The sequence below is a fragment of the Neofelis nebulosa genome, chromosome 11 (genome assembly GCF_028018385.1).
Source record: "Neofelis nebulosa isolate mNeoNeb1 chromosome 11, mNeoNeb1.pri, whole genome shotgun sequence".
NCBI lineage: Eukaryota > Metazoa > Chordata > Mammalia > Carnivora > Felidae > Neofelis > Neofelis nebulosa.
The window spans coordinates 83608473-83746316 of NC_080792.1; the positions used below are offsets into that span (position 1 = coordinate 83608473).

A 137844-nucleotide genomic window follows, 5' to 3' on the forward strand; every position below is an offset into this window, starting at 1 on the left:
ACCTGATATCACATCGGATATGGTCAGACTCACCAGAAGAGCAAAAACGGTATCTAGCTCTTAAAAAAAAAAAAATAGCTTTATCTTCTAAAACATGAACAAACAAGGGAACCAGAGATTATGTAGAACGGGGATGGAAGAGTGCAATTAATTCGTTATATAAATGTGCACATTCACCAGGTATCCAAGGTACCGTGCTTGGCACTGGTAAGGTGCTGTGAATATCTTCGATTTCATTTCGCCCCCTAGCTTGCTGTCCTCTGGCCACACTGCTTTGCTTCACCTTCTCTGAGTGCGCCAATTTTGTTCCCGCCTCAATGTCTTTGCGCTTGAGGATGCCCTCCTTTTTGGTCTTCAGATGTCGTCTGGGTCTGAACTCCAGTGGCTCCTTCCGGTACAGGTCTTTCTATACACACCACTAACCTCCTGTGAGCGCCCTCACTCTGATCTCACCATTATACCACCCTCGCATCGTGTGTGTCTTTGGGAAAGCATGCTTGTTACGTGACTGCCCACTGGTTTCCTAACCAGTATCCCCCTGTCCCGCCAACTGCCAGCTCCTTGAGGTCAGAGACCTTATCTACCAGACTTCCCTGTATCTTCAAGATCTAGAAGAGTGTCTGGCCCTAGACACATTCAATAAATACAGACAAACGAGTGAATCTATAATCAAATGAGTTTTAGAGGCACACTTTTTCTTAAAACACATCTAGCTAAATCTGCCAAGCCCAACCTTGATCGTTCCCTTCGGTTATATGAACATCCCCCGGGAATCCAATTCCTTCTGGAATAGTGTATTTCAAGTGTATGATAAACACCTAACTCTTAATTCAGAAGAAATCCTAAGGTACAAAGCGGTTACCATGATGGCAAGGATGAGCTGGTTGAGATAAGGGTTGGGGGTCCAGAGCTCCACCAATACAACCCTCCCACCAATTCCACCCTAAGACATCTTCGTGGAGCCAATTTTGCTATTTGGGTTTGAAGGAAACTTTCCTTTCCTTCAGCAAGATGCTGTTCCGTATACCGTGGACAAAAAGGGGGCTTCAGTGGTCAAGCAAGTTTGGGAAACATGTACTTATTTTTAATAAATATGTATTAAGTGGACACTACATCCCATTTGTGCTAGTTGCTGGGTTACAATCGAGAAAAAGGGAGGTAAAATTCCTGTACTCACAGACCTCATAATCTGGGGATTAAAGACAATTCTCCCGGGTTTAAAAACACAAATTGGATTCTTTCCTCATGGATCATATGGTGCATTCGCTCTCAGATACCCTGGGACAATCCGGGTATGCCCGGGTTGTGCCCAAAGTTCCCGAGCACGTCACGGGTCTAGTGTTCCACAAAGCAGGCTTTGGGAAATGTTTGTCAATACCAACTGCTTGAGCAACACCAGAGAATGACCTTGATAGCATTACCCGTTTTCAAAGCAATTCCAACACACAAAAAAAGTATATAATGCTGGATGACTCAACCCATTTGATCTCTGATGATTCATAAACCTTTTTAAGAACTTCTATGTCTTAGATCATCCTCTGGACATGGGCTGTCCACATACTTAGAGCAAGTGGACAGAGCCATTAAAAAAGCCTGTTATCTGGCTAGTCAGCAACGGAAGGGTCCTGTTGTGCACTCAACGTCCGTTTTTAGCTTTGTCGCTTCTTACAGGAAAACGAACTTCTCAGTGTAGAAATGTCTACACAGAGACTTCAGCCGTAAAATATACACCCTCCCCGCACATCAATCAGGCAGAAAAATCCAATAGGAAAAAAAAAAAAAAAAAAAGAGTCCCTTTCTCTTATCCCAGCCTGGGGACATAATTAGCTGTTCCTTCCTATGTATTTCCAGAACACTACGTATAACCGTCTATAGCGTTTATCACAGTACTTATGATTCATGACAACCACGCAGGGTTCCCTGTTTTGTGCCAGGAACTTTGCAAAACATTTTCCATATAGGACTGCTTCTTCGCCCAACACTCACAGGCGGGAGTTACTATCAACACTCCTGTTTCAAAGATGCGAAAACTGAGCCTCATAAAAGCTCAAATTACTTGCCCAAAAGAACAGGATGAGTGAATGGAAGGCGAGGATTTAAATCCAAGACTATCGGATTCCCACGTCTAACTTTTCTCCTCCACGTTTCCCAACTAATGGCGCAAGGATCCATAACCTCCAGTTTGGATCTTCAGTTTCTTGAGTGACAACTTTGGGATTCATGGGGCGCCGAACACGGCTCGTGGTGCCTAGTGAGAGAGAGCTCAGCAAAGCCCAACTGAATGAACTGGGGAGGCATCAGAGTACAAGGGAAAGAGCTTTGGGCTGGAAAGCCAGAAAACTGGATCCTTCTCTAGGTTTTGTAACTAATCCACTGGGTGACCTTGAGCGAGCCCCTTCCTCCTGTCTGGACCTTTGTCGTCCCACCTATCAAATGAGAAGACTGGAAGAGATGACTCCTAATACAATCCTTGCCTCTGAGGCCAAGTGACCTACGGCAGAAGCGGGTGTCACATAATTCAAAACAATACGGGAATTCTCAAGAGGATAGAGATGATGTCGTCTGTTCCTGACACCCTCAGTGCTCGGCAGTGCCTGGCGAGTAGATGCTCAGTTAGTGCCCACCGAATGCAAGAGCAGGTGCTGACGCCCACTGCGAGCTCTGCTGAGGATGAACTATAAACGCCTCGCACACCTCAAGTTCCAGAAAGAAGCACAAGCCGTTTCTTTGTAAGGGAACATGGATCCACTAGAGAACTGCAGCGCTGACCTAACCCTTCAAGAATGAACGTCGCTGGAGTCCAGCCAATGGGGGCAGACGGAAGCTGGGGTTGGGAAGCCTCCGGGCCCCCCCTTCCCCTCCCCGCCCCACTCATGAACTTGAAATTCCGGGGTCAGATCTTTCATCACATCAGAGCACGGAGCCTCTGGAAAACATAAACGAGAGAAGTCCAAGTCTAGTGTTGCGAGGCCTTGCCCCATAGCTCACCCTCCTTGAAACATAGGAAGAAGCCATCAGGAAGCCAAGAGACGTGACATTCTAGAAACCCCTTTGCGGGAAATAAATAAATAAATGGACCGATCCAAGATGTAATCTTTTTAGTTATGAAAACATGTTTTCCTTGCTTTCTGACCCTCTCTCACATTTTGGGGTTTGGGGAGTTGACTAGTTGCCTGGTGTCCAAGAACACTTGGAAGTTCATCACCTTGACCTTCTTGGCTGTTAAATCTTAACACTGGTTGCTGCAAAGTACTTTGGCTTCAAAAAAAGAAAAGAAACAAAAAAAGAAAAGAAAGAGATCAATCTGGTTTGTTTTGTTTTGTTTTGTTTTGTTTTGTTTTTTTTCAAACACACTCATCGTTGAGCTCATACTTTGGGATTATGTGCAGGGTTTTCTCAGATATCCTGTAGATTCCCAAACAAATAGCCTGAGTTTTCTTTTTCCTGTGGACTCTGTGGAATTCACCTGAAAATCTGGTGATTATTTATGTTCTAGCATACTTGCAGTCAAGCCACCCAGGGCTTTATATCCACAGGAAAACTGACAAATCCAATCAACTCTCCAAGTGCAGTTCTGTAAAGTCTTATTCATTTGGATGCCATCAGTTCAGAATTTGGGGATAATTCAGACAGTCTGGATGGAAGTTTCCTTTTGCACAGCTCGACCAAAAAGAGAGTTTCTTAACAAATTGATAATGCAAAGCAGACTGTTGGAGCTGCGAAGAAACTGTCTTCGAGTTCTTCAGAATAGTATTCACTGACAGGCGATCAACGGTTAATTACAAATTATTTTTATCGAATAATTAACATGGATCCCAGGCAGCTCACCATGCAGGGGGGAGAGTACAGGACAGAGGCAAAAATATATGGGCTTTCAACCCACTGGGCAGGGGCTCAGGTTCTAGCTGTGCTACTCACGAGCTTAAGTTACCGTACAAAAGCTACTTTACATCTCGGAGCCTTAATTCTGACATATGGAAAAGGTTGCAGGATGGACCTAAGAACCGGAAATCACAGAGGTAGAGACAGAGTTTCCAAAACTGCTCAGAAGGATTGTAAGTCCACAAGATGTTAACACACATTGCATGGAAATGGGATCCATGGTGGAATACGTGTGGGATAACCTAGGCCAAACAAAAGCGAATAGGTTTGCTTGCTTTTTGCTTTGTTTATTTCCAGGCCTTTTCAGAGCCTTTGCTTTAAGTTGTGAGTTTCCAAAAGGGAGGTGGACCAAGCAGTTTTTCCCAAATTTCTTTCACCAGGAATACCTTTCTGATAGAACACTTTTTGACCTCGTATAGAACTCTCTCTGAACACAGCATGCAAAATGAGGGCCTAGGATCTGTGGTTTGAGCTATGTCTCCACTCGGGGTATTGAGCCCTTATGGAGGCATCCACACTCTATCCCCAAATCCTCTTGGGACCAAGGCCAAATCTAGAGACAGAGTCCGGGACCAAGAAACTGGATTTTTGGCCACAAAGCCGTAGTTTCACAGACTCCTCACAAACCATCCCAGAAAAAGTAACTTGCGGGAGTTTCTCAGATGTACTTAGAAGCCATTATCTATGGATGTTAGGGTCATCGGGGGTCATTGCCTCGAGGCCCTAAAAGTTTCAGAAGATTGAAGAAGGGAACTAGGAAGAGAAAGCATGGCAGAGAAACAAGGAATCTAATTCCTGGCACATGGTAAGGGCATTAAATAAAGAAGTATTTGTAACATCATTAAAATAATGAAAGAACAGAAACCACACAGAATAAATTAGGGTCTTGTGATCAGTGCTTTTTCTGGGGAACTATGGGAAATACAGGAGTCATTATCCCAAATACAGGGTCAAAGAGAAGGACATCCGCAAGGGATTGGGGGTGGGTTAAAGTGTGAATCCAAAGCACGTCAAGATTAGTCCCTATCCAAATAAGACTGAAAACGCCATTAGCGAGATAGGGTTCTAGCCCTCACGATGAACTTTTACATCAGAGCATCTTGCTGAGAATTGGATGAAAATTTCAGAGAGGAAGGCGTCATTCATGCCCGTCTTCATTTATTCATGCATCCGAGCCTCGCAGGTGTTCAACACGTGGCAGCTGCTGGGAGACAGTGGTGACAAGGATGCCCAAGTCCCTTCCCTCAGGGAGCTTACCTTCTAATAGGGGGGGATGGCGGAGGCAACGGTGCTCAGCAGACTTCCGTGTGCACTTCCGTGTTTCCCTGCCACCCTTGTGATTAGGTTGGGGTCACATGACTGGGCTCTGCTCAATGGGAACATGGGCCAAAATGGCCGGCTTTCGGGGGCCACATGCTCCCGTGGATGAGCAAGAAGATGGAGAAGGGCTTCCCACACACAGAGGACTGCGACATGAAAGAGAAATAAAAGTTTATGGAGCGAGGCACGGAGTTTCGGGGGTTTTCTCTTGTGGCAACCAGAAGCAGTTGTTCTGACTCGCAGGGAGAAACCGACAACAAGGACATAAATATATGAAGCCAGGAAGAAAAGGAAAGTAGGGAGGGGGTGGAGAGAAGGAGAGGAAGGCTGTGGCAGTCAAAATCTCCACAGGAAATGGCACCCTTGAAATATGACTATGTGAAGAAGATTTACTTACAAAGAGACTATTTACAAAGGCTTGTATGGTTGGGAACCATAAAGAATAGTACAGTAACGCAGGGCTGCAAAGAGTTGGTACCACATCTGTGCCTAGAAGGTCTCAGGGGAGGGCTGGATGGGGCGGAGGAGATCGTGTGGAGCTGGAACCCTTGAGAAGAACAGTGGTCTTCGGCTGAAGAGCACGACATCCAGGACAGGCCATCTTACCACTTTGGATCCAGGGGCTAAATAGTCTAGCCTCATTCAATTCCTTCCCTCCGACCCCAACCGGGGCCAAACCCAACAGAAGCCCGTTGGCTAAACCCAACAGAAGCCAGAGGGCAAGGGAGCCCATTGATGCTGTCCATATATATCAGATTCCAGGGGCTGAGAACAGGGTGGGAAGGGTAGATTGGGTTCTGGAGGGAAACAGAAGGTATTTGGGACTGAGACACTATTTTAAAAAGAAGTAGCGGGGCGCCTGGGTGGCGCAGTCGGTTAAGCGTCCGACTTCAGCCAGGTCACGATCTCGCGGTCCGTGAGTTCGAGCCCCGCGTCAGGCTCTGGGCTGATGGCTCGGAGCCTGGAGCCTGTTTCCGATTCTGTGTCTCCCTCTCTCTCTGCCCCTCCCCCGTTCATGCTATGTCTCTCTCTGTCCCAAAAATAAATAAATAAACATTAAAAAAAAAAAAAAAATTTAAAAAGAAGTAGCATGAGTCCAGGCAACGGCGGTCCTGAAGAGCAAGCAGTTCATAGAAAAGAGAAATTCCTGATGCCGAAAGTTGCTAACGACCGACGCGGTGTGGCACAAAGGCCCATCATTCAAATGTGGGCAGGGAGGGTGTGGTAGGAGGAAGGAATGATACAAACAATGACACAGAGGCAGGATTTCACCCTGCAGCTTGGCGCAACTGGAGGGAACCCCATCTACCAGGGATGCAGACGGAGGGGGCTCCCCAGGTGGTTTATTGAGAAATAATTTCCATATCGTAAAATTTACCCACTGAAAGTAAACAACTAAATACTTTTAGCGTATTTACAGTGTTGTGCAACCATCACCACAATCTAATTTTGAAACTGCCCTCCACACAAAAAGAAACCGAATCTCTATTCGTAGTTACTCCTTATTCCCACTGCCAGCTCCAGGCCACCAGGAGTCTACCCTCTGTCTCTATAAATTTGCCTTTTCAGGACATTCATGTAAATGGACTCACGCAATGTATGGCCTTTTGCGTCTAGCTTCTCTGACTTAACGTAGTGTCTTTGAGGTTCACCTGGGTTGTAGCATACATCCATGCTTCATGTCTTTGTATATTACCCAAGAGCATTCCATTGCCTGGCAAAACCACGTGGCTTTTCTGTTCACCAGCTGATGGACATTTGAGTCACTTGCATTTATTGACTGCTACAAGCATTCTTGTGTAAGTTATATGTGGATGCACGTTTCATTTTCCTTGGGTAAATACATGAGCGGAATTGCTGGGTCACAAGCCAAGTCCTCGTTTAACTTTCTGAGAACCTGCGGAACTGTTTCCCAAAGTGGCTGAGCCATCGACTTCTTTTCCTAAGGAATTTATGGGCCGGACACACCTTTATCAATGTCCACAGCTGATTGGGCCAAAGGGGAGCACATGACCCCAATGGAACCAATCAGTGTTTCCTTCTCGAGATCTCAGTATTGGGGCCATGTCTGGCCATTATGCAAGGAAACAGAAGAGTCAGAGAAAAGAGAACAAGTTGATATACAGAGAGAGAGAAACCGAGGTGAGAAGCCACGTGAATCAGAAGAGATGGACGAAGTCATCTTGGGTCCTGAGTTTTGGAGATCCTGGTTCCAAGACCTTGTGACATCTGGCACAGCCCTTGCTACATTCCACATCCTTCAGTGGCCTCCAAACATGATCTTTTCTTTGCATGATTTATGGTAAACCTTACTCTCAAAAACTAAAAATTCCTTGGCTAACTCAACACACTGTGAATGGAGCAATGAATGGATAGGGGAATGGAACAGCCTTATCTCTTAAACCAAAGCAAAAAAAGAAAAAGAAAAGCATTTATATGGCACTATATAAGCATGACACGGTGACATGTCCGGGCCTTCAAGCAGCACACAGTAGGGTCATAAAGTTTTAGCAAACTGAAACAGAGGGAACAGAGAAGAACATTGAGTAGAAGATTAGGGTTTTGTTTTGTTTTGTTTTGTTTTGTTTTGTTTTGTTTTAATAAAAAGCCTCTTTAAAACTGTTGTTCAGTGGGTGCCTGGGTGGCTCAGTCAGTTAAGGTCCGACTTCGGCTCAGGTCACGATCTCACAGTGTGTGGGTTCGGAGCCCCGCGTCGGGCTCTGTGCTGACAGCTCAGAGCCTGGACTCTGCTTCGGATTCTGTGTCTCCCTCTCTCTCTGCCCCACTCCCGCTGGCACTCTGTCTCTCCCTCTCTCTCAAAAATAAATAAACATTAACATTTTTTTAAGTGTTGTTCAAGTAGGTCATTATACAATTTAATTTTAAAAAATAATAGTAATGTAGTGAAAACTGCCAAGATTATGGACTTAGGGCTCATAATGGTGCTGAAAGAGCGTGAAAGAAAGATACCCCTTAAGTACTAACCATTATAATTATATGCTACTTTAAAGAACCACAGTCAATTCTCCTGCTGACTAATCTTGATTATCTGTCAAGAACTGGAGACGGAGAAGGTCGTTAAGAGCGTTGGGTGGATTGGCTAATTTCTGGGGCCCGGCTTGCAGCGTTCTTTCCTCCCACCTCCCCACCCCCCGACATCCCGGAGCCTGTCCCTGTGACAACAAGGACTTCATCACAAATCTTACAAATCTTGGCTCTCCCTAACCTTGCCTCGGAGGGAAAGGGCAAACAACAAAAGGAGAATGAATTCTTTCTCTCCAGGAGAATAACAAGTGAAAGATCATAGGGAAGGAAATCCTTCATTAAAGGATCAACAGGTTTCTTGTGATTTGGGTTTTTCCTCACCCGGTTAGGATGTGGACAGTGTCAGGGGCTCCTGAACCATTGCATCCACACCCCCCTAGAGCAGTGCAGGGCACTCAGTAGGCATTCCATTACTATTGGCCAGATGAATGAATGAATGAATGAAGTCAAGTGGAAGATCCTTGACTTCCATATCTCCAGGTGGACATGAGCTCTGAGATCTTGGCTGGAGATGGAACATAAGAAAAATATCTCGGGTCAGAAACTATGGGCTCTCTGACGAAGCGGGCAACAGCTAGGAGAGGCTCCCACGTGAGACGGAAGCTTCCGGAAGGATTGGTGAAGCCCAGAAGTGGGGAGAACACTTCATTCAGGTTGTGCAGAGATCTTCCTTCGTTCTTCCACTGGCTGTGAAATGAGGGCCTGATATAGAAGAGCAGAGGTGAGTACAAAGAGGTATCTGTTCATCAGCAGAAAGGACGGACTATAAAATGGTCTTTGGTCAGACTTGGCCACGCGGGCTCGTGCATATGCTGCGGTAATTCACGACAGTCTAGCCCAGCTGTGTCCGAGGCAGGCCACATCTGTCATTTTCAAAGTTCCAGTAGCCCCATGGGGTGCCTGGGTGGCTCAGTCGGTTACAGCAGTCAGTTCAGCATCGCTCTTGGTTTCAGCTCAGGTCGTGATCTCATGGTTTCATGGGTTTGAACCCCACTGTCAGTGCAGAGGCTGCTTGGGAGTCTCTGTCTCCCTCTCTCTTTCTGCCCATCCTCCACTTACGCTCTCTCAGTCTCTCTCAAAAGAAATAAACTTTAAAAATAACTTAAAATTTTTTTAAATGATGGGAATGCAAGCTGGTGCAGCCACTCTGGAAAACAGTATGGAGGCTCCTCAAAAAACTAAAAACAGAACTACCCTTCGACCCAGCAATTGCACTATGAGGTATTTATCCAAGGGATACAGGTGTGCTGTTTCGAAGGGACACGTGCACCCCCATGTTTATAGCAGCACTATCGACAATAGCCAAAGGATGGAAAGAGCCTGAATATCCATCGATGGATGAATGGATAAAGAAGATGTGGTATGTATATACAAAGGAGTATTACTCGGCAATCAAAAAGAATGAAATCTTGCCATTTGCAACTGCGTGGATGGAACTGGAGGGTAATAAGCTGAGTAAAATTAGTCAGTCAGAGAAAGACAAAAATCATATGACTTCACTCATATGAAGACTTTAAGAGACAAAATAGATGAACATAAGGGAAGGGAAGCAAAAATCATATAAAAACAGGGAGGGTGATAAGACTGACGAGACTCATAACTATGGAGAACAAACTGAGGGTTACTGGAGGGGCTGTGGGAGGGGGGATGGGCTAATGGGGAAGGGGCACTAAGGAAGCTACTCCTGAAATCATTGTTGCACTGTATGCTAACTAATTTGGATGTAAATTTAAAAAAAAATTAAAAATAAAATTTAAAAAATGTTTAATGATAAAAATAAAACAATAAAAAAGGAAAAATCGGTGAAGTTAATTTTAATAAATCTTTAATTTAACCTAATGTATTTAAAATATCATTTCATCACGTGATCAGCATAAACATAATGAGCTACTTTATATTCTTTCCTCAGCCTTAAGCCTTCACAAGGATGTGTATTTTAAAACTAACAGTGCACCTGATTTCGATGCTAACTTTGCATTGCAACGTTCTTGATCTTTATTTGGAATTCATAAATTTACAGGTGAAAGGGGTAGCTTCGCCAGCGAAAGTCGTTCCAAACGTACCGCAAAACCTTCCAGTTGCCGGGTTTTGTCAGTTTTTAGTGTGAATTTAATCAACATTAAATAAAATTGAAAATTCAGTTCTTTCACTAGCCACTCTTCAGGCGCTCGGTAGTTTCACAGGCTGGGGGCTACCATACAGGATGGCACAGACATAGAACATTTCCAACACTCCAGAAAGTTCTGTTGGGTGAAGTGTTACTCTCAGTGTTCTAAGAGATTAACAAATGTAGAGGACAGGCATGTGTTTTTGCCCTTTCTTGTATCCCCTAGAGCCAGGATTAATACACGAGCGATGTCAACAAACGATTGTTGGAAAAATGAATGAACGGTGGTGTGTCACATAGTGGTTGGCAGCTTTAAAGAAAATTTCACAGAAGGGACATTTGTGATAGGTCTTCACAGGTGAATAGCAGTCTTTCAGGCAAATAAGGTAAAGACAGAGGAAGAGCCTGGAACCTAGATCCTGGGTTATAAATGGATTAATATGTTAACGGCATGGTGTTTTGTGTTCACTTGTTTTGCAAAACCAAGGTGGAATCCAACTGTTTCTGTGCTACTTTCTAGCTGTGCATCCTTGGGAAAATCACTTAACCTCTCTTAGCCTCGGTTTCCTCATCTGTAACATGGCAGTACTGATTTCAACAGGTTGATCTGAGGACTAATGAGATGCAGAGTGTATACCACAACGCCTGGTAAATAATAAATATGTTAAGTGTCGGTCATTCCTGTGTCCAGTGTTTGGTAAGAAGTGGACTGTGGCCGGCCGCGGGGCGCTAGATGTCTGTTCCGACATCTCTCCTCTTCCTCAATGTCAGCACCCTCACTTTTAACAGGGGGGTTACGTCCCAGCTAAAAGCCACTTCTCTCCGGCTTCTTACAGCCAAGAGAAGCCGTGGGACTAAGTTTAGATCAATAAAGTTTCGACAGAAGGGCTGTGTGTTATTTCCAGGAAATTCCCTTAGAGGGAAGGGGGTTTCTCTTCCGCCTTCCTCTCCCTCGCTGTTCTCCCGAATTCAAGTGATGTGCTGAGTAAGAGTCACAGAGCAGGGAATTAGAAGGCACCTGAGTTCCAGACGAGCGAGCAACTCGAAGTCAGAGGAGCGGTAGGTGGGGTTTCTAGCCATTTCTGACCTCAGGACCTTGTTGGTCAAGGACCACCTCTTGGGAGTAGTGCTCTACCGTGGAGCAAAGTTTGGGGACCCCCCTTTAGGTGACCCAGAGTGGAGAGTGAGATGGTTACTGGCTGAGATTCAGGTGCACAGCAAAGACCATCTGTAAGGATGGGTGATGTTCCCCATACTTTGGGATCATCGGGGGGATGTTACCAGTTCCCACCCACCTAATGTGGAGATTCTGAAGAGGCTTTCCAGGCACAGCAGCAACTTCTCACGAGGGGCTACTCTCGTGGACAGGAACGATGCTGGGCCACTCTGGTTCTCCAGGAAGCATGACCTGTCCAAGTCTTGGGCAATATTAGCCAAGGAAGCACTGATTTTCCAAGTCTTGGGCAATTGTTTCTCTGTTTTGATTTTTGTACTCTTCCCAAGTTGCGGACATCCTTGGAGTGTTTTCTCGGTTACAAATACAGACCCCGTTTAGTTTGCTTGTGTGTGTTTTGCTCCAACTAGGAGACCCACCAAAGAGAACAAACGTCATCTAGAGGAAAGAGAAGCTTCTCCGACAGAAAATACAATGAGAGGAAAATAAAATAAATCAGGGATGACGTGGCACCTACAGGGACGTGATCTGTACATCACCAGAGGCCACGTGTGCATGACTGGGTGGTAGGAATTCATGGAACACGGAGAAAGAGCACAGAGTAAAATCAGACCGAGCTACGCTAAACTCCTGGCTCCGCTCGCATTAGCTGTGTGACCTTAAGCGAGTTACTTCACCTTTCTGAGACTCGGTGGCCTTTTCTGCAAATTAGGAAGTGTGTGGTAAATAATAATTATAGCTGGGGCACCTGAGTCGATTAAGCGTCCGACTTCGGCTCAGGTCATGATCTTGCGATTCTTGAGTTCGAGCCCTGCGTGGGGCTCTGTGCTGAAAGCTCGGAGCCTGGAGCCTGCTTCCGATTCTGTGTATCCCTCTCTCTCTGCCCCTCCCCCACTTGCACTCTGTGTGTGTGTGTGTGTGTGTGTGTGTGTGTGTGTGTGTCTCAAAAATAAATAAACATTAATAATAATTATTATTATTATTATCAGTATAGCTTATGTGTGTTGAATGTTTACCATGTGCCATTAGCTCACTTAATTCTCAAGACAAATCTTTGAGCTCTCATCCCCATTTTGCAGAAAATCAAGGCTCAGACATGAAACAACTTGGAGCGCCTGGGTGGCTCCATTGGTTCAGCATCTGACTCTTCGTCTGGGCTCAGGCCATGATCTCAGAGTGCGTGGGATTGAGCCCCGCATCACGCTCTGCGCTGACAGTGCAGAGCCTGCTTAGGATTCTCTCCCCCTCTCTCTGCCCCTCCCTCACGTTCTCTTTCTCTGTCTCTCTCAAAATAAATAAACATTTTTTAAAAAAAGGAAAAGAAATGAAGCAACCTGTCCAGAATCATGGAGTAAATGGCAGAACCAGAAAAGGATGCCTATGTTGTCGGGGTCTCGAGAACGAGATCCTCATCGTGGGGCTAACGTAGAAAGTTGGTGTGAGAATTCAGTGAGAAGACTCGAGTCAAGTGCCACCTCCTAAGGGAAGTATTCCCCAAAAGCACACATAGCAATAACATACAAGTGGCATTACATCAAACTGAAACGCTTCTTCACGGGAAAAGCAACAATCAACAAAATGAACATTCATCCCTATGGAATGAAGGGAAGTACGCGCAAGCCATGTATCTGATAAGGCTACTATCCAAAGTATATATAAACACCTCACTAGACATGTCTCCAAAGGCGACGCATGAATGCCCAAGAGACACAGGAAAAGGCGCTCCACATCACTCATCATCAGGCAAATGCAAATCAAAACCACAAGGGGCTATCACCTCGCACCTGGTAGAACGGCTATTCTCAAAAAAACAAAAACTAAAAATAACGCATGCCAGCCAGGATGTGCGCCGTTGGTGGGAATGGAAATTGGCGTAGCCAATTGGCGTAGCCAATTGGCGTAGCCAGGGTGGAAAACGGTATGGGGCTTCCTCAAATAATGAAAAATAGAACCACCCGACGCTCCCCAAATTCCACATCCGGGTATTTCACGGGATCTCTAAGAGATATCTGCCCCCCCCATGCTCAGTGCAGCACTAGTCAAGGTGGCCAAGATACGGCAGCAATCTGAATGTCCACCGATGGGTGAGTGGATAAGGAAAAGGTAGCATACGCATACAATGGAACGTCATTCGGCCTTTAAAAAAGAGGGACGTCCTGCCACTGGCCATGACTGGATGAATCTGGAAGACGTTATGACAAGCGAAGTAAGCCAGACGCAGGAAGACAAATACAATATGATATCGCATATATGAGGAATCTAGAAGAGTCAAACTCAGCAACAGAGAGTGGAGTGGTGGTTACCAACGGCTCGGTAGAGAGGGAAACGGGGAGGTGTTGGTCAAAGGTACAAAGTTTCAGTGAAGCAACATGAATAAATCCGAGACGCATACAGCACGTTGTCTATAGTCAACAGTGCTGTACCATAGACTTCAAAGGTTGCTGAAGGTAAATCTTGTGTTCGGATATTATTATCCTATCAGGAATGAATGAATGAATGAATGAGGCAGGGGGAGGGGACTTTTATAGTGATGGGTAGGCTTATGGTACATATACAGGGATGATTTCACAGGTGTATGCTGATCTCATTTCGTCAAGTCGTATATACTATAAACGTACAGCTTTTTGTGTATCAGTTGCCTCAATAAAGTTGTTTGAAAGGAAAAAGATTCCAACCAGTTACACCCCAGTAAAAAGTGCTAGCTCTCAGGGTATAACATACTCCACTAAAACACATTCATGGATATACGAGTAGATTCATTAAAACACACACACACACACACACACACACACACACACACACACCATCCTCCTCCACAGCTACAGGAAAAACCAAGGTGAGCAGCAAGGAATTTTCAGATAATGAGAGCTTACCACTACAATGAAGCCATTGATAGGCAACGCTGAAAGGTCCAAGGAGGGGAGAGATTTGATGGAAATGTGATAGATGTGGGAAAAGGCCAATAAAGCCTCCATTCTTCCTGAGACCTTGGCCACCGAGGCATCAGGATGTGACCTGGGAACATCAGCTCCCAGTGGGCCACGAGGTCAGGACGGTCAGAAATACCCATGGGCCAAACTAACAGATACATGGAGAACCTGCCACATGAGACCGTGACAACGAACAGTTATCAAGTGTCAATGAGACGTATGGAGCTGAGCTTTGGAATCTATCGATCCCTCTTATGCCAGGTTCCCAGAAGGCATTTCCACCTGCAGCCACGTGGGTGCAACACCATTTACTCAACCACCATTTCAGGTTCCAACTTATGGACTGTAGGGAGCAGGCACGTGATCATCACCACAGTGGGACTTAGAATAGAAATGGAGCCCGGGTGGCTTAGTATGTTAAGCACCCAACTCTTGATTTCAGCTCAGGTCATGATCTTACGGCTCTTGGGATCGAACCCCACATCAGGCTCTGTGCTGACAGCACAGAGTCTGCTTGGGATTCTCTGTCTGCCCCTCTCTCTGCCCCTCCACTGCGCTCTCTCTCTCTCTCAATAAATAAGCTTTTATAAAAAAAGAATACAAATGGAGACCGTGTCAAACCCATCTGTCAGAATTCAAAAAAACAATGAAATGAACGTAGATTGTAAAGTATATGAATGATGAAATATCATCTACACACGAACACTATGAAAAACAAAAAAGCATCTAACCAAAGTTCTGACTATTTGGAACCTTCGATGAACTAAAATTCCTTTCTTCTTCTTCTGGGGGGGAAGAATGGATCCAAAAAATAAATGAAGCTGGATTCAGAAATTTAGTCAAGGGGCACCTGGATGGCTCAGTCGGTTAAGCATCTGACTTTGATTCAGGTCATGATCTCACGGTCTGTGAGTTCAAGCCCCACATTGAGATCTGTGCTGACAGCTCAGAGCCTGGAGCCTGCTTTGGATTCTGTGTCTCCCTCTCTCTCTGCCCCTCCCCTGCTCTCTCTCTCTCTCTCTCTCTGTCTCTCTCTCAAAAATAAATAAACATTAGAAAAATCTTTTTCCAAGGTCTTTTTTTAAATATGAAATTGATTGTCAAATTGGTTTCCATACAACACCCAGTGCTCATCCCAACAGGTGCCCTCCTCAATACCCATCACCCCCCCTCCCCTCCCTCCCACCCCCCATCAACCCTCAGATTGTTCTCAGTTGTTAAGAGTCTCTTATGGTTTGGCTCCCTCCCTCTCTTTTTTTTCCTTCCCCTCCCCCATGGTCTTCTGTTAAGTTTCTCAGGATCCACTTAAGAGTGAAACCATATGGTATCTGTCTTTCTCTGTATGACTTATTTCACTTAGCATAACACTCTCCACTTCCATCCACATTGCTACAAAAGGCCAGATTTCATTCTTTCTCATTGCCATGTAGTATTCCATTGTGTATATAAACCACAATTTCTTTATCCATTTGTCAGTTGACGGACATTTAGGCTCTTTCCATAATTTGGCTATTGTCGAAAGTGCTTCTGTAAACATTGGGGTACAATTGCCCCGATGCATCAGCACTCCTGTGTCCCTTAGGTAAATTCCTAGCAGTGCTATTGCTGGGTCATAAGGTAGGTCTCTTTTTAATTTTTTGAGGACCCTCCACCCTGTTTTCCAGAGCGGCTGCACCAGTTTGCATTCCCACCGACAGTGCAAGAGGGTTCCCGTTTCTCCACATCCTCTCCAGCATCTATAGTCTCCTGATTTCTTCATTTTGGCCACTCTGACCGGCGTGAGGTGGTATCTGAGTGTGGTTTTGATTTGTATTTCCCTGATGAGGAGCGACGTTGAGCATCTTTTCATGTGCCTGTTGGAAATTTTTTTTTTAAAAAAAGAAAGAAACTGAGGGACGCCTGGGTGGCTCAGTCGGTTGAGCGTCCGACTTCAGCTCAGGTCATGATCTCACGGTCCGTGCGCTCAGGCCCTGCATCGGGCTCTGTGCTGCCAGCTCAGAGACTGGAGCCTGCTTCCGATTCTGTGTCTCCCTCTCTCTCTGCCCCTCCCCTACTCGCAGTCTCTCTCTCTCTCTCTCTCTGCCTCTCAAAAATAAAGAAAACTATTTATTTAATAAATAAATGAAAGAAGAAAGAAAGAAAGAAAGAAAGAAAGAAAGAAAGAAAGAAAGAAGGAAATTGAGTCAAAAGGAGAGCTCAGAGCACATTCGACTTAACTCCCAGTGTCTTCGGTAACACTTGCATCTACATTCACTGGGCTGTGCATCCCATCTAGACAGAGGCCACATTTTTCTATCCACTGCTGCACCCTTAATCCCTAGCCAAATGCACAGCACGCAGTAGGAGGGCAGCAAGTATTCACTGAATCAAGGCGGACACCCCCTCCCCAGCCAAGCATCTCCTAGATATTGAATCATCAAAGAAAGACTTCGGTTGTGATCGTCACTGGCCAAGGCAAGAAGGGAGACTAGTTTCAAAAGGTTTTCAGAAATGAGGTGTGGTGGATTAAGGATGGCCAAAAATTCTTGCTACCCCTCCCACTGAGAGAGAAAATCTCACTCCCTTCCTCGGAATCTGTACCAAGTCTCGCGAACTTTTTGACCAATGTAGTAGGGCACTAAGAACATTCTCAAGCTTCTGAGGCTAGGTCATAGGCCACTTGTTACCTGCTTTCTTTGATCCTTCAGATGCCATAAAGAAGTTCAAGTATGCTGGGGTTTCTGTGCTAGAGAGATGTCTCTTGTAGGCAGTCTGGTAATGGTCCGAGCTGAGCCAGGCCCTCCAAGGCACCCGAGAAGTGAGTTAAACCATTCTGGACCCCGTAGACAAGGGGTCAGAACACTTTCTCTGTAACATGCCGGGTAATAAGCGTGTGTGGCCTTGCAGCTCCTAGGGTCTCTGCCACAACTAATCAACACTGTTGCTGTAGCATGAAAACAACCACAGACCAGTATGCCCCAAAAATGGGGATGGCCGTGTTCCCATAAAAACTTATTTACAAAAACAGGTGCCAGGCTGGGTGTGCCTTGCGGGCCACAGCTTTCTGACCCCTGCCCTAGACCAGCCCAAGTGACCTCTGATAATGCCGCATGAAACAGAAGAATCGCCTGGCTGAGCCCTGCCCAAATTCCTAACCGGAAAAAATCATTAAAAAATAAAACGGACCTTAAGTCACTGAGTTCTGGGCACTGTGTGCCCACAGCCATAGATACGTGGCACAAAAGAGGTGGAACCAGAAGTAAATTGGGAGGGTGAGGGGTGGGAAGGAGGTTGGGGTCCCTCGCATTTGGGTCCCCATAAGCACTCCAGTTCCGCGCAGGAACGAAGGGGAGGAGAAAATAAGAGCATTATGGCCCAGGACTGAAGGCTGCAGCCCAGAGAGAAGCAGAGGAGGGGGCGTGGCTATAGGACATCCTCAAGGCAAGACTCCAGGGGGCACTGTTCATGCTGTCTTCCCGTCAATGGTGCCCTTGAGGGAGGTACATTCCAGCTGCCCCAGGGTTAAGAAAGAGCAGGAGGTTAAGAAAGAGGCTTGGGGGCAGACGGACCCGGGTTTGCACCCTGGCTCCACCCCTCACCCACGGCACGATGGTGAGCAAGCTTCTAACCTCTCTGAAGCTCGCGTGCCTCACTTTTAATAGAACTCAGCTCCTAGGGACATGTGAAGATTAAGTAGGGCTACATAAGGAAAACTCCGGCACATAATAAGTCTTCAATAAATAGAGGTTTAATAGATATGTGTATATATGCGTGTGTACATACACACGCATGCATACACACACACACACACACACACACACACACACACACATTTCTCAGTAAAGGGGAAACCTACGGGTGCAATAAAAAGAAAATGCTGAATGGAGTCGAGTGTAGCTGAAGTCCAGGGTTTTCTAGAGCACGGATCCCTAAAAGTCAGCAGGCACACTCACAAACTGTGAGGCACTTTAACACATTATCTGATGTCAGTATGTTTAAGAATCACCTTGGGGTCCTTGCTGCAATGCATTTCCCCCTCTCCTTCCCACAAAAGATTCTGATTCAGCGGATCTGGGCTGGGATCCAGGGATCCAAGTTGTTAACAAGCACCCCGGGCTTTGCTGAGCCAAAAGGTCATCTGGTCACACTTGGAGAAACGTCTTTCTGCAAACCTCATGGCACAAAGAACCAGCTCAGGGTCACCCAGCCGGGTGGCGGCAGAGAAGCTGCGACGCAACGTCTGCCCCACAAAGCAGGTGCGCTGGCTGTTGCTGTTGCTTTTCTGGGTCCCCGGGCCCCTAGCAAAAAAAAAACAAAAAAACAAAAAAACAAAAGAAAACAAAACAAAAAACCTGGCATGGAGTAGCCACTCTGTGACTGTGGGTTGAGAAGAACGAAGGTGAGACCTGAATACACATTCGAGTTATAAAGCGGTTTGGGAACCTTCCAACCCAACCATCCCATTGTATAGATGGACACACTGAGGTTCTCATAGTGGGAAACCGTGGTTCCCACCCCCACCGAGAACAAAGGTCCACATCCTCAGCTCGGCACACTCCCCTCCCTTCCGCACCCCCCCCCCCACCATGTCAGACTTTGCTGAGGAAACGAGGCATGTGCTCTGGTCAGGGGTAAACTGAAGCCCAGAGTGATCAAATCCCACTTAGTTCCCGTTACACTATAAATCTCGGCATTATGTGAAACGTGGTGGGGAAGCAGAATCGTGAAAATCGTCGTGAAATCAGTCCTTTCTGGGTCTGGCGAAAATCGCTCTCAACCTGTCACTCTGTGATTCCATGTTACGGCCCTGAGATCAGTCTCAACAATCCTTTCTGTAACTCAAAAAAAAAAAAAAAAAAAAAAAAAAAAAAAAAAATATATATATATATATATATATATATATATATATATATATGGAATTGCTAATGTCCCCAGCTCCCTTTAGTGAAGGGAGCAGGTGCCAGAAGGGACAGAGGGATAACAGGAGATAACTGGATGCTGGACGTGCAAGGTGGCTGAGGCTGGGAGCACAACGTGTGATCCCCGGGTCTGTTCATTTTATCTGGACGACACTTCTTACAAACAGGGAATGAAAGATCGGAGCCTGCACCCTCTAGATGTTTCTGGACAATGCTCAATCCATCCCTTTCTACACAAAAGGGTTGTTTTGTGGTCCAGCTATGCGCGCGCACACACACACACACGCGCGCGCGCGAAGTTCATGTTATGTGTGGGACTCTCCTGTCAAGCACATATATTTGAGTCTAGCTACTGTGTAACTCCGCTAAATGGAGAAAAGCTCTCAGCCTCCATTTTTTAATCCCTAAAATGGAAATGTATATAGGTATATATATATATATATATATATATATATATATATACCTATATACACATATACATACATATATATACACACACACACATATACTTTACACGGTTTTCATGAAGTGTCAGTAAGTATAAGGATTTTGCCAGATTCCAAGCACACAGGGGACGCTAAATAAACTGCAGCTGCTCACAGCAGCAATAGGGACAGAGAGCCTGGCATCAGGAAGCAGACCACTTGTGTTTATAATCATACCTCTTCCGCTTACTGGCCAGAGAACTTTGGGGAAATGACTCAGCCTCCGGGCACCTCGATTTCCTCGAATGTAAAATGCGGGCAGTAATCATAGGACCTATCTCCTAGGATGGAGAGGCTGATTCCTTTCAGGTAAAGTGCCTGGCCCGGAGTAGGTGCTCAATAAACGGTAACTCGCGGCTTGGGGTTTCTGATTTAGTTCTTTTTTGAACTACCAACCTGAGGTCTACAGATTGTCCAGCAGATTTTCCACGTGGCCGGGTCGGTTCGAGAAAGCCGACGCGGGTCATTTTGCTACAGGCCCCAAAACAACCGCTGTGTGAAAGTCAGAGGCTCAGTTCTGTCTAGAAACCAGCAACGGTGGGTTTCTTTATTCTCATTTCCCGTCAGGATGCCCATAACGTTTTCTGTGTAAAGGGGGTGAAGCTGGGAGCGCTTGGCAGGAGTAACTAAGACACAAAGAGCCAAGAAGCCCGCAAGAGAACTGTCTCTCTTCCCACAGAAAAGAGGAAAACCCAGAAATCTGTCCCGAGGCCGTCCTCCAAGAACGCTAAAGCTGGAAGGGACCAGGGGCTGAACAAGCCTGGTGACTTCTAAACCTGGCTTTGATTAACAGTCACCTTGGGAGGACCCTGAAAGCTACATTCGCAGCCCGGGGCAGGGGGGGGGGGGGGGGGGGGGGGGGAGGTTGGAGGCTCTAATGCAATAAGGATGGGCCTGGGAATCTGCATTTTGACATCTTTTGCCACAAGTGATTCTAACATGATTTTAACAAAAGGCTCTAGGGTAGCCTTCTGGGGTCACCGATCCAGCTGAGTTGCAACCGATGGGGAAACTGAGGCTGGAGGAAAGAAACTGATTTGTCCAAGGCCAACCGGAGGCACGGATGGGACTCCAACCCAAGCTTCTCTACACTCTACCTTATTTTTCCCCCCCTCAGGTTGGCTTTGTCACAGAAAATCCAGTGGCATCCTGCTGGCCCTCTAGCCATCACTTCCCCCGCTTTTTCCAGAGGTGCGCCCCCACCCCCTATCCTTTTTCTTGCCCAAGCAGCTGTTCAGAAAATCGGTAAGACCACACTGGGAAACAGAAGTGGGGATTTTTGCATATTTATAGAAGCAGCCATTAAAACTATTAACAGACCATCAACACTGAGTTGGCTGGGAGCCTTTTTTCTCTCTCTTTTTTTTTTTTTTTCTTTTGTGAATAGTGGACTGACTTGAGTATCTCTGATTGCAGCTACTGATTTGGGCCCCGCTCTGGTATTTAACTCTGCATCGGCCGTGCAGCAGCTCCATTAAAAGGTCACTGGACCCATAATGGCTGGACACCACTCAATTCTGCCAAAATCTTTAATCTCGAAAAAGCCACAAGACCAGGGCTCTTCCCCTCACCGCCCCCCCCCCCCCGCCCGCCCGCCCCGCCCCTGGTGCATGAAGTTACCCAGGATTTAGGAGCAAACGGGATTAATGTTTCCAACCTTTCGGAGCTATTTGGATAAGTATGCCTGATGGTCTAGATTTCTCGACTCAGGAGACAGAGAGTTTATGTGTATATTCTTTATGGGGCAGACTTTGTCATGGCCTTCATAATGGAGGTTCCGATCGCGGCAGGAAATCAGATTGTATACAGAAACGCTGAGATGGGAAGGGTATCTGGTGACAGGCATTACTCCGAGCAAGGCTGGCGGTCCCGCCGATCGGCTGAGAGGGACAACAGCTAAAAGCTTAGAGTGAGAGCATGACCTTTCTCTTGTCTGTTGGTTGACCTCCCCTGACACTTTGGTAATAACGTGACACTACAGATACTCAGTAGGCGTCTAGCAAAGTTCAACCGGTGTCTCTGTCCATCCAGCGGGGAACTTCCAATCCCTAAGACAGAAAAAGCAGAGGAAAGCCGGTCCTGACCCTCTACGGGATCACTCTCACTCAACACAAAGGCAGCTCCAGAATCTAAAGAGCAGTGGAGGACGCAAGGTTTTGGAGGGAGCGCCAGGTTGGCCAAACCCAAGTCCTGATTCCGTGGCAAAGCCAGACTCCAGTCAGAAGGCACCAATGGCAACGGTAGACAAGACTGAAAAAACCAAAGAGGGGCTAGGCTACAGTGGAATTCTGATTGGCCAGGCTTGGGTCATGTGACCCCTTCCTTGCCAGGGAGATTTGCATACCAAGCACACTGACTTTCTACCTTAGTCACCTTCTCAAGAGAGTCAGGACCAATGGAATGTATTGATAAAGAGACTAATAATGAGATGTATTATAGGGAATCGGCTCACAGAACCGGGGAGGCTGACCCATCCTCAGGGCTACAGGGTGAGTTGGCAAGCCGGAGACCCAGGAGAGCTGCCAGAGTTTAGTTGTAGTCTGAGTCCAAAGACCTAAGAACCGGAAGAGCTAAGGGTGTCATTCTCTTCGCAGGATCGGCAGCCTCAACCCCCAAGAAGAGCCCATGTTTCAATTTGGGTCCAAAGGCAGGAAAAAAAGCTGATGCAGGGGTCAGGCGAAAAGAATTCTCTTTTTTTTTTTTTTTTTTTAATGTTTTATTTTTATGTATTTATTTATTTATTTAAGAGAGAGAAAGAGAAAGCACACAAGCAGGGGAGGGGCGGCGGGGGGGGGGGGTGGGTGGCACAGAGGATCCGAAGCAGGCTCTGCACTGACAGGCTAACAGCAGCCAGCCCGACGTAGTGCTCGAACTCACCAACCGTGAGATCGTGACCCCAGCCGAAGTCGGAGGCTCAACAGGCTGAACTACCCAGACGCCCCAAGAAGAATTCTATCTTACTGGGGGGGGGGGGGGGGGGCATCCACATGGAGTTTTATTATTATTATTATTATTATTATTATTCAGGCCTTCAACTGATTGGGTAAGGCCCTCCTCCCCCTACATTCAAGAGGTCAACCTGCTTTACCCAGTCCCCCGATTTAAAAGTTAATCTCATCCCAGAACAGCCTCACAGAAACATCCACAATAACATTTGATCAACTCTCTGGGCACAGCATGGCCAGCGACACCAACATACAAAATTAACCTTCACGCTTCCTAGAAGGCCACTGGATCCATCAAGGTTTGACCAGAGAAACACAACCAGTAAGAGATACATATTAAGGGATTTGTGGCAAGGAACTGGCTTACAAGACTGTGGGTGCTGGCTTTGCAATTCTGAAATCCCGAAGGAAAGGGCAGGCCAGCAGGAAGGATAGGCTGGAACTCTCCAGCATGAACCGAAGGTGCTGGCCACAGGGCGAGTTTCTTCATTAGAAAAGCCTTGGGGCGCCTGGGTGGCTCGGTCCGTTAAGTGGCCGACTTCGGCTCAGGTCATGATCTCACAACTCGTGAGTTCGAGCCCCACATCTGACAACTCAGAGCCTGGAGCCCGCTTCCGATTCTGTGTCTCCCTCTCTCTCTCTCTCTGCCTCTCCCCTGCTCACGCTCTGTCTTTCTCTCTCTCAAAAATCTAAATATTAAAACATTAAAAAAAATTTTTTTTAAGTTAGTTTCTTAAAAAAATAAAAAATCTCAACTCTGTTCTTAAGAGCTTTGGTCTGATTAAGTCAGGCCTGGCCAGATCCCCTGGGATAATCTCCCCGTACTTAAAGTCAACTGATTATGGATCTCAATCCCATCTGCAACGTATCTGCATAGCAACCTCCAGGTTAGCGTTTCACGCCATCACTGAACACTCTGGCCCAGCCTCGTTGACAGAAAATTGACCATCACGCAGCCTGTATTTTCCAGAAGGACGGGGTAAAAGAACCAGCGGGCAGTCAGCACACTCGACGTCCAGAAAACAGGGAGGCAGAGAGAGTGGAGAAAGGGGGGGGGGGGGAATGCAGCAAGTGCCCTTCTAGAGTGGGCCAGCAGGCTGGGGAATCACTACGCCTCCTCCTCAGTGACTCTAAACGGCCGCTGTCACCTTTGGGACCGTTAGGGGTGCTACTCAGTAGCATCAGTGACCCTCTGACTTCCATCTCTGCTTCAACGGCCCTAATTTGGGTTTTTATCATGTCTCCCTCTGGTTTGGCACCTTCCCCCCCAACCCCCGCCTTCCACACGGCTCCAGTCAGTGCCCTGCCCGCTTCCCCTCGGTACCCCCCAGAGCTCACCTGAAACTTCGGTGACGATCCCTGCGCCTGGCTTCCTACCCCAACCGCGTCATCTCTGTCCAAGAAGGTTCTCTGGCTGGGAGCACTAGGGACATACAGGGAGCACCAGGGACTGGATGTCCCAGGGGCCTCCTTCCACCGGGGGTGGGGGGATCCAATGGATAAATCCCCCAGCTTCCTCAGCCACAGCGGAAGAAGCCTGATGTTTCCACAATGTCGCCCAGAGGCCTGAAGGAATGGAACCCCACTTGCCCCATAGCTTACCCTGTCTTCACTGGCTTTCTCCCCGCGCCCTGCCTCACTTCCTCACTCCCTCCCCGTGCTTCCTGGGGTCACATCCCAACTAGACCACTTCAACCCAAATCCTTGCTTCGGGATCTACATGTTGGAGAGCTCAAACAGAGAAACCACGAAGTCTGGTCATGCAGGAACACAATTTGGCCCACCGTATTCCTCCCTGGAAAAACCATCCTTGACCTCTGAACAGGCAGATTCCCAAGTGGGGAGTTCGGGGGTCCCACTGACTGCTTTGGCTTCGTCTCCTGCCTTCCCACGCGTATCGTTCTCTAGGCAACTCGGAGTACCTTGAAAACACCATAATGGGTCCTGCCTCTCGGTCTTTAAACACAAGATATCATCTGCCAAGCGCTGGCCCCTGGGCCCTTCAGCCCATCAACTTCACTTCGATCTAGTGAACTCTTCTCACAGAGGATGCATTCAAAGGCTTTCCTGCCTTACAACATCTTGTGAACACCATTCCCCACTGTGTACATCTCTCCCATCAGACAACGAGACTCCGAGAGCAATGATAGTGCCTTATTTTATCCTTAGATCATAATACAAAGACTAGCGCGTTATGGGGATTCCACGAGGCTCGTTGGATGCATCGCTAACTGAGTACGCTTACTAGCTCAGTGAGTAGTAACATCCATTTCCGCCTCTCTGCCCACAGTTTGCTTCCTAATTAAGAAAAATAAAAGTATTCCATGGGGCGCCTGGGTGGCTCGGTCGGTTGGGCGTCTGACTTTGGCCTGGGTCACGATTTCGCTGTTCATGGGTTCAAGCCCCACACCGGGCTCTGTGCTGACAGCTCAGGGCCTGGAGCCTGCTCCCACTCTCTCTGCCCCTCCCCCGCTCACGCTCTGTCGCTCTCTCCTTCAAAAAATAAACATTAAAAAAATTTATGAAAAAGAAAAATATTCCAAAAGGACTCCGGATTTGACGGAATGTTGATGCGTTAAATGCGTGTTTATGAGCCCCGACCATTGACTGGGATGTTCAGGTTGAATAATGATCATGGACGAGGCTTTGTAAATTGCCAAGTACCAAGAATATACTCAGAGTTGTTTTCATTTTAGATGACATCAAGGAGCGAGAAACAAGAAAAGTGAGAGAGCGTGTGTGCCTTGTCCAAGGTCATTCGGGAAGTAAATAGGAAAGGCGGGATTCGAGTGAAGTTTCTGACTCTCGTCCCCATATTTTCTACATACAAATGGGCACCGTCTCAGGGCACGAAAGCCTTGAAAACAGGGCCACGGATGCAGGAACAGTAGACAAGGCAAGGCTTTCCTAGAACCCTTTGGAGACAAAGGGTCAGGGTTTAGCAAACCCAAAGAGTGGCTGCCGTTTGAGTGCCCTCGACCTGGCTCTTTGTACGCATTACCTGTAAGCTGTACGACGATAAAATTTCTGCTAAGTATTTAGCTCCAACTTACAGACGAGCACATAGAAACTCGGATTTAAGTCACTCATCTGCGAAGCATTGGAGCTCAGATCCAAACCCAGAAATGGCCAATTCCAGAGCCTACGGTCTGCTCCATCCAGCCCCTCTCAGAAAATAATAAAAGCTGACATTTTTTAAGCAGCTCCTGTGTACCAGGCACTTACTTCCGTCCTCGTAATAATCCAGGAAGGCTGCTTCGATGATAACTTCCCCAGTTTGGCTGGCGAGGAGGCTGTGTTTCATGCACAGTAAGTCAGTGTTGCAAGGTCAGAGGCAGAACGATGCTGTGGCCCTTTCGGACATCAGAGGGCACTTCTTTCCATGTCTTTCCATGTCTCTGAGCTCCGATTGTACATCGGAACACACAAAGAGCTCTGTAAATCTCCAGGCCCCATCTCTTAAAAGTCTGATGCAGTAAATGCCTCCACAAGGAAACAAATATGGAAACATTTAGATCGATAGAGGCGAAGAAGAGAGGGCTGTTTGGTCCAAGCTGCAGCATAACAGAGAAATCCATAAGATCCCTGTAAATGTAACATCCATCCTCCCGTGGCCGACGAGCTGGCGATCGAGAAAGCAGAAAACTCTGACCTCAACTCCGTGTGGCCTGAAGACAGCTGAGAGAGAGAGAGAGAGAGAGAGTCACAAGAGAAAAAATAAAGTATGAGCCTCCTTTAAGGTGGGGATTTCAAAAGCAGCTCTCTTGAACTGGTGAAGTCAGAGATAGGATAGCTTCATAAATGGCTACTTGGCAGCCGTAAACTGTGATAAATTTGTTCTACATTCGTAGACGTGGAAAGACGTCCAGGGCATGGTGAAAAAAAAGCAGATTGTAAAATACCATGAACGGACTATGTATGCCCGTGATAGTATATAGTATCGTTTTTATTATGCGTATATAGGAAGTATGAATATATTATGTGTGACTATATTATGATCCTACTTGTACATGTTGCTTAAACACACCCAAACAACATAGACGGATGTCCATCAACACATTAACAGTGGCGGACCATTGGGGGATCTGTGTTTCCCTTCCTTCCTTCCACGAATATGTACTGAGCTCCCACTTTGTACCAGACACCCTCTCTCTTCCTTCAGCCTATGTTTAATTGCTTGAGAATTCTAGAAGCATGGATTTACGGGCACCTGGATTCGCAGCGAATTTGAAAATAAAACGGTCTCCTGTCAATAGCCCCAATAACCCCCGATGGCGGCGGGGGGGGGGGGGGAACGCTGGTGATATTTATAAGGCGACTCGGGAGAAGAAGGAAGGTAGGAGACAGACAGCACAGCCTGAGAGAGAATCCCGGACCCCCACCCTCTTCTCCGCCCCCACACACACGGTTCTGGTTTTTTGTTGTTGTTTTTCGCATGGGTTGTTTTGTTTTGTTTTGTTTTGTTTTGTTTTGTTTTGTTTTTTGGTCGGGGGTCACCATCTGTAGATTTGCTCTGCACAAAAATAAAGCCATCCATCTCCCTTATGGTGGTGTCATGTAAGCTCAGGAAAAACCACAGTGCTCAAGGGGGGCCCTGGGTGGGAAAAACACTTATCTGCCTCAGCCGGGTTCAGAGCTCTCCCCCGAAGGCATCCTTCCCTAGACTCAGGGGATGGGGGTTGTTTATCCCCTGGCACACAATGAAATGTCGGGAACACATGTTCAGGGTGAGGTGGAGCCCGATGAAGGTTAAAAATGGAACAGCGGCTTTGATCCCCAGCCAACACCAATGACGCTCGGGGTTGGGGCCAGAGTGAGACGTCATGTTCCCTCGCTGTCTCCGCAGAAGGTGCAGACAGTCCCCTCCCGAACTCCAAAAGCAGACAGGGCCCCAGACTGGAAAGTGGAAGAAAGACCCCAGGCAAGAAGGGACGCCTGAGTCTCAGGGAAAAGCAGGCCTCCTATGGGCCAGCCAGGGGGCTTTCTCTGCTTTTAATGGGGAGCCTCCACCGGGCCATTCATTATCTGATGGTACCAGGACTTGAAACAGGACCCTCCCTGGAGCGTCCACTGGAGAGGGCACAAAGTTAGCAGGCCCCCGCATCTCAGTCTCTCTCCTGACTCATCTGTGGCCGCCATTTTGTAATCCTTTCCCTAGACTCTTTCACTGTCTGTTTATCTAGGCATTCTTCACTCCACCAGCAAATTGTGCTGAAAGTCTGGTCTGTTCCCAAACTGGGCCGGATGCTGGATATCTAACAGCGAAGAACACCCAGTCTCTCCTTCCAGGTCTTGAGGTCTGGTGGGAAAGAGAGGCACAGAAAAGACAGTTGCAACAGGATAGACTAAGTGTTCTGAGGTGGATAAGTATAGGGTGCAGGAGCCCACAATGAGGGAGGTAACCTGGGCTTGGTAGAGAAGGGCAGGAGAGGAACCCTAGAGAAAGATGGAGATATTTTTTTTTTAATTTTAATGTTTATTTATTTGAGAGAGGGGGGAGGGGGAAGATAGAGAGCAAGACACAGAATCTGAAGCAGGCTCCAGGCTCCGAGCCATCAGCACAGAGCCCGATGCAGAGTTCAAACTCGCAAACCATGAGATCATGACCTGAGCCGAAGTCAGATGCCCAACCGACTAAGCCACCCAGGCTCCTGAAAGATGGAGGTATTTAAACCAAGGCCTGGGGGCGCCTGGGTGGCGCAGTCGGTTAAGCGTCCGACTTCAGCCAGGTCACGATCTCGCGGTCTGTGAGTTCGAGCCCCGCGTCAGGCTCTGGGCCGATGGCTCGGAGCCTGGAGCCTGTTTCCGATTCTGTGTCTCCCTCTCTCTCTGCCCCTCCCCCGTTCATGCTCTGTCTCTTTCTGTCCCAAAAATAAATAAAAAACGTTGAAAAAAAAAAATTTAAAAAAATTAAAAAATAAAAAAATAAAAAAAAAAAAATAAACCAAGGCCTGGGGAAGAAAAGTAAGAGCTCACGAGGTAAACAAAGTCAGGCAAAAGTGTCTCAGGTGGAGGGAACAGCATGTGCAAAAGCTCTAAAGACAGACAAAGGGCACATTGGAGTAAACGAAACACCAGGACCCTGGGGTGAGGTGAGAAAAATTTTTTTTCTCTCTAAAGTGCAAGCTGCCTACAAAAAAATGAACTGGTCACCCCCAATTTTGGTTACCTTTACAATCAAATTGGCCAACTGCTTTCCATGGGATCGAGTGAAGAAATCATTGTTCTAATCAGAGTCAACACTCTTACTGAGCACACGCTAGGAGCCGTAACTCTTAGACACAGGATATCATGCGTCCTCATAAAAAATTGAATAACTTGAAGGTCACAGAGGTTACTTAAGCCCATCAAGTCCATATAGCAAGTTAAGCATACATGGCAGGAGGGGGCAGGATTTCAACCTGGAGCTTTGCACACCACTTACAGCATTCATTTGATCTTAGTAGAGATCGATTCCCTTATTAAGGTCCACTTGTGAGTCAACTACTTCCCAGCTCAGAGAAGAAGACTTCCTCATCCATCCCATCCATCCATCCATCCATCCATCCATCCATCCACTGAATCATCCACACAATCAATCACTGCGCATTCATTGTGTACCTCCTCTGGCAGGTCGTTTACATTGCCCCGTCTGTCTCGCCAACTGCCCCCATAATATTTTCACACTTTCAATTGTAGGAGATTCCCTCAGTCTTCCGAAACAAGATGGTACCTCAGAGATGGAACCGTTTATGGGTTTTCTCTGCAGCTCTACATAAGGTCATATTTCTAAATTCGCCCAGTTGCCTTAGCTGGTATCGTACATCGAAATCCACTAGAATATCCTAAGGTCATGCAATGCTTTAAGGTCTAAGGCATCAGCATGAACTATCAGGAGTAGAAATGAACTTTGAGATTACCTAGCTCAACCTCCTGGTTTCACAAATTATAAAATAAGGTATAAAAAGAAGTCAGCTTTCCCAACAGCACATGAATATTTGATACTGATGTTTGCTCATGTGACACTTGGGGCTAACGAGGCTCATCATCCGTGTCATGGTCATAGAATTCTGGGGTTAGGGAGAATTAAGTTTTCATATGGTACCGTATAAATCTGGGTCTAGCAGAATGGAGACAGCAGATGCGGTGCAGGGAGGTCCCAAGATCCCTTCATACAGGACATTCCACTCATCCCCAAAGTTAAGACCTCCTCTTCCAAGTTCTCTTCCCACTGTACACCTTTCTTCATCGGACTCATATTTATCAAATCCTGTCTGGATGTCTGTCCTCCCCAATGGCTTATCAGCTCCCTGAGAAACCACAGCTGTCTCATTTGCGCTTGTACATCTACAGCCTGTCACAGTGCCGAACGTGTAGTAGGTAGTCAATAAATACGTGTAGTATGCGATCCCAACACGGCTTCGGATTACACGTGAAGGGTGTCACCCAGGAGGATTCTAGAAATTTCTTCCAGAATTCTAGATTCTAGAATTTTCTCCTAGAATTCTGGACTTTTCTCTTAGGATTCTAGATTCTAGAATTTTCTCCTAGGATTCTAGATTCTAGAATTTTTCTTCTAGAAATTTCTCCGCATGTTAATATGGGTCTTTTTGTTAGTCATTAATTTTTTTCACTTTATCATGTTTCTCCTAATTAAACTGTTTGCTTCCTTTAAAAATAAAGCTAGTTCTCATTTATCTGAGGGCTTGATGGAAGGTAAACAGATAAGGAAAGACAGGTCTGGTTTCTTCACACCCTCAAATTCTGGTACAGGTGTAAGAGAAAAAGATGTCTTCTCACTCAGTCTGCTAACTCTATGAAATCTTCTGGGTAGAGTCATAAATCTCTCTATTGTGTTCAGTCCATTTTCTCAGGAGCAACAGGCAGAAAGATGAAATCCTGGAAGCTTCTAGAAGCAGGTATCCTAAAGCCCCAAATCTCTGTTGTGAGGGTAAGTGTTCACCAAAGAAATCTCGAAAAGGGCCAAACACAAAACAAAACAAAACAAAAAACGCCTGCACCCTCTCAGACAAGAGGCAGGATTTGAACAAACAAGGTCAACAGCTCCAACAGAGTTGCCATTCAAAGAGTGACAGAATACGACTTTCTTTGTCTCCAAGTGACAGGTGACACCATCCCACAGGCGCCTTCCCAGCACAGAGGGCAAGCTCGTATTCATTCTCCTGTGGCAAAGCCACCACCAGCCTTTTCAAGAAAACGCAGCTTTAACACCCAAGGAATTTGGCTTTTGGGGGAAATCTCATATCCTTTGTATTGCGGGGGCCCGTGCTGGTATGGAACCATGCCAAAGGCTACATGCGAGAAAAAGAAAAATGGGGGGGAAATATTGGGAGTGATTCCCAAAGAAAAGGATTCCCAGCCAAATTAGGGAGACAGGAAGTTGTTGGTCTTTTGGGTGCTCCTTGGCTGGGTACATTTGGGGTTTGTACGTTTTTGAGCTTTATCTCTGCTGGGTTGCTTTGTTGGTCTGTACTCTTAATGTTCCTTCCTGGGAAGACTGGAGTCTCAGTCGCCACAGAGAACATGGCATCCCGTCCCTGACACTTACTGCTTGTGCCGCGTTAGGCAAGAAAACTGTCATCTCTTAAAGTCTTGGGTCTGTGACATGGAGATGAGAATCAGAGGAACATTCTAAAGAGTTAATGAGATAAATCATGCACGGGGTCTGATGGAAGGGAAGCAAATATCAGCTTCCTTCTCCTTTCTTCTGTCCCCTCCCCGACTCCAAATCCTTTCTTAACTACCAGGAGCAACCTGGTGAAAATAATTTTAATCAGCTGCATCTGAAACGACGAGAGAATTTTTTTTTATTCTTTGCAGTGGGCGAAGACCGTAGATCTGGGAACTGAGCTATCATTGTCATTCTTGAATAATTTGGGGCACATTTTCCCTCTCTCAATATTCAAAGCAATAACAGCAATGCCACCCTATCTTTGAGAAACAGCTGTATTTGAAAATCATTCCCGGACTATCTGGAGACATTTACAGAAAGTCTAGGAATCCTGGAAACAAAAAGGGGCCTGAAAAATAGGGGCAGAGACAGAAATTTCCACCTTATGGGAAATGTTCAGTTTTGCATAGCTGGCATGTAACTGGGCAATATTAGCAATCCAAGTAGAAATAACCAAAATAAGATTAACTCCCACTTCTTAAATACGAAGTAGGTGCTGAACATTCTACTAAACACGTTATATATATACTATCTCATGCAATTCTCAGTGCAGGCCCCTGAGAAAGTTACTGGTATGAGTGCATTTTACTGAAGAGGAAAGTGTACTTTGAAAAGGTAGCATGTGTCTCTCTAAATCAGGTTCTGGTAGGCAGTCGAAGAAACAGGGTGACAGTCTAGATCCTTCTCGCTCCAGACCCTGAGCTCTTATCCTGGGGAGTTCAGAGTCCCCGAGAGGCTGACTTTCTTTCTCCCCCTTTTGAAACTTTTATTACAAATCTCTGTCTTAATCTATCTATCCTGTGACATTCTGTTTCTATGTCTCTCAATGTGTGTCTTAGTCCTTTTGGCTTTCACTGTTACATGCACGCGCACACACACACACACACACACACACACACACACACACACTGCACTGACCAGCAGTCTGGCTGGTACACCTGTCCTCTGCATTTTTATGACCCCAGTCTGTAGGTCAACCTGATAAAGTACAGTAGGTGATAACTAAACTTCCTAAAATTTCTATTAAACATTCTATATCCAAAGTCTTTATGGTATCTTAAAGTCTTGGACCAAACCTTTTGGACCTTTTCTTGGACCAAACCTTTCAGAGCTATATAAGTTATATCGGTCAGTTTTTGAGACCAGTGCACAGTTTTTTAGTCATTTTCTTACATCTTTCTCATAGATATTTGTTTTCTCTAAGAAGCAGAAGATCAGAGTTCTAGCTCTGGTACTAACCAGCTTGGAAGTTCTCGGCCCCTCCCTGGGACTCGGTTTTGTTATCTGTACAATGGGAGACCTGGATCCACTTGTCCTCCACCTCCCGCCCAGGGCTCCTCTCTGGAATCCCAGATCTTCCCTGTACACAGTCTGAAAATCACGAGATTCATCAACCCCTCGACCGCCTTCTGGTTTTACAATTCTGCAACGCTGTTACTTTATGTAAAATTAATAGTAATAAAAAGAATACTGAATATGGAAAATCTGATGCACAAAAGAAATAGTCCTAGCACATAATCCAAAACCCAAGATAAATGACATTTCGTTTCTGTATTATTCGTGCTAACATGCCTCTTGGCAGACACGGATAATTAAGGGTTTCATGGCGTGGTTTTGGTCAGCCTTCCGTAATTTGTACTTTGCGTCCACAAACTCAACCATGGAAATATCCCAGACCCTGGTCATCTGACCCCACGTCAGAATTACCGTCAGGAACTGGTGTCAGGAATTAATGGCTGGGGCAGTGAGAGATGATCCCCGTTACGTAATGCCAGTATATTTTGTACATCCAGCATGGTTCACCCGAGCATAGCTGCTGGTGCCCTCCGCAGTCTGATCATCAACCGCTAGCTTAACGCTTCGGGGGAGACGACACCTGCATTGGTTCTCCCTGATTTCATTATGCACCAGCTCATCTTCCCAAGTCAACCAGTTGCACTGGCGTCTGGCCGGAGAGTGGAAACGGTTCCGCGAACGCCTTAGGAATCGATGGATTTGCACTGGGCTAGAAGTTGAGTAGCCAGTGGCGCCCAAAGGGACGAACCAAGTCAGGGAACCAGGGAACAGAGTGCTGGTTTGATCCCTCGGAACCGGAGCGCGCTACCTTATTCCCGGGTTGGGCTGACGCGGGGGAGGAGCGATGTTCGGCAGGAGCCGTCAGGGAAAACTCGGTTGGTTACAAGTTTACATTGCGCCTGGAGATAAGGCAAGGGAACTCCAACTTGAAATCAAAATGGCAGCGTTTGCAGTAATTAATCAATTGCCAGACATATGCTGATTGTGTGTCTCGATGTGAAAACAGATGGACTAATGTGTATTGATCTCCAGCGGGTTGTTGACACTCTTTGAAACAGAGGCAATGAAAGGCATTGGGGGAGTGCTTTAAGTGGAGAGGGTTAAACCATGGGGGATTGCAACTCTGGGCCAAGGACTCTTTTGGTGAACTCTGGGCTGCCACTGAGAACGTCACACTGAAGCCTTTTTGGGCCAACAGCGGAAATGAAGGAAAAACGGTGGGGATGGGGAGGCGGGGGTGGGGGGAGGGCTGTCTCCATCACCACCTTGCCCCCTTCTCTACTCTCACGTATTTATTTGTATTCCTTCATTATCGCAGCTTCCCCAGCCTCTACGTAGATCAACAGCAGTTACACCACTCAGGTCCCAGAAGCTACTCAGATAAGATCTCAGTCCTCCTGCGGCCAATTCCACATTTCCTTTTCTTGGGGGGAGGGCGGAGGGGGGGTCTCCAACTTGTGTCTCAGTTGTGATTAGGGATCACACAATCCAGGTGCCACAATCTCCCTCCAGGCATTCCCTGTGCACCTGAACCATTTCCAAAAGCCACTTCCCTCTTCCCTGATGTCCTGGAACCTTCGACCTGCCAAAATCAAGCAGAAGCTAAAGAGGACGGGGGAAAAAGTGCCTTCAGCCCTTCTATATGTTACATCAGCACACCGTGCCTCTGGTTTAGGCTGGCTGGCTTCCAGATGCCGCGGGCTTCGGAGCCACCCGGGAGAGAGCGAGTGTCGTTGGATTAGTGCTCCCCAACTAGTAGAAAGGGAATTTACAACAGAAGGAGCTTCCGGTAGTGATATATAGAGTCCTCTGTGTGGAACTCTTTAGGGGTATTAATCTCAAATTGTTAACTATCACGGCCAAAGCAGGCTGAGGAGAGACTCTGATCATGCGGTTTCCATCCCCTCGTCCTATTTTCTTCCTGACCTCTTCCTTGATAGGGGTACAGGAAGATGGCTTCTTTAGAAATGCTTTGTCCGGGCCCCTGGGTGGCTCAGTCGGTTAAGCGTCCGACTTCAGCTCAGGGCACGATCTCGCGGTCAGTGAGTTCGAGCCCCGCGTCGGGCTCTGGGCTGATGGCTCGGAGCCTGGAGCCTGCTTCCGATTCTGTGTCTCCCTCTCTCTCTGCCCCTCCCCCGTTCATGCTCTGTCTCTCTCTGTCTCAAAAATAAATAAACGTTAAAAAAAAATTTTTTAAATAAATAAATAAATAGAAGTGTTTTGTCCAATGCTGTTCGTTGCCATATGGGTCAGGAGGTCTTGAAAGAAGGTCGAGGTGGGGCAGCACAGGGTACATGAGAATTAGATTGCCTACAAAAGGGGGCCAGACTATATGCATGGGTTGCATAGAGGATGGGGAGGAAATCTAAGAACTTTCCAGAATGACACTATCCCCTAACTGAACCCAAACCAGACAGTCACCTCCCCCCGCCCCCCTGCATCCCGGACCCCTAGAGTTTGCTTTATCATTTGCTAAAGAATAACCACTCAGTACTCAGGGACAAGGGTCTCTCTGGGTTTTCCTCCCTCCGCATCCCTCACTCAAGGAATTCTGCAGATAAATCACCATGTTAATCCCCTGGCCTAAGAATTATGGGCTGTAGGAAAGCAGGAGCAGACTGTTGAAATGGGGCTTGGGGACGGAAAGAAGCTCTTGATGAAAAATGAAGGGTGAACTCACGGATGGGCCGCCCGCAGTGAGGAGGGATCTTCCAGAGAGAGAAGAGGGGCGATCTTAGGGTATGGGGGACAGGAGGTGACCTGTTCCAAACAAGGGATGCTGAGCCGGCAAAGTGAGAGGGCTCAGGGAAGCGGGAACGGGCAAGAAAGAACTCATTGCTTATGGAAAAGACCAGAAAGGGAAAAGAAAGCACCGTTCCAACTATGAGTGACGCGGAGGAGACAGCCTTATTCGATCTGATAGGGCCCCTTCAGACTTACACAGTGTCTGCTCCGGGGTAAGAGGCCCCCTGGCAATTACTACAGAGGCCTTCCCCGGACCTCGTGGTCTTTCTCTACACTCTCCTCTTACCGACAACTCGGCTCGCGGACTGGGTGCCCCGTGCGGTGAGGACAGCCGTAGCTCAGATGAAAAGACATCAGAGGGGAAAGGCAGAAATCCTTCCTTCTCCACCTTTCCTGGAATTCTCCTCCCCTGCTGCAGTGTGTGTGTGTGTGTGTGTGTGTGTGTTCAGGTAATGTGAGATAGTGCAGAAACATCACCTGTCTATCGGACACTCGTTCAACTACTGAGAGGATGAGAAACGTGGGAGGGAGAGCGAGACAGCGAGACCGAGAGGGATGACGTTAATAACGCAAGCAGAACTCTGCCTAACGTCCTCCCCAACGAGCATCTTACCCCCCAGGGAGGGCAAAGGATGCTAAGGTGTAACCTCTGTTGTGCCCGCAACCTCGTCTCATTCCCCGTGTATCTCCCCGTGAGGTGTCCGTGTAATAGGTTTTCAAAGATAATTCCACCTTTAAGAGATTTTCCTCACTGACTGGAGACCAACTCCGCTGTCTACGTTTGTGTATGCATGAAGGCGTGTCGGGTCCTGCAGCTACGCGTGGTGTAGGAAGGGGCCGACGTGTGTTGTGCACAGGCATGCACCTACGTGGATGTTGCCCGCGCCCGGGGGACCGTGTGTGCGAATGGACTGTATCTGTGTCTGTATGTAGGCGTGCAAGCTATCCCTAATAAACTCCCTGTGTCCTAATCTCCATCTCAGAGTCAGCCTCCAGAGAGCCCAGCCTGCGATGACATGTGGGAACCGAGCCTGACATCACTGAATCAGAACATAGGATGGATATTAGGGGCCACCTGTCAGAGCCTCCCTGCCCCTTCGTTCAAATTGGTTCCTTACCATTGTTATCAGTTCAGACTCCAAAGTCACACATTTGCTTTCCAGTCCCAACTCTCGATAGCCACGTGAGCGTAGACAGGCTTCAACTTTTCTGAATCTCTTTTTTCTAGGGACTCGGATAATCACGATGCCTGCCGTCCGGGGTTATCATCAGAATCAAATGAGACAAGCCAGGCAACGCCCTCAGCCAAGGGCCCAATGCACGGTAGTCACCGGATCCATATGAGCAGCTATCGCTAACTTCTTCTGTGCTTAGTAGGTAATTTATAGGACTGCTGGTGGAAAACAATGTATAAGCTAGAGTTTCTCGGGAGGTTTAACTGTGTCTGATAAATTAATCACAAAAATACATGCTATTCTCATGCTCCTCTTGCCAGACTTGAGATTCCCTTAAATAGGGATTTGGGCACCAAAATCCTGGAAGCCAGACAGCAAAGGACGTCTTTGCTTTGCCAACACTGTCTGCCCCTGCTATTCTCCAGCTGAACTTTTAAGAGCTCCTGGCTAACTAGACTCCTGTCTAGTAAAATGGAGGCAGAGGAGAGAGGTGACAAAGAGACTCGGCCTTCAAATAATATCAAGTTGCAGGGGACCAGTAAGCCATTACATTGCATTGATGTTCTGTGGTGATAGCCAGCCTCCAAGATGGCCCCAAAGACCCTCGTCTTCCGGTGCTCACATACTTGTATGTCCCCCTCCCGTGTTGAACAGGACCGACCTGTGCAACCAATAGGATGTTTCGGAAACGGCAGAGTATGACTTCCAAGGATAGGTCACAAAAGTTAATGCAGCTTCCTTCTCACTCTTTTCCTGAATCCTTCATTTCAAGAGAAACCAGCCACCATGTTGTGGCGACACTTGAAGCAACCCGGTGGAAAGACTCATTTGGCAAGGACCTGAAGCCTCCCACCCACAGGCCTGTGAGCAAACTACCTTGGGAGGGGATCCTCCAACCCCAGCCAAGCCTTCAGATGAGACCACAGCCCCAGCTGCCATCTTGACTATACCCTCAGGAGAGACCATGAGCCAGACCCGCCCAGCTAAGTGGCTCCCAAATTCCGGACTCATGGAAACCGTGAGATGATAAATGTTTGCTTTTTTAAGCCTCTGAGTTTTGGGAAAATCTGTTATATAGCAATAGATAATTGACATACCATCACTTCTTTCTTAGAGAAGCTCCAATTCATGCAAATTCAGTTCTTAGTTTAAACTATATGAAGTCGCCAACATGTGACCGTGTTGACCCACACATGGTGATGACCTCTCCATTGACCTAGGGAGGGACTCAACGGTCCGGATAAATGCAGGCCTGAGTGTAGAGTGCCTGGGTCCCGTGCAAGTCAAAACATGCGGCCTTCGGCAGAAGCCGGCTGTGCTTCTGGAAGCTCATGTGCCGGGAGAGTAACACTCCTTCCAGCTCAGCTGCCTGCACATGCTGTCCTCTTGCCAGCCAGGCCTGGAGGCCAGCCAGGGACGTCAGAGACCCTCCCCGCAATTCTCCTCCTCTCTCTTGGTCACACAGGGCTGCTTTTTACAAGCCCCCAAGTTCAACGAAGCTCCAAGTCCTCCAAGGGAGCGGAAAGGCATCTTGGCGACAGACAATTAGAGAGATTGGTTCGCCAGCCCCGGACACAGCACTCCATCCAGCAAAGCCTCAAAGGGTCCCCGGTGAACCATTTGCTGGCTTTAATTTCTCAGGGGCTGCTTCAGCAGGTGGCCACTAGTAGGTCGTCAATAGGGACCTTCTGGCCGAGGACTGGGGACTCTTTGCAAAGGTCAGATCCAGAGGCCGGAGGGCACGGCTCAAGAGGTCACGAGGTCGGGACCCGTCACTGTGACAGATGAATCCGAGCATCTCTCTCTCTCTCACTGGAAGGAGGGCGAGGCCTCTTGAGACAGGAGAGGTGGGAGGGGGTGGCGTTGGGGGCTCACAAAGAAAGGCGAGTCTGGTGTCTGGCCGGCACCTCTCAACTGGTCTTCATTAGGCGGGGGCCCCACAAGCCTCTCTTCTGCCGCCCTCTGTCCCTCACTGATGGGGTGCTGTCTCCAGACCTCTCAACTGTTCCTCATTAGGTGAAACAGTGCGCTTTTGTCCTGCATGAAGCCTTCTTTGTTCCCCCAGCCCAGCCAAGCTAGAAAGCCAGAAACTGATACAAAACAATGCCACTCTATCCTGAGGGGACCCCTCCCTCCTCCCTCTTCCTCCCCCTGGCCGGACAAGGAAGGGCGACTTTCCCCCAGTCACATCCCCGGGTGTCTAGCTAGCTGAGAACGTGTTTTCTGAAGCAGAAGAAACATGTCTACCAGAGACCAGTGGCTCCCAAGTGTGGACAAACGTTGGAATCGCCTAGAAATCCTCAAAGAAGGCCAACGCCCGGCCCCCACACCCAGACATCCTGAGTTGCCTTGGTCTGGAGAGCAGCCCAAGCATTGGGATTTATAAAACTTCTCCAGAGGACCCGGACGGCCGGGGAAGTTTGGGAACGGCCGGCCGAGGCAGAGAACCTGAACCAGGAGGGTCGTACCCGTATGGGCCGGGTACTGACCAGCCCTGTCTGAGAAAGTGATGTGGACACAGCCAATGTTAAGTGCAGAGGAGCGTTTTAATATTGGACGTCAGCATCAGAAATCGTGTGCAAGTATCTTAAGATCCCTTGGGGGCTCTGCCGCTCTCCCTCCTCCCTGGTCCTTACCACTGTGCTCTTGAGCAACAACAACAAAAAAATCCACACCCTCAAAGACAGGATGGGTGACAGAGAGACCTGGTCGGCTAGCTCCAGGTTGTCTTACCAGCTCCTGTTCCCAGCGTGATGCTGAAGGGGCTGGTCATCCAAAAGCCATTGAGTTTGGTGAGCCCGATGTGTCTCCGTTCCCACAACCTGTCTTCTAGGCTAAGATGACTGGAAGATGCGGTGTAACTTCAAGTCAAAGAAAGGCTCTCATCCTGCACCACAGCCAAGGCCCCAAAACACACCCCGCTCCCACGACCTGCTTGCTAGGAAAAGCCTCACGCTTTTGTGGCCCAGGCCTGAAACATCCACGTTGCAGATTAAGATAGGCCAGAGCGTCCCAACTCTGTTTTTAAAAGGTGACGTTAGATCTTGGTGTTAGATTACACATGTCAACATATCGGATTCCTAGTAAAATCCGAATTTCAGACAAATAAGAGATCATTTTTTAGTAAAAGTATGTCCCACGCCATAGTTAGGGGGCATGCGGATACTAAAAATTCTTGGGTATGTAGCTGAAATTCAAATTTAACTGGGCATCCTGTATTTTTTCTGGCAATTCCAAAGTACGGAAGCGGTTAAGAGCCGCTTGTACGTCATCGGTGTGAATAAATTCTACTCACTCGCTCTTTGTTTGGCGTGTAGCTGACGATAGTTTCTGAAGGAATGGGAGCTTCCGATGGAGATTAGGAGGTAGGATTCTAAAGCCCCAGCAGTAACTATGGGAAAGGATGTCATGATTGACTAGTAATGTCTGCCGTGGGTCCAGGACGGAGAAGGAAGTTACGCCAGGAAGGTATTTATTTACAACCACAGGTCACATTCAGAATGATGTGTAATTGGGGTGTTGAACTCTGGCCATTTGCCTTTTTCTTTTCCTTAATGAGAAAGAAGGGGTGGGAAAAGGGGGGTTGTCAATGTAGGGGTAGAAGAAATGGAAATGTGGCTGAGTCTTGAAAAGAAGGCAACTGTTCACTACGCAGAGACTGTGCTTTCTCTTTCTTGGTCTTCTGTGTCTTCCTCTTTCCCCAGAGCAGCTCTCCTGATGACAGGGCCCCCAGTAGGTGCTTTCGCACATGAGCACTAACCCAACACTTTGAACTAGAAGTCACAGCAATAGAACAGATTTGGATCGCCACCCTTCCTCCCCGCCGGGCAGGTGGTACACAACCTGTGGTCATCCGCTGGCTAAACTGTGGGGCCTACAGAGAAAGCCCTTTGGGGCACTCCCATCATTGAGCCTTCCTGCTTGCCCAGAGATCTGGAATCGGTGCCCCGTCACCCACACACCGCCATTCGGCCACAACTCCAAGAACCATGGCTCCTTCCGGGCTGTAGACGATGACGAGGGAGGAAGTCAAGAGCCACTCCTAATGGGAATGCCCACCTCTGTGCTCATTCCGCATGGCAGAAGGAACCCATTCATCAAACTATGAAAACTCCCCCCGCTCGCCAGGAAGAGTGACCACAAAGTGCTTGTAAATACACGTCGTGAGGTTTAAACAATTTGCATCATGGTTTCTATTTTGTGAGGGGAGTCCATGTGAAGGCAGTGAGGGGCATGCTTTGGGTTTGTCCTGCAGACAATACATGCCCGGGTCTTATGCTGCTTCCGTATCTTCTGCCCAAGCCAACTGGCCGGCCCCATGGCCTCTCAAGACGAGAGGGGTGCCAATTCCTAACATTCTATTTTCATACTGTTTGATGATAAAAATCACTCCAGCGGGACAAATAGCAGCGAACAAACACAGGAAGCAGCCCCCTGATTAGATAGAGACGGGGCTGCTTATGGAGTAAAAACAAAATGACTCAAATGACAAATGGGTGGACCGTGGACACTGCTGACCATCTCCTTCCTGGCCAGGCCATGAATAAATGGACAGAAGAAATCAAGGAAGAAGGTGATGCTTCGGACTAAAAGGTGGGGGGGGGGGGGTGGGGGAGGGGGTGCGAAGGGGCTTGCCCTGCGGCTTTGCTTGGCAGGTGACTTCTCTGAGTTGCCTCTTTGGTAGAGGTCATGGGGGACGACCATCTGGTTTCCGGCCACTTCCTTTGAAAGTCTTGCTTGGGCTTGCTCCGGAGCACTTAGCCCTGAGACATAAGGTCCTTTGAAATCTGTGGTCTCAGGGCCTTCGCCAAAACTGAGCCAGTGCCTGGTTTCTCATCTCATTTCGCTCCTCACTGAGAGTCATGGGAGTTGGGGGGGGTGGGGGGGGAAGGGCCAGGTAGGGAGATAACTTTACTCTCCAGGGGATGCTTGGCTAAAAATGTCTACAGACATATTTGGCTGTCCCAACTGTCAGGGGGTGTGGTTAAACATCCTATAATGCCCAATACAGTCCCTAACCACAAAGAATCACCCCGCCCCAAATATCCACAGTAGCAACGTTGAGAAAGCCCGGTGGTCTAGGGTAAGTTCAAATATCGATACAGACGCACATATAGATATAGGGACGGAGGTGCAGGTGTGGGTGTATGTATAGGTCCAGGCACAGGGGCAGGTGTGGTTATGGATATGAGCACGGACATAGGCAGGCACAGACGCGGACAGAGACTGAATTCCCTCCACAAAGAAGGAAGAGGAGGAAAGCCCGAGCCTCATTTCTGACAGCGAGGTCTTTGCGGGAATAAATCACCAGAGAAATAAATGCAGACACTTCCTGATAACAACCCAGCAGCCCCAGGCCTGCTCTGAGCGTGGGCCTCACCCGGTCATCCCAACAAAGGCCCCAAGATGAGAGCCTACGTTCAAACTCCACCTTGACCACTGACTCCCCGTGTGGTCCTCGCCAGGTGCCTTACTCTCTTGAGTCTCAGCTCCATATCTATGAAGTAGGCATAATAGTTTCTACCTCCTCTGCTTGGGCTAATTGTCAAGTAGGATCGCACGAGTAGGGGCCAATGCCTTGCCTGAAATTTGGCGAAACAGGGATTGTCAATAAACTGCATCTGTCATCAGTGGTTCAATCACCAGCACCTTCAACATGAACATGAATTTCAGGTATTTCTCCTTAATACCCAAAGGGGTTTATCTGCACTGGGGAAGCATCGCTGAGGGGACAGAGGTGCCAACCTGGCCCTGTCTCCTTGTCCTCGTTTCAGCTGGGGCCCCAAAGTAACAAGGACCAGGAACCGAGCTCATCGAGGGGTTTCTGTGACGTGCCCTCACCAAGCCCAATAAAAAAATAAATAAATAAATAAATAAAAAAAAAAAGATCTACTCCATTTCATAGAATCTTAGAAAGCAGGTAAAATGAGTTTCTGGGATACGATACCTTTAGGCTGTGACGCCTATGTTCTCCCCAAGCAGAGCTCAATTCCACGAGATGGTTAAGCTTCAGAGGCAAAGAATGTTGACTCACTTCATGTCCCGAAAGAAACTGTGTGGGACTCACTCACTTCACATGGCCCAGGTAGAGACCAAATGACGATTTCTGTCACCTTCTATAATGTAAATCCCTGAATGGTCACCACAAGGAAGTCAAAAGGGACGAGATGACCGCACAAGAAGGTATAATGGAATCTGTTGTTTCTGCCTGCCTCATATGCCATGGCCTAACCTGTTTTCCAGAAGCCGTATTCCCTCCTTTGGAGGGAAACTCATTCCATGAGCTTTCAATGGGCTGAAAATCGGAAGCTATCCCAGCCTCCCGTCCATTGGCGTAGGTATGTCACCCAAACTGGGAGTTCCAGAATCCCATCCCCACGACCGATGGATCCAGTGACCTAGGGAGGCGGGGGGAGGTGGTTAACACAAACCAGCCAATCATATCCCTGGCCTGGAATTTCTACAAAGAAATGAGAGAAAAGGGAGCTTTTTACTCTGGAGTTACTAAGCTGGGATAATGTAAGCTTGAAACGTCCTGTGACCATGACCCTCTGCTTCCCCCTCCTTCCCTGATGGAGGAAACTCATTCGTTGTGACAGAAAAGGATACCGATATAGAAAAAAACAGCTAATGGGGCGCCTGGGTGGCTTGGTCGGTTAAGCGTCCGACTTCGGCTCGGGTCCTGATCTCACGGTCCGTGAGTTCGAGCCCCGCGTCGGGCTCTGTGCTGACAGCTCAGAGCCTGGAGCCTGCTTCCGATTCTGTGTCTCCCTCTCTCTCTGCCCCTCCCCCGTTCATGCTCTGTCTCTCTGTGTCTCAAAAATAATAAAATAAACATTTAAAAAAATTAAAAAAAAAAAAAACAGCTAAAGGTTGAGAGAGAGAGAGACAGAAAGAAAGAAAGAAAGAAAGAAAGAAAGAAAGAAAGAAAGAAAGAAAGAAACTATCAGATTCTTGCTGGTCCTGAAGCCAGATCTATGTCTGAACATCACAGTCAAATGAGCTAATCAATTACTTTTGTTTATTAGTCTTTTTTCCTTTAACTGGGTTTCCGCCACTTGCAACCAAAACAGTCACGGCTGATAAAGGTTAGTCTGAGAGTCCTTGAATTAAAAAGAAACAAACAAACAAACAAACAAACAAGCAAACAAACAAAACCCAGAAATGAACTGGAAACTGCACTTTCACTAAAAGAACAATAAAAGTCCCCAAAGGAGACCAATCCCACCCCCGCCCTCAACCTTGCCACAGGCCAGAGCAGAGTGAAACACTTTCAACTAGGTTTTGTTAAAGGAGATAATAAGGAAAATGGTATAATTTGTAAAATAGTGAGTTAAAGAAAAGGATTCCAGTTTCTCTAAGTATGTTGGGACTTCTCAGAGCCTTCATTTTGTTAAGTATACAATTGGAATCTCCCAAGAAAAATATAATATCCAGGGTCCTAGTTAAGAAAGAGAGAAAAAAAGAAAGAAAGAAAGAAAGAGGAAAGGAAATAGCGAGGGAGGGAGGGAAGGAAGGAAGGATGAAAGAAAGAAAAGAAAGGAAGGAAGAGGGAAGGAAGGAAGCAGGGAGAAAGGAGAAAGAAAAGAAAAGAAAAGAAAAGAAAAGAAAAGAAAAGAAAAGAAAAGAAAAGAAAAGAAAGAAGGAGAAAACAAAAAGAAAAGAAAAGAAGGAAAGAAGGAAGGAGAAAGAAAAGAGGAGAAAGAAAAGAGAAGAAAAGAAAAGAAAAGAAAAGAAAAGAAGGAGAAAACAAAAAGAAGAGAAAAGAAAAGAAGGAAAGAAGGAAGGAGAAAGAAAAGAGGAGAAAGAAAAGAGGAGAAAGAAAAGAAAAGAAAAGAAAAGAAAAGAAAAGAAAAGGAAGGAAGAAAGAGGGAGAGAAAGGGAGAGAGAAAAAAAGAAAAGATAAAAGAAGGGAAGGGAAGGAGGGAGGGGGGAGGGAGGGAGGGAGGGAGGAAGGAAGGAAGAGGAGAGAGAGAGTGAAAGAGACAGAGAGAGAGGCAGGGAGGGAGGATGGAAGGGAGGAAGGAAGGAAGGAAGGAAGAGGAGAGAGAGAGTGAAAGAGACAGAGAGAGAGGCAGGGAGGGAGGATGGAAGGGCGCAGGGAGGGAGGAAGGGAGACGAAGCTTTGGACAAATTGATCCAGGTCTCGTCTGGGGGCCAGGCGAGATTCCCTTCCACGTCCCATCTCACTTCCAGCACCAAGTTCATTCCTGGCGACAAATCACGTTGCAGCCCGTGCTGACATCAGCGGGAGACAAGAGGCAAGCTAATGGCCAGGGAGTGCATGCGGAGATATTCTCCCGCCTCTTTCCCTCCTGTTACTTCCAGGTCAACTACTCGGCGATGCCTGCGTGTCTCCCGGGTGCCGAGCCCCGAATGACAGGCCAGTGACACAGAAATCAACAAGACACAACCCTGGTGTCCGGGCAACTCTGGCCGGAGAGAGGGCCAAAGAAAGATATCCCAATACAGGGTGGATACTGTCGCGAGGGGAAGGGAAACCCCTTGGAGAGGGCGCCCAGGACACCGGGGGAAAGGGGAGGAGGGCGCTTGGAGTTTATGAGAAAAAAGACCCAAGCCCACCCAAAGCTCTTCGAGTTTCAGACTGACAGGTCATGCCACCCGAGTGACCCTCTCGTGAATGTATCTGCCGCCGGCCCGTCTCCCGTCTGTTGGCCTTCTGAAAGCCACGTGGTTACATTTTGCTACAGAACAGCCATCCGTGGAAATAATTGACATAGATTAAGCTACGGGCTGGGTGTATAGATCACCGGCCCAGATCTAATTCCTGCCCGGTCCACTCAATTACACAGGAGCTCCTTACTGGAGAAGCAGGTGTAGTTGCTGTAAATAAATTCAACGTTGGGCATGGATGTCATTGGGTAACTGCATTTGCTATGCTTGGGTGACACATAAGGAAGCCATCAGCAGGATGATTGTTGGGTTTACAGAGACATGCCTAGCCTTTCCCGACAGCCTCGGGTCCAAGTGACCTGAGGGCGCCCTCACTAAGAAAACCAGCTTACCGCTCACTGTATTCACATGCCTCCATCTCACATGGGTAGGAAGACACGCAAGAATAAAGAAGGGATTGGGGCGCCTGGGTGGCGCAGTCGGTTAAGCGTCCGACTTCAGCCAGGTCACGATCTCGCGGTCCGTGAGTTCGAGCCCCGCGTCGGGCTCTGGGCTGATGGCTCGGAGCCTGGAGCCTGTTTCCGATTCTGTGTCTCCCTCTCTCTCTGCCCCTCCCCCGTTCATGCTCTGTCTCTCTCTGTCCCAAAAATAAATAAAAAACGTTGAAAAAAAAAATTTAAAAAAAAAAAAAAAAAAAGAATAAAGAAGGGATTGCCTCCGTCGGCGAGGCTAGGAGATAGGCGCCGGGAGACTTACGGCGACCGAGATGAACAAGCAGAACAGAAGTTTAGTGCCGTTTGGAAAAACGTTTTCTCGCTGTGCAGCCTACACCAGTGACTTCTCCTCTCTGAGCCTTGCTTTCTCTATCTGCCAGTGGGGTTATTTGTTCCTACGTCACAGAGCCAGTGTGGGTCTGCAGGAGGAGAATGAATGTAAAACCTTTCGTATTTTTCCAAGCGCAGCGCATATGTGAGTTATTACGTTGAGCAAAACTTGGGAGAGGTGGGAAGAGCGGAGAGTTTTGGCCAGATCCGGTCATGAGACCATACGAAGAAGAACCATATCAAAATTATTCTGACCAAGAACACAAACATCCGGTTATAAGATGACTAAGTTCTGGGGATCTAATGCACAGCCCGGTGATTATAGTTAATAATACCATACCACGGGTCTTAAATGTTCTCAACACAAGAGGGGCACCTGGGTGGCTCAGTCGGTTAAGCGTCCGACTTCAGCTCCGGTCACGATCTCACGGTCCGTGAGTTCGAGCCCCACGTCGGGCTCTGGGCTGACGGCTCAGAGCCTGGAGCCTGTTTCAGATTCTGTGTCTCCCTCTCTCTGCCCCTCCCCTGTTCATGCTCTGTCTCTCTCTGTCTCAAAAAAAAATAAATGTTTTAAAAAAAAAATTAAAAAAAAAATGTTCTCAACACAAGAAAAGTCATGGCAGTTATGTGATGTAGGTTAAGTCACTCTCCCAAGGTTTTTTGTTTTGTTTTTTTAATTTTTTAATGTTTATTTATTTTTGATAGAGAGAGACAGAACATGAGTGGGACGGAGAAAGAGAGAGACACAGAATCCAAAGCAGGCTCCAGGCTCCGAGCTGTCAGCCCAGAGCCCGACGTGGGGCTCGAACTCACGAACCGCGAGATCGTGACCTGAGCTGAAGTCGGCCGCTTAACCGACTGAGCCACCCAGGCGCGCCGGCAAAGTTTTTAAACTAATAAGTAGCAAGCTAAGACATGAGTCCTGACCGATTTGGATTTCAAATCTACGTTACAGCCTCTCTCATTTCCTTTCCTGCGTTTGATCAACTTGCAAGAATCAGAAGGGAATTCAGCCTTTAAAAATGTGGTCTATACACACAATGGAATATTACTTATTCAGCCTTAAAAATAAAAAAAAGATATCCTGCCACACGTGACCACATGGATGAACCTGGAGAACACTAGGTTAAGTGAAATAAACAAGTCACAGAAGGACAAATCCTGAATGAGTATTTACATGAGGTATTTACAACAGCCGAACTCTGGGGCACCTGGGTGGCTCAGTCAGTTGAGCGTCCAGCTCTTGATTTCGGCTCAGGTCACGGGTCTTGGGATTCAGCCCCACATTGGGCTCCACATTGGGTTCCACGCCAGGTTGGGAGCCTGCGTGGGATTCTTTCTGTCTCCCTCCACCCCTCTCCCCCACTGACTGTCTATACATACATACATTCATACATACATACATGCATATAATAGCCAAACTCATAGAAGCCAGAAGTAGAATGATGGTTGCCTGGGGTTGGGGGATGGGAGGGAGAAAGTTGGGGTTGCTGTTCAATGGGTATAAAGCTTCAGTTATACGAGATGAATACGTTCTAGAGACCCAGGGTACAACATCGTGCCTAGAGTCATAGCCATATCATATCATACACTTAAAATTTTGTTAAATGTCCCAAAACAAAATTTGTTCAATGTCATGCTAAATGTTCTTCCCAGAATTTAAAACAAAGGGAGGAGAATTCAGGCTCCCAAAAGACTAAAGGTGGAAGCTTCCTGACAAAACATTTAACTTTGCCAAATCTTAATACCTTCAACTGCTACGTGGGTATAAAAGAGTAGTTACCTTATAGTGTTATCTGAGAATTGAATGACAGAACCCAAAGTATTTGGCATAGTGCCTGGAACATACGATCGGCGGGAACATACGGAACATACGAACATACTAACAAATTCTAATTGTATTAGTAACAATACAAATACAATACAACGGCGGGAACATACAGAACATACGAACATACTAACAAATTCTAATTGTATTAGTAACAATACAAATACAATACAATTAGTAACAATAACAAATACAAATACGACTACTAACACATACCAATTGCATTGGTTGTTTTTGTTTTGATTGTCAGTGGTATCGTGCTTTGACTCCGGTGCCCAGATAGGCTGCCAAGTATCACTTCCTCCCCCCGGCCCCGCAGCCCCCTCCAGCCAGCTCACGCCAAACGGCCGACGTGACCCGCTTTGGAAGAAGGAATAGTCAATAAACTTCACGATCTAATAAAACATTCAAGGGGCCCTAGGGCTTTGAATACTCTTCAAACTGAAACTCATAAAAACAAGCTATTCTCTCATATCTAGCAACAGTCCAGCGGCGATGTCCTAGTTCTTAGAAAGAACAAAGCTTGAATCAAGTTTTGGCAGGTTTTCTGAACCGATCTATAGAGACGCAGCGACACATAGATAAGACGATACCACCACGGTGTAGACGCGTAGATCGATAGGATGATTACCACAGCATATGACACATTCCCTTCACATTTGACTTTTTGCACCGGGATCTTCAAGAGGGTAATTTTTCAGAAATACTGGAGGCCTTCATCAGTTTTCCTAAGGGCCTCTCTTAATCCTTTGATACACAAATCATTCTTGCTTGAAGCACCTGTCTTGTCGACTGGCCTGACTACCGCATTCCCATCCATCAAACGCTTTGCCTGTAATTAGAGCCGCTCTCCAGCAAAACGTTCAGCCACTTTATGAAATCCTGCATCTTTTGCAAGATCTGCAGTTCCGCTTTGCAATCCGTGGGCATCGCATTTGCGTCATCCTGTCGACAGCCCACAGCATCTGGCAACCGACGAAGGGAGCGTCCAACAAGCGGGTGGGTCGTGGTGCTCGCGGGAAGTGGGGTAGGATGTCTGGGGAGGGAACACGTGAACACACGATGAGTGGATCGGTCATTGTTTCGGTTTTTAACGTTTGTTTATTTATTTGTTTAGAGGCAGAGAGAGAGGGAGGGAGAGAATCCCAAAGCGGGCTCCGCGCTGTTAGCCCAGAGACTGACAGGGGGTTCGATCCCACGAATCGGAAGATCATGACCTGAGCTGAAATCAAGAGGCAGACACCTAAGTGACTGAGCCACCCAGGCACCCCCGTGGCTCATTATTTTTATATCATGACAACCATTGCTTGTCTACACAGCTCTGTACAACAAATGGGCTCAGGCCATGACTTCCCAATTATTAGGATCCCCCAAATTCTGTTCCTAGCCCTGGAACGCGCAAGATCCTATCCAGTGTGTACGGCCCGAGCTGCATGGGGTGAGTTTCCGTCCACAAAAACACATCTTTCTTGGCTAAATCCTCCAGACACTTAAGCTCTCCCACTAATTTTGTATTGTTTCACATGAATTATTTAGTTCAGACTTGCTGGAATTGCGTAAATGTCAAAAAAAGCAGGTTTGGTAATGTTCTCAGTAACAGCTTCTAATACAGCACAGACCATGAAACAAAGGGCATTTACAGGCACACAGCGTCCTCATTACATAAAAATTTGTTACCCAACGCCAACGCGGTCATGAGGTTGTATCTGGAAGCAAAATGCCACTTATAAAAGAATTCGTAAGTGGATGGCCACTTATAAGTTAACTTCAATCCCCAGTCAAGCCCCCCTTCCGCACACAATGGACCCGTTCGGTGGGCCGGAGCAAATCGTATCACATCTCCTGCCCTCAGTTGCCTCCCACGTAAACTGAAGACAAAATCCACGCAAATGCAAGATTTGCACATGGGTCGCGACAACGGAGGTAGGAAGAAAGGCGCCCGCGAGCAGAATCAGACGGTTGCCCCCCGATAGCAGTTCTCTTCTGCCACAGCGATGGGGCAATCGTATCACATCTCGGCAGGGCCTCCAAGAACAGCTTCCCTTGCAGCTAGGTTGGCATGGTGATTGTGTCCTGGCCCCCCCGGGCCGGGAAACCTACGCGCAATTCCCAGGCCACGCTCTTAGAGTGAAGGGGCATTTCCTTCCTTCGTTTTCTTTTTCTTTTGTCCACCAGCGGGACTACAGACTTGCCAGTGACCGAGACCGTGTGGCGAAATGCCTACAAAAGTGTCAAACCATGGAAACACCCTAAGCATGATGGGGAAACATAACAAAACAAGCAGCCAGCACGGCGTCTCATGGGCAAGAGGAGTAAACGTGGACCTCGTCGAAGCTGCCTTATTCAGAGTTGCTTCTCCAGCGCCCAACTGTATCGTATCTACGATAGTGTCATTCTTCTCTTACCTGCCACGCAACTGAACATGCTCTCCTTACGCAACCCCCACGGGCAGGAGACATAAACTGGAGGCCATATCGAGGAGAGGCTAAACCTAGGGATGCTGAAGTCGGATTAACTTGCATCGAATCGAGCTCTAGTGCCTTCTGACGGACATGATAAGTGAATATAATCCAGTGTATCTAAGCCTTGGCTTGTTAATACATAAACTGAGTACACTAAGAGCAGCCACCCCAGGGGACCGATGCAAGGTTTCCTGATATCGGGCTTTAATGGCAGAACGCGTGAGAGTAGCACTGTCACCACGGTTAACAACCAAGCTTTCGGTAAATGCTATTATTTTTATTATTACAGGGAAAAGGGCTTCCAGGGCTGGAAGAGGCCCCAGTGCTAAGTTCGGTTTGGGGATCTAAAGCTAAAGCAAGGCCACTGGGAATTCACTCATCCAAAGTTTTTCTCATCCACTCTGTGGATTTCCTTCTGAAATGTGGACTTGCTTTCCCTTTGGCAAGTTCTAATATGGAAAAAAAAAAAAACATTGGAAGACCATGATCTCTTAGTCAGTTTGGGTTTGGGAGATGGGTGTGGAGGGCACGTGTAGTGCCAGGCAACAGTCAGCATCCACATCTTTCCAAGAGAGCAAGGGACTGTGCAGGGGTCCACTTGGGCCAGCAGGCACCTGCTTCAAATCGCAGGGAACTACATTTCCCAAGCTCCTTTGCCTTATGGCTTCCTGGTAAGCTCAGCCAATGGGAGGCACTGGTGGAAGACCAGAGGGAGGGAAGTGGAAGCTGCTGGGGGATTTCACGCTCCACACACCCACCCGACTTTGGCAGCCCCTCCATGACGTTGGTTCCACTTGGAGCTCCTGGCACCTGGGCTCTGGAAATCTAAGCTCCTCTTTTTGTCCCTTTCCGCTAAGGATAGTACTGATCTCTTGCTGTTGGTAATCTCTGAGCTGTTTGCTTCCTCGCCTCCTCCGTCACCTATGGATTCATCCCCCTGCATGAAATTCTCTCTGCTTGAAGGGCCTTTAATGATGTCTGCTTTCAGTCCAGACCTTGACAGATTTGACATGGCAACTTCAGTGCCAATTACACCACCTTGTATGTGCGGGGTACTCAATGCACGTTTGTGGAATGAACGGATGCTTCGACGGGCAAGATGCTAACGTAATTCCTCTGAGCTCTGTCCTCTGCCCACTCTGAAGACCTGTAAGGCTGAACGTGCTTCTTATGGGGCACTTGCCTCTGCTCACAAAGGCTCGCAGCTGGCTGAACCACCAAATATACCAACACGTTCATCTTTCAAAACCCCATCTTTAGTCTGGTCCCCCAAAGTAGTGAACCCCAAGCCCTCAGATCCTGAACACCCCAAAGGCAATGAAGAATTTCTTCTAGAGACCTTCCTGTTATAGACGATCCAGCTGAGAGCAGGACAGATGAGGAGGACAGAAGAACAGAGGGCATAGACAAAAACGCAACTCCTCTAAGCAGCCAGCTATCTCGGGACAGCCGGGGCTCTGCTAGGGATCAGCACAGTGCTTTCAATATTTGTAAATATCTGTTTGGTCCAAGAGTTCTCTCCCATGGAAACAGCTAATAAGCCAAGCTGCCTGAGTTTACTCCTCGTGCCAAGGCACATTCCAGGGTCTGATCACATTGCTGTTTTCTTATGGAAAAGAAGACAGAAAGAGTGAGCAAGGGGTTTAGAAAGGTGACAGGGGACTCGGGATGGAAAGCAGGAAAGTTAGTCTTCCAGGTTGAGGGGGGTTTTGTCATTGAACCAGAACTAGAAAGGAAAATTAAAGTTAGCAGCAGCTTTCTGCCTAGAACAGGAACTGCCATTTTGACCTGGGGTTCCAAATTCTTTAGGCACATTGGGCTAAGCAAGTGGCCGCTTTAGCAGGTCACCAAACAAAACCAGGAAGTGGTAAGTAGGTGGGAAGGGACCTGACGCTCTCCAAGAAAAAGAAGGATTCCCCAGCAATGTCAAGGCTACCGACCTCTACGGACCACAATTTGAGCGGTGAGGTGGTGTTTTCATCTAGGTTGTGTTTGACAGCTCAGAAACCCAGGACCCCCGGGGCACCTGGGTGGCTCAGTCGGTTAAGCATCGTACTCTCAACTTCAGCTCAGGTCATGATCCCAGGGACGTGGGATCGAGCCCCACATTGAGCTCAGCGCTGAGTGTAGACCCTGCTTGGGAATCTCTCTCTCTCTCTCTCTCTCTCTCTCTCTCTCTCTCTGTCCTTCCCCCACCACTCTCTCTCAAATAACATTTTAAAAATTAAAAAAAAAAAAAAAAAAAAAAGCCCAAAGCCCAGGCAGTAAGGGGGTTTCCATATGGTCATAACTAACACACGTCCAAGGTAGGACATGGGTCCAACCCATGTTCCACTGAAGTATGCCACCTTCTCAAGACAACACATTTTCTCCAAATACTGAGATGTGTGCCCTGAACTCTACACTGGAGACTGTTTGACTTGCCTTATTAACTGCTTGATTTCATTTCTTCCAAGCCAAGAAGCCTAGATCACTTTTCGTGAGGACATTATAACTCGAATCAGAGATTTTTAGCCTTGGAGGTGAATTTCAGCTTCAACCGCCTCTGTAACAATAACGTTTGCTGTGTACCAAGCACTTACTAGGTACCACGTGCACTGTTTTAAGGACTTTATCCTTTTTTATTTCATATGGTGGCCTTGTCCACAGTGTTGCCCAGAATGTTAACCCCACAATACCCCCCATGAGTTACAAACTCTATGATCCCAAAGAATTTGCAGAAATGTGGACTTCTGGATCCTTCTCAGGGAGAAGAAAAAAATCAAAATGCACATAAGGGCATGATAGACCCCGGGAAGTCCTGCAGTTACAAAAAACCACTGCATTTTTTTTTTCACAGGGTGTCTCCCAAACATCTCTGTCCATGGAATCCTTATTTCCTGAGATCCGATTAGCATCCTGGCCCCATTCTGATCGCCGAGAAAGCTCGGTCTCCTATTAATATTCCCTGGAAGATGTGATTAAGGCAGAGAAAGCCCCCAGCATCTCAGAAAGAGTTTTCAACAATGGGAATCCTTAACGAAGAGCTCCTTAACGCTTTCTTAACCGGAACAACGGCGGGGGGGGGGGGGGGGGGTGGCGAATTACCCGCTTTGCGAAGAGATTTAAGCTTTTCTAAATGAAGTTCGCAAGTGGCTATGCGGCATATCTTCAGAGACATCTCTAGCTCCTCGCCCTCGCCCCAGTCTGCCTCGGTGGCCTGATAATAGATATTTAAACAACTGCAAAAGTGAAGGTTGACCCTGAGCGTCCTTCCCATCCCTCCCCAAATCCATTGGAGACATTGTCTGCAAGGAGTAAACAGGCCCATCCCTGAAGTCTCGGCCGCCCCCGTGTGATATCAGACAGCTGCCCAGAGCCCCCTTCTGCAGGCCAACCCTCGGCCTGCTGCACCCGCTTCGCACAGTAAGACTTCCTGGCGGCGACTTCTCTTTGAAGTTCAAGGGAGCACCATGTACGGTATGTGTGGGAAGGAAGACCGAGAGTCATCCTTCACGGAGCCATCTTTCCCACGAGAACTGAATCTTTGGGGCAGAGGAGGTATGATTTAGCACCTACATAATAAAAACAATAGCAATGGTAACCCACGCGATATTTATAAAGCGCTTCCCGATGTCGAACGCGGCACCAACTCTGTCCCATCCTTGGGGCTAGAAGGTAGGAACCGTAATGGTTCCCCTTTTACAGATGGGGAGACTGGGGCGAAGGGAGGGTAAGCGACTTGCCCAAAGTCATGACGCAGCGGCTGATGGAGTTAGGTTTTAGTTGGTTCGGGACCGACGTCTCAGTTGTCAAAGCGGGGCGAGAGCAGGATTGGTTGACAACCACGGGGGAAAGACTGGGTTGTCCAAGAGTTGTCTTTACCCTGGACAGGGTAAGGGGCAGTTATGAGCCCAAAGGCCAGGCCCTGCAGGAGTAGCAGCGAAGGACAGGACCTGCAAGATGGTGCAGGAGCTCCCGGAAACAGCCCCGAAAGAGCCAGAAGCATTCTCTGTGTGTCGTCGATGCAGCGACACATCCTCCCTGAATACCAACTATGCGCTACATGAATTCGTGGGTGCCGTCCTGCTCTCCCAAACATGTTCGTTGCACGAGACAAAAATTTTGAAAGAAGTTCCCAGCCACCAAGATGATGTGGGGCAGGGGCTGCGGGGGCAGAGGGAGGGGAGGGCGCTCCGGTGACTCCGATGGTGATGCCAAACCCAAGAAATGCCTCCACCTGGGAGTTTTCTCCAGATTAACATTCCAGCAAAGCTCTTCTTGGGTGAGAGTCTGACCCTGTTCTCCCCAGAGCCTAGTGGTCTCCACATCCTAAATTCACCTCACTCAATTCTGAATATCCGGAGGGGCTACAGAAGAGAGCGCTTAAGAGATCACATGATCGAGGCTCGCGTCCCAGCTCTCCCAATAGCCCCAGTATGCCTTGGGCAAGTTACTTACCTCTGAGCCTCAGCTTACTGATCTGTAAAATGGGGACAAAGCAGAACACACCCCCCCCAGGGTGGCTCTGAAGACGAAATGAGCATGTCTGCCCGAGGACCCCCCTATAAGAACACGTTGCTGTTATTTACCACCGTCCCCCCCGTGAAACTAACTTGTCCATAGGTGAAGATTTTCTGTGAATGGGGAGAAAAGGAGACAAAAGGAAACCACATGGAATAAAAAGATGAAAAGAAGCGAGGAGAGGAAAGGAGCAACCCACCCCCTGGAGGCTTTGGGGGCTGCTTCAAAACAGACACAGAGTGAAAATCTGCAAGGAAATAGAGCATCACAGTCCCTTAGCCGCTTCCCTCGGACCCTGGGCTTCCTCCTTCCCCCTCCCAACAACCATAGAAAAGCCATTTCTGGGCTGATGGTGCCCAAGAAGGGGCACTGGATGGAGAGTCAAAGACCTTGGGTAAGTTTTCTTTCCTCTGCAAGTTTCCTTAACTGAGAGACTGTTAAAAGAAGTAAGAGGAGAAAGGAAGAAGGAGAGAGGAGGAAGAAGAAGGAGGAGGAAAAGAGAAGGGAGGAAAGGTAGAAGAAAATAAGGGAGAGAAACCAAAGGAGGGAGGGAGGGAGGGAGGGAGGGAGGGAGGGGAAGAGAAGGGAGGGAGGCAGGGATGAGGAGGGAGATAAGGAAAAGGGAGGGGGTAGGGGAGGGAGGGAGGGAGGGGCCAGGGAGGGAGGAAGGAAAGGTTGATCTACAAACTGTATTGACCCTGAAACATTCAAGAAAGGGTCAGGCCACCCAGTCCCGGCCCCCCCGACCATTGCTTTAACCAGAGCTTCCTCCCTTTCCCTCTGATTAATGCATTCAAATCCATGCAAATCATATTATTAGAGAACAAAAATTTCCTCCAAGAAACAAATAAACAGCAGGACAACAACATGACAACTTGGAAGCTCCCTGACTCGGTCTTTCGGGGCTTCTTTTGGTTCCACACAGGGTGCATCGTGGTTAGAAGAACAAGCTTAGGAACCAGACAGACGTGGGTTCAAATCTGGGTGCAGCCGCTGAGAAGCAGGCTGACCTCGGCCAAGTCACCAACTTCACCAAATCCAGTTTTCATGTGTCCAGCAGGGGAACAGTAAGGCTACTCACTCCCGGGACTGCAGGGGGACACGAGTGAGGTAGCCCTGGGGAAGCACTAAGCACAGCACTTAGCACATGACAGGTGCTCTGCAAGCGGTGGCTGCTGTAACTTGTAGGACGTTTCATACCTATCCCCAGTGCGTGGGGTAAAAAAGATTACCCACACGCACACACACGCACACACACACCCTTCCCAACTGGGCGCCAGGTCCCCCGGGGCCACCTGCCTGCAAAGCTGGCACACACAGGCACGGGACTTTGCCCCGAGGGATGTGCTGGCCGGAAGACCACCCACTAGGAACCAAGCTTCTCCTCAACGTGCCGCGTTGGTCCACTGCTGACTTTGGCCCGCTTCTCTCTTTTCTTAGACGCTGTGCGCTCTCTCGTCGTACATGAAAGCGAAAAGATGTGATCCAGCATGCAAGTTTGAAGTCCTCTAGAGGATTTCAAATCACCTCCCTAACCGGAGGGTCCTCTGCTTGACGTGAGGTTGGGGTCCTGGAGCCTTTTCCCACCGTTGCTGAAGTCAGTACAGGGGAGGCTAATAGGGACCAACATGCCCGAGTCCAGACAAGAAGAGGCTGAGGGAGGGAGGGACTTATCCAGGGTCCCATAAGAAGTTAGTCGAATATTCCCAAGCTGGTCACGCAGGCCACTCTAGCCCTCAGCACGGATCAGCCGCTGCGAGCCAAGCCAAGTACCCCCTCCCCCGCCCAACTCCCCGGAGAGCCCCGTTCTCCTAGTCCAGACCGCTCTGGTGCCATGTTCTCAGGGCCCGCCTTCCAGCCACCTGCTCTGGGAAGCCAAGGTGTTCCCCAAAGCTAGACATTTAAAACAATCCCTAAGGGTGAATATCTGAATTAACTTATGGAAACATTTCCCAAGGGGACCGCCATCCAGAACAGAAAGAAGAGAGAAGGCGATCCTGGGGGAGAAGATGGGTGGGAGGACACTCCAGGAAAGCCCGGAGGAGGGAGGAGCCCCACAGGGAAGGGGGTCCTGAGGTCAGAAGAAGAGACAGGCATCAGCCCGGCAGAGTAGCTAAAGCCAGAACCAAGGCCGACAAAGCCGTCGGTAGACGGTCCTCAGCACTCTGTGACCGCGCAGGCCTTTGCCTCCCATACAACCTGCACAGGCCGATACCCTGCTTCAGGCTATAGTGTAAATGTCTGCTTGCCTGTCTCCCCACTTGCCAAGCTGAGAGTTCCCCACAGCAGGCGCCGAAGCCACTAGCTCGTGGCCTGGCGGCATTGATTATGACCACAGCCGCCAGGACTGACATCTCCAAAGAGGCACCTCCCTAAATCCATTCACTAGGAAGGCACTCGCTGAGACCTGCTAGGGGTTGAGTGGTGGCCTTCCAGGAAAAGGATATGGAAGGGTCTAGTCGCCGTCAGGACGACCTCATCTGGAGGCACGGTCTTCGCCGACGTGGTCAAGTTAACACGAGGCCGTGCGGGGGTGGGATCAGCTCTGATGCAATATGACTGAAAGGTCTCCGCATACAGGCAGACAGACAGACAGACTCAGGGGAGAAGACCGTGCCAAGCCGGAGGCAAGAGGCTGGAGCCGTGCAGCCAAATGCCGAGCATCGCCGGCCCGGCCGAGGCTGGAAGAGGCAAGGAAGAATGGTCCTGCAGACGCCGTGATGTCCGCCTGCGGCCTCCAGAACCGGGAGAATACATTTCAGTTGTTTGAAGCCCCCCTAGGTTGTGTTTCTGTGTCACGGCAGCCCCAGAAAACTAACACGAGCCCCGAACTTTGAAAAGGAACTTCAGGTTCATTTCTAGCCCAGCATTGCCGTTCTGTGGAGGAGAACACAGAGGAGGCCCAGAGAAAGGAAGGCACGCGCCCGAGGTCACCAAGGCTACGCGTGCCCACGCCTGGCCTCATCTCCCAGCCCGGGGCTTGGGAGATGCTGGCTTTTTCTTGTCGTCACCAGGCCCCCGTCCATCTCAGTGCCATTATCATTTATTATTTCGGCAAGAAGGGAGAGGCTCGGGAGCCTGCGCGGTTTCCAGCTCGGCCGGCGGTCTGTGTTTGCTGGCTTTGCATGAAAAGGGCCAGGCTGTTGGGTCTGCGGGGGGAACAGGCAGACTGGGGGGTGTGATGTGAGTCGTAAGTACAGTGACAAACTGCTCCGGGAATGGCCCGGGCACGGTCTAGCCAACCGGACCAGAAAACCACAGCGTGTCGGGGGCGACTGTAAGCGCCTTGTGGTTTCCTAATGCAGCGATCCGCCCTCTCCGCCGGGGTGCTTGTGGGTCCGGGGGGACTTTCTAAGCATCTGTACCGTTCCTTGAAGGGGAGGTAGGGTTTCTGCTTAACGGCCTCAAAGATTCCATTTTAGGACACATAATTACGGCCTTTCATGCCAGCTGTGCTTCAAAGGTGCATCCTTTTTGATGGTGCCCAAAGAGCATACGGACAACCTGGGTGACAACAGGAGGCGGAAGCAACCAGAGCTGAGTCAGGCAGCATCTAGGGACCGGAACCAGCGTGGACAGGACAAGAGCCATGAGTCAGCCCCTCGGAGAGAGCCTTGCTGGGGCGTGGGCTCACCGACGAAGTGCCCACAACGGCTCCCCTCGCCTCCAGCCACGATGCCGACCTAAGGAGACAGCATGAACCTCGGGCCTGCCCCTGTCGCCTGGTTCGAGGTATCGGGACACTGCTCCGATCCGGGCCAACTCGGGGGAGCCCCGGCAGGCCAAAGGAATACGGCACGCTGAGGCTGGCCTTGACTTTGAAGCCAATGGGAGCCAACTTTCCATCCTGGCTCAGTCGCTAATTTGCCGGGGGACAGTGTCGGTTCACCCCTCTGAACGCCCGATTCTTTGTCTGCGAAATGGGTGAGCGATACCTTCTGGGAGGCGTTGGGATGTGTGGACCAGAAGCTTTACTGTGGATTCCGAAGTCAGATGACGAGTAGATACAGACTCTGGCTAGCTCACTTGCCAGGTGGGGAGCCTTTGGGAAGACCCCAACCTGTCTGTGGCTCGGTCTTCTCATCCCTAGCATAGACCTGTAGTGGACACTGTGGGGTCAAGCCCGTGCCTTTGGACACCATTCCCATGCAGGCTAACCCAATGGCTTCCAACTGTGAACACCTGTGGTTCTTCGCCTGAGGGATGTCTTTGGCCCTCAGGATCCACTTGGCCGGCTCACGGGGCAGGCTGGGAATGCTAGGTTAGGGTAAGGCTCCTGGAGGACCCCCCTCATGATGGACTAGGGCTGACACATAAGGGCCCCAACTTCCTCCCCCTCTGGTGAGACAACGCTGGGGCACATTCTACGCATTCTTCCTGAAGATTCCTCTGGGGACTTCCCTCCAGTTGCCCACGGGAGGGATCTGGATATTATGGGGCCAGGGCTGTGGCTCGACCAGTTTGCTTCCTTTCCAGTGTTGCTGTCTCACTTCCTGGTGATCCTTCCAGATGCCTCACAGATGAACCACTTACACCCCGACTCCATCCAGCGTTCGCTCCTGTGGGATCCATCACGGCCACTGCGCACCCCGGAGAGTTAATATAAGGATCAAATGAATGAATCGATGTAAAGTTCTCAGGACGGCATCTTCCGCACAGTCAGGTCGTGATAACATCGGTTTGACTGTCACGAGGCCTGACGTGGGCTGGCACACGGCACGTATAAGGCAGCTCAGCACGGTGTCGAGGGCACAGAATAAGCCACGGCTGTGTCATCCATCAGATGTGGAAACTGAGGCTCAGAAGGCTGAGATCACTTGCCCTGGGGTTGTATCCAGTAATGGGTGGAGTTCGAATGAAAAACCTGGATTGGCCCTGCCCCTCATGACCTCTTTATAGGGGGAAAGAGAGGGGCCCAAACCACGGCCCTTAGGGCAAAGTGGTACGTCCACCTCTGAGACTCCCTCTCCTTGGTCTGCTGAGAATCCGAGGCCCTGAAACAAAGATAGCCTTGGAGCCTCCAGCCTTGCAGATAAGGGGCATGTAGAAACAAGGCTGTGTCTCCGAGTCTTGGCCATTGACCCTTCCCACAGCTATCCATCATCTTGAACGGGGATTTTATGCACCCTATACGCCAATCAACTCCTCAATTACCTCTCGGGAGGAGGGAGAGGCCCAGTGGCATCTGATGTCACGTTTGATTTAGGGTAAGTCACACTTAAGAGGGCACCTGAGGTTAAAGAACAGGGAATTCTGGGCCTGTTTATAAATCAACAGGCTTGAGGTTTTCACCATTCACCTTCTAGAGCATGGAGCTAACGTTATGACTCACTGGATCATAAAAGAGATCAAATAGCTTCTTGCTAATAATTCTTTCCCTGACCCATTCTCTGGCACATTTGGTTTGTAAACAGAGTTTTAATGGCATCCCTTGGACATAATAACATCATTTCTTTATAGCACCTTGGCCGCCTAGTCACTCTTGGTTATAACCGGTTTTACATTTAAACCTCCCTCATTTGTGGGAGCTAATGTTGTTTGGTGTTTTAAGAACTACTTAAGGCCAGGGATACTGCCCTTGGAAAGGGTCGAACCAGCCCCTTTCAGAACACAGCCCTCGGGTGAGTCCGGCCCCAAAGCCACCGTCCCTCCCCACCACCCACCCCCAGGACCCTGACCTCTGAGATTCCCGATCCCTGCCCCCAGCCCGGTTCTGCAGTGAAACTCGGTCCCGCCGGGGTCCTGGGTGACCCCGAGATTGGTCTCCACAAGTGTCGGGAATGTCAAACGAGCTCTTGGTGCCACATATTGTTTTATGGGTAAGACAGGATTGCTCATTAACTAACCATCACGCAGAGATGCTCTGGGTTTGGAGACACTAAAGGAATGGCTTGGTGACGGCAGAGCAGAGTAGAAAAAGAACGAGAAGAAAGAGTTGAGGGGCCATTAAAGGGATGGAAAATACCCTGCAGGACAGGGCTTCCTAAACTTTTATCCCTTTGGTACCACGCTAGGCTTAAGCCAGATCTCAGTGCTCCTCATTCTTATTTACTTGGTGCCCCTTTTGTTCATTTGCTTGTTGAAATTAACTCACTGGGAACACTTTTAAACGCTTGCCGTAAATAAGGGGCAACCATAAAAATCACTACGGGTCCACAATCCGTAATCCAACAGCCCAGGGCCAGACGTGTTTCAGAATTCAGAAACTTCCAGACTTTGGAAACGGAACGCGGTACACACACACACCCCCCCCCCCAGGACTGCACCCAGGATTAAACGCATTCATACTTCTGCAGCTTAACACTCACATTAATTTGGGTTTAAAAAGGGCTATCAATAATCTCATGGCTGCTTGGGTTCATTATGGCCATCACATGATGTATGAAAAAACAATCTAGTCTCAGAGAATTATGGATTTTGGAATTTCACATAAGGGATTATAAACCTGTAAAGTGGGGGCAGAGCAGTAGGATTGCGGTCCAGCTGGCCACGTCTAAAGAAATGAGCCAGGGATGAGCATGTTAGAACATTCTAGAACCAACCAGCGCCTGTCTTCCAGAGGTACCCGGAAGCGGTGAGACAGAAACAGAAAGGCAGGAACTTGCTCAGGATGGATTTCGATGCTGTTTGATGCCGGGGAGGGACCGTCTCAGTCACATCCAGGAACATCAGCAGCACTTACGGCACAAATGGGGCCATGCCTGCCTATGGGACAAGCTTAGTAGCACTAGCTAAATAAACATCATGGTATGAACGTTCCGACTAAAAGGGCCTTAACCAACCTTCTATTCCAGGGGTCAACAGACTTTTTCTGTAAAGGACCAGAGAGCAAATGAAGCAGTTCTCAACTCTGCCCTTGCAATGCCAAAGCAACCACAGATGATCAGGAAGCCAATGGTTGCGGCTATGTGCTAATAAAACTTTATTTGCACACACAAGCTGTAGGCCATAGCTCATGGGACCCTACTCTCACCCAGCCTTTAAGTTAACACGAGAAAATAAACCCTAGAGGAGGAGTGATGTGCTCAAGGTGAACTGGGGGCTGGGCCAAAAACAGAAGCCAGCTCTCCCTTTTATGTTGAGAGGCTGGTAGTCAGAAGAAATAAAAGGAGACAAAAATCTCAGCTGCCGTCTTCAACCCCGGGAATCATTTTAAGGGAAAGATTCTAAGAAGTCACTCCCCACATGCAAACAAGAAGCAGATTTAAAGTTGAAGACAAGACAGGTATGAACGGACATTTAGAAAAAACATACTCAGGGCCAAAGAGAAAACACATCAAAGGGCAGCTGAGCAAATCTGTGAACACTTCCCCTCGAGACATCTTGAGCAGGACGATCAAGCAATTGATCAAACAGCCTAGAATTGTCCTACCCCGAGCAAAGGAGGTCTCAAGCTCCCTTTTGGCTCTGGACTAATCAGACCCATTGACAGAGGGGTAAAAACCAGAGGGAATTTAGCCTAAAATACCCCAGTTGGGAGGAGATCATTTCCCCACTCCATCCAATTCAACAAACAGGTGTTGAGCTCCAATGATGTCCCAGCCACTGGACTGTCCCTGTGGAAGATGTAAACGTGTACGAAATATGGTCTCCCCATAAGAAATTTACAGTCAAGGAACAACAGGACCAGTTTCCATTCTCAGAGAATAAGGTTCTACAACGACAGAGAAAGCCTAGTTATGAAACTTTCTGAAGAGACAAGACACCCTTTGAAGGTGCCATGTTCCTGGTGAAAAGAATGGAGACAGAGGAAAGTGGGGGCAATCCAAGGTCACTCTCCGATCAGAACTACCTGGGCAAACCAGATGTTGGTAACTTCAGTGGCTCCCCCTAAAGCATGGCCATGGCAATGGTGAAGGATGCATTATAGAGCCTCTTCTCCTGGTGTCCCGACGCCCCACACCAAGAGGTGGTGGTGACAGATATGGGATTCTCTGCCATGTCAGTCCAAGAGGCCTCCATGAGAAAGATGAGTGAGGGGTAAAGAGAGGGAGATAAGCAGATTGGCAGAATCAAAGGGGAAGAAGAAGAGACAAAGAGGAGGGGACAGGAAAAGAGGAAGGGGGAGAGGGAGATCAGAGGGGAACCCCGAGTGGAGAGAGAGGAAGCGCTGTGCAGAATGCTGCTGCTTTGGGAAGTCATCTACTCCCTTTGGGAAGGCCCTGGAGAGCATTAAGTGGGACAGCAGGTCGATTTGACTGGTCTCATAAGACCTCTCTGTCTTCTCCAGAGAAGGAGGCAGAACATGGCCAAGCGAGAACACCCAGGGAGCTGTTGCCATCGTCTTGAGGGAAAGATCGTGGGTTCATCCAGGGCAAGGCAGATGGAGATCAAAGAGAGGGGACAGAATCCAGGAAGCACAAGAAAGTCTATCCTTGGACAGTGACGGGCCACGGGGGTCCAAAATGAGGGCAGGCTTGTGTCCATGCTTCTGGATCTGGGAACTTGATGTCTGCTGGGATGGGAAGGGCAAGGAACAAAGCCGGACTCTTTAGAAGCAAAAGGAATCCCAGGAGCAGCCTCGGATGTAGAGGAAGACACTTTAAGACGCGCCAATTCATGAGGCGCCTGGGTGGCCCCGTCGGTTGAGCGTCCGACTCTCGATTTCGGCTCAGGTCATGATCCCAGGGTTGCAGGATCAGGTCCCATATCAGGCTCTACACTAAGCATGGAGCCTGCTTAAGACTCTCCCTCTCTGTCTCTCTTTCTCTCTCTCAAATTAAAAGGAGGAGGAGGAGGAGGGGAAAAGCACCAATGAATGAAATCTTCCCCCAAATCCTGCATGGTCAGCATTGCCTGTGACATTTGTCCTCTTTCAGAAAGGCATAAATGGAAAGACACACGTATCTCATGCCTTCATCCTGGGGTACCACATATGGAAAGGAGGGAGGCTGTGATCTGGTCCCGGCTGTAAATGAATCCCACATCTCTTGGGCCACCAGATGGTAAACACCTGTTCCCTAGTTCTAAGGCCTGGCCTTACCAGCAGGTGAGATCCCTGAAAATAGGATCTAGAGGGGTCCCCCCTTTTATCACGCCAGGAAGAGGAAAAAGGCTGTGTTCAGGCTGCTGTGTACTGCAGCACCTGGCTGGCATTTGGGAAGATCAATCCTTCTGGAGGGAAATGAGGCAGGACAGCCAAGTTCCTAGGATTATATCCCTCGCACCTGGGAGCCTTCTGCCAAATGACCCCAGGGAAGAGTCAGTCCAATGAAAGACAGGTTCCTTCTCCAAGTGAAACTTGCTTCTGGGGCACCATGAGTCCCCTGGAGGCTGAGAGGAGTCACTCTTGAGGAGGCAGAAGCAGGGAGAGGAAACCCAACGTAACAAGGTTAATAACAGCTCACCGCGACGGCACCTTTCATCTGGAGATCTCAAAGCCGTTTACCACCACCCAATTAATTCTCTCAACACCCACTACACCACCAGCCCCCAAAGAAGATGTCATTATCATTCCTTTATGAGCAAGGCAACTGACAGGTTAGTTGGCTGGTTCAAAGCCACAAAACAGTTGTAAGGCAGAAGCCAAATTTGGGATGATTGCCCTCCTCTAATCACAAGGAGCTGGAGAGAAAAGATTCATTTGTAGGAGGGCTCTGATGATTACTCTTATTCATTCATTTATTCATTCATTCATTACTCATCTGTCCGTCCATCCATCCATCCATCTCCATCCATCCATCCATCCTTCTATCCATCCATTCACTCATCCATCCATCTCCATTCATCCATCCATCCATCCATCCTTCTATCCATCCATCCTTCTATCCATCCATTCACTCCTCCATCCATCCATCCATCTCCATTCATTCATCCATCCATCCATCCATCCATCCATCCTTCTATCCATCCATCCTTCTATCCATCCATTCACTCCTCCATTCATCCATCCATCTCCGTTCATTTATTTATTCATTTAGCATGCATTAATTGACATCCTGCCAGGCGCAGGCACTGCGCAAAGTGCGACCAAGACAAAGTCCTCGCCACCCATCTGGTGACTCTCCAAACCACTTTCTTTTCCATTACTGGAGGACTTTGCAGTTTACAAATACATTACCTTTTATAGATTCCATGAAATGGAGGGGGTTATTCCTATCTGATAGCTGAAGAAAGACTTGGGCACCAGGCCACATCACAGAACGAAGGTCTGGATCCAGCGTGCCTGGAGCACTTTCACACTTTGCAGCATCCTTCCTGAGCCGGCTCCAGGGAAAATCCCTCCAGCGTCCTGATCGGGTGAAAGGCTTTGCAAATCCTCATCCAGCAGCAAAGCACCTCCACCAATGACCCGTGAGCTGGCTAATGAAATAGCCGGATGGATGAAGATACTGCAGTGGATTTTCATGGGAGCACGAGAGTAAAACTTCAGTTATACCAGAAAGACAGCAAGTCTGATGGAGTGAACCGAGGTAGACAGAGGCGTGTATCACACTGTCCAGTAAGGCAGGAGGGCAGATGAAGTCACGAGCTGAATCGGAAACTAGTTTTGTTTCTAATTTTGTGTCTCCTCCGATAGGAGTCAGTGATGATAGCCCCTTTATCTAAGATGCCCACCATCTTTCATAGGTGGGCCTCTTTTCCTCTGTCACTATTGAAGGACACCAAGACTGTAAATGACACAAGGGGCTTCCTGTTCACTCCAGCACCGCGTGCCAGTGAAGAGCAGGGAAGGCGTCTCCTGATGACATTTTAACTGTTCAGCGAATCATGCATCCAAAGGCGGCCATGACAACCTTCTCTGGGGAGACTGTGAGCTCCCTGGGGATGCGGCCATCTCGGTCTTACTTAGCAAACACGTTCTTTGTTTCAATATTTTTTAATTTTTGTCAATGTTTATTTTTCAGAGAGAGAGAGAGAAGAGAGACAGCGCATGAGTTGGGGGTGGGGGGGGAGCAGGGATGGAGAGGAAGAGACACAGAATCCGAAGCAGGCTCCAGGCTCCAGGCTCCGAGCCGTCATCACTCAGCCGACATGGGGCTTGAACTCACGAACCGCAAGAACGTGATCTGAGACGAAATCGAACGCTTCGCCGACTGAGCCACCCAGGCGCCCCTAAGCAAACAGGTTCGAGTACGGTGCCTGTCACATTGGTGGAGGCATGCTGCCAATATTTGTTGAGGGGAATTAGAGTCATGCATGCAAAGTCCAAATTCTCCGGGGAAAAAGGAACGTGTCTAGTGTCAGTGTCTTCATTAATGTAAGGAGTAGAGCATCCAAGAAAACTAGCAGGCTTATGCTAACCAATCAACCCATTCCCTTCCCTTAAGGAATTATAACCAGGAAGGCACTGGGTGCACAGGAGATAAAGCAAGGAGGTGCAGGTTGGGTGAAAATCGATGGCACTTGGCAGCTCCCTCCACTACAGGGAGAAATATGCTACATGGTCATACCCTTGATGGGGTGTAATGAGCACGGCAACTGACCTCTTATGTGGCCTTTCTGCCCCAAACCCATAACCTCAGTCTAATCATGAGAAAATCATTTGAGATTCTCAACTGAGAGATATCCTCCAAACCCCAATTGAGGGAGAGTCTACGAAATCCCTGACTAGCGATCCCTTAAACTGATAAGAACAGATACTATGCTTGATCTTGGCCAAAAGGCCAAGAAACGATGGACTAGCCCTCCTTTAAAACCATCAAGGTCATCCAAAAGAAGAGAAGTGTGGAAGACTGTCGATGGGCCTAGGGAGACATGACAACTTAATGTAATGTGTTGCCCTGGAGTTGACCCTGGGACACGAAATGGGTGTTAGGGAAAATCAGTGAATCTGAATAAAGTATGGACCTCAGTGATGATGATACACCCGTAATGGTTCACGGACTACAAGAAAGGTACTATATCAACATGAGACGGAATATTATGAGAAAGCGGGCATGGGATATATGGCAACCCTCCATTCACAATTATCTGTTAATCGAAAACTAGTCTAGGGACGCCTGGGTGGCTCAGTCGGTTGAGCGTCTGACTCTTGATTTCGGCTCAGGTCATGATCTCACAGTTCATGGGTTCGAGCCCCACATCGGGCTCTGCGCACTGACCAGCACGGAGCCTGCTTGGGATTCTCTGTTTGTTTCCCTCTCTCTCTGCCCCTCCCTACTCATGCTCTGTCTCTCTCAAAGTAAATAAACTTTAAAAACAGTAAGTAAATTGGGGCGCCCGGGTGTCTCAGTCGGTTGAGAGTCCAACTTCGGCTCAGATTATGATCTCACAGTTTGTGAGTTCGAGCCCCACATGGGGCTCTGTGCTGACAGCTTGGAGCCTGCTTGAGATTCTCAGTCTCCCTCTCTCTCTCTCTCTTTCTGCCCCTCCCCCCACTCGTGCGTTCTCTCTCCCTCTCTCAAGATACATAACTTTAAAAAAAAAATAAATAAAACTGTTCTAAAATTAAAAGTCTATTTAAAAATAATCATCGGGACAGCTGGGTGGCTCAGTCGGTTAAGTGTCTGACTTCGGCTCAGGTCATGATCTCACCGTTCATGAGTTCGAGCCCCGCATCAGGCTCTGTGCTGATGGCTCAGAGCCTGGAGTTGCTTCGGATTCTGTGTCTCCCTCTCTCTCTGCTCCTCCCCTGCTCATGCTCTGTCTCTCTCTGTCTTTCAAAAATAAATAAACACTGGAAAAAAATTTTTTAATAAATAAATAAATAAACGTTAAAAAAAAAAATAATCATCTGTGTAACTGGACAGCATGATGAAAAGAGAAGCAGAACGATGAGAGGGATCTTTTATTATTTTCTTTTTTGGCTTTTTTAGTTCTTCTCCCACCGAGGTTGCACCTTTCTGAGATGGGGTGGGCACAACTGTGTAAAACCTATTCATCACCCATTCATTCCACTCAGAGGTAGCTATTAAATTCACCTGCTCCCCACTTGCTTGATTTCCAGGCTCGCGGGACGGCTAAAGACACAACCGTCACCATCTTTCCCCACAGGGGCTGAACCGTATTGGGGTCAAGCCATTCCGTGGAGCCTCCACACATCCCGTATTCTCCTCCACGTACAGCCTTCAGCCCCAGCCAAGGGCCGTGCATCCGCGGGATCATGTGGGAGGACAGACCACCAGCAAGAAATGAGGCGACGTTCCCGGGTAAAGCCACCGCAACCCATCCCCTCTGCTGTCACGGCTCAAGCCTGACGTTGGGGTATTGCCCACCCTGGCAAATATTTTCTGAGTCCGTGATCACCGTGGACTCTGCCAAGTAGGAAAATACGGGGAATCCTAAATTAGGCACAGCATATGTCTCCGCCTTAATAACCCTTGGCACTTTTCTGGCACCTTTCATCCAAGGCGTCTCAAAGAACTTGTCCAAACGTTACCTCATCCAGCCCACAACACCCTGGCTATTATTAAGCCCATTTAACAGATGTAGAAACAGGCGTGTAGTGAAGCCAGGTGAGCTATGAGTTGGTGGCCCCATCTCCAACTCAATGGCAGGCTCTGGGAGGAACTGAGGCTCATGAGGGGGGCATCTGTGCACTCAGTAATCAATTGTTTTTGCTTCTAATTTCCTAGCCATCTGGAGAGTGTAATAGTGTATTTTATATATATATACTATATATAATATATACTATAATATATACCATATATATACTATAGTACATAGTATATATATAGTGTATATATACACTATATATAGTATACTATAGTATACTATATACTATATATACTGTATACTATATATAGTGTGTATATATATATATACGCTATATATACTATAGTATATACTATATAGTATATAGTATATACTATAGTATATACTATATACTATATATACTATATAGTACTATATACTATAGTATATACTAGTATATATAGTATAGTATATACTATAGTATATATAGCGTATATATATTATATACATTATATATAATATATAGTATATCTTAAATACATTATATATAATATATGTACTATAGTATAGAGTATATATAGTATATAGTATATACATTATATATTATATACTATATATACATATAATATACTGTATATTATATACTATATAATATATATACTATACTATATATACTATATATATACATATATACTATATATACATATGTGTATATATATGTATATTAGATACATTATATATAATATATATACTATAGTATATATAGTAAATATTATATACATTATATAGAATATATATAGTATATACTATATATACTATATATATAATAAAAGCCACAGGGTAACAAAGGGGCTTTGGAAGCACACAGATTTGAGTTTTGTGTCTGAGGCTGGGCTGCTCATGTACTGTGTGACCATGAGGAAGCTATAGAACCACTGTGTGCCTCAGTTTCCCCAGATGTGAAACAAAGAGTAGAAATTAACCTTCTGGAGCACCGGGGCGGGGCGGGGGTGGGGGGCGCAGTTAGCGGATAGCATCAGTACAGCAAACTGGGGACAAGAGGGAAGTGAGATTCCTGCTGGATTTCAATGTCTGGGAGACTCACGTGAGCCTAAAGGGTGCAGCTGAGGGGCAAGGAGATACACTGTTGCTGATACAAGATCTGCGGGGTGGGGAGCTAAGCGGTAAACATGAGGAACAGAGTTGGGGGGTGGTACGGAGGACGTCAGGTAAGTTTTGATCAAGCCTCCAGCCGTTGATAGACAGGGCGAGTCTGGGAATGATGGTGTCCCAAGATGGCAGCTTGTCGGGAGGAGAAAGCTCTTGGAGATGAAGAAGGTCTTCATTCTGTACCAATTCTCTCTCTCTCTCTTTCTCTCTCTCTCTCTCTCTCTCACACACACACACACACCTCTAATGCAAGGATCTGTGGGTGCTCTAGCAAATTCTGAGCATCCAAAAATAAGAGCACATGGGGAGCCTTTCTCCAGAATGGACAAACGGTGGTACCCAGGGCCTGGTGCCATGTTTCCCACCCGATGGTCAGGGAGGTGCGTGGTGGGTGGGGACAAGCTCCAAGGTCAGGGAGGCGTGTGGTGGGCGGGGACATGCTCCCCCTGACCACCTTAGGCAGTGAGCTTTCCACTCAGTCCCAGGGCCCATCTCTCTGCCATCTGTCTATGCATCTGAGTGGCCTTCCTCTGGCCATCACAGCAGCTGCCTCCCGCCTCCCTCACCCTGTTTCTGGGGAAGCCTGCAGAAAGGGAGTTCGCAGGTTCGGAGGAGCACAGAGGGAAGGGGGGAAGGCGGGAGGGAGGGAAACCCCGTACAGGTTTCAGAAGAGACCACGGTGGAGTCCTCCCTGTCACCAACACCTCGAGGAGACTTCAATAAACGCTTCACTGAATTTCTAAAAGACGCTTCCTTCCTCTGTCTTCAGGGGCTGGCCCGGTAGACCTCCCCAGCGAGATCTGGCCCCAATGGTCCGCAGACCCTGACGTCCCGAGGGTGAAAGCAGAAAAGCCAAGTCAAGGCTGGAGGGAATAGCGGAGGAGGAGCTGGACGGCAGGGCCAGCAGGGACCATGAAGGAGGGAGCCGGTTGGGAGAAAACTGGAAAGAAGGAGAAGCATATGGGGAGGACCCCCACAACTCGGGGTTGTTAGAACAAAACACGACCGTGCGCGCCAGCCCCTTAGCGTGGCCCGCTCGCACACAGGGCCCGCTCGCCACCCGTTGGTGCCACATAAATGCTAATCACTGTTAACATCGGGAAGTCTGAGTGTCAGGGCAGCGAAACTAACCCGTAATGATACCACAACGATGGATACGTGTCAATGTACGTCGGTCCAAACCCACAGAATGTGCAACACCGAGAGGGGGCCCGGATGGGAACTACGGACTCTGGGTGATAACAACCTGTTAATGCAGGCTCATCGATTGCAACCAATGTGCCCCCCCAGTGGGAACGTAGATGGGGGGGGGGGATATATGGGAAGTCTCTGAAGTTTCTACTCAACTTTGCTGTGAAACTCAAACTGCTCTAAAATTTAGTTTATTGTTTCATGTCTTTAATGTCTTTACTTATTTATTTTTGAGAGAGAGCACGAACGGGGGAGGGGCAGAGAGAGAGAGAGAGGGAGACACAGAATCCGAAGCAGGCTCCAGGCTCTGAGCCATCAGCCCAGAGCCCGACGCGGGGCTCGAACACACGGACCGCGAGATCGTGACCTGAGCCGAAGTGGGGCGCTTAACCGACCGGGCCACCCAGGCGCCATGACTTTATTAGTTTTTTTTAAGTGGGGTTTTGAAATGGAACAGGCGGGGATCTGAGTAAGTGAGCTAGGCTGCCGTTCGTTCATTGAGCATTTCTGAATTGAAAACCAATTTGTTAATTGAAAACCGATGTGTGCCGAGTATGATGTCAGGTGTGGATGTACATGAAGGAAACAAATGTCGGGGCTAGGGGACAGCCAGAGACTCGCCCACATGCACAGATAAACCGGCAGGGTCGTTTCGGAGAGGGGCAAGTCCAAGAGAGGAAATCATAGGGCGATGGGGGACCGAATGGTGGCTAGGGTGGCCGGGGAGGGCCTCTGAAAAGGTGGCATTGGAGCAGAGACCTAAGTGACGGGAAGGGTGTGGAAAGGGGGGGGGGGTCTCAGGCGGTGGGGGTGACAGAGACGGAAACCCTAAGACCAGACAAGCTTGGCAGGCTGAGGGGAGGGGACCCCCGAGTAATTCCAGAGTCAGGTGCTGGCGGTAGCTACCCATGGCCCCCTGAGAAGCAGGCTGGGTCCTCTGCCAGGACTCAGGTGCAAGAGGCAGATGTGGGAGGGGGGGCTGGTGGCCTAGTGGAAAACCCTGAAGGCCAGTGACTATGCGTCCAAACTTGGACGCAGTGGCTTTCCGTGTGGGCAAAGGGTCTAAATGAACCTTGCTTATTGCAGAGACGGGGCCGGGGGCGTGCCTCACGCATTCCCTTTTAAAACCTTTCACAACAAAAAGCAAAGCGGGAACCCGATAAGCTGGGTACCATTTCAGACAGGACACTTGGCAGCAAAGAAGCAACGGTTCTCACCTCGCAAGCAAGGCCGCGATGTCGGGGCTCTAGGTTTGCCTGTTCACCGGGGAAAAGGGAGGCGGGGTGATAAAATACCCCGTTAAGAATGAAAACCGCTTGGAGAGTAAATTCCGTCTGCAATGCTGTAATCACGTGGTGTGGACCAAGGCTAAGAAGCATCGCATAGAAACAAAAATATGTTGGGGCGCCTGGGGGGGGGGGCGGGGGGGGGGGCTCAGTCGGTTGAGCCTCGGACTTCGGCTCAGGTCACGATCTCACGGTTTGTGAGTTCGAAGCCCGCGTCGGGCTCTGGGCTGAGGCCTCGGAGCCTGGAGCCTGCTTCGGATTCTGTGTCTCCTTCTCTCTCTGCCCCTCCCCCGTTCGTGCCCTGTCTCTCTCTGTCTCAAAAATAAATAAACATTTTTTAAAAAAGTTTTTTAAAGAGAAACGAAAATATGTTGGTCTTGGGGTGTTAGGGTTTGAACGATCTTTTTTTTTTTTCCTCTTTGGAAAAAAAAAAAAAGAAGAAAGAAAGAAATGAATGCCGTCACACTACCTTTCTAATTCAAAGAGGGGGAAACGTTTAAACACACTCCGGGCAAATCCACCTCTCTCCCGGAGATGCAGTTGAAGCAAGGGAGCCATTTCACAGCTTGCCTTAATTTTGTTCCATTATTTTATACCCGAAGGACGCGTTCATCATTACCTGGCTACAGAATTGAATAGGTGTGAAATCCATGCTGATAGCAATACATCACTCCCTATTGAACTTCAAAGCTGAGACCAAACTGCCTATAAAAATAGTTTTCATACCGGGCCTTAATCTCTTTCATACATTTTTTGCTTCTTTGTTTTTTCTCTTTTTTTCAAGTTTTACCATCCCTTGGGTGAGTACCAGGTGATGGCTAAGCAGAACATGCCTCCCTCCTCCAAAAACGCCGGAGTTCTCAAAGCGTTAGTTTTGGTTCCTGGGGAGTCTAAGCCCGGACGGCACCAGGTAGTTTTATCAGAGCTATGACCAGCGAGGTTCTCATGAAGAAAAAAAAAAAATGCACACTCACAAAAACCACAAAGGGGCTTCTCGCTACAACTGTGTGTGCAGCGCCTATCAACCAAGCCCCTACTAAGAGCAAATCGGTGAACGTATTAGGATGAATTCCTTCAATTTCCACTGCTTTGTCCCTTCAAGTTGTGCAACAAAGAATCTAGAAGGAGCCTGGTGCGGTTAGGACCTTGATGGCAAAACTCCCTTTTCTTTAATTTTATTTTTTAATGTTTATTTATTGTTGACGGAGGCGGGGAGGGGCAGAGAGAGAGGGAAACACAGAATCAGAAACAGGCTCCTGGCTCTGAACTGTCAGCACAGAGCCAGACATGGGGCTCGAACTCACGGACCCCGAGATCATGACCTGAGCCAAAGTCAGACGCTCAACCGACTGAGCCACCCAGCGCCCCAAAACTCCCTTTTTGTAAATAATACGCTTTTCTGAGGATGGAGGGGTCCATTTACCACCAAGTTCTTAGTATTGCTGGTTTTTGTTGTTCACGGGAATGAATTACAGAATGCGAGCTTCTGAAACTGAAGACGTATTTCCATCAAAAGAGGAAGTCGATGTTTCCGTAATCAAATGTAGAAACAAGTTGTAAATCATGATAATAACAGTTACATACATTCAATAGTGCTTAATATGCAGCAGGCACTACCCCCGGCCCTTCCGTATTCCTTGATTTAACTCTTACGACAACCTTTGGAGGCAGACACTGTTATCTTTTTTAAAGTTGGGGAAACTGAGGCACACAGAGGCCAAACAACTTGCCCAAAGTCAAACGGCTATCAAATAGAGGGGGTGGCATTCAAACTCATGCAATCGGGCTCATATCTAATTATTCTTTTTCATTTCCAACCACCATCATTATCCCTGATTCGGCTACCGCCAACATCATGAGTACGGATACTCTGTTATCTGTAGGTGTGTGAGATGAACCACATTTGCCTATCTGTTCCGTCCACGATAGAGACAAACTGAGCAGGAATCACGTCTTCATCTCACCAGAAGAATGACACCCAAAGAGATGAAATGAAGTTGTATTCACAGCCGTAGTCCTGACTTGGGAGCCTGTATTCACCACCCCTAATCCATCCCAGCATCACATGAGCATGAGATCAATTTTATAATTAAGTTATAAGGAAATAAATCTCCATTTTCCTGGTCGGACGTGTAGAAAAGAAGTGGGCAGGCACAAAATAAATTACGCCGACTTCAAACTAAGAAGAGGAAGGGGCAGGAAAAGGATGCTTTCCCCTAGGGGCGTCCATTTCCAGGTGAGATCCAAAATGGCGGCTGTTTTTCACAAGTAAAGAGGCAGCATGCTTGCCCTTTAACTGGTCATTGCAAAGGGTCAGGAAAAAAAGGCTGAGAAGGAGGGTTGGAGACAGCCTTTATGAAGTGAGTAATGACTGCGTGGGGTGGGCAACTCCCCCAGGAAGCGGAGAAAGTTGTAACCCTGAGCATATTGGAGGAAGAGGGAGACAGGCACTTATAGGAAATAAATGATGTGTTCTTGGGGCGTGAGACAGGCTTATACGAATCGCAGAGAACTCTGCTTTCTGCAAATGCTGCTCTTATACAGCTGGGGAGGGGCTGGAGCCAAGGTGGCTGGATCAGAGGCAGGCTCCCGTCGACATCCCCTTAGTTTTGAGTCAGTGCCCACCCCCTTAAAAGCACTGTCCTTGGCAGAGATGTGCCCAAAGTACTTGGTACAGCACAAAACTCCCTTCTCAATCCAGCCTCCTTGTCCGGTGGTTTCCCCAGCAATAGGAATCCACTGCAAGTTTCCTTCTGTGCATTTCTTCGTAGTTTCTTCACCTTTTTTTCTTGCTGTACCCTCTCCCTGCCTCACCTCCACCTGCACCTGGAACGAACTCTCTCTCTTCCGTGTGACTGGCAGAATCCCATGCCTCAGGGGGTCGCTGAGTTACTGCCACCTGTAAAAAAAAAAAAAAAAAAAAAAACCTTCTCCTATTTCCCTGGGCAAAGGAGGGTACCTGCTCTTCTCTTCTCTCTTGCCCCAGCGTCTGATACATCTCTCATATAGAGTTTATGTGGCTTCATACTGTACCTGCTCATTGGTCTGTCCTCCCCCAGCCGACTGAAAAATCAGAGGGCAACAATCAAGCACAGTGCGGCCAAGGACACAGCCTCTATGGTCGGCCCGCCATGTGGCCTCAAACAAGTCCCTTAATGTCGCTAAGCCTTGATTTTTCTCATCGGTAAAATGGGGAAAATAATAGCCCTTGACTTGCATGATTGTTGTGAAGCTCAAATGAGAGAACGTTATTTTAGCAAAGCATTCAGCACGATGCCTAACTGTGATTATCACCAGTGTATTTCTAAACCCTACGTTTCGCACTGTGACAGGCCCCGGAAAAGAGTACGGAGAGCCGTTTGAAGAGCACTGATTCGGGGTTTGATTCTTGCTTCCGCCACTTAGTAGGAGGAAATAATTTGGGGAAAGTTATTTAATCTCGTTATGCCTCCATTTTCTCATCCGTAAAATGGGAAAGATAATAGCGCCTTCCTTGAGGGTTGCTATGAAAAATAAAAGAGTTAATGCATGGAATGTGCCTGGGATGGTGCGTTTCATATATAAAAGCGCTTTATAAATGACCGGCTCTTGGCTCTGATGATTATCTCAGTACATAAAAGTTAAAGTAAAGGAAGAAAGGGCATACTCAGAGCTCCAATTGTGGAATTGATCTGCTATATCAATCCACGCCCCCACCCCCCACCCCCAAAGAAAAAGCTCTTAAGGATGAGGCATGTTTGAAAAATAAGGTCCAGCGAAGGGAACCTTGAAAATTGCTCACACTAGCCCAAGGTTTCCTATTTCTCCTCCGACCCTACCCTGCTTCAGGAAGACCGACAACCAGTCTTGGAGGAGAAGAAACTTCCACGCCAGTTATCAACTCCTGTGTAACGAACGATCCAGTAACACAGGTCTCAGAGGAGATGGCTCATCTCTGTTCCATGGTCATCAGTTAGATGGCACGGTTCATTTGGGGGTAGAGGACTCCCCTCCAGGATGACTCATTCACATGGCAAGGTTGTCATGGCAGCCTGGGACCTTGGGTCTCCTCCAGATACACCTCTTCGTGGACTGCTTGTGCTCCCTCACTGCCTGGCTGCCGGTTCCCAGAACAAGTATTCCAAGAGGCTCAGGAGGGAGCTGCAAGGTTCTTCTGACCTAGGCCTAGAAGTCCTAAAATAGCATTCCAGCACATTCTATCGGCCAAGCAAGTCAGTACCGTCAGGTCCGGTTCAAGAAGAGGGCAATGAGAGTCCACTTCTCAGTAAGAGTCCAAAGAAAGAGTGGCAATCACATGTCTACCCCATGTTCTCTGGGTGACTGGACAAAGCCGGAGACCCCGAGAGCCCCTGGAGCCCACAAGCAGCCTGCATCTCAACTATGCTAATACTTGTAAAGATCTCCTTTGGACGTGGGTCCCTCTGGGAAGTTCCATGCGTGCAAGCAGTAACCAGAGAATCCAAAGGAAAGTACGGAGCGGCAGAAATGGGCAACGAGGTGACAGTCCTGAGAAGAAACGAAAGGGAATGTGGACATGGAATCTGAGGGAGAGAAGGGCATGGCACTCAGGTTAAAACTGCATCACCCGGGGGGCGCCTGGGTGGCTCAGTCGGTTAAGCGTCCGACTTCAGCCAGGTCACGATCTCGCGGTCCGTGAGTTCGAGCCCTGCGTCGGGCTCTGGGCTGACGGCTCAGAGCCTGGAGCCTGCTTCCGATTCTGTGTCTCCCTCTTTCTCTGCCCCTCCCCCGTTCATGCTCTGTCTCTCTCTGTCTCACAAATAAATAAACGTTAAAAAAATTTAAAAAACTGCATCACCCGCATAAATGGAACTTTGACAGCAACAGAGGAGAGGCAGTAATTGGACCTAAGGAGGTATCACGTATCCCCAGTGATCCGTGTGTATTTCTGAGGATATTGATAACAGATAGTCAATTCCATGTGTAGTTTTAAGGATGTTGATAGCAGTGAGGCTAAAACGTATATTCCTTGCCCTTAGGGATCTAAAATCTGACGGAAAAGACAGAAACAGAAGACATGAGAGGCTACGGAGGGTAGGGTATTGCTAGGGAAGACTGCGGACTAGGAGTTTGAAGCCTTGGGTCGGAACCCTGGTTCGTTCCTTTAATAGCTGTGTAACCTCGGGGAACGGACCCCCTCTCTGAGCTGCGGTTTCTGCGTTGAAGGCTTCCGTGAAAATGACATCCAATCATGTTCGGCAGCGTGCCTCGTTAAGCACAGTGCCTTATTTAAGTAGACATCAAATGCCTCCCCTCTTGTTAACTGTAGTTATAATTAATAAAGCACCAAAATGACGCGAGGCACGCAGCCAGGAGGGCTAAAACACCAGAACGGGCTCTGGTAAGGGGGGGGGTGCGGTACCTCCATCCTTGGAAAAGTCCAGGACAAGATGGGAAGCATCCACTCTGGATTCCTTTGAGGACAGTTGGTGCCCTGGAGTTCGTAAGACTCCTGAAAACCAAGTGTCCTTAGACCCCGGGTTACAAATGCCTGTTGCAAGCTTCCATTAAAGATAGAGAATGGGCCACTGGACCTACCTGCTACCCCAGACTAGATTTGGCACCCCAGTCTATACACCTAGCTCCCGCTTTCCTTGTGGTTCCTAATACGCTGTGAATATTCCATCATCATTCGTGAATTTGTTGGTTTCACGCACAACACTCCCCTGAAGGCGGAGGCCAGGCACCTCTCACTCCCCACCGTATCCCCAACACCTAGTCCCACCGCCCACAGGGCGCGCCCCTGGTATGTGGATCAGTTGAATTAGTTAGAGGATGGCCGGACGGAGCTTCGAGCCACGGGTTTGCAGGCTCCCACCCCAACCATCTGAGCAGAATTAAGAACATGAACGTGATCCCAGGCAGACGTTTCCAGACAGCCAAACATGCAGGCATAAATCCACAGGGCCAATGCTCCGCTCCCCGGTGTCGCCCCGCGGTCCCACGGACTGCATGTGCCTTGCACATGGGAACCCCGCTGACGTCACTGGGAATTTCACGGCTGAAACGGATAAAGACGCGGCCGCAGAAGATCGTGGCGTGAAGCTGTCAAGAAGGGGTGCTTTCGTGCCTGGGAGACCAGAGAGGGTGCCTGCCCCACAAGGTGGTGGGCGAGAAGCCTTCGGACTGGGGAGGGGGTGGGGGAGGCGGTCACTGGCCGCCCCCACCCAACGGCACCGAGGGTTCCGGACCGGCCGTGGCCTCTCGGCCCCACAACCCTGGAAGCTTGGGTCTCTTCCATAACAGCAGCCTGGCCCCAATTTCCAGCCGGCAGCCCCCTCCGCGGCCCTGGCCCCTGCCCTCCGCTCCCCTCCCTCCCGTCCCCAGACAAAAACAAAAGACCCATTACGAAGTTATTAGTTTCGTCTCGCATGTCCCGTGGAGGGAGACAACCACCAGCCCCGCTTTGACTTGAAATGTTTAACAGATTTGCCCACATCTAATTTCTGTCACTGTGTTTACAGTACCAGGAACCCAGAGAAGCAAGCGGTGCAGGGAAGCAGTAGGGTTGGGGTTGTGGGGGGACAGCGGAGGGGGGCAAAAAATAAATGCCAAACTCCTTCAAAGGGCGACATTCCTCCTTGCGGTTTGCAAACACTTCCTCTTTCCCCAGCCATCCTGTAATCACGCTCCAGCGTTCACCAGAGCACTGTTTACATCCAACACCATTACCGGCAGGGGAGACAGGCGAAATTAAGGCCTCTGGTCTCTGTTCTCTGAGGCCCCATTATCTTTCCCCTTCCCTTTACCCCCTTTCATCAGACGCCTCCCATATATGAAGGGGTAAAAGCCTTTAATGGGATTTTGAAGATCTTAAAAGCCAGGCGGTTTGTTTAAAAAGGAAAATGACCAAGAGTGGAAGTCTAGAGCCTGGGATCCCTGCACCCACGTCTTGGAAAAGAGAACAAACTTTATTCTATGTTTCCCCATCTGCCAATTCAAGTGTTGGGTTTGGGGTTTGTCTTGGATGGGCCAGGAGACCACACAGAGGTGCCAGTGGACAGCCCCCCGCCCCCTTGCCAGCGATGCTGCGAATTCCCATCCACCGCGCCCCCCAGGCCTGGCACCTTCCCTCCACGTTCTCTCTGAGCTATCTCCAAGGCCCCAACGGGCACCGACGTCCCCATCACGGTTAGCCAAGCCGAATGGCGGCCAAGGGGACAAGCAGAAAGAAAGACAACAGTCAAGGTCAGAGGAATTATTGCACACTGGCGAACCCCAGGGAGTTTGGCTTTCTTCATTTCCCAAGGCTGGGAAAACCCCAGTCATACACGGCCACAAAGCGTGGTTGGGAGGGAGACCGGGTTTTCCAAAGCACTAGCTTTTTCCACTTGGTGTCCTCTTTCCATCGCCTCGGGCCAATTATGCTTCGCTGGATCAGCACTGATCCGGCTTGGGATCCAGCCCCAATGCTTGGGGCTCTGTTGGGCCCTCGTTGTCTCGGGCAGCCACACCGGGTCGAAGACTGGTTTCTGTCGAGGCATGCTGCGTCGAAGACATCGCTGGGTTTGCGCGACTCTCGCGGTGGAGTATTAGCTTGTCCTCCTGCGTCGTCTTACGTTATTTTGCCCCCGGGTGCCATGTTGGGCTATGGAACCATTTCAGAATGGTTCACACCATGCTGGGTCTGATCAGGGGTGTTGTTGAGTCAGACTGTGATGTAGCACTGGAGGGTGGCGTTGTGTTGGGACAGCCGTGTAGTGAGACCCTCCGGTGTTGGCCGACTCTCCCAAAGACAAACCCAACCTCTCCTCCCACCGTTGCCACACGGCCCTTCCAACACAGAAGCTATGGGCTGGCGGGAGACGTGAGACAGAACTACGTCCCCTGAAATCCCCAGAGAGACCTCGAGGTCATCAGAGCACAATTACCCAAGCTGACAGCTGGCTGGACACCAAATCCAAATCCTTGGCGCTCTTCTGCAGATGCAGGAGGGTCTTTAATTACCGAATTCTCTGGTTTCCTTCATTGCGACAGCCTCCCCTCTAAATACACGGAGCTCCTCGCCAAATCTCAAGTCCTGCCGCTCCCCTTGTGCACTTCAAAAACACTTCTTCCAGCTCGCTAGGACGTGGGGCGGAGGGGGTCCCGCCCCGAGAGCTGGAGACGACAGAACGAGACCTCTCCCTTCTTTTACGAGAACACCGCTCTCGGCCTCGGCAATCACAACAATCCTTGCTGCCTTACTGGAGCGCTCACAACGGGCCAGACGCTGCACTCGGCACCGAGCGTGCCTCTTCCCCTCGCATCCCCACGACACCTCCCTGGGAGGGAAGGATGATCAGCTCTGTGTGACAGGTCCACGCAACAGGCCGCTGGCCAAATCTCTTCCAAACAACCACGACGTCCCAGGTACCGCCCTCCGCACCGGAGTTGCAGTCGTGAGCAAAAAGGATGGAAATCTCCACTAGCCTGCACACATCCCGATCTAGGGAACGGGGACACTGAGTCTCAGAGAAGTGGAGACTGTTGCACAAAGCCACCCAGCTGTGAGTGGCGAAGCTCAGACACGGACCCTGAAACCGTCTTAAACCCCAAGCCGTGGTTGTGCCGACTCCGTATACCCTAGCTTCAGGAAAGTCGCTAATTCGCCCTCTCAGGATGCGCTGACTTACCCTGGTTTCCTGGGTTTTGTTTTTGCTTCCGATGTCAACTATCATCTCAGGATGCCTGTTGTCTGGCCATCGCCCATTTGATGGAAACACAAATACCAGTGTATAACCTCTGTAGGCTCGCGTGTGCGCATGGCGGGATGGGGTTGTTGAGTCCTGAAAGAGAGGGCTGATGGAAAGGAAGGGGTCGAAGTTCAACAGCTAGCTGGATTACAGCTGGTATCTCTGAGCTCTGAGGGCCATTGCCAGCATGTGAGAAGGAACAAGGGCGAGATCCTGGCTAGTGCAATCCGTTCCCAGGCCAGAGAGGACTATTGTAATGGAAAATGCAGTCCTTTATTTTTAAACTTAGGGACAGTTTGCATTGGAGGTCAGGGCTTCCCTCCCCCCCCCCCCCACCCCACCCCCCGGGACTGCAGACGAGTAGGATGGGTTATATAAAGAACAAGGAATCCAAGCTTACAAGACCCGGGTCTAAGTTTCCACTGTACCTTTTCCGGAGCCAGGGCTGGTCATTCTGCCACTCTGAGACTCAGTTTCCTCATCAGTTAAACGGAAATGTTCTTAACACCTACGTGTGAGAGCTGTACTATAGAGTGCTGCGTGAGAATATTATAAAGAGCTGCCCAAGCGTCAGATAATCCACCAGCCTGGCAGGGACCGACCGTCACATTAGGAACTACAAAACTACGAGCCCGGGAACACTGGCGGGACAGTCAAGGCCTTCACAGTGGAGAAGAAGGTCAAGATAGGAGGGAAAAGGGAAAAGAGGAGCGCCTGGATGGCTCAGTCAGTTAAGTGTTGGGCTCTGGATTTCTGTTCAGGTCATGATCTCACAGTTCACGAGTTCGAGCCCCATGTCTGGTTCTGCACCGACAGCTCGGAGCCTGCTTGGGATTCTCTCTCTCTCTTCCCCTCCCCAACTCTCTCTCTCTCTCTCTCTCTCTCTCTCTCTCTCTCTCTCTTCAAAGCAAAGAAACTTTAAAAACTAATAATAGTAAATTAATTTTAAAAACCTTAAAAAGAAAAAGACAGTAGGGAAAAGAAAATGGAGTTCATGTTGACATAGTTTATTTATCACAAGCCCTGGGGTTTATATGGATAGAGAGAGAAAGAGATTATTCTCTCTAGCTTACTTTATTGTAAGAATACAACACACGATACATGTAACGTACAAAATATGTGTGAATCAACTGTTTGTATTATCAGTAAGACATTTGCTCAACAGGCTATCAGTAGTTAAGTTTCTCGGGAATCAAAAGTCATACTCGGACATTCAACTTTGGGGGGGGGGAAGGTGGGCACCCCTCACCCCCACGTTGTTCAAGGGCCAGCTGTGTATTACATTTTGGGGTAACCATATTATCCCTGTTTTATGCTGCAATAATTAAGCGGCCAAGGAACTAAAACCAGACCAAAAAATGGAACCACCGGGATTCGAATTTAGAATGGCCACTCTCCAAAACCCATACCTTTCCCCCATTCTGTCACCTCACTTGCCAGAAGAACTCCCTAAAAGAAACCTTATTCAACTGGGTTTACGTTTAAAGGCCTAACCTGTGGTAAGGACCCATCTCCTCAAAATCAACAGGCCCCAATTCTCAGCCACAGAATTTACAGGAGTCCTTAAATGGAGTTGGTTGCCTCTGTCTGGGTGGCTTCCTAGAGCCAGGCAACGAAAGAAGTGACCCCCTCCTGACCTCCCATCTCCTCCTGGCTCCTGACCCTTCCCCGCGCACAGAGACGTGTCTGCGTGTCCCACAGCAGTTTGAGGGCACAGGGCACCCCTTGCTGTCCCTAAGCTCTGTCCTCCAGTCCCTCTAGATAAGGGATGACCTTCATGGCATGATAATGCTCCAGTCTGTGTTGTGTAAATTCTGGCTCTGTTCTCCTCTCCTCCATTTATTGAAAAGACTCTCATTCAGCACAACCTGCTTCTCCCAGACCATCTCCAGAACCATAGACTCCTGGCTTCAGTTGTCAAAATGCCACCCCCTTGGCTTAGAAGCTAAGTGATCTTGGGCGGGCCATCCAGTTGGTCCCTTCTGCTCAACACGTGCCCCACCCTCCACCCAGCTGCCAAACTCTGCGAGGCATCTTCAAGTTTCCTTGCCTCTGTTTCTAGATCCAAACCTAGCAACCCTGCCTCCCAAACATTCCTCATATCCATCCACTTCCATCTGTCCCCGCTGACACCAGCTTTCACCCTCTCCACCCCTCTCTCGGATTTGGCCTTACCTCTTTCTAGGCTCCCGTCCTCCAACCCTCCTCCCACTACAGAGAGACCAGACTTTTATTTATTTTTTTTTTAATTTTTTTTAACATTTATTTATTTTTGAGACAGAGAGAGACAGAGCATGAACGGGGGAGGGGCAGAGAGAGAGGGAGACACAGAATCTGAAACAGGCTCCAGGCTCTGAGCAGTCAGCACAGAGCCCGACGCGGGGCTCGAACTCGCATACCGCGAGATCGTGACCTGAGCCGAAGTCGGACGCTTAACCGACTGAGCCACCCAGGCGCCCCTAGAGACCAGACTTTTAAATATGCAAGTCCATTCACCGTGGCCCCCGCTGCCACCCAGATCTCTCAGTGGCTCCCCAGTGCTACGAGGGAATGGGTCAAAGTGGCAAACTAGGTCAGCTCTGCAGTCTGGGTTCCCAGTAGCCTTAGGATCTTGGCCACATGGCCTGACTTCTCATACTTCGGTTTTGCAATCCCTACCTGTGGCTCAGTGTCATTGCAAGGATTAAATGACGCAATAAATAACAATTACTTGGAAAAGTGTCTAGTGAGAAGCAAGGTCTTACTAAATACTACCTAGTTATCATTTTCACCATGATTACTATTGTTACTGTTTGAATAAAGTCCAAAGTCCCTAGCGTGGGATCCCGGGGCTGGCAAGATGTATTTCTCACCTACCTATTCAACCTCGTCTCGCCACTGACGTTCTATGCAACAGCCAGGCCGAACGCCCACGGTCTTTGCATTCAGATCGGGGCAATGATTTGTGCCTCAAGACGATCGTCGCACTGATGGTTACAATAATAAAAACGTTTAAAGCTAAATATTCGGCAACTAAAAATGGTCAGGTAAAATCATGGCATAATCAAGAACTGCAAAAACGTGTTCCATTAGGACCGTAAAGGATATTTAACGTTAGGAGAAAATGCTCATGAGATAACGGTACGTGAAAAATGACTTGAAATTGTATTTCTCTGCAGCATCATGTCAGCCTGAAGGAAATCAATCAACATGTTTAAGAGTGATTATCTCTTACTGTTAGCTTACAGGTGATTTTTTTCTTCTTCACGTTGTGCCTGTTTTCGAAATTCTATAGAGTCAGCATTACGCTTTTCATAACGGGGACTTGGGGAAAGATTGGGAGAAACAGAAGGCAAACAGACAGAAAAACCAGCCTCTTTCTTGTTTCAGATTTAGTTAATTTCTAGTTAATTTCATCCAAACCTACTCCCCATCCACACATACATACAACTGCCACCCTTCTCCCTCTCTCCTCTGTCCATAAAGATATTTCACTTCTGGTCTTAAACAACTGAGCTGAAAACCTGAAGAAAAACCAATTCCCCTCCACGAGCGAAATTAGTTTGCCAGGCTCCCTGTCCTAGGATAAAAGAAATCTTAACGCGAGGGGGGAAAAAATTACAATCTGCTCCATTTTAGAATAAAATCCAAAACAGATTCAGTTGCAGGGGGCAAACGCATGTTACGTTCAGAAAACCAGAGGGAAACAAGCCACGTTAATCCCAGAATGTGGGAGTGCTGTCCCTTTTTTCTAGAAATGATTACATGGTCAACATCTTCCAGGAACCCAGACAACCCTCACTGTGTTGTTTGGTGAGATGGTTGGGTGTGGGTGTGTGTGTGTGTGTGTGTGTGTGTGTGTGTGTAGCAGAGAAAAAGAAGAACTAAAAAGGGCCAAGTACGTTCACAATTTTGTCTTTTCAAAGCAACTTTGCTAACTCTCTGTTCTGCTTACTACGTTACGATTTCCTCCCCACCTGCTTCCTCGGTGGGAACAGTAGGTTCCCATGCCAACTGGAATAGGGAAGGGGGGGGAGGTTTGAGAGCCCACCTGATGGTTTGTCAAGATACGCACTCCAGGACCTCATTCTTTTTAAAATGTTTTTAAATGGAAAAGCTTTGCCACTTAGACAGAAAGAGGAACAAATATTTTCGCAGAGAGGCAGAGAACCTCATACGGAAGAATGCAGGGTGACATCGCCAGTGTATCATTATGAATCCCTAATGAATGAAAATATTATTCCCATTTTCCTGTGATTTTATGCTTGGATAGGAAGCATTTCGAGAGAAGAAAATGAAAGAGGCGTGCGCTGTGGCTGGCATTGTTACTTTGACGTTACAAATAACTGCATTTATGACGGTATTATACAGTTCATATATTTCCCTCTAATAGTGCCAATAAACAGATGACATCTTCCCAGCATCTGGTCTCTGCTTATGTTTTACGTCTTACTTTTCTCAAGGGTCTGTGTGCTCTCAAGCAAAAGAGCTAATTTTTCACAGTGTTACAAGGGACGAGAGGTTGGCTCTCTTTCTGCCTCTCGATTGCTATTTCCCTACTAATCCCCACAGAGGCAAAATGTTATTCTTTTTCCTTAAAGGGGAATGTTACGCACATGCACAGGTTACTAAAAGCTCCCATTTTTCCAGAGTTCTTAACCGGGACCCGGGTTTGGCACAGAGCAGTGCAACTTCCCTTCATGGCAGGTCGACGAAGCCGGTATTCTGTGCCCATCAGTGGGATGAAGGGACTGAGATCCTTAGAGAGTAACAAAGACGCTCAGTATGATCCAGGACTCTGGGCCCTCAAAGCCAGGGCCCGGAAAATAACTCCTGAGCCGTGTGACCTTGCGTAAGTAACTTAACCCACCTGAATATCCGTTTTCTCATCTATAAGAGGGAAGATCGTAGTTTCGTACCACCCCTTAAGAAGTAGGATTCATTCGTGTAAATAATATTTTCGTTACAATTCATTAACTACTCAGTAGATAATATTTACTAATGCCTTGTCAGGTGGCTGGCAAGATGCTAGGCGCTGAGGGAACAGCCACGAGAACGACACGGGGCGCGCGCTCACGGAGCATGCCGTCTGGTGCAAGGGGTCGGCCCACAGATCGGTACAAAGGACTGTGGTTTGTTCTTTGACGTCGGTCATGTATGGTAGGCTTCAGATCCTGACCATCACCTGACTAACAGACAAAATAATTTCAGAGTGATCTAAACAAGATCCCACCATAAATACTCCCCTCCGACGCAGAGCAAAACAGAGAACTTGCAGAAATCCGCAGAGCTCCTGCCAGGCCGTTCCAGGCATAAATGGTGGATACAGGAATCGAACCCGCTTTTGGACTACCGCAGCAAATGATCAAAGATGATCACGGCAACAAGTTACTACTTGTGTTGATCGATACCTTGGTTTTTTTATAAAGACACACCTGCAGGTCTATGCCCCAATCAGCAAAAGCGAGATGCGGGGAAGCCTTGCTAAATGACAGACGGCCAGGAAGGAAAACATGTATTTTTGAAAGGTGTATTTATTCATTTTGAGGGAAAGAGAGACAGAGAGAGAGGGTGAAGTGTAGAGAGAGCGGGCGAGAGGGAGAATCCCAAGCAGGGTTCGCGCGGTCGGTGCGGAGCCCAAACCAGAGTTCGATCTCACGAACGGTGAGATCACGGCCCGAGCCGTGATCAGGAGTCGGGAGCTTAATCGACTGAGCCACCCAGCTGCCCCAGAAAAACGTACTTTGAAGCACTCCGCAAGACTGTACTCTTCAAGATATCCTCAGATCCTATCTGCCTTCAAGAGTCCGTGACTCCACCAGGTCCTTAAAAGCAGAGTTTCTCAAGCTGGCCGCTATTGCGGTTCTCAGGCCAGATGATTCTGCGTTGTGGGGGCTGTCCTGCGCCTGGCAGAATGTTTAGAAGCATCCGCGACCAGTATCTACTAGACGCCAGAAGCATAGACCCCTCCCGCCATCATGACAGTCAATAATGTCTCCAGACATTGCCAAATGTCCCCAGGGGAGGGGGGGACCGAAATCACGCTCAGTTAAGAACCACCTTTAGGTCTTAGGCTAAAGAACCGAAATCACGCTCAGTTAAGAACCACCTTTAGGTCTTAGGCTAAAGAACCGAAATCACGCTCAGTTAAGAACCACCTTTAGGTCTTAGGCTAAAGAACCGAAATCACGCTCAGTTAAGAACCACCGGTCTTAAGCTAAAGAAGCACTTTCATATTTGGGAGGTACCGAAGATAACTTGGGATCCACGCCAGCCTGGCCCGGTCCCTCATGAAATCTGCTTGGGATTCTCTCTGTCTCTCTGTCTCTTTCTCTCTCTCCCTCTCTCTCTCAAAATAAGTAAATAAACTTAAAAAATGGTTTTAATAAAAATTGAAAAACGAAAGATGCCCAAGCAGATACCAGCTAGGACACTCTCTGCCCTCCCAACGTTGACCAGAACTCTTGAGTTCATTCAGTGACCCTCCCGCTGGCTCCAGAGCCAGCCACGTGTTCCCTAGGACTTGGCCTCGTCAACTAAAAATGAACTCGAGGGGCACCTGAGTGGCTCAGTCAGTGAAGCTTACGACTTCGGCTCGGGTCATGATCTCATAGTTCATGGGTTCGAGTCCCGCGTCGGGCTCTGAGCTGACAGCTCGGAGCCTGGAGCCTGCTTCGGATCCTGTGTCTCCCTCTCTCTCTGCCCCTCCCCTGCTCGCACTCTGTGAGTCTCTCTCTCTCTGAAAAATAAATATTCAAAAAACACTTAAAATAATAATAATAATAAGTAAAAATGGACTTGATGTGTTTTTCCTAAACACCGGTCATTTCAGCGATACCTCCAACATTTTTGCCCTACTCATCGCCTGTACACTCATGTACTCCCTGTATGTTTTCCTTTTCTTGAAAAAAAAAATTTTTGTAATGTTTATTCCCTCTTGAGTGACAAAGAGAGAGACAGAGCGTGAGCCAGGGAGGGGCAGAGAAAGAGAGGGAGACACAGGATCTGAAGCGGGCTCCAGGCTCCCGACTGTCAGCACAGAGCCCGACACGGGGCTCGAACCCACGGACCTCGAGATCGTGACCTGAGCCGAGTCGCGCAAGTCACACACTTAACCCACCGGGCCGCCCCTGCAAGGGAAACACTCTTACCGTGAGGCTCAGCGTCATTTATTTTCATGCTTCGGGGTGACCTTGGGTGAGTGGCACCCATCAGTGGTATCCACGCCATCCTTTGGAAACCAGACCAGGGCGTCTAAGTCCCAGTGCCTTCTTCCACAGGACTAGCGCGTGACATCATAGAAATGACTCACATGACTTCTAAACTGAGGTTCGCAGAAATATTCGATATCATCTTCTCATCTACGGAAGGAACCTCAGTTGCCTCCTCTATGGAATGGAAAGAACACAGCCAACCCTTAAGGTGGTTACGAGGAAACAGGGCACCTGAGTGGCTCGGTCATTAAGCATCTGACATTGACTCCGGTCACGACTGCACAGTTCTTGAGTTTGAGTCCCACACCGGGTGAACTCGAGCCCCGCTTCGCATAAAACACGAGCCCTGGGTGAGCCCCGTTCTTTTTCTCTCTCCCTCTCCCTCTCTCTCTCTCTCTCTGCCCCTCGCTCGCTTGTACCCTCTCTCTCTCACACACACACACACAAAACTGCTACGAGGAATTAATAGCAAACATATTTAACCTTGCTTTGATTTCCAAGGTCCTTCCCCCCCGCCCCCCCCCAACATCCTTCTTTAGACTGGATTCCCTGGAGGAAACAAGACCTTCGAGAGTCTCTGGAGATGACCTTTCAAGCCATTCTCTGCGGTGGTACAACCGCCAAACAAAACCAAACAAAAAGCCTTTGGAGTTGCTACAGACTGAATGTTTGTGTCCCCCGCAAAATCCATACGTTGATGGCACTGGGGAGGCAGGGATAAGGGATCACGAGAGTGGAACCTTCACGAATGGAAGTAGAGCCTCGCAGAAGAGACCCCGCAGAGCTGCCTTGATCTTTGCACCAGGTGAGAACGCAGCGAGAAGATGGCCATCTACGTACCTGGAAACCTCCCCGGGCACCCGGTCTGCCAGCACCTTGATCTTGGACTTCCCAGCCTCCAGAACGGTAAGAAATAAATTTCTCTTGCTTATAAGCCACCCTGAATGGACTAAGACAAGAATGCAGCACCTTTGGGTGGCTCGGTCGGTTAAGCTTCCCGCTCCTGATTTCAGCTCAGGTCACCATCTCGCGTTGGGTGGGTTCAAGCCCCGCATCGGGCTCCACGCTGACAGTGCGGAGCCCGCTTGGGATTCTCTGTCTCCCTCTCTCTCTGCCCTTGCCCCACTGTCTCTCTCTCTTGAAATGAATAAATAAAATTTTTAAAAAATTAGGAACAAAAAAAGAACTCAGCATCTTTTGAGCTAGATGGTCTTAGCCAATCACTTAGGACCGCTGAACCTCTGTTTCCTTGACTCTAACATGGAAATCAGAAAAGCTATCCCCCCTGCCCTTGTTATAAAACTCACAAGGAATAATGAGACTTCTTTGTAAATGGCCAGGTGAGGAATGCACACGTTGGTATTGATTTCCCAGCGACTGGAACTCTACCTTTTCATGTGTTCTTGGTTGCCCCCAGGCAGTTACTAGGGCAGCAAGAGACAGGGTGATTGGGGCTCTGCCCCCGCTAAGATGAGCGGCTACAAAACAACATTTGGGAAGAGGTGCAAATGTTTGGAACTGGGGTTAACAAGTTCCTGCAAAGAAATCAGAGGGGCCGAGATTGGGGGCAAGGGGTGGGGGGCGGGAGGGGGGGAGAAGAAATGGAAGAAGGTGTCAGGAGTGAGGAAGGGGTGACTTGCCCTCTGGCATCGAGATCCTTGGCAAGCTCCGCACTTCTGAGGTTCAAGTTTGTTTATTCTTGGCAAAATGCAACCGCCTGTTTCTAAGAGAAAAGTCTTTAAAAGGCTTATAAAATCTACTCAAAAGGCTTTCTGGACATCAAATAGCTCATAAAAAGGAACATTTTGATGAGTTAAGTGTAAATGAATCAGAAACATACGGATTCCATTTTGCCTAATCTGCCCACGGATTTAGAAACGAAGGGGAAACTTCTCAAAGCCAAATTCTTCAGGGGCTTTGTAGACCCCCGAAACCTTTGAAAGCCGTTGGCAAGGTTAGGCGAGTCCCGTCCAGAACTCCGCTTTGCCCTCCTGAACTTCAGTCTCCCAGAGGGGCCCCCGCTGCAGGATTCATTCTGAGCGATAAAGGGAAGAAAAGGGATAAACACAGTACATTTACTACGTGCTGGGACCTTTGCACTTCACAGGTACCATTGGCGGGAGCCCTTCCAGGACGGGGACACACTTCATATCATCCAAGAGTTGGGAGGGTACAGAAGACAGTCACGTCCAGGAGATGGGGTGCTAATCCTAGCTCCCCCAAGGACCGGTTTTGTGAAGGTGGCCAAGCTAATGTCCCCAGCCCTCAGTTTCCCCATCTGTAAAATGGAGCTTCGCGGGACAGCTCAACGGTAGCATTGTGGCAATGGTTAAAATTGGAAAATGGTTGCGAAACCTCGTATCCAGTGCTTGGCACATGGTAAGTACTTGGTCAAGACTCGCCCTCATAATCGTAAGCAAACTCTGAGGAAGGAGCATGCTTGCTGTCCCCATTTTAAAGGCCAAGAAACTGAGTCCAAGTATGATTCAGAGATGCACGCCGGGTCCCACATCCGTCCCGTTATTTTGACGTCAAGTCTTACGGTCCCACGGCCCAGGGACCCTCTGCTTCACTGCCTCTACTTCCCCCCAAAGGAGTCAAGAGTCCGACAGAACTGGTCAAACTCCAGAGACCTGGCATTAACTTCCCAAGAAGGCTGGTACTGAGGGCCTCCCTCCAGCTGCATGCAGGTGGCTGGAGGGGGGCTAAGAAGGGCCCTTTTCCAGAACTTCCAAGGACTTCCCGATGCCAAGACAGAACTGGCCCCACACCCTCCATCAGAGGTGTTGAGAGATATCCCTGACTCCAAAGTTTTGTTTTCTTGCTGTGCCGGGTTAAGGGAATTACAGGGAAGAAGCTGAAGAGGAAAAGAGGGAGGGACATTTGGAAACACTCTACATTTTCCATTTTACAGTCTCTCTGACGGATGCCGTGTAACGTGGCTGTAAAAATACATGAAGCGAAATCCAAGGTCGAAAAAAAGTAAATTAAATGTATGTAAATTGGCCAGGTGTATAATACTTGGCTTGTCGTGCATGGCTTTGCACATGGTTTTATCAAAGGGGGGATAATTACCGCATGTGGAAAAGAGGACATATTGCTTCCATATGAGAGATAAAGAGTGTTTTAAGTGATTAAAGAAACTTAAGGGTGTGGAATGTTCTCATAATGAGACGAACGGCTCGTGTCCCAAAACTGGAGTACTTTCCAGCAAGGAGTACAGAGGTCTTTCTAGCATCCTATAGGGAGACCCCTAAACTTCCCCGCGAGTTTGGCCAAACTTGAAAAGTGACTTCCTGACTGCTGTGTCCGGGGATTATCTGGGCAGGTCTGCATCTGGCAAAGACTACACAAAGACAAATGGTCCAGTTAACAACTGGGCAAGGGATCTGAATGGACATTTCTCCCAAGCAGATATGCAAATGGGCAGCAAGCGTATGCAAAGATGCTCAACGTCATTGGTCACCAGGGAAATGCAAGTCAAAATGACAATGAGACACCCCTTCCCACCGGCCAGGATGGCCACAATCGAGAAAAGAACAAAAATCACAAGTCTCGGCGAGGATGCGGAGAAACGGAAACCCTCGTACGTTGCCGGTAGGGCCACCCTGGAAAACAGTTCGGCAGTTCCCCACAACGTTCAACACAGAGGCCCCATGTGACCCGGCAAAGCCACGCCTAGGGACAGACCCCATAGAGTTGAAAATGCGTATTCCAAAAAATACTTGCACGCAAACGTTCAGAGCAAAGAAGTTCACGGTAGCCAAAAGGTGGAAATAACCCAGTGTTCATCAAAAGTGGGGTCTATCCACGCCACGGAATACTACTCAGCCATAAAAAGGCACGAAGGAAGGACAGACACTTGCCACGTCATGGATGGCCCCGAGAAGTATTATTCTAAATGAAAGAAGCCAGACACAGAGGGTCACGTATTTGTAGAATTCCATGCATACGAGATACCCAGAACAAGCAAATCCATAGAGACAGTGAACAAATTAGTGGTTGTCAGGGGCTGGGGGTAAGGGGTGGGTACGGGAGTGGGGCTAACAGGGAACAGGGTCTCCCCTGCGAGTGATGAAAACTCTGTGGAACTGGATGGGAGTGGGGGTTGCACGATCCTGCAAATACACAAAACGCCACTGAACTGCACGCTTTAAATCGCTGAAGTTTGTGTTATGTGAATTTCAATAAAACTTTCTTAAGAAAATACAGACTGGAGCTCATTTTCCCGCCCTCCACCTGCCGGGACCACGAGCACTTGACCTTGCCTTAAAGATCCTGGCCTCCAGCTCAATGCCATTAGCTGAAGTTTCCCTGGAGGTGGCCTCCCGCGCACGATCATTTTTTTCCCTTGGGGCTAAGTGGGGTGGGCCCCACTAACGAATACCCCAACTCGGTGGGTTTTAATCGGAGGTACCTGCAAGACGCTCGGGTTTTTGCAACCTTTCCCCCTTAAATCTATACCAGAAAAAGAATTCTGACAGAGACAGGGGGAGCGAGCTGGCCATTCAGAGCTTCGTCAAAAGCACAGTCCAGAGAGGGTCAGTAACTTGATACTTGTCACACAGCACATCAGTCACGGATCAAGAACAGCAACGTGGGTGTCTGAGGCTCCTAAGAGGCTCGCCAGGCTCCTAAGAGGCTCTCTCTCCATGGATGAGAACGCAGATGCCCCCCTCCAGCTGGGTGGTTGCCAGCTCCCGAATGACCATATGGGCACGGTACGCTTAGCGACAGGGGCCCGCATGGGGTTACTTACCAGGTCTGAGGCAGTGAACCGGCAGAGCAGAGAGAGTCCTCCAGAGGAAAGTCACCGGTTGCCTACGTGTCGCTGGCACACAAGAAAACGAGGGATTTCTTTTTTCATTTTTAAGATGATCTCTTTTTTTTTTTTTTTTAATTTTTTTTTCAACGCTTTTTATTTATCTTTGGGACAGAGAGAGACAGAGCATGAACGGGGGAGGGGCAGAGAGAGAGGGAGACACAGAAGCGGAAACAGGCTCCAGGCTCCGAGCCATCAGCCCAGAGCCCGACGCGGGGCTCGAACTCACGGACCGCGAGATCGTGACCTGGCTGAAGTCGGACGCTTAACCGACTGCGCCACCCAGGCGCCCCACTTTTTTTTTTTTTTTAATATACATCCCAGCATTTGTTCATTCAACAAATATTTACTGATTTCCTGTTGTGTGCCAGGTTCCATTCCAGAGGCCAAGAACACAAGGTCCCTGTGCACATAGAGCTTACAGTCGAATGGAAAAGAGCAGAAATTAACAAGGTGGAGAAAAACCGTAAGAATTGCAGAGTTATAAACACTAAGAAGACACTAAAATAGAGAAATGTGATAGAATGGGCAGAGGTAAGCCAATTCTGATGAAGCAGGCAAGGAGATTCTCTCTGAGGAGGGGATGCCTGAGTTGAGAACAGAAAGACCAGGAGCAAACAGCAGAGGCCTAGGGAAAGAGTGTTCCAGGCAGCACGAATAGCATGTGCAAAGGCCCTGAGGTGGGAATAAGTCTGACAGTTTGAAGAACAGGGATGCTGTGTCTAGAGTGGGACAGGCCAGCTGAACCCTGATGGGAGATGAAGGCAGGGAGGGGTGACTTGGGGCCAAATCATTGACCTTGAATGACACTATGAAATAATCTCACCATACATGTGGTAGACAGTGCCAATAAAGTAAAGGATCTAAAGAGAGAGAACTCATCCATAATCCCAACATCTAGAGAAAACTGACCCATGATATTTTGGTGCTTGGCCTTCCAAACAGTTTATTTCATATCCTATCATACAAATATATATATATATATATATATATATATATATATATATATGCATAAGATCAGATAATACATCCATGAAACTGGCTTTTTAATTTAACTCATTTTTTTTAAATTTTTTTAACGTTTTTATTCATCTTTGAGAGACAGAGACAGGGCATGCGCAGGGGAGGGGCAGCGAGAGACAGAGACACAGAATCCGAAGCAGGCTCTAGGCCCTGAGCCGTCAGCACAGGGCCCGACGCGGGGCTCGAACTCACAAGTGGTGAGATCATGACCTGAGCCGAAGTCGGATGTTTAACCGACTGAGCCACCCAGGCACCCCTTCATTTTATTTAATTATGTATTTATTATTTGATATGTCGTAAACATCATTCTATTTCAACCCATTTAGCTATACAGTATCTGGGACATAGGCACTCAAAAAACATTTGTGTAAGGAAGGAAGGAAGGAAGGAAGGAAGGAAGGGAGGGAGGGAAGGAGGAAAGGAGGGAAGGAAGGAAGGAAGGAAGGAAGGAAGGAAGGAAGGAAGGAAGAAATAATTTTAGCAGCTGCTGAATCTTCCAGTGTGTGAATATAGCTAAACGTCATAACCAATCTCCTACTGCTAATGTTCGAGCTGTTTCCCACATTTTACTGCCATCAACAATGCTGTGCTGACCACCTTTGTCCTGGGTGCATTTCTCTGATCACGTTCTTGGGATAAACCCCCAGAAGTGGAATTTCCGAGACGGTTTGTGTGTTTTTAAGGAGCTTCCTCTCCAGAAAGATTTATCAATTTTCCCTCTCACTGGCAGTGTTCAGGAGTGTTGGGTTTCCTTCACTGACAATGATTTAAAAAAAAAAAAAAAGATATCCTCAAAAAAAACAAGCATAAGACAGAGGCTTCCAGGCTGTTTATCGATCACCGTTGGGTTTCGAAAAGGTCATCTTCCTTGACTCGGCCCTGTGAGCGTCTCCCACCCGCAAGCTGGGAAACTGATCCTCCCTACTCCTTTCCAAAGAGAACCATCTCAGACTTGAAGAAATGAGACCAGGTGACCGGGGAAAATCTCTTCCATTTCTGTTTTTGGTGTTACTGAAAGACCTGCCCCAGAGGAGACGCTTCCTGCTCTCTGCAAAAAGATTCTCAGCCCCGACTGCCAGGCCCTTTCATAAGCCACTGGTTTTAATATTGGTTTGGCAACTCCAATAATGATTTCTTTTTTTTCTTTTTAAGCACAGGACTTAGAGACTGCTCTCAGAACGTGGCCGTGAACTTGGTCATGAACCCACGAATCCGGTTACGAACCCGGCCTGAGCTATGGTTAACAACACTTCACACATCCCTCCCTTCTGTTAACCAAGACCCCTTCCCACGGTCATTAACTTCTATCTGTCCAACCTCCTAAGAGGAAAACCTCAAGGTCCCCCAAATTACAGAGGAAAGAAACACTGAAGGCGAAGCACGCCCCATCTACAAGCACATTGGGGGTTGACGATACTCATAAAGATGTGGGCTTGGTTGTGGGTGTTCTTTCCAATCGTTCCAGGCAGAAGAAATTCTCCTTCCCGGCTCCAAGATGAGGAAACGGCCCGGAGAGGAGCGACTTTGGCCCGGGTCGCACAGTGGTCGGCAGCGGAATTGTAACTGGAGTCAAGGCTTCCAACGTCCAGTCTGGATCCTATGAACGCGTTTACTCCCCTTGCGCTCCTGCTCGACAATGTTCCCATCAACGTGACACCTGCATTTTCTAGCGACATGCTAGTGACATCCTTGCTTAGGGACCCGGGCAGAGAAAATGGAAGGAAAACCCCTTCCGCCATTTTACCAACCCCATGAGCTGTGGAGACGCTACGCTCTTCCTCTGACTTTTGGGAGGAAGAGAAAGAAAATGTAAGGTGACTTCCCCACCTCTGCCGCAGACCCAGCAGACGGGAGCGTGCGGCAGTGGGTCACGGTCCATTCCGGCTCCAGGAGATGCCTCCACGCTGCCCACACCCCGCTCCGTCTCCTCTGATGCCCCGGCTACATCAAGAGCCTGGCAGACATCAGGGATCTGGAACCAGGCTCCAACAAGCATCCCTGCTTCTTTGGGGAAAGGATGAGGTCTTGTCAATTTTAAGCCTTATCTGCAGGATTCCACGGGGCACTGCTGGGGAATCAGGGTGGGGCTGGGAGACACAGCCCCGGGACTGTGAACTGGAACCCAACGGGACCCACAGAAATGCCTAAATACTCAGACTAAACAAAAGCAACCTCCTTCTTCCTGCATTAGAAAACAAAGAAAAGAAAAGAAATGGTGGTTCCTCAGGCGGGTTTATAAAGGCAGCCCTTCAGACCCTATGGCCCATGAGTCTTAGCTATTTTTCCCCAGTGGGTTGGCCTCGTCTCCCATTAATTGGCTCATCCACCATGCATTTACCTAATGTTTATTGGAATCTTCTCGAAAAGCCAGGAGCAGCCCAGTACTTGGGCCTTTGTTACTCAATGCACCTGCAACCAACTGTTGGCACGGAAGAGGCCGAAATGCCTTTTCACCCAGCTCCTCCCTCTCCAGCCCTGGAGCCCTCGCCTGGCCCTCCATGCAGCCAGCCAGCCGACCAGAAGCTGCGAAATGCCACTCGTGGGCCACCCAACGGAGAACCAAGCGACAAGAGTCCAGGTGATCCCCTCTTACCCAGACCCAAGGAGGGGCGAGTAGATCATGGAACGGTCAGGAAACGCCTTTAGAGTCTTGGGAGCATTCCCCATCTTCCGCTGCGGGCTGCGTTTCAGATTTGGAGACCCGGATGGCTCCAGAGAGTATATGATCTAGCCACGTACCGTGACCTCAGATTCAGTCTTGTTTTATAGATGAGGGAACTCAGGTTTGGAGCAACTGAGCAGCTTACCCAAACCTCCCTGCCAGAGCCAGAATCGTAAGCCAGGCAATCCTAAACCACATCGTCCCTTCTAGAACCATGTGATCCAATATGGTGGCCACCAGCCACGGGTGGCGATAGAATGCTTGGAAGGCGGCCGGTCTGCAGTGAGATTTCTGTAAGCGGAGAACGCACGTTGGATTTTCAAGCCTTAGTACGTTGAAAAAGAACGTAAACTACCTTCTCTACGTATTTTCTTTTTCATACTGGTTTTGTGTTTTTATACCAGGTTAGAATGGTATTTTCGGTATCGTGGGTGAAACAAAATACGTTGAAATGAAAGTCCCCAGTTCCTTCTTACGTTTTCAAGGTGGTTGCTAGAAGTTACAGCTGCACGTATGGCTCACGTATTTCTGGCGCACAGCGCTAGCGTGAACTGTTGTTACTCAAACAGCGGTCCGCGGACCAGCAGCGCTGGGGCACTGGCATCATCTGGGAGCGTTTGAGAAACGCAGGCTCTCCGACTCCATACTCTACGGGCCACGCCACAGAGCTGAAACCCCAGTACAGCTTCCTACAGGCCTGATGAGCTGAGACAAGTGTCTCGATCTAAGACTCGGTTTCCTGTGTCGCTAAAAGGTACAAACCATTACCATCATCGGACGCCTCCACAAGGCTGCTCTAAAGACGAAACACAGCAGTGCTGTGGATTTCTTTCAACCGTAAGCAATAATAAGAATACTGTTGGGGCGCCTGGGTGGCTCAGTCAGTTGGGCGTCCGACTTCGGCTCAGGTCACGATCTCACGGTCCATGAGTTCGAGCCCCGCGTCGGGCTCTGTGCTGACGGCTCAGAGCCTGGAGCCTGTTTCGGATTCTGTGTCTCCCTCTCTCTCTGACCTTCCCCCGTTCATGCTCTGTCTCTCTCTGTCTCAAAAATGAATAAACGTCAAAAAAAAAAATTAAAAAAAAAAGAATACTGTCATAATTCGTACTCGCTGCAAGTTTCACGCCTCAGCACTTTTCACATACCGTCCCTTTACTCCTCACCTCCCTAAGAAGGTACATTATCAACCCATTTTACAGATGGGAAAGATGATGTTCAACGAGAGCAAGCTTTGAAGTGGCAGAGTGATGGTTCAGCCCAAGCCGTGTGTGAGTTGGTAATAGTCGTAACGATGAAAGCAGTCATTATCGCCACTGAGAAAGACATAGACGAACTGGAAAGAGGGCACCTTTCTGCCCTATATCCTCCACCAAGATGAAAGAATAAAAACACAGCCCTGAGAAAAATAGCCACCCTCATCTGGGGACAAATTGAACGCCAGGCACTGAGCTAAGGGCTTTTCATGCTTCATTTCTATGGGTCCTCGTGAGAACCCAGAGAAGCTGATTCTCTTTGTCCCCGGGGAGGTGCAGGAGGCTCTAAGAGGTGAAGACACCCACCCCAGGTCACACAGCTGATCACGGAGACCCGGGCTGGAACCCAAATGTTTAGCTGCAAAGCTCACATCCCCACTGGTCTGATCTCTACCACACTGTCCCTCCTTGGAGGCAGTCCCCCAAACTGTGTCCCATTCATAATGACAGCCGACATTTATTGAGCGCCTCCTATGGGCCGGGCTCCTAAACATGTATCCCATCTCGTTTGAACCTCCCGACAACCCAGCTAGTCTTACCCCCGTTGGGGGAATGGGGAAACTGAGGCACAGAGCGACAAGGCAACTTGCCCAGGCACGTCACACCTAAGTGGTGAGGGCAGGACGGGGATCTAGGCAGTCAGGCTCCTGGCCACCCTCGAACTTCTGTGCTACTAACCCCCAATCACCCCCTACCAGAGTCATTGCTAAGGCTTTTCTAAACTCTCGCTCTCGTAGATGTAGTGGAAAGAGCCAGGTTCTAGCCCCGCCCCGCCCCAACAGGCTAAGCACTGACCCTCCGGGACCACAGGCCCTCCCGCCATTAAATGGACGTCACAATGACATCAGGGCTTTGCAACCGGCTTCTCCACCCCCCAGAATCTAGAGAGGGAGGAGGAGGCCTCCACTCCACCCAGGAGGGTCGGATCCGTTCCTGGGTCAATGTGAGACACCAAGAGAGACTTGGTGCAGAGCAGCGGAAAGATGGGCATGCGGCTCACCCAGGGTGGGGTGAGGGGGGGGACACGTGGTGGCATCACGACAGAGGGACCAGAGGGTCCTGCGGGCAGAGCCAACAGACTGCAAACCAGACCTCTGCCTGGTGCTGCGGGTCAGCTCACCGCGTCCTCGGGCCCTCACCCAGCCAGCCCCCCTTCCCTGCCCACCGTCCCATTTCACAGATGATAAAACTGAGCCCCAGAGAAGACACACGGCTTTTCACCCTCATCCTTCCCTGCCTCTACTCAAGCTAGGTTCTCGGAGCGTGCGGGAGACCGGGGTAGGGCGGGGGGGGGGGGGGGGGTCCCTTCTGCATCCAGAGGCTCTTGAGAATATTCTCAGATGCAGAGAGATCGAAACAGGATTGCCAGCAAATCAGGGTGCCGTTTAACGTTCACGTGTCACAAGTTCACACACGGAAGACAGCTGGAGAGCCACAAGGCAATGCCAGCGTGGTATTCATGAGGTCATTACAGGACTTCTGAGAAGTAAAAGGACGTTCCTGCATAGCTGTAGACGAGGGATGCCTTTTAAGCACAGGACAGAAGTTTAGAGTCACGTGACAGGTGTCCCCTCCTTTCAGTGCGGTGGGGAACGTTTCCGGGTGTGGATAGGTTTCGGGGGTCACCTCGAGCAGCCCCACCTGCAGGCTTCACGGACGGGACACCTCGAGCAGCCCCACCTGCAGGCTTCACGGACGGGACGCTTCGATGAAATAGCCCCTCGGGCATCTACTCTAAGTCATGCCCGACCGGGCAGGTAGAGAGCTTCTGGGCTCCCAGAGCATCCAGTCTACTGGAGAGCCTCCTGGGTACCACGCAGCAGAGACAACCCAGGGCGGTACCGTCGAAGAACCATACTGGGCAAGCGCAGAGGACGGAGAATGGCGAAGCAAGGAGGAGGTGACTCCTGGCCCAGAAAGGCCCCTCCCCTGCCCCCCCCCCCAACAAGCCAGGGGTCTCGGGGAAGCTCATTCTGTTCCCCTGATGGGCTGCGAGCTCTTGGCTTCCCGCAGCTTGACGTGCCCACCATCTGACGTCATGACAAGTCACAGCACCCAGGGGACAGGCCCTTGGGGAGGCCAACCCAGACAGTGCCGCAGCCCCATGACTCAGCGACCACCTTGCCAAGACACAGACTTCCTGCCCGGGAACCGAGACCCCCGGTGCCCCAACGCACCCCACGTCAACAGAGTCAGAATGTATTAGAGCGAAGTTTTTGCACCCCAGAGCCTCTTGTTCGGGCAAAGCCAACTAACTCAGATTTAACCTCCCTCTTAATAGGCCGCGTTGCGGAGCTTTCTAATTAATGCCACATGTTTCCCTCAGCTGTCATCCTGAATAAATGTTTACAAAGCTATTAACGTACTGTATTTGTAAACCGGGACCGCTCGGCTTTGGGGAGTCATGTGGTATGCATTTTCTCCTCCAAGATGGAAAAGGCTTAGCAATAATAAATACATTGTTTTGCAGGGATGGGAGCAAGGCGTTGGCTGAAAAAAAAAAAAAAAGAATTTATTGCGACCTTCCTGAGACAGCGTGGCTGTGCAGACGTGAGGAATCGGAGCTTTCCCGAATTCCGAAGAGCTGCGAGGGCCGGATTTGGTCCAGGTGGGGGTTTTGGAGTAGAGAACTCCAGGGACAGAAAAAACAAAAACAAAAACAAAAAAAAACAAAAAAACCCACCGGTTTCCGATCCAGAGAACCAGGCTCTGGTTCCAGCCCTTCCTCTCACCAGCTTCGTGGTATCGGGGCAGGTCACGTTTGTCCTCGGGAACTCGGTTTTTCCATCTGGAAAATGGTTTGGTCCTAAAGGTGAAGTCCCACCGTCTCAGCATGAGACCCCAGACTCGGCTTCCTCTTCCCTCTCTGTTTCTTTCTGTCGTTAGTGATCACTCGTGCCGCGCGTACATAACCATGCTAAGTCACTGCCCCTTTGCCCAAAGGGGTGCTCTCTCAGTCTGGCTCAGTCTACGCCAGGTTCTCTTCCAGGAGCACCCCTTCACCTCAGTTCCCTTTTTACCTGCCAGATGTGTGCGCCTGGTTCATGCCTCCACCTATGTGCCTCCCTTTCCCTTGGAAGCCTTCCTTGAACTCTCGGTTCTAGATCACAGTTCCCTCCCAAATGCCCCCACCCCACCTTGAGCATCTTCGGTCTTTCGGTCGTTCTGTCATTGCTCACTTATGGGTCCAGCCACTAGAGCGTAAGCTCCGAAGGAACAGGGGCGATGTCCATTTCATTCGACACTCGATCCCCAGTGCCTCGCGCTTTCCACCAGTGTTGCTGAGCGAACGTCACCCGAAAGGTGACCGGGGAAAGTCACCAGCACGAAGGCTAAGGCAGGGGTGGTTGAGGCACTCACCAACTGCACGGATTTGGACTCAGTCACATCCCATCTTGCTGTGCTCTCGCCATTTCTATCAGTATTCGTAGTAACGGGCTCAGAGAGACTAAGCGACTTTCCCAAGATCACGCAGCTAGCCTGGGACAAGAGCTGGGATTTGAATCTAAGACCTATAGTCTCTGAAAGCCCAGACTTTTGGGGCACCTGGGTGGCTCCGTCCGTTGAGCGTCTGACTTCGGCTCAGATCATGATCTCATAGTTCATGAGTTCGAGCCCCCTGTCGGGCTCTGTGCTGACAGCTTGGAGTCTGGATCCTGCTTCAGATTCTGTGTCTCCCTCTCTCTCTCTCTCTCTCTCTGCCACCTCTCCCCCAACTCGCACTCTCTCTCTCAAAAATAACTATTTAAAAAAATGTTTTAAATAAGAAAATAATAAAATCAAAGCCCAGACTTTTAACCCACCAATGCCCTAGCAGTGCCACCGGCCGCAGGACCGCCGCCCCCACTCCTGGCACCTCTGAGCACCCACCCAGCCGCCCAAGGCTGACACCTCGCTCAAACACATCAACCCGGAATCAAGGATCCAGCCCTGGCAGTCCTGTCTCCTCTCTCTTTCAAAGCCAGATCCCACCAGGAAGCCAGAATTATAGCTGCTGCTTCCCTACCAGCCCCTTTAGAAAAAATCCCAGGCAAGCAATCTGATTGGCCAAACACGAATCACGGGGCTGGCGCCTCGACCAATCACCGTGGCCAGGGACAGAATGCTGGGACTGGCTGCTCCTGCCAGAGTCCCGTATCTGGAGCTGGGGAGAAGCGGTTTCCCTAAAGGACCTGCCTGGAAATGTTTCTGGAAGAGGGGGTGCTGAGCCGAGAGGAACACCTGTGGTTCACAGCACGGGTCCTGGGCTCGTGCGGGGGTCCAGCGCCTTGTTCTGGGGTTCTTCGTGCGATGGAGAAGAAGGACGAGTCAACACACAGCTACAATTCAGTACACAGCTATTCCCACAGGAGAAAGAGGAAAACAAATTAGTTTCCGAGGGAACTTTGCAGAGCGCTGTTTGCGCGCAGGGGAGAAGGAGAGCAAAGGGAGGGTGGTCTACGGAGCAGAAACAGACACAGCTGTGACTGGCTTGGCTCGCCGCTGTGTCACCAGTGCCCAAGACAGTGCCTGGCACACAGCAGGTGCTCAATAAATGCTTGTTGGAGGCAGGCGTTAGTGAATGAAAGCAAAGCATCGTGGCTCGGGGTATGCAGGTGTCCCTGCTTCTTTGTGGGACGCAAGAGTCAGACCAGCACGAATTCAAATCTCGATGGGAGCACCTGACAGGTTGCGTAATTTGGGAAGTCACTCGGTCCATCAGAACCTCGGTTTCAGAGGCGCCTGGGGGCTCGGTTAGCTAAGCATCAGACTTCAACTCAGGTCATGATCTCACGGTTCACGGGTTCGAGCCCCGCGTCAGGCTCTGTGCTGACAGCTCAGAGCCTGGAGCCTGCAGCCTGCTTCACATTCTGTGTCTCCCTCTCTCTCTGCCCCTTCCTCTCTCACTCTCTCTCTCTCTCAAAAAAAATGAATAAACGTTAAAAAAAAAAAAAAGAACCTCCGTTTCAGCCTCTAGAAGGGGAAATAACATACCTACCTCCTTCTGTGGAGAATGGAACTAAGTTCCCCAAAGCACCCAGGGTGGTGCCGGGTGCCATGACTGGCCCGTCCATCTGTATAAAAATGTCCCACTCCCTTCCCATCGGGCTATATGAGCTTAATCTTCATTAAACAGCACTTTGGCATACTCCCCCGTTTCGGCTCCAGTCTCAGAGAGCAAGAAAAAAGAGAATCAGGCCCAAGATTCCTGTTAAGAGCTAGGATCCGTTACAACAAAGCACGATTTTCCTACGGACTCTCCATGGTGAATTGGAAACGGCTTTCACTGATTTCCCTCCAAACGGCAGAAACGATTGTGGCCGACCTCGTGTCTCTTCCGAGGGAGAGCTGGCCCTGCCAGGGGTATTTTGGTGCTCTGGGCTTGGCTGTCTCTAGCTTAAAAGGAGTGTGAAATACCAATCCTGTTGAAATAGCAACACTTCTAAAATTGCTGCCGATGTCCCACAGCTCAAAACCCAAAGAACGTTCCGGGTCCCCTGACGCTTTGCTCTAAGCGATACACACTCCCAGTATTTTGATCCCCGAAGCCAGGAGCCCGAGTTTTTCCCAGATATTGGCAGGCACCTAAAGGTAACAAGGCAACAGCCGGGCCAGAAAGGATGTCGAAACTATTTTGAGGGCTCTAGAAATCCACTAAAATTTTTTCCTTTTTTTTTTTTTTTCCCAATTTTCTTGTTTATTATCCGTCCCTTCTCTCCCGCCTCCTCCAGCTCATTCTGTTCCTCTGGCTCCTCCGTCCCACCCCTTTCCACGACAACGAGAGGAAAATATTTATCCCCGCACGTGAGCATTGGCCACACAGAGAACAAACACATCCCTCCGAGCTCCACTTTGGAGAACATCCCTCTTACGTTTTTCCTGGTCCCTTGAGGAAACAGGTCTCCCAGCCCTACTGGGCTCAGGATTCCTGCCGGGCTAGAGGCTTAGCAGGTGTCCTGGCCGCATAAAGACCCCACACTTGGCCACCAGGCTTTTGATTCCCGGGTGCCCCTCAAATGTTGCCGGGGTGGGGGGGAGAGGGCGGGGCAGATGCCCAACGTCCTTTGCTCCAGGAACCTGACCTGAGCTAGACAATCAGTCCCACTGGAAACAGCGCTTCCCAAACCCGGACCGGGGCTGGCCTCGTGGGCATGCAGTGGCCGTGCACTCAGAAGGGCCCAGCGCTGGCTTGAAGGCCCTGCCCATGGTCTTGAAATTCCAAGTGATTGGTGGACGAGAGGGCCCGCGTTTTCATTTTGCACGTTCCACGTTCCATTTTTGCACTGGGCCCACCAATTCTGCGGCCGATCCTGCCGGAGGCACGTGCCTCTCACTGCGCGGGAGATGATTTTTAGGTGCCACACAGGCAAAGCTTTCGTTAAGGTAAGTAGTTACGTGCCCCTTTCGATATGTGTAGGGACAAGCGTGGAATTAAGGCAACAGCCCCCTGGTTTTGAGGCCACTGTGACTTAGGAGGGGGTTCAGTTTGTTTATGGAAAAAAGTGAGCCCGTTGAAAGAAAACAAATAGGAGGCAAATTAACTGCCAGATGTTACTCGAATGCGGCAAAAGAATAAAAGGGAGAGAAACCGATGAAAAAGTCAAATGTGAGAACTGCCAACGTAGAGAAACCCCCAAGTTTTCTCGCCACCACCACTGAACTCCAGATCCAAAAATACTGCCCTCCCCAACCAGCCACAGCGCCTTGGAGTGCTTTCGCCACTGATTTTCAGAAGGGACTCTGACTTGCGGTATGCCTTTGGGCAAGTGCTTTCGTCCACAGAGTCTCGGTTTGTCCATCTATAAAATGGGTCGACTCTCTTTCATCCTTGGAATCTTGGATTCTCCTGCGGAAAACCAATGGTTTGGAAATGCCCGTCGTCACACTGACTACCTCTGAACCACTGGAGGAGGTCACAAAAAATGCTTATCCCCAGACCCCAGCCTTAGAGATTCAGATTGAGTAGGTCCCGGGTAGAACCTGGAGATATTTTTACCATCTTCTTTAGTGATTCTGATCAGCCATCAGTTCTGAGGATCACTGCATCGAAGTATTAAAAAAATCACTCATTGGGGCGCCTGGGCGGCTCAGTCGGTTGAGCGTCCCACTACGGCTCAGGTCAGGATCTCACAGTTCGTGGGTTCGAGCCCCACGTCGGGCTCTGTGCCGACGGCTCGGAGCCCGGAGCCCACTTCGGATTCTGTGTCTCCCTCTCTCTCTGCCCCTCCCCTGCTCACTCTCTCTCTCTCTCTCTCTCAAAATAATAAACACTAAAAAATAAAAAATTTTGAAAAACGCTATTCATTAAAAAAAAAAAAAAAAATCACTCATTAATCATCCAACAAACACTTTCCGAGTATCCCCCCCTGGGTCTTGCCCAGTGCAGAGTAACTGGGAATTATACAATCTCCGCTGTCCACGATCCTGCAATTTCTGGCTGCGGGAAGAACTTGAACTCGAGATAGAATCAACTTCCTGTGTGCCAACTACTACTCAGAGATCTATACGTATATTAACTGTCACAGTGGATTTTCAAAACAATGGCCACAGCATACTGCCGGGCCCATATGCCCTTCCAGAACTTTGCCGCTCGCCCCCCGCCCCAACCAACCGATGAAGCCTTTCTGCTCCCCTCAAAACTGGCTGGAATTGTGTGACTGCCTTGATGAACAGAAAGCAGCAGAAGGGACCTTCTGTGACCTCCAGGGGGGCTCATAAAAGGCAGTGAATGTGTCTTCCACCGGGCCTTCTCTCTGTGCATGCCCATCGTGGGGACCTGGCCCTGATCTTGTCAGGAAGCCAGGTCGCCACACGGAGAAGACCCACGTGGGTGTTCTGGCCACCCGACCCAACAGAGGCCTCACCAATCAGCAGACATAAGGGGGGCAAGCCCCCAAATGATGACAGCCCCCAGCCTCTCAGCAGGGTGACGACTACAATGGTCCCCAAGTGGAGCCCACGGGGTGTCCCCAGTGAGCTCTACCTGACGTCACACTGATGAGCAAAACAAATCTGACTCACCGTTTCAACCCACTAAGGTGCAGGCCTGTTGGTTATGCAGCAGCAGACGACAAGAGCCCAAGGACGTCCTACAACCCACCAGGAGATACGCAACTTTCCCCCTTTGTACCTATGGGAAAACTAAGCCACTTGTCCCACATCGCACAGCTAACCATTCTGCAGCCGAAATTGGAACCAACGTCTGTCCAACCTCAGAATCCACGTTCTTTGCGGATGGGATGGTCAGCAGGTCAAGGCGAAGGGTGTGGGTTGAGATGGGAAAGAATGGAACACAGTGGAAGAGACAGGCCAAGGGATGAGCTTCAGGCGCGCCGAAATTAACAGGCAGATTCGCCATGGAAATTAAGATCCTTCAAGGCCAAACTCTCTACCTGGGTCAGCTAGGGGTGCTCCCCGCCCTACAATTACCAGAAGGGAACCCACTGCTCAGCACTCCAGAGCCAGGTCTGCGTGGCTGCGAAGTATCTCATCTCTTCCTTCCCACCTCTTCCTCCAACCCGGAAGGGGTCCTGTCTTTGAAATCCTGATTCCCCCTCCTCTCCTCTGCTCCCAGATTTTCTCCTCCAAACACACAGAGCCTGAATCACACAGGTGAGTCGCCGAGGAAGCAGACACGAGGGCAGAACCCTTTGCTGCCCATGACTTTCCATGTCCGTCTCCCTCTTGCCTGAACGACGGGGCCCTTCGACAGGTTAGGGACTGAGAAAAATCGAGTTTTTAATCTTCCGGGCCATGTCGCTCTCTGGTTTTCTCTTTTTCTGGCGTCCCCTGCACCACCCTAGGGGGAGGTTTTGTGAAGATAATCATGATTTATTAAATGCCAGGCGCGGAGTTAAGTGCCTGATATACACGATGCTGTCTGCTCCACGTCAAAGTGGGGCATCGTGGGGACTCTGAGCTCTGGCGCATAAACCAGGGCCACACCAGACACGCAGAAGCTAACTTTATCGACCACCTGCTGTTCTGCCAATAATAATAATTCATTGTGGTGATTCCTTAGCGCACAACCCTGTAACATGACGCCGCCTCTTTTTAGGTCGTGTGACATCCCTAATTCCAGATGAAGAAACTCAGACACTAAACCGCATTTGCCTGAGGTCACGCGACTTACAAATGGCGGAGTCAGGACTCACATTCAGGACTCCGCTCCTCTGGACCCCTTGCTGGTAAGCGGCATCGCTCCTCGCCAGCCCCCATGTGCACCTGGGTGCCCCCTGCCCCACCCCTCTCCGGCTTCCCCTCCCATCTCCTCCTTCCAGGCAGTCGCTCTCTACCCTTGCGACCCACGAGGACCAGAGCCTGATTCGAAGCCCTTTGCACGTCTTCGACCAACAGCCTCCTAATGCTATTACAGCTGATGGCTTTTCATTCCCGATGCCAAACCTGATTTGGAGTTCACGAGGCTGAGGGTTTCAATCCAGGCCCTGTGGACAGGCTCGGGGAGCCCTAAGTGACTGTAGCTTGCAGACAATCTAATTGTTATTGACATTTGTGTCTGATTGTTCATCAAGGAGGAGCTGTCTTGTAGGCCGAATCATTCTATTACTCGGCCCCCTGTCAGCCTCCCCACTAACGACAAGACATGTACGCACCATCCGTGGGAGGCCAATCAATTGTAATATCCCTCTACATCTTTCCGAGTTGCTTTTGTGGGCTTGGGTCTGGGCGTGGCGGGGGCAAGGGGAAGCAACGGGGAGATGAAGGAGCGGAAGAGAATTTTTGTGCGTTGATTCTGAAATGGAAGCATCCCCACACACAGAAAAGAACAGATTCTATTACAAAAGATATCTATCTATCGATCTATCGATCGAGCTATCATCGAGCTATCATCGATCTATCTAAGATATCTATCATCGATCTATCTATCTACCTACTTACCTACCTGTTAAAACTATAACCCAAAAAGAAATACAAAATTTCCCCCCTCTTAACATATGGGAAAACTTAAGACTTAGCAAGGTAAAGCCACTTGTCCCACATCACATAGATAATCAATTCATCTATCTACCTATCTATCTATCTATGTATCTATCTATCTCTATAATTAGGTAGATGATAGATAGATAGATAGATAGATAGATAGATAGATAGACATCTTAGATGATGGATAGATAGATATCTTAGATGATAGACAGATACCTTAGATGATAGATAGATAGATAGATAGATAGATAGATAGACATCTTAGATGATTGATAGATAGATACATAGATACATAGAGAGATACATAGATACATAGATAGATATCTTAGATGATAGATAGATAGATAGATACATAGATACATAGATACATAGATACATAGATAGATAGATACATACATACATAGATAGATAGATACATAGATAGATAGACATCTTAGATGATAGATAGATAGATAGATAGATAGATAGATAGATAGATAGATAATTTTAGATGATAGATAGATAGATAGATAGATATCTTAGATGATTGGCAGATAGATATCTTAGATGATAGATAGATAGATAGATATAGATAGATACATAGATAGATAGATAGATAGATGCATAGATAGATAGACATCTTAGATGATAGATAGATAGATAGATAGATAGATAGATAGATAGATAGATAATTTTAGATGATAGATAGACATCTTAGATGATAGATAGATAGATAGATAGATATCTTAGATGATTGACAGACAGATATCTTAGATGATAGATAGATATCTTAGATGATAGATAGATAGATACATAGATAGATAGATAGATAGATAGATAGATAGATACATAGATACATAGATACATAGATACATAGATACATAGACACATAGATAGACATCTTAGATGATAGATAGATAGATAGATAGATAGATAGATAGATAGATAATTTTAGATGATAGATAGATAGATATCTTAGATGATTGACAGATATCTTAGATGATAGATAGATATCTTAGATGATAGATAGATAGATAGATAGATAGATAGATAGACATCTTAGATGATAGATAGATAGACATCTTAGATGATAGATAGATAGATAGATAGATAGATAGATAGATAGATAGATAATTATATCTGTATCTAAATATCCCCCACCACTTGGAAGGGTTATTATTAAGAAGTATGTCACTTATCAGTTCATTCTGCTCGGTTGAAGCCCAGCGTCCAAGGATAAGGTCTAACGTCACCTTGAATGACACTGTCCGGTTAAGCAACCTTGATCATAATCAATCCAGTAAGCTATGACTTGCCCTGCCCCGCCCCCTCCCTCAGCCAAAGCAGCTCCCTCCCAGGTAATAAATCTCTCCCTCATTTTATCGGATTCTATTTTTCTAGAACCTCCCACTTGCCAGTCTGCCCTCTGGAGTGTTATCTTGAGAAAGCTGAAACCACCAGCCCCCGCCAAGCGTTGACCGCGTCTGACTTCTAATGTTTTCACAATTTTTCCTTGAGTCCAAGAATGTGTGAGAGCCTCCCAGTGTCTGCCAGACAAAGCTCACTTTTCAAGGAGTGGCACCAGGTTTGCACTGAACCATCCACACGTCCTTGGACTCCACACAATGACCCGGTCTGGCACACTGGCTGGTCATTATGGGGATACAACAGTGACCCTGGCCTTCTCCCTAACAGCACTGAGCTAACTTACAGACACCAGTGCTGTTCTTGGCTTGCAAAGAAAATAAAAATGGGCACAGTAAAAAAGCAGTGAGGCCGACACACTCCCAGAATGACAAAAGGTAAAAGGACCGATGATACCCGGTGTTGGTGAAGGTGTCGGATGACCAGAAGACTCACATCTTGATGATGGACGTCACAGGCTGAGTTGTGTCGTCGTCCCCCCACCCCCACCCCGCCACCTGCCAAGCAAAGGTTGAAGTTCTAACTCCCAGCAATCTGAATGTGACTGAATTTGGTGACAGGCTCTTTAAGGAGGTGGATGAAGGGCGCCTGGGTGGCTCAGTCAATTGAGCGTCTGACTCTTGGTTTTGGTTCAGGTCCTGATCTCGCAGTTGGTTCCTGAGTTCAAGCCCCACGTTGGCGATTCTCGCTCTCCCTCTCCCTCTGCCCCTGCCCGCTCTTGCTCTCTTGTTCTCTCTCTCAAAATAAATAAATAAACTTATAATATATATATTCTAAAGAGGTGGTTGAGTTGAAATGAGGTCACGGGAGGTGGGCTATAATGACTGGTGTCCTCATAAGAAGAGGAGGTTTGGACACAGACACCCGCAGAGGGAAGATCATGTAAAACCCCAAGGAGAAGACAGTCATCTACAAACCAGGGAGGGAGGCCCCGGGAGAAATCAACCCTGCCAACACCTTGATCTCGGACTTGGACTTGTAGCCTCCAGGGCTGTGAGACAACGCACTTTGGTTGTCGAAGCCCCCCGCCCGTGGTACTTTGTTACGGCAGCCCCAGCCAATAATCCAAGGTGGGGAGGCAAAACGCTACAAACCACTTTAAAAACAGTTTGACAGGGGCACCTGGGTGGCTCAGTCAGTGAAGCATCCGACTTTGGCTCGGGTCACGATCTCACGGTTCGTGGGTTCAGGCCCCACGTCGGGCTCTGTGCTGACAGCTCAGAGCCTGGAGCCTGTTCGGGATCCTGTGTCTCCTTCTCTCTCTGCCCCTCCCCCACTTGCACTCTGTCTCTCTCTCTCTCAAAAATAAATAAAGATTAAAAAATATTTTTAAAAATAAAAAGTTTGGGGGCGCCTGGGTGGCCCAGTCGGTTAAGCGTCCGACTTCGGCTCAGGTCACGATCTCACGATCCGTGAGTTCAAGCCCCGCATCGGGCTCTGGGCTGATGGCTCAGAGCCTGGAGCCTACTTCCGATTCTGTGTCTCCCTCTCTCTCTGCCCCTCCCCCGTTCATGCTCTGTCTCTCTCTGTCTCAAAAATAAATAAACCTTAAAAAAATAATAAAAATAGGGGAGCCTGGGTGGCGCAGTCGGTTAAGCGTCCGACTTCAGCCAGGTCACGATCTCGCAGTCCGTGAGTTCGAGCCCCGCGTCAGGCTCTGGGCTGATGGCTCGGAGCCTGGAGCCTGTTTCCGATTCTGTGTCTCCCTCTCTCTCTGCCCCTCCCCCGTTCATGCTCTGTCTCTCTCTGTCCCAAAAATAAATAAAAAACGTTGAAAAAAAAAAAATTAAAAAAAAAAATAAATAAATAAAAAAAATAATAAAAATAAATAAATAAATAAATAAATTAAAAGTTTGCCATTTATTATGAAGTTAGCCATATACTAACGATGAAACCCACAAACTCCATTGCTGGGTATTCATTCGCCCGAGGGAAACTCAAACGTGTTGCCACAAGACCTAAAAATGAATATTAATATTTCCATCGTAACTCTTTACTATCACCTACACTATTGAAATGACCCAAACGCCCATCAGCTGATGGCTGAATAAACAGACCGCGGTGTATCTGTGGGGTGGAATACGACACAACAATAAAAAGGAACCAACCCCTGTCACATACAGAAACATGGAGAAATCTCAAAGGCATTCATTCTATTAAGTGAAAGAAGCCAGACACCAAAGACTCCGTGATATAACTTCCATTTCTACGACATCCTGGAAATGCTAAGTCTAAACAAACAGAAAACAAATCAGTGGTTCCCAGAGGCTGGAGGTGGGGGAAGGGAACCAATTAGAAAGGGACACAAGGGGGGTGCCTGGGCGGCTCAGTTGGTTAAGCGTCTCCCTTTGGCTCAGGTCGTGACCTCATGGTTCGTGAGTTCGAGCCCCACAGCAGGCTCTCTACTGTATACACAGAGCCCACTTCAGATCCTCTGTCGCCCCCCTCTCTCTGCCCCTCCCCTGCTTGTGTGCGCGCTCTCTCTCTCTCTCCCCCTCAAAAATAAATAAATAAAAACTTTAAAGAAAGGGACACAAGGAAACACTTCTGGGTGATGAAAGTGTTCTGTCTCTTGGTTGTGGCAATGGATACGTATCAAATTCATCAAACTTTATCCTAAGAAGGGTAAATTTTCTTGTATATGAATTATATTCCAATAAGTTTCCCTCTAAAAGAAATAACAGTAAGCCATCGTTCTTGGCTAAGGGGCAGTTGGTTTTTCAATTAACAATATCCAGGGAGGGGAATGTGGCTGATGGCCGCTGAGGAGGGCACCTGTTGGGATGAGCACTGGGTGTCGTATGGAAACCAATTTGGCAATAAATTACATTTAAAAATAATAATAATAATAATAATAATAATAATATCCAATATTGGTGAAAGTGCAGGAAGACCATTACTGCTGGGTGTGTTAAAATGCGGAATATCTTTCTGGAAAGCAAATCGGCACTTCTCTATCAAAATCTAAACTCTACATCTTTTTTTTTTAATGTTTATTTTTGAGAGAGAGAGAGAGAGAGAGACAGAGTGCAAGCTGGGGAGGGACAGAGAGAGAGGAAGACAGAATCGGAAGCAGGCTCCAGGCTCTGAGCTGTCAGCACAGAGCCCGACGCGGGGCTCGAACCCACAAACTGTGAGATCATGACCTGAGCCACCCAAGTGCCCCTATTCGTCTTGTGTGACCCAGCATTTCCACCTCTAGGACTCCATCCTGCAAAACTGCTTGCATATTTACAAGTATGCCCCCCACCATGTTGCTTATCATGGCCAACGATAAGCCACCATCCATGGGAAAAAAAATCCATCACAAAATCAAGGAGCTCAAAGACAGACACCAGGCTGCTGGTGTCACTGTTTTCAGGGAGGTCCTGAGGGGTGGGAACTAAAAAGGAGAGCTCTGGACATTTTACTCAAAATTCTTCTGTATCATATAAATCTTTCACATGAAGAATGAATGCATACGTTGCGTCATTTTTTCAACCCCGAGCCCAGAACTCCCGTTTCAGTAAAGAATAAAATGTTTCTTGTTCCACCACCCTCTTGAAGGATAGCCCCCTCCCTGCTCTCTCGTCTTGGACATTTGCACTTCCTGTCCCAAGAAAATTCATTAGTTGAGACGGGTATCATCCATTCACTGATGTTAGCAAATGTGAAACAAGTAAGTTGTCGGTTGTTTTGTTTTTAAGAAAAATACTAGGTTCTATTAGTACACGATGTTACCAAAATAAAGGCAGCAATACGGAGCGTCATAAAGTCAAACAAACTGGCTGGCCTCACTTAGGCGCAGACCCAATGATCGAGAGCCTCTTTGGCTTAGCGAAGGCTTCCTCCAAGTTGGCCTGATGGCGGGAACAAAATTTAGGGTGCGAAGGGGAGGGAGAAAGCACGGAGCATTCATGTCGTGGTGGAGGGATTAGAAACACTTAGGGAAAGGGCATGGACTGATGTTACATCCTGGTTCCCCTGACCTCATGGGGTAAATATAAAACAAATCAACTTCAACTACAGTGAAAAACATCAAGTTCCCGTGGAACGCCACGAGGATCCGGGACTTTGACTTTGCAAATACCTGGTGCGCTTGCACCCTTGGCCTCCGCGGCCACCCCAGGAGCGTGTGCAGCCGGGGGCTGACCAAGTCCCCCTGGGCTCCCTCCACGTCCCCATTCCCAGAGCTGGGCAGTTGGACATTCCCATCACTGGTGAACTCCTCAACCTTGGCGAAACCAAAGATCTGCCTGAGCTCCCTGAGTCCTCGGCAAAAGTTCTTGACTGACGATCCTTCCCTGGGTCCCTTTCTCCTCCCCCATGAGAGAATCACATCTCGCCTTGGGGAGGTCCCTTGAATTTTGCCAGGTGAAGGTCTAGAACTGAGGATCTCATGGTATTGTTCCCCAGGATCGGAGCTAGAGGAGGAAAACTGAATGATGGGGGAAATACTACTCACTATGAAAGTGCCTTACAAAGAACCATTGGGCATCTTAGTGTCTGTGCCAAACCCTGTGATTATTTCCTCACTGTATTTGGGGCTGGGTGGGGGGAGGGTTCCATCAAATCAGGAGCCAGCAAAAATTTCCCCACAAAGGGTCAGAGAGTAAATGTTTCAGGTTTTGTGGGCCCTATGGTCTCTGTCACAGCTCCTCAGCTCCGTCGTTATAATGCAAAAGTGGCCATAAATAATACACAAATGAATGGACGTGACCGCGTTCCAATAAAAACTTTATTAGCGATGCTAACATTTGAGTTTCATATGCATTTCACGCGGGCCAAAATGCTAATCTCCCTTTGCTTTCGTTTTGTTTTTTACTGTCAACCACTGAAAAGGGCAAAAACCATTCTTCGTTCTAGAACCTTACCAAAAACAGGTGTCGGACTGGATTTGGCTGCTGGTAACCAGTTTGCTAACCTCTGCAGTTAAATCATCTTGTCCTTTAGGGGTTTTGTAACAAACATATTTCTATTTGGAAACCTCCCTCTTACGATATACGACGCCTTGACAGGTAGACAGATGTATATCCATAGGTAGAAAATTGGTGGTGTCAGGGGCGGGGGGGAGGGGGGCGTTTAAGCAAAAGAAACGGCTGTTGTCCATTTGGGATATTACAGTGAAAGCCCCCTGAGGGCTGTGCGCCTGATGCCTGGCACTTAGTACGGGCTAGTAAGTTTCTGTCTCCTAAGTGAACAACTAAAGGTCGAAGGAAAGGGAACTTGATTCCCATCCCAAAAACATTAGTAACACTTCTTTCTCCAAGCTATGAGTGTTCTAGAAGAAAGGTAGAGGACAGGTGTCAAAAACTGGGAGGCTTAAGCAGGATTAAGAAAAAGAAGGAGCCTTGCTGGCAGTTTGTCGGATAGAGGTTCATTGCAACATCGGAGCTCAAATGCAGTGTCAGACCAAGATGGAAGTCTGGAAAAATTATCACAGAAAGAAGGACATGTTTAGATTTGTCTTACCAAAAGAAGTCCAAGTGGAGGGGAGAGAAAGGGAAAGAAATCAAAGGAAATAAGGTCCCAAATTATATTGGTTGGGTATTGAAGCCCAACTACAAGTGGCTTAAATCCTTCAGATTTCACCTTTTCTCACATAAAGAATCCCTGAAGGGGGTGATCAGGAACGATATGGCAATTCCAGCAAGCTCTCAGGGAGGCAGAGGTAAGCTCCTTCTATCTTTCTCCACCATAACTGAGTGACCTCATGGTTTAAGGTAGCTGCCGGAGGTCCAGCCATCACATCAGTATTCCACACTGCGGTACAGAAATTAGTCAGGAGAGGACAAAAAAGGTGCATTCGCAGCTGAGTCCCTTGTGTGAATCCGTTTTCCCAAGGCATCATGCACATTTCCACTTACCTACCAACGGTCAAAACTTAGTCATACGAACATAATGAGCGACAAGGCAAGTTCAGAAACAGAGCTTTTTAACCGGTGCGTGGCCATTACCATGAGATCGGGGTCCATTTCTATGGAAATAGGAGAGAAAGGATTTTGTTGTTTTTTTTTTTTTAATTTTTTTTTTTAACGTGTATTTATTTTTGAGACAGAGAGAGACAGAGCATGAACGGGGGAGGGTCAGAGAGAGAGGGAGACACAGAATCTGAAACAGGCTCCAGGCTCTGAGCTGTCAGCACAGAGCCCAACGCGGGGCTAGAACTCACATACCGCGAGATGGTGACCTGAGCCGAAGTCGGACGCTTAACCAACTGAGCCACCCAGGCGCCCCTAAGAGAAAGGATTTTGTAAAGGCAACTAGCCACATCTTCCTTAGCAATTCAGGGTAGTTTTGGTAATTCATTGATAAATCATGTCTAATAAAGCGTTCTAAAATACACAGGGCCACTGGAGCACAGGCACTGGGAGACCTAACCCAGAGGTTGACAAACTTCGCCTTCAAAGGGCCAGATAATACATTTTTTGAAGCTTTGCATGGTCTCTGTCTCGGCTACTCAACTCTGGCTACTGTATCACAAAAACAGCTACAGGGAACATATACTGGGAGGGCAGAGTTGTGTTTTAATAAACCTTTACTTGCAAAAGCAGATGGTGGACAGGATTCGGCACACGGGTCATGGTTTGCTGCCCCCGGACGTAAGCACACGTGAGAGGTGAGTTAGATGCCGCCGGAGGGATGCTTTTATTAACAGGACGCATGAAGGACGATCAGAAGTTCATTCCGGAGAAAGGAGCGGGCTGGCATAGTGTGCCAGACAAGGGGTACATTATTGCAAAGATGGGGTTACGAGACAGAGTCAAGCGTGTTCAGAGAATTTGAAGGAATCCAGATAGGATGGAGTGAAACCAGCACGGAGACTGGCAGGAGGCGGAAGTCAGGGGCTCCTTAGGGGTCTGTACTTTGTCATCGGGGCAACCTAGAGTGACCAGGCGTTTTTAATAAGGAAGGGACATGATTACAGGTGCATATTTTAAGTTCACCCTGGCTGTTGGGCAGGGTGATAGTATCGGATAGGTCAAGAGTAGAGGTCAGGGGCACCTGGGTGGCTCAACAGGTTGAGCGTCCGACCTTGGCCCCGGTCACGATCTCGCGGTTCGTGGGTTCGAGCCCCACGTCAGGCTCTGTGCCGACAGCTCAGAGCCTGGAGCCTGCTTCGGATTCTGTGTCTCCCCCTCTCTCTCTGCCCCTCCCCTGCTCGCACTTTCTCTCTCTTGAAAATAAATGAATATTAAAGAAAGAGAGAGAGAGAGAGAGAGAGAAAGAGTAGAGGTGAGACATTCATCGGATTCTTTCCTAGAATCCCTCAAAGAATTCAAAAAACAGTTTACTTACGTTTACTGGTTTATCCCAAAGGACACACCCCGGGAACAGCTAAGTAGAAGAGACACCTTAGGGGAAGGTTTGGGGTGGGGATGGGGGTCCGTGGAGCTTCCACGCTGTTTCTGTTTCTTCCACCCTCCCCAGCATCCTGATGTGTTCCCCAATCCAGAAGCTTTCAGAACCCTATTGTTGAGGGATTTTTATGGAGGATTCATCACAAAGGCAGCATGGATTAACCCGCCGGCCATGAGTGATTAACTCAATCTCTAGCCCCTCTTCGCTCCCCAGAGGTCGGAGGGGGGCTGAACTTCCCGACCCTAAAATCATACCTCGGTCTTTCTGGTGACCATCCCCCATTCTAGAAGCTTCCCCAGCCACCCGCCATCTCATTAGAAAGACAATCACCATACGGGAAACTCCAAGGGTTTTAGGAGCTGTGTGCCAAGCACCAGGGACAAAGACCAAATATTTATTTTTTTGGGATACCAGAGTTGGCAAAACACAGACAACCGAGGACATCTCATTAACTTTTGTCGGGAGGGCAAATCGGTACAACCACCTTGGAAACTGGAAGTTTCTACTAAAGCTGCCTGTACTCCTACCCCGGGAGCCAACACTTGCAAGACGCACGTGGTCACCAAAAGACAATCCATCATCCATAGGCGCCCTGTATGCAGTTGCCAAAAATGGGAAATAATCCAAAACGCCCAGCCATGGGGAGACGGATAAATAGCGTTGTCCTGCAACCATGTCGTAAAAGACAGCCCGGAGCAGGACAGGTCCACAGCCGCGGGCTGTAACATAGCCGGATTTCACAAACGCAGGCCGAAGGAAGGAAGCCAGACACAAGAGAGCGCAATCCTTTCTGCCATGAGGCAGATACGCTCCTATCTCGAGATCACTGCCCTGTGCAAAGTTGCTCAATGAGACCCCCAGGGCTTCGGGAGACAATGGGGTCGGGGGACGACACGCAAACATTCTGTCGGTGACACGTTAAAAAAAAAAAAAGGCAAAACTAATGAAAAGGGTAGCGTGGTCGTACGCGCACTGAGCAGGGACCCACAGGAATATTGCAATACAGGGGGCACTCGAGAAGAGTCTCGCGGTTTGCCCATGGAAGCAGCGGGAGAAGGGCTGCAGCCGTGAGGTCTGGCGCAGGGGTGGAGGAGGGGGGTGTCTGAGATGAGAAAGTCGGAACGCCAGGTGTGGACGGGTAGGGGGCAGATGCTGGAGACCCACCATACGGTTCAACTGGCTGCTGTCGTCTACAGCAAAACCACGGGCAAGCCGATGCAAAATTTGCCTTCCGACGTCCCCGCCATTCCCGGATGGATCAGTCACGGAACACTCTCGCATCTTCAGACTCCGCGCTGTGGCCAAACAGCCTCTACACCCTGGAGGATTCCATGGTATAGAAGTTTCAGAACCACATGGAGCCCTGACTGGGTGTAAGAAGTCAGGTTGCCCTTGGGTGGGGGAAGGTGATGGCCGACAGGGGCAACCAGGATGCCCCCAGGGGGCTGGGAATGTCGTGTTTCTGGGGGCACGGCTCACAGGCTGGTTTTCTTTGGTGGAAACGTGGAAATGACCATCAGTGCGTTTTGCTATGCGTGCGTCAAACTGCAAGCAGACGTTTACTGGGAATGAATGAACGCAATGATAAAAACAGCATCTAAAAGAAAACAGAGCAGCAGCAAAGAAAATCGTCAGGAAGTCGCTTTTGTCTTCTAGATGCAAAGAGAAGGCTGGCCTCGACCGGGTGTCAGCAGAACGGACAGAAGAACTACCTAGAATCTCGAGTGCCGTGGCTGCATGGACAGGAGGGAAAAAGGGAAGGGAGAGAGTCCAGGGTAACTTCCCAGCTCCTCTCTGGGGCGTGGGATTGGACAGACGGCAAGAAGGGAGGCTCCCATTTCAGAAGAACTCCTCTGTCCAGTTTCCCCGCAACTCTGGACAGAATCGGCCAACTGGGGACTGAGTTCGTTACCTTGCTAGCAAACATCCAGATCCTTCTTTCACTGGGTCGGTGGGGTCTGTCTCCCTTCTTGAAACAGAAGGATGATGAGCCAATGTGTTCTTACCGTCGGACCTTCATGATTTCACTGAGCAAGGGCGACAGTAAGAGCACCTGGGCTTTACTAGGACCTCGGGGTGGGGCCTCCAGAACAGAAGGAAATGTTCCTAACTATGCCGAAATTCCAGGCAAAACGACATCCATCTATATTTCCTTCTCCGCCTTCAAAAGGCCATCGGCCACCCCTTACCCACCCCCACAGAGGAAGTAAGTTGGCCGGTAATGTTTTTAAGTCAGAGGCTTACTAGGGGGCGGGGCGCCTGGGTGGCTCAGTCGGTTGAGCGTCCGACTTCGGCTCAGGTCATGATCTCCCAGTCCGTGGGTTCAAGCCCCGCGTCGGGCTCTGTGCCGACAGCTCAGAGCCCGGAACCTACTTCGGATTCTGTGTCTCCCTCTCTCTCTGCCCCTCCCCTGCTTGTACTCTGTCTCTCTGTCAAAAATAAACATTAAAAAAAAAAAAAACTTCTTTTTAAGTCCGAGTCTCAACAGAGGAAGCCAGGAAACGCAAACTCACTCCATTTCATGGTTTGTGATGGCTTCCTGCTCCATGGTTTTGAGTTTAGAAAGAGCTCTTCTTTTTTCAATTAATTTTTAATACCATCTGCTATCTTCCCCCTACCCCCCCCAATGGAGAAAACCTGTGAAGATCTCAGGTCAGCCGCTCACAGTTGTCCTCTTTATGGGAAGAATCAACGAATTTGTAGTTCACGTGCCATGGGCATCCAAATTCACTCTCATCTGGGGCACTTTGAATCTGAGTAACCAAATCGCAAACCCCTCGAGGCCCCGGGCTTATCTTCTTTATCTCTTGTAAAGGGCTGAACAGACTGTAGGTATTCAACAAGTAATAAATAACGCTGTATTATATATCAATAGCATGTGCAGTCTGGTCGGGAAAAGCCGATTCTGATAAAATCACGGCCCGAGCATCACCCGAGCCTTGGATTTCATCCAAATGTGACCTCGTGGGAAGATTTTTTTGAAAGCCAAGAGGAGGCATGTGTGTGTTTCCTCCATCCATATTGGTGCCATCCATTCAGGGTAGGAAAATATAAGAGTTTCCAGTCACAGCAGAAGGATCCTTTGTCTTCCTACAGATTGCCCGCGACTCCCCAGGTTTGACAATTAATGGACCTTCAGTTAATATCTATTGAGTGAGGGGGCGCCTGGGTGGCCCAGTCGGTTAAGCGTCCGACTTCGGCTCAGGTCATGATCTCACGGTTCGTGGGTTCGAGCCCCGCGTCGGGCTCTGTGCTGACAGCTCGGAGCCTGGAGCCCCCTTCGGATTCTGTGTCCCCTTCTCTCTCTCTCTCTCAAAAATAAATAAGCTTAAAAAAAAATCTATTGAGTAAGAACAATTACCAGAGTTAACGAAGCGCTCACTCTGTGTTAAGCCCTATGACAATTCTTTATTTACCTGGGATATCTCATTCGACTATCCTATCCGGTAAGTTCTACTACTCGTCCTACTTTACAGATGGGAAAACAGAGGCTCAGAGAAGTGTAGTTTAATCACTTGCTCAAAATCACGCAGCTGGGGAGTGGGAGAGCGGGATTTAACTCTGGCTCAGAAGTTAAATCTCCACTGTACAACTACCTAGAAATCAAACGCCTCATCAATTGACTATGCTGACCTTTGTGCCTGAATTTAGGCCAAAATAAAAAAAAGGAAGAAGTTCGATTCAGACTCAAGGCAGACATAAATAAATAAAAACCTTACCAAATGATTCTTGAGTGGTCAAGCCTCAGAGAACCTGGTGGACGCTGCATATATATCTCTGTTGATTTGCCCTGAACATAACCAGTTCCTTAATGTCCCAGAAACTCGGAATTGAACAGAAAATTTCAGAGACTATTCAGTCCAGCTTCTTACCCAATAGAAAACTCCCTTCCAGGAAATCACGCAGCCTCTGCTTACATGCCTCCGGGGACGGGAGGCTCACTACTGCAAGTACCTGGAGCGGTTCGAAGGGGCGGGTTGCCCTTCCTTCACCTTTTGGAACTAAGAAGCAAAAAACAGGAGGCCTCGTCCCTGGTGCTTCACAAGAAATACAGATGTGTCTGCGCAAGTCAACACTGTGATGTCTGCCTTAAAGAGATGAAATGATACCAGAACTCACGGAGGTTCCCTGCCAAGCCAGTCTCCGAGGGCTACTCCCAGCCCCATAATGCCCCGAATCTACCAGAGCAGAGGATTGCCGCGTGCCGTGGGGTGTTCTGGGAGGCAGAACCTCCAGCGTGCTAAGAAAATACCCCGGCAGCTCCATAAATACTAGCCGCCTGCTGTTGAAACACACAATTGCTTTTCGGCTTTGGTGAAGGAATTCTGTGGTTGGAACCAGCCCCAAGAGAGCTCGGGGCTCCGTCCCACCAGGACTTCATTCCAGGCCTTCCAGCCTTCTACCCACCTCAAGCCCAATGCCCGGATCACTGCACCCCAAGAGCACACGACCACGAGGGGCTGAGCCAACGCTCCAACACAACACAAGCGTGTGGTGACCACGCCCGTGCCTTCCCACGGCGGCGCCCCGACGGAATCCAGGACAGAAAATGAGAGGTCTGTGCCTGCACGCATGCAACCATCACCCCTGCAGCGAGAGGCACAGAGCGGGTCCCACCCAGCATCTTCTCCCCAGCCGTTTGGAGCTGAGTAATTTTTTCCAAGACCCCGATCCTGAAGGGTCTATCCTTCCTACAGGCAAATAACGAAGGTGACTCCCCAAAGGAGCATTCCGTACCGGGCCCCCCCCCTTGCACCTGGAAAAGGTGTGCCTTTTGCAAAAGGGTGGCCCTGACCCGGGCACCTGCCCAGGTCTCTCGAATGCTAGCTCAGGGACTGAGCCGACAGCCCTGATCCTTGGCGAGTTCTGTGAATGCCCAGCAGAGCCACTCACGAGCCCCGAAAAAATGTGCTTGTTACTTATCTATAACACACCTCTCCTCGCTCGGATGTGAGATTCCTGCTTCCAGAGGCCGCGTCGCTGTCACTGTCATTTCCCCACGCCCGGGACAGCGCCTGGCTCTCGGGTGCCAGATAGATACTTGAATGAAGGGACGAAGGCACAAGCCAGCCTCACTTTAGTGATCCGCACAACTAAGATTCCAGTCTCCACTAGGTGCTTGCTGTAAAGATTAAATAGAGAAGCCTGTGTGTGCTAAAGCATTTAGTATGGGGCCTGGTGTATCATTAGCAGTTGGCAAATAGGTACTATTTAAAATGGGGGCGCCTGGGTGGCTCGGTCGGTTGAGTGTCCAACTTCGGCTCAGGTCAGGGTCTCACGGCTGGTTCGAGCCCCGCATCGGGCTCTGTGCAGACAGCTCGGAACCTGGAGCCTGCTTCCGATTCTGTGTCTCCCTCTCTGTCTGCCCCTGCCCCACTCGTGCTCTGTCTCTGTCTCCCAAAAAGTGAATAAACCTTAAAAGAAATATTTAAAAAAAAGAAAAATCTTGCTCAATAATTAAGAGCAGGAAATCTGCCTTTTGCAGCAACGTGGATGAACTTTGAGGGCATCACACGAAGTGAAATAAGGCAGACGGAGGAAGACACATCCTGCAGGTTCGCTTATATGTGCAATCCGAAAAAGCCAGACTCCCAGAAGAAGGAGAACGGGGGCTGCCTGCATCTGGTGGGTGGAGGAAATGGGGAGAGGTTGGCCAAAAGAGGCAAAGTCCCAGCTGTAAGATAAGTAAGCTCTGAGGATCCGATCATCAGCCTGGTGGCTATAACTAATGACAGTGTATTATGTCCTTGAAGGCTGTTACGGGGCGCCTGGGTGGCTCAGTCGGTTGAGCGTCCGACTTCGGCTCGGGTCATGATCTCGCGGTTCGTGAGTTCGAGCCCCGCCTCGGGCCCTGGGCTGACAGCTAGGAGCCTGGAACCTGCCTCAGATTCTGTCTCCCTCTCTCTGTGCCCCTCCCCTGCTTGCACCCACTCTCTGTCTCTCTCAAAATAAACAAACTTAAAACCGACCAAAAAAAAAAAAAAATTGTAAAGACAGTAGATCTCCAATGTTACCACCGCACATCCGAAAGGTCGTTAGATGAGGGGATGAAGTGCTAACTGCCTTCTTGTGGGCATCGTTTGGCCACGCATACATGCACCGAATCATCACATGGTACACCTTCCGTGTGTACACGTGCTACGTCAACAAGATCTCAGTAAAGCTTGAAAAACAACGATATGATACAGTGCAAGGAAACCAGCGACACCCAGCGCACAGACCCACACGCACGGACAGACGATCGGACAGACACAGACAGAGAGACACAGACGCAGGGACGCGCACGCACAGAGACACGCGGGCCGCGGTGGATTCCATGGCAACAGTGGCCGTGTTCCCTTCCACGCGGCCCAAAGCCTCCCCTCAGGACCCCAGCGCCTCCCCCATTGCCCCCCCACCCCCCCAATCCCTATGTGCCGAGAAGAGCCAGCCGTGCAGCGCGATTGGCCGAGCCCCCTTCAGTGGTTTTATTTTTCCGAGTGCGGTTTTGAGGCAACATGGGAAGTAATAAGAGGAAATAATTCTGTTCATTGTTGAACAACCAGAGGATACCGTGGCAATGTGTATAACAGATGTGTGTGCAGGGAGAGGGTGTCTATACGTGCTTGTGTTCTCGGGGCTGTCTCCAAAGATGGGGAATTCGAATCAGCGTTTGTATTTTTTTTTTTTTTTAAAGGCAAGGAAGCAGAGGAGAGCTTGAACCCACGCCAGGGGCGTAAGAAGTGGGAAGGCCCCGAAATACACGGTTGCCTTACCCGCAGCCTGGTTTCTCCCTAGAAGAATCCCGGGATGCGTGTTGATGTTAATTCCTCGAATGTATATAATATCACGGAGTTGGGTTTTTTTCTCTCCCTGGCCCCAAAAGCAGGTTAGATAACTTTGGACAAAGCGAAAATCCCTTCATGGAGGCGCAATGCAGAGGCAACTGGGGTTCGGGCTACCTTTGGTTCGTGAATGTGATCTGAGAACCGTCCTGGCTTCCTATAAAATCCCACGCGCGGGTCCCCTTAATGAGAACGCCCGCCCCGACCCCTGCCCTGTGCGTTTTTCCAGCTCTTAGATCTTAAGTCAAGGATGCTTTGCTTTATGTCTGGGGTTTCAGCTGAGGCCTCTCTGAAGAAGTCTCTTCCAGGAGCCAAGGTCACGTCCTGTCTTCCTTAAGAAGCCAACAGCTTCCTTTGGTCCCCAGGCATAAGCTTAACCCAAGATCACAACTGGCCACATGTGAGCTGAATCCAGCCCCAAGATCTGTTTTGCTTGGCTCGCAGAGTGTTGGCTCAAATGATGTACTTTTTAAAAAATTTTGAAACCACTTGCCAACCTTTAAAAATCAGAAGCTTTCACATAAAAATTCTAATTGTTCAGCTTTTCTTGCAAACCCGAACGTTCTGGAAACGCTGCCTACATTCCTAAACGGTCATAATCAGCTAGAGCTGAGTGGCAGGTGGTCCCTTGAGGGGAGACACTGTGATTTTGCCAGAGTCCCTGCCTATTGTCTATTGTCTCCCTAGACTGTGCTCAGGGTCACTGGCTCTTCAGCAGTGAGACCTCACTGTTATTTTACTCGTAGAAGAATTAAAGGGACAGTAAAATAGGCCTTGTACCCACGGCTGTTTCTAAAAATAGAGAAACAAGGGCGCCTGGGTGCCTCAGCCAGTTGAGCCTCCGACTTCGGCTCAGGCCATGATCTCGCAGTTCGTGGGTTCGAGCCCCGCGTTGGGCTCCGTGCTGACGGCTCAGAGCCTGGAGCCTGCTTCGGATTCTGTCTCTCCCTCTTTCTCTCCGCCCCCCCTTCCTCTCACTCTATCTCTCTCTTAAAAATAAACAAACATTAAAAAAAAATTAAAAGAGGAGAAACAAAGGATCGTCATGGTGTAATCTTGAAATAAAAGCTACTACTTGGGATAGTCTAAGAGCGTGGCATGAATTAATGAATTACATCCTGACAACAACTCATGACAGTTGGTAATGTGATTGTAATTCTGATTAATTTTGCTGTCGTTAGTCCCGTGTTGGAGAAAGGGAAAGCGAGACACAGAGAAATTAAGGTCAACACAGAAGTCCATCTTGTTCAGGGAACTCGGGATACATTTCTCCATGGAAACGAAACCTGTCCTATGTACCACCTTAAACACCGTCTGTGTGTCCCTGCAGATCCCCCCTCTCTCCTCCCCACCCTACTCTCTGCCCCTGAGGCTGATCCTTACGGATCTGTCAGGTGCCTTCTTTGGGTTCCTGTTGAACTTGGCCAACAGGACACAAGAGGAAATGTGAGTGGAAGTGAAAACGGGGTATATAGTCCCCAGCCCCCTCCCTGGGGGGCGGGGTCACTGCACCCCCACAGCAGGCTGAGTCCCTCCACCCAAGGTCAGGGCTCCTGTCCAGCCCCTCTCCACACCCCTGCTGTCCTCAGGTACGTCTCTTCCCACCTAGGAGAGGTGAGCGCCCCCTCACTGCTAGCAGACGGGTGCGATTCCTCGTGGCTTCCCTCTGCCTCCTCAGTTTCCCTACATCTCAGTTTCCCAGACACCTGCAACCAGTCCCTCAAGCAACTTCCTACCCAAAGGCCTCCTTGGAGAATGTCATCGGTTTCCTGCCAAGAAACCCAAGTGCCTCCTTGAACAGCTTCATTCACCTGCACTGCCGCCCAGCCCTAGGAGATCGTCGAGTTAATTTGCACAAGAGGAGCCCAGTGACTTTATCAGGGCTCTCAGACAACTCTGTTCCCTACCACTAGGACTGACAAGACCATCTCTGATTCAAAAAAAAAAAAAAAAAAAAAAAAAAAAGCAACGTCTGGAATCATGTCCTTGGGTCGAAAGACTACATGGAGTAAAGAAAAGAGCACTGAGGGCGCCTGGGTGGCGCAGTCGGTTAAGCGTCCGACTTCAGCCAGGTCACGATCTCGCGGTCCGTGAGTTCGAGCCCCGCGTCAGGCTCTGGGCTGATGGCTCGGAGCCTGGAGCCTGTTTCCGATTCTGTGTCTCCCTCTCTCTCTGCCCCTCCCCCGTTCATGCTCTGTCTCTCTCTGTCCCAAAAATAAAAAATGTTGAAAAAAAAAATTTAAAAAAAAAGAAAAGAGCACTGAAAAAGAAAGGAAAGGAAAGGAAAGGAAAGGAAAGGAGAAAGAAAGAAAGAAAGAAAGAAAGAAAGAAAGAAAGAAAGAAAGAGAAAAGGAAAGGAGAAAGAAAGAAAAGAAAGAAAGAGAAAGAAAAGAAAGAAAGAAAAGAAAAAAAGAAAGAAAAAGGAAGGAAGGAAGGAAGGAAGGAAGGAAGGAAGGAAGGGAGGAAGGAAGGAAGGAAGGGAGGGAGGGAGGGAGGGAGGAGGGAGGAAGAAGGAAGGTAGGAAAAAAGGAAGGAAGGACGGACTGGAACAGGAGCCAGGAGTCCTGGATTCTGGGCAGAATGCCCCCCTTCGGAAAGACAGTCTGCATAAACAGGAGAAAAACAGCTGGGCTCTCACCAAATGCAATCGTGCAAAGTATTGTGGCCACGGATGGGGTCTTTCCGAGCCCCACAGGGGAAGGAGAGCCCATGCCCAGCTTTTTCTCTTTCTGTTTCCCTATTCGACGCCCATCCCCACCGCCTCTTAAGCCTTGGATAAATCCTTTTTCCCCCTCCAAAAAATTTCACAGTTGTGCGTCTATAATAGCATAAATGTTTGCTTCTCAACAAAACTTAATTTAAACACTCTCTCTGTGGGCAAGGAATGCTTCTTTTCGCAGAAAAATCAATCAGTGTTGTTAATAAGCAATGTACGTGTTATTTAGCAGCAGGGGCGGGGGGATCTTAAAAGTACCACCAGGTCACTTGTCACTTCTATGGTTCTGGATAATCCCAGCATCCCCCAGACAAGGCCCCACCCACCAGTCTCTGAGAGTTAATCACATGGTCAAGCAAAGGGTAAAATCAGAAACGTCCATGGGGCGCCTGGGTGGCTCAGTCGGTTAAGCGTCCGACTTCCACTCGGGCCCTGATCTCACAGCTCGTGAGTTCGAGCCCCGCCTCGGGCTCTGTGATGACAGCTGGAAGCCTGGAGCCTGCTTCCGAGTCTGTGTCTCCCTCTCTCTCTCTGCTCCTCCCCTACTCGTACTCTTCCTCTCTCTTTCTCTCTCTCAAAAATAAACATAAAAAAGAAAAAAAGAATCGGACGCTTCACTGACTGAGCCACCCAAGTGCCCCTAGGATAATATTCAACTTATGAGACACAGTAAGAGATTAGCAACAACAATAATAACATAGAACAATTCTAACAATATGCTATCATAAAAGTATGTGAATGTGGTCTCTCCCAATTTCTCGTGCTGTGCTCCTTCCTGTGATGATGCGAGATGACAAAACACAGCCGGGACAAGATGAAGGGCAGTGGACGATACAGGCATGTGACGAAGGGTTAGGCTACTACTGGCCTGACCAGATGTCAGAAGGAGGCTCATCGGCTTCCAGACCACGGCTGACGAGCAGGTTCGAAACGGCAGGAAGTGGGAACCGTGGTTGGAGGGCGGGGGGCAAGGGGCTATTATACATAGACGACGGGTGATTGATAGTGGATGATTAATAAAGAGATGACGGATGGATGGATTGTCCAAGACGGACAGTAAAAGTTCAATCACCAGTGAGAAGTCAACCCCCATAACCCGATCTAGAGAAGTCACCAGGCCCCTGAGCCACTCACGTTTCATAAAGACACATCACCTTCATTAATTACTATATGCTGTGCCCTGAAGGTGTTCGGGTTTTCGGCCCTAAGACCACTTTTATCCCGGTCGTACAGATGAGAAACCCGAGGCTTTAAGGAGCAAAGTGACTCACTCCCGGTACAGAGTTCATAGGACTCAGTGACTCACATAACCGAGAGGTGGACCCAGGCCCGTGGGAGCCACGGGAGGCGTCCGGTGGCCCCAGAGGGCAGGTACAGAAAGAAATGGAAACGGTTGAGGAGGGAAGGGACTCATCAAACCACACAGGACCCAATGGGCACAGGTAATTAAGATGGAATGAAGGCAGGGAAGCTAGAACAATGGGGTGTATTCTCCACCCCTTGGGGCACAGTGGTTGCCATGGAGACAGAGGGGAGTGACGGGACAAGAGATCAAAGGCCTGCCCCTGATTTGCTCCTGCCTTGGGAGTTGAAGGTTCAATTGTTGTAGCAACTGGAGAACCAGAGAACACGGTCAGCTGTCTTGGTGGGACGAGGAACAGTCCCTTAGTGTCTGCTTCTGAAGCTGGGACAGAGGACAGGGTCGAAAGAAGGTACCGGTGTCCTTTCACAATGACTTCTATTGCCTTTCATTCTCTTTACACCGAGCTCGTGGCCAAAAGCTCAAACAATAGATACAGACCAGGTATGCATTAAAAGGAAAATTCTGCCCAACCTTATTGAAGCCTCTGATAATTGACCCTTTCTGGACAGACACGCAAGAAATTGAAAGTCTGGGTTGCTCCTTGGGAGAAGAGGTGGGTGCCTCTGGACAGGGGAACGAGGGAGTCTTTGCTATATATCCTTTTACACTTCCTGGTTTATTCTCTAATTTAAAAAATAGTAAGTAAACTTAAAATAAAAGTAACAGGGTTTTGAACTAAAATGATAGGCGTAAAATTTATCTCTTCAATATGTGGCTGTGTCTCTTGTAGACTTTTTCTCTTTGCATTTAGAAATAGGGAGTTGTAGGGGTGCCTGGGTGGCTCAGTGGGTTAAGCGTCCGACTTCGGCTCAGGTCGTGATCTCACGTTTCACGAGTTCGAGCCCCACGTCGGGCTCTGTGCTGACAGCTCGGAGCCTGGAGCCTGCTTCCGATTCTGTCTCCCTCTCTCTCTGTCCCTCTCCCACTCGTGCTCGTGCTCTCTCTCTCTCTCTCTCAAAAGTAAGTAAACGTTAAAAAAAACTTTAATGAAAACATTAAAAAATGAAGGAGAGGATTGACACATCGCTGTTCCAACTTGAGGCTTCTGCCTGTGTCGTCCCAAACTGGAAGGGGATGGGGTAGCTCCCTGGGGACTTCGACAGGAAGCCGACTCAGACTGTGAACATTGGGACAACTGAACCAGGCAGGCTATGACCCGATGGGCAGATGCAAGAACTCTGTCCCTGCATTCCCTGACCCCAAATCCGGGCTCTCCCCTTCACCTTCATGAGGTCTCAAGGCGAAATCTCTAGTATCCTTACCTCTCAAAAGGACTCCTGCGTGTGTACCCGCCAGGGTATTCCCTGAGTAGTAAGTGAACAACTTCAGGTACACTAGCCTGCTGCCAGGCACAGAGGATCTAAGCACCCAGAAAATAGCCAAGATCAAAGTCATTACCATTATCGTGTTATTGCTTCCTCAAGGATAACTACTGGTTAAGTCCCTTCTCCAGCCACTCATTCAACACGCGTTGAACGCCTACCACATGCCCTGCAGCAGCCCACCTTGGGGAAAGAGGAAGGCACACACCAAAGAAGAATCTTGAGCCAGCCTTGGCTCCAAAGCCCAGGACTTCACTCTAAATCTCTGATCTGGGTCTACACCCTACTCAGCATGGCTCTTTCTGAAAAGGAAAGAAAACACAATGACCTAGAGTCCAAAGTCATCGAGGTGAGTCCAGAACATGAGGCCATAATGTTTGCTTCCAGAGCTCTGTGGGTTGTGCCCAGTGGGGCATTTCACGAGAAACTTTAAGGTGGGGCCCGGGAGGACTTCCAGAAGGCATTCCACCATGGGAAAATCAGTGTGGGTCCAGGCTCATGTTAAATTTTTTTTACAGTAGTAGCAATAATGATGATATTAGCTACCAGCGATTAAGGGTTTGCTATACTCCAGACTCTGTGCCAAGAGCTTTGCGTGCATTAGCTCATTTCTGCTTCACAATAACCCAAGCGATATGAAGTGTTAAGATCTAGAGTATCCAGATAAGCCATCGGAGGCTCAGAGAGGTCAAGAGTCCTGCTCAAGGTCACACAGCCTCGTAAACGGGCACACCGGGATTCTGACTTCAAAGCCCATGTTCCAGAACTCTCCACCACCCCCACAAGCGAAAGGCAAAAGGTTCTTAAACGTGGGGAGGATTTGGACTACCCTAAGAACGACTCAAACCTGGGGCTCGCTTCTCTGTGCCCCTACAAAGGCCACCACAAAGAACATTTGCAGGAAGGGCAGACGAACGGAAAGCCAACAGAGAAAAAGCTTAGTGGTCAACTCAACTCCGGGTGAGCTCCGGGGCTGTGCACACAAGGCTTCAGAGAAGGGGGTGCAGAAACCCGAATCACTTCGCACACGGCCCAGAAGACAATGAATGACATTGTAGGCTGGGGCAGCTGAACCTGAGAACCCTGGGGACCCAGCCACATCTCTCTAATCGGATCAGAAAACCACATTCCTTTAGCTCCTTCAGGTTGCTGTGAATTCCTCCGGCTTATTAAGCAGGTACGACCCATCTTTTTGATGTAAAAACAACAGGCCGAGTGCCAGGCCAGGCAGAGACCTCGGAGAAAATACGAAGCCAGCAACGCAACGCCTAGCACCTCTAACACACATCTGGAAAGCATTTGCTATTGATATGAAATGGATGTGTGGATAACACATATGCGAATTTATGAATCTGGTGTGTTCATCACAAAGGCCACAGTGAGAAAGGGTCCTTCTTGTCCCCAAGTCGGCCGCCAGGACGAGTTTTCGGACGACTTTGAGGTTGACTTATCCCAAGCCGCGTTTCTTGGAAAACGGCATTCTATGTTCCGTTTGTTGGACAACTGCAGCTCTCGCTGAAAACTAAGGAAGGAGATGTCCGGGAGGGTCTTGAAATATGGAGTGATGCCTGAGAATTCAGCTTAGGTGGGTGCAAAGTGTCCCTTAGAACCGCATTAAGCATTGCAATTCAAGGGATCTGCTTGGCAAACGCAAGCAGTGGGAGGCGAGAGGGTGAATACGATCATCGTGACGATGCCCGAAATTGACTTTGGGAAGGTGGTAGGAGCAGAGGGATGGGAAGTCATTCTTCAGAAGAATCAAACCGGGGGCGCCTGGGTGGCGCAGTCGGTTAAGCGTCCGACTTCAGCCAGGTCACGATCTCGCGGTCCGTGAGTTCGAGCCCCGCGTCGGGCTCAGGGCTGACGGCTCGGAGCCTGGAGCCTGTTTCCGATTCTGTGTCTCCCTCTCTCTCTGCCCCTCCCCCGTTCATGCTCTGTCTCTCTCTGTCCCAAAAATAAAAAATAAAAAATAAAAAAAAAAAAAACGTTGAAAAAAAAAGAAGAATCAAACCGATGCACAGTGAGGCCACGTAACCGACACATCTGTTAAGAAACCTTGAACAAAGCAAACTCACGGTCCCAAGGCCAGACGTGGATTTTTTAATCAAACCGCTTCTCCCGTGTTCCTTGGTGCCTTTCTAGGCTGAGAAGCAGGAAGGAGCTGATTGAGGAAGGCTGGGTACTGCTTCCATCATGATGGGCCAGGTTATGAAGCAGTAGGAGACAGCCCCCGGATCCCCGTGGATTAAATCATCGGTGGTTTGTTTCACGCGTTACCTGTGTTCTCTCTGGGACTCAGCTGGGAACTCTGCCTGGCATCATCCACAGTCAGGGACCCAAGCTGAGACAGGAAGTGGGAAAGTAGAGGCCACTGCCAAACACATCGCGGGTCCCCATGGCGAATGTCATCTTGCACACCAGCTCCCAGAGCTTCCATCCATCAGTGATGCGGATCACAGCCACTTGCTTTCCAGCGGCCAATGCGCGTCCATGGCCACTTTCAGAGACCAGGACTCCAGGGGCACCTGGGCGGCTCAGTCCGTTGAGCGTCCGACTTCAGCTCAGGTCATGATCTCGCGGTTCGTGAGTTCGAGCCCCGCGTCGGGCTCTGTGCTGACGGCTCAGAGCCTGGAGCCCGTTTCGGATTCTCTGTCTCCCTCTCTCTCTGCCCCACCCCCAGTCACACTCTGTCTCTCTCCTTCAAAAATAAATAAACGTTAAAAAAAATTTTTTTTTAAAAGAGACCGGGAATCCATCCCAAGTGCCCAAGAAGGGACAGAATGAGACATAATTGCTGGACAACACTAATTGAAAACAATATTTATATTTTCTGGGCGCCTGGGTGGCTTAGTCCGTTAAGTGTCCGACTTCAGCTCAGGTCATGATCTCACAGTTCCTGCTCTGGAGCTCTGCCTCAGGCTGTCTACTGTCAGCACAGAGCCTGCTTTGGATCCTGTCCCCCCTCCCTCTGCCCTTCCCCAGCTCGTGTGCTCTCTCGCGTGCTCTCTCTCTCTCAAAAGTAGGTAAACATTTAAAAAATTATTTTCCAAGGAGATAAACTGGTCAGACCATAAAGAGAAGACTGCTTAGCCCTTACAGGATGTTTTACAGTTTACAAACCACTTTTTGCTGATATCACATTTTAAACCCCAAAGCAATACATCTCAACATGGCATTTTGTTTGTTTAAAGGAACGAAACTTCACGAAAATAGCTCAATGAAAAGAAGTTTATTTTATAGAACTAGCCTACGACCCAGCAATTGCACTAGTAGGCATTTATCCACAGGATATAGGTCTGCTGCTTCAAAGGGACACATGCACCCCCATGTTTATAGCAGCCCTATCGACAATAGCCAAAGTATGGAAAGAGCCCGAATGTATGGATAGAGAAGATGTGGTATCTGTACACAATGGAGTATTACTCAGCAATGGAAAAGAATGAAATCGTGCCATTGGCAACTACGTGGATGGAACTGGAGGCTATTATGCTAAGTGAAATTAGTCGGTCAGAGAAAGAAATATCGTATGACGTCACTCATAGGAGGGCTTTAAGATACAAAACAGATGAACATAAGGGAAGGGAAGCAAAAATAATATGAAAACAGGGAGGGGGGACAAAACATAAAAGACTCTTAAATATGGAGAACAAACAGAGGGTTGCTAGAGGGGTTGTGGGAGGGGGGATGGGCTCAATGGGGAAGGGACGCTAAGGAAGCTACTCCTGAAATCATTGTTGCACTACATGCTGACTAACTTGGAGGTGAATGCAAAAAATAATTGAATAAATAATAATAACAAGTTTATTTTATTCATTCAAGAAATATACTATAAGCACCTACTATGTGCCAATGATTGTTCCAGGTGCTGGGGACATAGTCACAAGCAAGACAGATTAAGGTTCTGTACTCTTCTGTACTCTTAATCTGTACAGGTTAAGGTTATGTTCTAGTGAGGGAGGCAGAGAATAAACCACCCACTAAATAAATATAGAACATCATTGTGATGGACAGACTTTAAGTTACCCCTTCCGTGATTCTGGCCGCCCGGTATTCACAGCTTTGTGTAATCCCCATCTTGCCTTTAGTGTCAGTAGGACTTATGACCTGTTTCTACCCAATACAATATGGCGGCTGTGGTGGAATGTCATTTCTGTGACTTTATGTAAGGTTCCATCTTGCCGGCCACTCTCTCTAAAGACCTTTCTTGCCGAGTTGATGAAGTAAAAGCAGCCATGTGGACAGTCTCTAGGAATTTCTAGGAACTGAGAGTGGCCTCCAGTTGGCAGTGAGTAAGAAGCCAAGGCCCTCACTCCTCTGCAAAGCAGAGAAACAAGATGTGGATAGAAGGTTATTTCATGGGGGTGTCCAGAGATGACCTCTCTGGGTGGGTGACATCTGAGCAGAGACCATTAAGAAGCTACTTGGAAAGGCAGAGGGAACCATGTTAGAAGGAAAGAGAATGGCAAGGGCATGGTTTCCTGAAGGAAGGGAGGAGTCTGGCATATTTGAGAAAAAGCGAGGAGACAAGTGTGGCTGAAACCAGTGGTCGAGGAAAGAGTGGAAGGAGCCATGGAGTCAACGGTCAGATTACCCCGCGCCCTGAGGTTCACGTCAAGGACTTGGGATTTTACGTTAAGTAGACGGGAAAGCAGTTGAAAGTACACGATTGGATCTGTTTTGAAAGAAACTTCTCTGGCCGCTGTGTTGAGAAAGGAATGGCGGGGGGGGGGGGGGGGGGGGGGTAGGCGGGGAACGGAAGGCATGGAGACCGGAGAGGAGGCCGTGGTCACCGTCTTCAGGAAATGTCGGTGGCTTCGACGAGAAGCCAAGATGGACATGGAGAGAGGCCAGAAGATTCGGGACTTTTTCTACAGGATTCAATGCAGAATGCAGCCTAAAGACAGGGGTATTCTCGGACATCTCGTGGAAACTGCGGGCAGGACATTTAGCGGGGCTTTGGGGAATACTGGGGGACCCGTGGCCAGTTTGTGACTAGTAATAAAGCTGTTGTGCACACGTGTGCAAGTCTCTGTGCGCACACATGCCTTTGTCTCTCTTGGGTAGATCCCTAGGAGCAGAGTGACCGGGTCCTAATGCAGGTGTATGCTTCAGAAACTGCCAGCTTGCTTTGCAAAGAGGTTGTACCGTTTTACTTTCCTTACGGCAGCGTAGGAAAGTTCCAGGTCCTCCACATCTTCACCAACAGCTGGTGCGGTTGGTATTTTCACTCGTCCAAATTTAGAGAGACAAGATACAGCCGATGGAGTAGGGGGGTGGGGGAGAGGGCACTGGAGCTGCCATCCCAGAAGCCCCGGGTCACCGTGAGCAGGAGGGTTAGGTATCTGTTGAATTTAAGGATACCTAACATGGTGTATCAGGGCAACACGAGCTGCTGTAACAAATACAGCAAAACTTTCTAGTGGCTCGACCCAACGGAAATGTCTTTTTTATTGCTTTTTTCTAATGTTTATTTATTTTTGAGAGAGAGCGAGAGACGGAGCGCGAGTGGGAGAGGGGCAGAGAAGGGGACACACAGAATCGGAAGCGGGTTCCAGGCTCCGAGCTGTCGGCACACAGCCCGACGCGGGGCTCGAACCCACGAACCGTGAGATGGTGACCTGAGCTGAAGTCGGACACTTAACCGAGGGAGCCACCCAGACGCCCCGGAAATTTATTTTTTATGTAGGTCCGGGGGTATTCCCCGCCATGATGACTCAGAGACCCAGACAGGTTACATCTTGTGGGTCACCTCCCCCTCCCCTGGGGACCTCAAGGTCCTCGGCAGCCGATGGCCAAAGGGGAAAGAGAATGTCAAAGAATCCCACTGCTTTTTAAAATCCCTGGCCCAGGAGGGACACACTCATGTTGCACGGGCAGGATCAGTCACATGGCCCTACCAGGCTGCAGGGAGCCCCGGACAACTGTCCCTGCCTGTGCAGTCACCTCCAAGTGACATATCCTCGCTAAGGGAACGGCGAGAGGTCACAGATTTTTGTCAGACGCCCGGCCAACTCTGCCACACCCTGGTTTGTGGCACACCTGTAAACCCAGATGCCGACCCCAGCCCCGGCAGAGTCGAGGAACCGTCCTCCCCGACTTCCCGGTCCCCCAGAAGCGGAGCCCAGCCGGGTGCAGCCGGACAGTGCAAAATGCCAGCACAGTTTTCCCGCTGCTCCATTCTGAGGTCGGCCCAGCCACTCCCATTGGCTCCCCCAAAGACCTCTCAGGCCTCCCAAACAGTTCTAGGGGCTTAACCACAACAATTTTACTACTTTTGCGGAACCGGCTCTCGGGGCCAAAATTCTGTTAGCGTTTTCTGTTCACAGGAAAGTGGGTGGGTTTACATCAAGTCCCTACACGGCTGGGAATGAATGCATGTTTTGGGTAAGAGCTCATGGGGGCGGCGGGGGCGGGGGGGAGGCCTTCCCGAGGCAGGGATTTCCAGATCCCCTGAACATGCAACGCTGACTAATAACAAAAATATGGCCCTGCACTGGGCTAAGCACTCGAGACGCGTCTTTGTTCTGACTCACAATGTTGCTGCACTGTTAACCCATTTTCATTGACGGGGGGAACCGGCAAAGCCCCCTCGGCCAGGAGCAGGGCCGGGATTCGACCCAAAGCCCCCTCTCGCTTCCCCATACGACGACGCTTTCTCTAAGTTAACCACGCGTTGGGGCATTTTGTCATCCCACTCTGAGGACATCGCAAAACTCCCTGTTTGCCAACAAGCTTTCCAGGCCCTTTGGGAAACTGGAATGTCCTCCTTCACTCTCTTTGGTCAATACTACACCTGTAACGGGGAAGGGGATACTGGATAAGGCCCCATAAGCAGTGGGGGTGGGGGTAGCAGAGCTGGGGCTAGGAATGGACTGCAATCCCCTTGGGTGATAACCCAAATGGGTCTCAGGCATGAAGAATCCTTCTGGACCCTCACAGAGACCCTGGCCTCCTCGATGGAAGAAGTCTGGGACACTGGTGGCTACTGCTGAACGTGTCCCAGAGGAGGACATCTGAATTCACCGAAGGAAAACGCAGTCCCTGTGAATGTCTCTTCCCCAAGAGGTGCCACTGGCTCTTTAAAACCCCAAGAGTCAAAGGAAAAACAGTCACTCCGATGTCTCATTCAACTGTTCTCAAAGCCCATTCGATGGTAAGAACCATGCATTTCAAGAACTGTATGGGTTTCGCGGTCCCCACCACCCGACATGTTTCCTTCAACGACGGAGGCGCTTGACAAGGAAAAAGTGTCCCTTGTAGGAGTAGGAACTCAGCAGCCAGCCGGGGACCCACGGCCCCTGTGCAGAAGATAGGAGCACCTACTGGTTTTGAGGACCTATTGTGTTTCAGACTCTATGTCTGATGTTTTCCGTGCATTCATTCCTTGAAAACTCCAATGTCATTGTGAATTAAGTACCATTATTGAAACGACCTTAAAATTGAAGAAACTGATGCTCTGGGAGGTAAAGGGACATGCTCAAGGTCACACAGAATTCACTAGGATATGAAATGAAACCTTCCTATAGCCAAAACTCTGCTACTCGGGTTTACAACTGAGTGGCTGGAATCTTCTTTAAGTCTCTGGATTCCTTCCCTGTACCCGAAAAGTGGTTCGGAAGGAGGAGGCATTCTGCGATTACCCAGGGGAGGAAATCGCGGCAGACGTCGAAGCCAAAGCCAGCAGGTGGCATGGCTGCTGTCACACCTTCCTTCCATGCACGTGGCAGACATTACTAATCTACCACCAAGGGCGTCTCAGATGAGTTCAGTCTGAGCCTGGCATCTTTCCCAACCCAGGTGAGAATCCCCCCTAACATTTGATCACAGCTGGCTTTTGTGTTCTTGAAAAGTCGGCCATGAGGCTCGCTGTTGTCCCTTTGAAGGTAATGTCTCTTATTTCCTGATGGCTTTTATGATATTCTCGTTGTCTTTGGTCGTGAGAAGTTTCACTATGGCGTGCCTAATGTGGTTTCTTGGGTTTCATGCGCTTTGGTTTCCCAGAGCTTCTCAAATGGGCTTACTGTCCTCAGCTTTGGAAAACACAGTTCTTCAAAGGTTGCTTCTGTCCCATTCTGTCTCTTCTCTCTTCTACAAGTCCAACTGTACGTATCTTAGACCTCTCCACTGTGTCCTTATGAATCTTACGCCCTTCTCTGTGTTATTCACCGCTATTTTTCTCTGCTCCAATCCCGCGTATTTATTTTCTACTGAGCTTTTGTTCAGTTTACTAATCTTCTCCTCTGCTAAGTCTAATCAGCTATTAAAACCATTTATGCAGGGGCGCCTGGCTGGCTCCATCGGTTAAGCATCCAACTCTCGATTTCGGCCCAGGTCACGATCTCACAGCTCATGGGATCGAGCTCCACATCAGACCCTGAGCTGACAGCGTGGAGCCTGCTTAGGATTCTCTCCCCCTCTCTCTGCCCCTCTTCGGCTTGTGTGCACAAACCCTCCCTCTCTCTCTCCCTCTCTCTCTCTCTCTCTCTCTCTCTCTCAAAATAAATAAACATTTTTTTTTTTAAAAGAACCATATGTGCAATTAATATTTCAGAGATTTTTTTTCAGGTCCCAAATTCAATCTGTGCTGGTGCATTCCAGTTTCTATACGTAGCTGTTTCATGGTTTTCTGTCCAGCTTTTATCGTGTTTTTGGAGGAAGGGTAATTTCAATACAAACTACGCTGGAATTGCCTTTGGCACTGAAGTCGGTTCCTGTGCCTGGTTCAAACCGCTCTAGTGGTTATAAGCCCAGACTCGGGGGCCACACCCCCTAGATTCTGCCACCTCTGACCCCTTCCAGCTCTGGGTCTCGGATTAATCGTTTAACCTCTCTATGCCTCAGTTTCCTCATCTGCAAAACCGGAAGCAAAACACTTCCTGAGTTGTGAGGTTCAAATAAGACACTATATTTAAGGCACATAGAGCATTGTCTAATACCCGGTAAGTGTTTATATATGCTGTTCTTATTATCTTTATTCAACACATGGGAAAACCAAGACCCAACCTGATATGTGGCAAGTTAGTAGCAGAAGCGAACACACAGGTCTTCCGACTTTCGGTCCAAAGCCTACAGGAAAATATTGGCACGGAGATAATTAGCCGGTAAGAATGTTAATTCCCTGGAGCACCCATCAATATCGTTAATATCAAGTAGTTATCCTCTCCGCTGGCCTTTCTCCAAGAGAGTAGGAAACCGACCATATGGAAAATCAGGCGGGATCGTGTTGCTGGAGAAGGGATAAAGCCAAAGCCTGGAGCAGAGGAGTTAGGACCGTGGTCAGACTCAGATTAGCCGGGCATAACCAAAGACAGTCTTGACGTATCTATTTTGCCCCAGCCTGCACTGGGAAAGAGTTCATGTCCTCAGATTTTTTTTTT

At 48.8% G+C, this 137844-nt stretch overlaps 2 long non-coding RNA genes and 1 pseudogene across 2 annotated transcripts in view; 1 reads left to right on the forward strand and 2 right to left on the reverse strand.

Annotated features, from left to right (window-relative positions):
* Window positions 1-4775: 4775 nt before the first annotated feature.
* On the reverse strand, window positions 4776-121358 carry LOC131489295 (uncharacterized). Its single transcript, XR_009250470.1, has 3 exons — window positions 121177-121358; window positions 26012-26464; window positions 4776-5348 (listed from the first exon to the last, which is right to left on the reverse strand). It is a non-coding gene; the product is annotated as an uncharacterized LOC131489295 (long non-coding RNA).
* LOC131490684 (U2 spliceosomal RNA) lies at window positions 66380-66542 on the reverse strand (annotated as a pseudogene).
* A 5969-nt stretch (window positions 121359-127327) lies between the features above and the next one.
* LOC131489296 (uncharacterized) overlaps window positions 127328-137844 on the forward strand; it is an 11262-nt gene continuing 745 nt past the window's right edge. Inside the window, exons 1-2 of the long non-coding RNA XR_009250471.1 lie at window positions 127328-127494; window positions 137464-137568. This is a non-coding gene — a long non-coding RNA (uncharacterized LOC131489296). The remainder of the gene's footprint in view (window positions 127495-137463; window positions 137569-137844) is intronic.